The sequence below is a fragment of the Sus scrofa genome, chromosome 10 (assembly GCF_054392235.1).
Source record: "Sus scrofa isolate SSC_HxYL_T2T_F1_AM1 chromosome 10, Sscrofa_HxYL_maternal_Yorkshire_Landrace_v2.0, whole genome shotgun sequence".
Taxonomy (NCBI): Eukaryota; Metazoa; Chordata; class Mammalia; order Artiodactyla; family Suidae; genus Sus; species Sus scrofa.
Genome location: NC_139392.1, coordinates 24,387,605 through 24,531,783, shown reverse-complemented (window position 1 = coordinate 24,531,783; position 144,179 = coordinate 24,387,605). Strand labels below are relative to the sequence as shown.

The 144,179-nt window shown below is 39.9% G+C and overlaps 1 protein-coding gene, 1 long non-coding RNA gene and 2 other non-coding genes across 14 annotated transcripts; 3 read left to right on the top strand and 1 right to left on the bottom strand.

Moving 5' to 3' along the window:
• Nucleotides 1-48,663: 48,663 nt before the first annotated feature.
• On the top strand, nucleotides 48,664-142,094 carry LOC110255652 (uncharacterized). 11 transcript variants are annotated; one of them, XR_014818251.1, is made up of 8 exons: nucleotides 48,690-48,893; nucleotides 86,267-86,435; nucleotides 124,644-125,049; nucleotides 128,060-128,109; nucleotides 130,063-130,308; nucleotides 137,095-137,215; nucleotides 139,154-139,405; nucleotides 140,631-142,094. XR_014818251.1 is itself a non-coding variant. In XM_084980709.1 (5 exons), the coding sequence occupies exons 1-4, from the start codon at nucleotides 48,666-48,668 to the stop codon at nucleotides 111,723-111,725; spliced, it is 555 nt and encodes a 184-aa protein (XP_084836835.1). In that variant the 5' UTR covers nucleotides 48,664-48,665; the 3' UTR covers nucleotides 111,726-111,735; nucleotides 120,789-122,639. The 11 variants fall into 11 exon arrangements, 2 of the variants coding, with proteins under 2 accessions (XP_084836835.1, XP_084836834.1); XR_014818254.1 differs by lacking the exons at nucleotides 130,063-130,308; nucleotides 137,095-137,215; nucleotides 139,154-139,405; nucleotides 140,631-142,094 and adding exons at nucleotides 87,016-87,154; nucleotides 110,806-110,891; nucleotides 111,654-111,735 and having other exon boundaries at nucleotides 128,060-128,994; XM_084980709.1 differs by lacking the exons at nucleotides 124,644-125,049; nucleotides 128,060-128,109; nucleotides 130,063-130,308; ... (1 more) ...; nucleotides 139,154-139,405; nucleotides 140,631-142,094 and adding exons at nucleotides 110,806-110,891; nucleotides 111,654-111,735; nucleotides 120,789-122,639 and having other exon boundaries at nucleotides 48,664-48,893.
• On the bottom strand, nucleotides 67,897-70,875 carry LOC110255653 (uncharacterized). Its single transcript, XR_002336256.2, has 2 exons — nucleotides 69,655-70,875; nucleotides 67,897-69,347 (listed from the first exon to the last, which is right to left on the bottom strand). It is a non-coding gene; the product is annotated as an uncharacterized LOC110255653 (long non-coding RNA).
• MIR181A-1 (microRNA mir-181a-1) lies at nucleotides 130,097-130,200 on the top strand. Its single transcript, NR_038517.1, has one exon. It is a non-coding gene; the product is annotated as a microRNA mir-181a-1 (primary transcript).
• On the top strand, nucleotides 130,282-130,361 carry MIR181B-1 (microRNA mir-181b-1). Its single transcript, NR_038534.1, has one exon. It is a non-coding gene; the product is annotated as a microRNA mir-181b-1 (primary transcript).
• Nucleotides 142,095-144,179: the final 2,085 nt, after the last annotated feature.

Below are 144,179 nucleotides of genomic sequence, written 5' to 3'. Positions count from 1 at the left end.
TCCAGAAAACACTTTGCTTTATTCCTTTTAAAGACGTGAAGACAACACTTAGGTTTTCTGGGTTTAAAAAATAAAAAGTCCATGTCCTACTTATAACTACTGTTTCTTGAGCACCTATCACGTAATCCTTATCACCTCCATCCAAGGAAAGTGCTGTTATCCTGGTTTTTACAAATGAGGAAACTCAAGCTTGAAGAATTTTAACGAACTGTGAATGTAATATATTAAATAAAGGACATATCTGGGAGCCTGAGCCAGTGTACCTGGTTTCGAAGCCCGTTTAGGCCCTTTCCATCATAATACCTCGTTGATAATTGTTGTATTTAAATCTTTGGGGCTGGCCTCATCCATGGCGATGTTCCAAACCACATATTTTGTCTTATTTAGAATCTCTTAAGTCATTATTCATTTGACACATAATGATTGATGGTGGGATATCTGCCAGGCACTGTGCTAGGTCTGTTCTCCTGGCCTGGAAAATACCATCTGTGTTTAGTCCTCACGTAAGGAAACACTAACCTTGACTCTGAAAGAACAAACTCCTGTTCTTCCCATGTTTTTTGAAATATAGCAATAAAAGATAATGGATATGAGCAGGGAACACTCTGAATATGTATAACGAAGACTGAAAAAGGCACATTTTCCAGTCCTAGGTTGTCCAGTGGAAATGCCATAAATCATAATTATATCAAATATTTTACCCATAAAAAGGGATAAATGTGTGTCTTTAAGAAGGTAGCTTGTTTCCCCTAATGGAATTATCCTGACAATTTTATTATGAGTTTAGTTACATAAATGAATCTCCTTTTCCTTTTTCTGCTAATAAAGTGCCGTTAGAAATAAATTACCTCAATTTGTGTGTAATGAATGAGGGCATAAAGCACAATCCTGTGAACTGTTCATCATGACTGGAAGTCACTTATTTTTACCCAGGAATTATCTCATAAATTGTGGCATTGGGCACCGGCTGCTAAGTTCCACCATACTTCTCACTGTAAGCCTATAATAAATGGATGTGTTCTACTAAATTAAATGATGAGAAATTGGCAATTCCAAGGATCTCCTTGGATCTGTTATAATAAATTAAACAAGGAAAACTTGATGCTTCCAAGGACCTCCTCCATCAACAGTTTTATATATTTCATCCCAGCTCATACCCTGCTGACCCCAGGATTGAACTGGAATATAGATCCCGTTTCAATGAAGGAAACAGAAATGTCTCCAGTTAATTTTGTCCAGACAAGGATTTAGAATGAAGCCCCTTTCAGAACTGTACTCCTGGAGTGATGGGTTCCACAGTAGCCTTCCCAGAATGACGGAGGATCACTGATTGCTCAGAGGAGCTACTTCTTAGAGTGAGGGAGGTGGGAAGGTGGGAAGCTGTGAAGGCACTTCTGCATCTGAGGATACATGGACATGGCTGCAATGTGGGATCAGGTGACAGAATCAGGGCCACCCCCGAAATTGCACAGACCTTGGTGTTGTCTGGTCATTGCTGCAGGAATCCCATTAGCATCAAAGGAACGAGACTAGATCCTGCTCTCCCCAAACTCCTGAGCACCATCGTAATCTCTCAACATCCACAAAGCTGAGGTGCTACCTCAACAACTTGCCAGCCTGAAACAGCCCAATTCATCTGTACATTGACTTCAGCCTTTTGGTACATCTCGTTGGGGGAATCTGATTGTCATCGTTAATCTTGCTTGTAAGGGAGACTGGGAAATATAACTTTCTAACTTTCCCTTCTTTGCAGAAGGGACTGGCACACAGAAGGAGGGTGGGATACTAAGTAACCACATCTATCGGGGATCCTGGTAGGTAGTGAATCATATCATTTTTCAATAACAGTAATTAGGACTGAGTGTGCTCATTGAGAACAGGAGAAACCATATTGCAGAGCGATAGGCTATGTCCGTGACCCAGGCTCTGAAGGCAGCCAGAAGCATTCAAAATACTATATGTGATTCAAAGAATACATGTTTTCCTATATTATTATGCTCTTCAAACAAGCTGGAGTTGATATAAAAGCCTTATAACTTATTAAGATTTTTCTTCGAGACATTCGTTGTTCCAGAACAGAAATTAGTTTGTGTTTCAACTGCAAACATTGCTACTATCTTGTACCAGGTCTCCTCCTGTCTCTACATTCTTTTTACAAGTTTACAAGTTACATCATCCATTCACCTTGTTTTAACTAGCCTGTTTTGTTTTGTTTTGTTTTTGAGAGTATGGTTGATTTGCAATGTTGTGTCAATTTCTGCTGTAGAGCACAGTGACCAAGTCATACACACACACACACACACACACACACACACACACACATTCCTTTTTTCATAAATAGCATTTCTTGATTTTGATTCCAAAAGGAATACCACAGCCTAGATCTCCTCTTTGCTTGCCAAACTTGCAGGCCCAGATTCACACTCAGCATCTCCTCTGAAATGTCTTATAGGCTTACTCTGAAAACAGAGACCTGATCATCTCAGGTTGGAACCGAACCTGTTTGTCCATGGATGGTACCACCATCCATTCAATTACAGAAGACCTGAGTTTCCCTCTCCCACTCAACTCATCACCAAGGCAGTGTCCTCATCTGGCTAAAAGAGTACGCTTGACTTACTCTCCTAAACACACATTTCCCCCAATTTTCTTCCTCCCAGTAAGTATAGGTGCCTTGACCGTCTACATCTACCTGATTGCTCAGGCCACAGGCTTCATAGACATCTGCACACCTCTGTTTTCATTATACCACGTAGCCAATCCATCAACAGGTCCTGAATGTTCTCTCTCCAGCATTCTCTCCAAATGTATCCCCAATCCTATGTCCTAATCCAAGCATGCATCCTCTCCCCCTGCCCTACTTATGTGGCCTCTGAATTGGTTGTACATCATCTACTCTTGATCCCTAGAATCCATTTTATTAGCTTATATTTGCTCATAGTAGTCTCGTATGATCCTTTGTATTTCTATAGTGTCGACTGCAACTTTTCCTTTTTCATTTCTGATTTTGTTGATTTGGGCCCTCTCCATTTTTTTCCTGATGAGTCTGGCTAAAGAGGTATCAGTTATGTTTATCTTTTCAAAGAGCCAGTTTCATTGATCTTTGCTATCTTTTTTTTTTTTTTTTTTTGTCTCTACTTCATTTATTTCTGCTCTGATCGTTATGATTTCTTTCCTTATCCTAACTTTGGGCTTTGCTGTTCTTCCTTCTCTAGTTCCTTTAGGTGTAAGGTTAGGTTGTTTATTTGAGATTTTTCTTGTTTCCTGAGGTAAGACTGTATGGCTATAACCTCAAAATAGCCAAATGCTTAAATCCCTAAATGTAAAACTGGATACTCTAAAATTCCTAGGAAAACCTAGGCAGAACATGCTGTTGAATAAATGGTGGCAATATTTTTTTTTTTGGATCTGTCTCCTAAAGTAAAGGAAACAAAAGCAAAAATAAACAAATGGGACCTAATTAAACTTAAAAGCTTTTATACAGTAAAAAGAAATCATGGACAAAACAAAAAGACAGCCTACTGACTGGGAGAAATTTTTGCTGATAATATGACTAATAAGGGGTAAATATCCAACATATATAAACAGCTCATACAACTCAATATCAAACCCCCCCCAAAACCAACAACAACCCAATTAAAACCAACAACTCAATTAAAAATGGGCACAGGAACGGAGTAGACATATTTCTCAGGAGGAAATTCAGAGAGCCAGCAGGCACATGAAAAGATGCTCCACATTACTAATCATCAGGGAAAAGCAACTCAAAACCACCATGAGCTATCACCCCACATCTGTCAGAATGACTATCATCCAAAAGAACACCAAAAACCAAAGTTGGCGAGGCTGTGGAGGAAAGGGAACTATTCTACACTGTTGGTGGGAATATAAATTGATGCAGCCACAGTGGAAAACTATGGAAGTTTCTCAAAAAACTAAAAATAGAACTGCCATATAACCCTCAGTTCACTGGATATATATCTGAAAAAAAAAATACTAACTCAAAAAGATACATGAACCCCAGTGCTCATAGCAGCATTATTTTTATTTTATTTTATTTTATTTTTTTGTCTTTTTGCCATTTCTTGGGCTGCTCCCACGGCATATGGAGGTTCCCAGGCTAGGGGTCTAATTGGAGCTGTAGCTGCCGGCCTACACCACAGCCACAGCACCTCAGGATCCGAGCCGCGTCTGCAACCTACACCACAGCTAGCAGCAACGCTAGATCCTTAACCCACTGAGCAAGGCCAGGGATTGAACCCGCAACCTCATGGTTCCTAGTCGGATTCGTTAACCACTGCACCACGAGGGGAACTCCAGATAGCAGCATTATTTATAATCCCAAGATATGGAAGCAAACTGTGTCCATCTGCAGATGACTGGATGAAGCTGATGCGTATGTGTATACAACGGAAGATTACTCAGTCATGGGAAAGAATAAAATGTTGCCATTTGCAGCAAGATGGATGAACTTGGCGGGTATTCTGCTAAGTGAAATAAGTCAGGCAGAGAAAGACAAATACTGTATGATATCACTTACATGTGGAGTCTAAAAAAATATAGCAAACTAGTGAATAGAACAAAAAAGAAGCAGACTCACAGACATGGAAAGCAAACTAGTGGTTATCAGAAAAGAGAGGGAAGAAGGGGAGGGGAACTAAGGGGTAGGGAGTGTGAGCCAAAAACTACTGAGTATAAAAGGCTCAAGAATGGAGTTCCCATCATGGTTCCCATCTGACTAGGAACCATGAGGTTGCAGGTTCAATCCCTGGCCTCACTCAGTGGGCTAAAGATCTGATGTTGCCATGAGCTGTGATACAGGTCACAGACACAACTCAGATCTGGCATTGCTGTGGCTCTGGTGTAGGCCAGTGGCTGTAGCTCCAGTTAGACCCCAAGCCTGAGAATCTCCATATGCCATGGGTGTGCCCCTAAAAAGACAAAAGCCAAAGAAAAAGAAAAAAAACAAAACCCCAAAAAAGCTCAAGGATGATACACATAAAAACATGGGTGAATCCTAAAATAACTTGGCGGAATGACAAAAATCAAACCAAATGAAATACATGCACTATGCTTTCATTTACTAAAAATTTCTAGAAATTACCCATAAAACTTTCATGATAGAAACCCAATTAGTGATCGCCTGAGGATGGTGGGGGGGTGGGAGGAGTGGGAAGTTCCTGGAGGGGGATATTACAAAGGGGCGTGAGAACACTTTGGGGGAAATGGATATGTTTATTATCTTGACTTTGGTTATGGTTTAATGAGGGTTGATATGCATGAGAAAACCTCAAACCGTACATTTAAATGTGTGCAGTTATTATGTCAGTTATACCTCAATGAAACTTTTAATCCAGAAAAAAAGAAAAGGAAAGAAAACTGTACCTTGTCAAAATGCCCCCACCCACCCCCCAAAAAAGCAAAGCAGAATCTGGCTTCTACACGGGCTGGGCTGACTACAAGTTCAAGGCATACCCACTGCTCATTTGTTATTGAAACCTGAAATTGTATTATTTCTATCAAAACCCTGTTGAAACTCAGAGTTCCCACTGTGGCTCAGTGGTAATGAGTCTGACTAGTGTCCATGAGTATGCCAGTTGCCTCCTGGGACTCGCTCAGTGGGCTAAGGATCACACGTTGCTGAGGCTGTGGTGTAGTCTGGTAGCTGCAACTCTGATCCATCTCCTAGACTGGGAACTTTCATATACCATGGGTTCAGCCCTAGTAATAATAATAATAATAATAATAATAATAATAAATTGTTGAAACTCTGCTTTTTCATGGAGATGATATAATGACAAGTCCTAAGAAGTAAAAAATAAAACAAAAAAAAATCTCCACCAAATAATTAACACTAACATGCATCCTTATAAACACACCCATATAAACACGTGGCCTGCCAGGCCCACTGGACCCTGCTCCTATATGTGATGTTTCTTCTAAGTTTTGTTACAAAATGTTTAAGCTTCACATTTTAAAAGTTGAAAGTATAGACAGTCTATTTCGGGGTGGGGGAAGCTCTGTACAACACAGTTTCAGCGAGTTGTGAATCTCACAAGACCTGTGATGCTCCACCTGTGCACGGATTTGGAAACTTGCCTGCAAGGGACCATGACGTCACTGTAAGCTTGAATCACCAGTTGTTCATACCTAAATAAGTGCAAATATTGTGGACCGAAATGTAAAATAAATATCAATCTGAGAGCGCAGAGCTTCATTAAAACGCTTCTGAGGCTCGGACTGTCTGGTTCTTGACATCCGGCAGAGAGAGGCACACGCATTCCCCGGCCTTTGTGGTTGAGAAACCCGTTTGGTCCCTTCCAAGAGCTCACTCTGCATGCCAAACGAGTTCAAAACCGCAGGGCTCCACCACGGGGACTATTTATTGTCACATCGGATGCCATGGCTGCAGGTAGGCTGCTGCGTCTTTGTTTCTGGCCATGAGTCCGGGTCAGGTCTGCCCTCTGGGCTTCCTGTTCTGGCAATCAGGCTGCAGGAATGGGCTTGCTTGGAACCGAATGGGGGACACAAGCAAGAGCAGGGCGGAAGGTGCTGCTCCGACAGGCTTGCGCTGCTCAGAGCCTATACGCCCACTCCTTGGCCAAGTCATCAGTTGTGTATTGGGAAAGGGATGCTTGGACCTCTTGGAAGGAGACGGGGGAGCAAAATCTGGGGGCAAATAATTCAATCTACCCCCAGGACTTTGGAGGGAAATTCTCAGAAAGTAGTAACAGACATCATTTAAGATTCATGGGCTGCCCCAGTGGATCTGAGTAAACCGATCTCCAGTTAACAGATCACAACTGAGGCTCCAGGATGTTAAGAGGCTTGCTAAATGCCAGCTCTTGAGTTCCCCCTGTGGCTCAGTTGTAAGGAACCAACTAGTACCCCTGAGGATGTGGGTTCAGTGTCTGGTCTTGCTCAGTAGGTTAAGAATCCGTTGTTGCCAGCGAGGTGTCATGCTTGGATCTGGGGTTACCGTGGCTGTGGTGTAGGCTGGCAGCTGCAGCCCCTATTTAACCCCCATATGCCATGGGTGCAGCCCTAAAAAGACAAATAAATAAATAAAAATAAATACAATTTTAAAAATAAATAAATGCTAGCTCCCATGTCCCATCTCCATAATTCCTATGTTCTTCCTACTCCACCATAGAGAACCTGGGATAATCATTTTTATTCCTTTGAGTCCTTCGCAGTTTCCTGCTTATGATATTGACCAGATTAAATTTTGTGAAATATAGCTCACATGTTCATTTATCATTGAATATTTATTGACAGTTTCTCTTGAGACAGGTGCTATGCTAGATGCTGAGGGTACATTTGTGAATAAGACAGAACATGCTTTTTCTCCAGTGGGCTTACATGAAAGGGGGAATATTCCATTTTTTTAATGATCTTTATTTTTTCCGTTAGAGTTGATTTACATTTTTTGTCAATTTCTACTATACAGCAAAGTGACCCAGTCATGTGTGTGTGTGTGTGTGTGTGTGTGTGTGTGTGTGTATTTTCTTTTTCTCATATTATCCTCTACCATGTTCCATCACAAGTGACTAGATACAGTTCTCTGTGCCATACAGCAGGATCTCATTGTTTATTGACTCCAAATGCAATAGTTTGCATCTATTAACACCAGACTCCCTGTCCATCCAACTCCCTCCCCCTCCCCCTTGGCAACCACAAGTCTGTTCTCCAGGTCCATGAGTTTCTTTTCTGTGGAAAGGCTCATTTGTGCCATATATTAGATTCCAGATATAAGTGATATCATATGGTATTTGTCTTTCTGACATACTTCACAGTATACCAGTCTCTACCATCCATGTTGGCTGCAAATGGCTTTTTTTTTCTTTTTTTTCTGGCTGAGTAATATTCCATTGTGTATATATACCACATCTTCTTAATCCATTCATTTGTTGGTGGACATTTATGTTGTTTCTGTGTCTTGGCTAGGGAGAATAGTGCTCCAATGAACATATTGGTACATGTGTCTTTTCAAGTTAAGTTTTGTCAGGATATATGCCAAGGAGTGGGATTGCTGGGTCATATGGTAGTTCTAGATTTCATTTCCTTGATTGATGTTTTATAGTTCTCAGCATATAAGACTTTTACCTCCTTGGTCAGGTTTATTCCTAGGTATTTAATTTTGAGGGGTGTGGTTTTAAGAGGCATTTTTTTAATATTCCTTTTCTGATATTTCACTGTTATTATACAAAAATGCAACTGATTTCTGAATGTTAATCTTGTGCTGCTTTGCTGAATTCATTGATCAGTTCCAGTAGTTTTTGTGTGGAGTTCTTAGGGTTTTCTCTATATAGTATCATGTCATCTGCATAGAGAGATGATTTTACCTCTTCTCTTCCAATTTGGATACCTTTTACTTCTTTCGTTTGTCTGATTGCTGTGGCTAGGACTTCCAATACTATGTTGAATAACAGTGGTAAGAGTGGGAATCCTTGTCTTGTTCTAGATTTTAGTGGGAAGCCTTTCAGCTTTTCTCCAATGAGTATTATATTTGCTGTGGATTTGTCATAAATAGCTTTTGTTATGTTAAGGGATGTTTCCTCTATACCCACTTTAGTAAGAGTTTTTATCATGAGTGGATGTTAGACTTTTCTTTTGTTAATGTGGTATATGATGTTGATTGATTTGCATATATTGAACCATCCTTGTGAACCTGGGATGAATCCTACTTGGTTGTGGTACATGATCTTTTTTATATATTGTTGGATTCGGTTGGCTAAAATTTTGTTGAGACTTTTTGTGTCTACATTCATCAAAGATATTGGCCTATAGTTTTTGTGAATGTAATGTCCAGTTTTGATTTGTGGTTGCCGTGTTTCTTAAGTATGTTAACCCCTTCCTATATCTGCTTGCTTTAGCCTAATAGTCATATAGGCTCAAACACATCCTTAAAAAAAATGAAAAAGTATATAATTTTTCTTACTTCCCTTGCCCACATTGTATGAATTTGATGTTGTTTTTTTTTTCTTTTTCTTTTAACATCTTCATGTTTAGATCAGTATGCTGGTTTATTTGTGACTGCTTTCCAATTGTAGTTTCCTCCATCCTAGATTTTCTTCTTCTTCTTTTTTTTTTTTTTAATTTAGAGAAGCCCTTTCAGTATTTCTTTTAGAATGGGTTTTGTATTGCTGTACTCTTTTAGCTTTTGTTTGTTGGAGAAATTTTTTATTTCCCCTTCTATTTTAAGTGATATTCTTGCTGGATAGAGTATTCTAGGTTGCAATTTTTTTTTCCTTTTAGCACTTTAAAAATATCTTGCCACTCCCTCCTGGCCTGTAGTGTTTCTGTAGAGAAATCAGCTGATAGCCTTATGGGGGTTCCCTTATAATCAAGTCTTCGTGTTTCTCTTGCTGCCTTTAGAATCCTCTCTTTATCTTTAACTTCTGCCATTTTTATTATATTATGTCTTGGTATGGGTTTGTTTGGGGCCCTCTGTGCTTTCTATAGCTTGATATCTGTTTCCTTGAGATTTGGAAAGTTTTCAGACATAATTTCTTCAAATATATTTTAAATCCCCTTTTCTTTTTCTTCTCCTTCTGGAATCCCTATTATGCATAGATTGGCCCATTTTATATTCTCCCATAGAGCTCTTATATTGCTTTCATGTTTTTTCATTTGGTTTTCTGTCTGCTGTCCTGATTGTGTGATTTCCATTATTCTGTCTTCCAAGTCACTAATTCATTCCTCTGCATTATTCATTCTGCTCTTCAGTGCCTTCAACTCAGCTCGCATCTCTGCGAATGCATTTCTAATTTTTCTTGGCTCCTCCTTATATTTTCTAGTTCCTTTCTAAAGTAATCTGCATTACTGTTTATATCTGCTCTTAATTCCTTCATATTTACCCTTAATCCTTCAGTATTTTCACTATCTCCTTTTTGAATTAGTGTCTGTTAGACTGCAGAGGTCTGTTTCATTTTTTGCTGTTTCAGGTGAATTCTCCTGTTTTTTTTAAACTGGGGATGGTTCCTGAGTGTCTTCATTTTGCTTGTATTTTTCTTTCTCTGTAAGTTTAGGGAAACAACTACTGTAGTCTTGGAGGGCTATTTCTATTCAAGAACACCCCTTTGTATTTTGTGGGGGGTTACTCTTTATTTTGGCATGGGAGTTTGCTTATATGCTGTCTCTTTCCTCAGTGTGAGCAGGCTGTTATCCCTTTGATAGGGTGCTGAGTGTGTTTCCAGGGAGAAGGAATCAATGTGCAGGGCTAGTGGTCAGTCCCTAGTTGCTGGGCTCTTGACAGTAGCAAGGTCCTGCAGGAAGGTGGCATGGGTTACTTCTGGGTGCAGGGCCCTGGGAAGTGGTAATGAGCCTCAAGCAGATTTAGATGGTGCCTGGAGCATTTGGCAGTGGCAGCAGCATGGTATGTGAGTTCCCAGGGGAGTGAGAGCAACAATGGGTGGTGTTTGGTCACAATATCCCCCTCTGTGGTGCCCTCTGAGGTGACTGGGGCTGCAAGTGGTGCCTTTTCATGGACCCCTAGTGGTGGCAGGCCACACCCATCTCTAGAGTCAGAGATAACTGCAGCGGTTTTCCCCCGCCACCTGTAGACCACACAAGAAGCACCCTGTCCAGGAGGTCCTGCACAGACCTCTCTGAGTTTCAGGGCCCTGGGAAGTGACAGGGCCCTGGGAAGTGACAGTGGGCACTGCCTGGAGTGTTTATCAGTGGCTTCAATAGGGTGGATGTGTTCCCAGGGGAGTGAGAGCAACAACAGGTGGTATTTGGTTGCAGTGCCCTATTTTTTTACTGACCTCTGAGGTGAGTGGGGCTGCAGGTGGAGCCTGTTCATAGACCCCTAGCAGTAATGGGCCATGCCTCCCTCTGGCTTCTGAGATGACAGCTGTGGTTTGTCCCTGCTGCCTGTAGATCACACAAGAGGTGCCATGTCACATTCAGCCCCCCACTGCCCTTACCCCACACAAGAGGTGCCTGGCCACCTGCAGCACACAGAAGAGGCACCTGTCCTCCCTTAGCCCAAGCACGTGGCCTCTTGCCACCTGTAACCTGCTCTAGAGGCATCCCACCCTCTGAGATCCCACACATGTGCAGGGAAAGATATTCCTATGTCTGTCTGCACCCCCTGCCTCTCACCCTCCCCAACAATGGCACCTTGCTTCTTCTGCAGGCCCAGACCACCTCCTGGGTTCCCTTGGCTGTGGTGTTCTGCTCCCCAGCCCATGGCACACTGCCCCCAGCCCCTCAGGCTGTCTCCACACAGCTAACCCTCGTCCTCTCCCCGGAACTGACCTCCAGAGCCTGAGTCTCAGTGCCCAGCCTCTTTCCTGAGCATCTCAGGCTGTGCTCTCTGGGGCATTGGTGCAGATGATCTGTGTGATTCTCACTCTGCTTTGCCCTCCTCAGTCCAGCTGCTGCACTTTTCTCAGTGACTTTGAGGTTCCTCCATCTCAGCAGATGTCCCAGTCAATAAAGTGCCTTCCCAGGGTGTGGGTTCCTTTTCTCTTTCACAGCTCCCTCTCAGGAGGGCTGGTCCCATCCTGGTTCTCTCTCTCTCTTTCCCTCTATCTTTTCTTCTTTTGTTCTACCCAGTTATGTGGAGGGTTTCTTGCCCTTTTTGGAAGTTTACGTTCTTCTGCCAGCATTCAGTAGATGTTCTGTGTGATTCGTTCTACATATAGATGTGTTGTTTTGATGTGTTTGTGGGAGAGGGTGAGCGTGATGTCTTACTCCTCCACTGTCTCCATCCTTCTCCCATTTTTTTAAATGTAGAATTTTTTTTACCTTTCTCATAATTTATGTTGACATAAGCCAGTTTACCAATGGTAAGGACTGGGAGTGCCGCATGCCATTTAATCATACGGAGTGATGAGCCAGGGTAAGAACCAAATACAGAACGTGAGAGCCCTATGAAAAGAAGACTATGTTTTAGGATCCTTGAGGGGGGTTCATCCTGCAGAGTCATTAATTTCTAGTTTCTCGCCACCCACCCCATCATTCTAGCCCATTGTCTAGCAACCTTTGAAGTTTTAGTCTTTCCAGGAAAAGGTGATTAGTCTTTACTTTCAGATCCCTACACTTAAAGTGGAAGATGAATGATCAATAAAGCAGTGAAATGTTGGCCAGGTTTGCCTAGAAATCTCTTGAGTGTCCCGAGGGAGGCAGCCTGAATCAATGGCCAAGAGCAAAGTGGAAACAGGAACACGTCATGCTTTGCGATCAAGGTGCCTCAGGGTCCTTGGCTCTGCTGGGGCATCTGTAAATTGGGAAGTAAAAAGTGGAGGGAGTACGCTTTAAAAATTCTCAGGTGTTATTGCTGAGGATTATAGGGAAAACAGAAACCATCTTTGTGGTTCCTACTCTTTCTACTTCTTTTGCTCTTTCTTCGTCCTGCACACTTGCTCTCAGCTTTTGACGTATTTCTCTTTATACATGACTCCACACTCTTTGCATGTATCACCTTTCAGAGCCTGCTTGTCTACCTCATAAAGCTGTCAGGCACCTCTTTCCTATCTTGATAACGGAACAAATGTTTATGGAGCACCAAGCCAAGTTCAGCACTCTGGGAAACACATGGCAGCTGACATAGACACTGCTTGGTCTGATCTGATGTCCTTAATCTGTCTCTATGTTACCTCCCAATTTCATCTCATTTTTTTTTTGTCTTTTCTAGGGCCACACCTGTGGTATATGGAGGTTCCCAGGCTAAGGGTCTAATCAGAGCTACAGCTGTCAGCCTACGTCACAGCCACAGCAACGTGGGATCCAAGAGCCGTGTCTTCCACCTACACCACAGCTCACGGCAATGCCAGATTCTTAACCCACTGAGCAAGACCAGGGATTGAACCCACAACCTCCTGGTTCCTAGTTGAATTCGTTAACCACTGTGCCACGACGGGAACTCCCCAATTTCATCTCATCTTGAGGCTTTTTGACTGGATAAATTTTCCCCCAGTAAATACAGCAAAGAAGGTTTGTGCAGGTGGCCTATCTCATTCGACCCTAGGGATGCTCTAACCCATAATTCTGTGCCTGTTAGATCCATCTGATGGACAGGCTCTTTCTGCAGCTCTCCTGGTTTCCTCACCCACTTGGAGTTCACATTTACCACTGCTGCATGGCTGGACCATCTCTCAGTCATGCTGAAATCAGCTACAGCATCTACTAACAGCATCCCTGGTCTCTAAGGAATTTCCACAACGTTATTTTGCAAAGATGACAATATACACGTCACCATTTTTTTTTTTCCAAAAAAAGTCAGGATAAAGGAGGGGAACATAGGTCTTTGAAGAGGGCACGATTCCTACATGATATCAGTAAGTACCCGGCATCTCCACTGCACTGAGCAGGTTCTGTCTCTGAATCAGCTGGACTACTTACAACTGTTTGTGCCTTTGTGACAAGAATCCCTGGAAAGGGCCCCCAAGCTGTTATATTCTGTCTTACTTAAAATTATTTCTGCCTTCCTCCTCTATCACCTCAGAGTTCATTCTAACGTGTATTGCCAAGAGATTTGCCTGTATATAACCAGAAAATTCTTTCATTTTCTTTTCAAGGAAAGCTGGAGATCTGACCCTGCATATCAGGTTTAGTATCCACACAATTTCCCTTCTGTATCTTAGAGTCACGATGTGTCTGTACCCCCGGATTCACATGAATATGTAGCTACAAATGGCAGTCATGCTTTTCCAACCAGTTTTATGTGCTTTGTCTGGATACCTAAAGACTGATGCTATGACCACTGCCAAATACATGGTCTGGTGCTGCATTTATAGCCACCTCCTTATTGTTGTTAATTAAATATTTGACCTTATCATTGTAGACCATTTTCGGAGCCATTATTTATCATTAGAAAAACAGCATAATCTCCATTTCCAGGATTTTGTTTTCATGGTTTCCCCCCCAGATTAAAAAACAATTGAATCCTGACTTAAACTGCTTCAACATTGTGCTGTTCAGAAAGCCGAATCTCTCTGACCAGCAGAGCAAGCTTTCAAGGTAATTCCTTCTCCCTTAGTTCCCACTCTTTAGTGTTTCTCCATTTTTTTTTTTTTCTGAAAATATAAAATCCAACATTACAGCCAAGGCACAAAAGGCAGCATCGTTTGCAGAAAGCTGCTCTTCTCCAATTGTGTATCACATCACATTTGAATCCTGTGCTCTGGGATATAGAACTGCTGGCTGATTTAAGAAAGCACCATGCTACTTCCTGCATCCCTACCATTGAACAGGCTGCCTTAGCTCCCTGGGGAGGGTGAATACCTGCTTACCTATAATAAGTGCAGGCAGTGCCATCCCCTGACTACCTCTTACTGGGCAGGCAGCATGGAACCTGCTCCTTTCTGAAATGCCGTGCCACATTTCAGTTATTTTGAATGTGTCTTTGACCACTCCAGGTTGGTGCCTATATGCTTCTCAAAATAAAGGCATACAAAACAGTAGCTTCAATGACGTGGGGAAAAGTGGATTAAACACAAATAGGAAAAGGAGAACCACACCTCCCTGAGATTTTAACATTATTGTAATAAAACACATTTTTCTCTCGGAATTCAAGTAGACTTTACGAAACTTCTGCTGACTTTCAAGTCCTGAGATATATTTCAGTTTTGATTCTGTAGCAAAATTTAGCAGGATGAAATGCGTCATTAAGATCTTATTATGATGTTGGTTATTCTGATGGTTATTCCGCTGGGCATAGTCCTGGCACTTAATGTTTTTCTGCTGACCTACCTAGGGCTTTGGATGTTGATTTTATTTTATTTTTTTTGTCTTTCTGTCTTTTTAGGGCCTCACCCAGGGTATATGGAGGTTCCCAGGCTAGGGGTCAAATCAGAGCTACAGCTGTTGGCCTATGCCAGAGCCATAGCAATGCGAGATCCTTAACCCATTGAGCAAGGCCAGGGATTGAACCCACAACCTCTTGGTTCCTAGTCGGATTCATTTCCGCTGTGCCACGATGGGAACTCCGTGGTCGTTGATGTTAGCATGGGTTTTGGCATGGGCTCTCATGGTTGACTGCTCCCAGGGGATTTTGGCCAATGGGGACCACTGGCGGGAGATTGGAGCCAGGAAGAGAGGGAGATCAGTGCTTCTTGCCCTCTCTTCCATCTTTAGGCCACCTTTCTGGCAGGGGTTGGAGCATCCAGGGTGGCTTTTGCCCAGTAGCCTCTATTCCTTCACTGGGCTGTTAGCAAAGGCCTCTCTTAACCCTTTAGGCCAGTGGTGATAAAGGCTTCTCACATTTGCTAATCTCTGGCTGCTTCAACATACCTTGTTGGTTCCTCTAATTCTAGAGTTAGTTAGAGTCTCTTAAACCATCTTTGTTGTGTTGTTTCCTACCTTGGCTGATTGATACAGAATGTTTCTGGTCTGCTTACTGGTTTGTGGTTCTGTGTAGGCTTCTCTAAATGTTAACAACTTATCGTGTGTACTTGAACACCAAAATGTATTATTAATGTATCTCCTTGCTCCTATAATTGGAGCAAATCCTAGTGCAATTAATTTATTTATGGCCTGAGGAGATGCGAAAATAATTTATAACTTCTCTCCCCCCAAATCATGTCATCTTTCTTGGGACAAGAAAAAATGTAGATGAGCCCTTGTTTTCTTTCTTTTTTTTTAATTTTTTTCATTTTTTTATTAAAGTATATTTGATTTACAATTTGTCAATTTCTGCTGTATAGCAAGGTGACGGTGCCTTTCTCATATTATCTTCCATCATGTTCTATCCCCAGAGATTGGCTATAGTTCCCTGGGCTGTACAGCAGGACCTCATTGCTTGTCCACTCTAAATGGAATAGCTGACATCAACTAACCCCCAAATCCCAGTCCATCCCACTCCCTGCCCCCACCCTTTAGCAACCAGTCTTTTCTCTATGTCTGTGAGTCTGTTTCTGTTTTATAGATATGTTCATTTGTGCCATTTTTTAATTTTTTAATGATTTCTTTTCCATTATAGCTGGTTTACAGTGTTCTGTCAATTTTCTGCTGTTACAGCCAGGTGACCCAGTCATTTTTCTCATTATCCTCCATCATGCTTCATCATAAGTGACTAGATATAGTTCCCAGTGCTTTACAGTAGGATCTCATTGCTTTTTCTCAAAATAATAAATTGTACCTATTATGTATGTCTTTCAAAGCTTAAATTATGCTTTAATGTATTTTTAGTGTTGAAATATGATATATTTTCCAAGTGTATGTGATCCAATTTTGTAGGCATTGCTAGTCTTGAAATGTTGATCAGTTCATGTGAAAAAGCTTTTCTTGGTAATTATTTTTCATTTTAAGAATTAATATATTCCTAAACACATCAAAACTGTAGGCTCTTTTTATTATGTAAGCATGATTCGTGATCATGTCCATCCAGTCCCTCCCGCCTGATAAAATATACTGAAATCGTTTCTTTCCTCAAATGTAGTAAAGAAGTTAGTACAGGCAGTCCTTGCTTCCTACAGTAGTGTGGGACTATGAATAAGACAGGCAAACAGAAATTGTACAAAATGATCCTAATAGTCAATGGGATATTATGCAGCCATAAAAAAGCATGAAATAGTGCCATTTGTAGCAATACGAATGGACCTAGAGATTATGATACTAAGTGATGTCAGAGAAAGACAAATACCATGTGATAACACTTATATGTGGAATCTAATAAAAAATGGTACAAGAGAACTTATTTAAAAAACAGAAACAACCTTACAGCTTTCAAAACCAATCCTACGGTTAGTATAGGTGAAACCGTTGGTGGGAAAGAAAAGAATTAGGAGGATGGGAAAAACATATACACACTACTATACAATATTGATGATTAATGAGAACCTTCTATAGAACACAGGAAAACCTACTCAAGAGTTTGTAATAACCTATACGGGAAAAAAAAAAGAATGGATGTATTTTATGTAGGACTGACTCACTTTGCTACACCTGAACCTAACACAACACTGTAAATCAACTATACTCCAATAAAATTAAGTCATAAAAAAATCAATGGGAAAATTATGATTTTTCCACGATTTTCCAAGTTTTTCTCCACAGCTTTAAAACCTCTTTCTATCAGTTATAAAGAAATGTATGGGAAAATGAAAACAAAGAGTGAAATTCATATTTATGTATAACACTTTAATTTAAAACCCTGGAAACATTGAGACTTACAGGGTTTTATTTCACTATAAAAAATCTTAACACTAGTTTGAACAGGGCCTGCCTTCATCTCATAATGTAGCTTAGATGTAAGGGACAGAGTGAACATCTTTTCTATGTCTTAGCAAATCTTATTCCTTCCCAAGTTTGAGTCAGCATCCAACATTTTATCTTTTGCATTTTCAAGTCATGAACTGTCTCCCAGAATCCCTATACTATGAATTTTTGCTGGTGTCACTTCCTCTGGGAACCTCTATATCTTTTTCATAGTCCTGCTTGTCCTTTTCATTTATGTGACTAATTCACCCTTATTCAGCCCCTCCGATGCACAGCTGTCCGTAGCCTATATTTCTATAGTTTCCATCCGTGCTTCCCTCTGTGCCAATATCACTGCCCATAGGATCACATTTCGTGTTGTTGTTGTTTTTAACTGAAATTTCATCTTTGTTGTCGAATTCTCTCTTTTGATTATTTGTTTTGTCAAACGCCACATATATTTAGCCTTGGGGGACAAGGAGGCAACACAACTTCACAATTTCCTGTCTGTGTGTGAAAGAACAGATCCATAGTGACCAAACCCTGACTGATGATTGGCTACTCACTGAACATGATTTATTTACATTGGATCTGTGGACCAAAGGGCTGGCTGCAGAGTGTTACTTTGTGCAATTATTCACAGTTAATACGCCCTGATAGCAGATATCTGTACTACATCATTTAAGGACGGGTGTTATATAACTAAACCACAGTAACTGAGATCAGTGGGTATTGGGACAAACAAGAGTGAAGACTGCCTACATCAGTGTCTGAATTTTGATTTAAGACTCTTTCCCCTTATTTAACATCGTTTAATTCCCTGTGATATATTGGACATAACTTAGTCTTCATGACTTTGAAGAAAATGTATATTGCCATAAAAAATAGTTGATATATATATTTTTTTCTTCCTCGGGCCACAGATTTTAGCTGACTTTGCAACAGCTATTCTGACAAATATTATCAATACCAGAGCAAAACCCTGGCCTCATTTCCTCACTTCCTACTTTTGGACATTAATATAAATTTTATGTGAAAACTAGGTTTAAACCTTGGGACCAGCGTGAGATCTACTGCCCAAACATATCTTTTCCTGTTTCTTCATAATGAACTCAGACTTAATTTGGAATTCTCAAGTAATTTTCTTGGGAAAAGAGAACAATTAAGGTTTCTAAATTCTGAACGGAGTAGGGAAACTTGGTAAGTTGTGAAATTAGAATCACATGCAGTCTAGAGTAAACAAATGTGTTATTCTTTATTGGTTGGACATAAAGTGTTGAAAAGAGAAGTAAATTATTAGATCAATTAAGTTATAAATGTAGTAACTGTACTCACAACTCTAGTTTAAAATCTAGAAGAGAACCAAAAAAATCTAAATCGAGTCTCAAAAACATCAAAATCTGGGAACAGACGTAATGAATTTACCTGCTGAACTACGACTATTAACAACATTTTGTAGTTTCACACACTGTAGGAAGAAGTTGATTGCAGAGTTCGCACTGTGGCACAGTGGGTTAAGAATCTGACTGCAGCAGCTCTTGTTGCTGCGAAGGCACAGGTTCAATCCCCAGCCGGGCACAGTGGGTTTAAGGATCTGGTGTTGCCGCGGCTGTGGCACAGGTTGCAGCTGCAGCTGGGATTCAATCCCTGGCCCAGGGACTTCCGTACACCATGGGTGTGGCCATAAAGAATAAATTAATTAATCTAAAAAAGAAATTGATTGCCTGGCCCCTGCTATTGTTGCTGAAGGCTGGTGTTCATGCACTAAAAAGCCAATGTTAATGAGAAAGTTTCTTCCTTTGTTGTTAATTCATTCACTCACTCATTCATTTCGTCATACATTTACTCATTCCTTTGTTAAATGTTGCTAATGTTAATGTCACATATGCCATAAGGAATATGGTGGTGAATTAAAATGCCATAAGTCTTACCTTTAATGGAAGATCATGGTATCATGAACAGGTAGACATTTAGCAAGTTAGCATGTAGTAGTAAATATGCTACTACTGAGAACAAAGTGAGCTAAGGGAGTAAGAGAGGGGAACTCTTCTAAATAGGACCTTCTGTAAGACCCCTCTGAGAAGGAGGCATTTATGCTGAACCCGAGGGAATGCACCAGACCCTACACTTGCATTTGGTCAAGTTCACTCCATGCAAGAGGCACTGAGTAACCAAAAGACCAAAGGGAAGCAGTTCCCATTGTCATGCAGCAGAAACGAATCAGACTAGTATGGGTGAGGATGCAGGTTCAATCTCTGGCCTTGCTCAGTGGGTTGGGGATCCTGCGGCATTGCCCTGAGCTGTGGTGTAAGTCACAAACGTGGCTTAGGTCCCACATTGCTGTGGCTATAGCAAAGGCTGGCAGCTGTGGCTCTCATTTGACCTCTAACCAAGGAGAGATTTTAGTGCACCTAAGTGTAAAATCATCCCTGTGGTAATAAGTTGTCCCTATGGTAATAAGGGGGAGCATGGATAACATAGGGCGGGGACAGGTGGGTCAGGGATCTGAGTGTTAAGTGCTCTTGAAGTCCTAGATTTTACTACAAATGCAAAAGGAAGCTGTTGGAGGGGTTTTGTGGGAAGAAGAATGTGAACTGATTTACATTTTTTTTTTCTTTTTAAGTTTTCTTGAAGCAGAGTTGATTTATACTGTTGTAATAATTTCTGCTGTACAGGAAAGCAATTCAGTCGTGCACAGATCCCATACACATCGTCACAGAGCATTGGGTAGAGTTCCCTGTGCTGTACAGCAGGTCCCTGTTGGCCAGTCATTCCATATACATTTAAGTTATGAACTTGGGTGCTTTCCAGTGGGTGGGGGGAGCTATGAGAAGAGTAGCAAGTGTGTCCACGGGGAGGAGAAAGGGGATGCCGGTGCAGGGGATGTGATGTCCTCTCTGGAAGATGTTGAGATCCACGTGCCACTGTGGCTTCAGTAGGGAAACAGTGTTATCACCTGGTTGTTAATCCAGAACTGGTGACGGTGACCCTGTGCTGATCTTCTGGGCTCCGGGTCCTTCCCAGCTGGAAGGAGGATCACTCAGGCGTTGACTCCAAGGCTTGACTCCTCCTAGTCATCTGTCACTGTACAGGGTTCCTCAAAGGCAATGGTCTCTTTCCAAGCTCCCCTGGTTACAGTCCCTCCCTGACCTCTGGCATGCAGCTCTGAACCTGATGTGTTGACCTGTTCATGTGTGTGTGTGCGCACGCCTCCTGGACTAAAATTCCCACCTCCTGCAGCTGAATCAGTAGTCAGTTTGGTTGCCAAGCCCACCTCATGGCTTATTTCATTCCAGCCTTGTCTGTTCAACTCTTGAATCTGCTCGGCCTGCCTGTGCTCTGAATTTTCTTGTTCTCCTAGGTTCATCCAGAAATGTCAGGGGAAGTGGCTTACCTCTTGTCATTGAACTCTTGGGCAAATTTTGTGTCCTTTTCTTTCCTTACACCCCTTTAGGAAAAAGGTAGGCTAACCTTCTCTCTCTTCCCTTTTACCTTTTCTCTCTCTTTCTAATCCTTCCCAGATGATCTACTTGTCTAAGGCTTGAAAGACTGCATAAATATAGAGCTTTCTCAATGTGCTTTCTGCAGCCAAGATAACTCGTCTACGTGCCAGACTCATGCATCTCATGTGACGTGTCCTCATAAATGCCTCATAAGCATCTAAAAATTCACATGTTTATATTTGATCTTCCTTCCCTCCAGTCCCTGCTAAAACAGCACCCACGTCTTCCTCCCTGAATTTTCACTTTCAGCAAAGACATCAACACAAGCCGAGCTGTTCAGGAGTCAATTCTGATTCTGCCTTTACCTTGAGACCCACCAAAGAAAAGCCTGAAAAGTCTTTTGATAGTGTTCTCAGAAATGACCTAGAGTGTATTCGTGTTTCTCCTTCTCACACTGTTTTCCTTGTGATCCTCCGTTGCATCCTCCTTTGCCATTATAGGAATTTACTAATGCATTACCTGATCACACAGCAGCTTCCTTCCACTACCTGCCAAAAAAGAGGGGGTACCCATGGTGCCTAATCTCCAGAGGCACAAACAATCAAACACAGCAGGATTTCTATTTCCACGTCCCACTTTCCTTTAGATGATTCCACATGCATTCAATGCGACAATTAATTCAGAGGTGAAGGAGCCACAAGCAACCAACTTTGAAATTTCAACCCCATGTCCAGCCATCCTGTGATCCTGTGAACATATGAATACATTTCCTTTTTTACTACTGGAAACTATCTATTCCTACCTAAAAGAGCTGCAAACCCAAGCATAATAATATTCTTATAATTCTTTCATTTCAATTCTCACATTCTTTACATGTTTGCGTGCTTTCAGAGAAGAAAATAATAAAGCTGAATGTGCCCAATCCCTGTGTTCCTAGTTTACATGAAGCAATGTGAATCTCTACCTGACTAGCCCATGACAAAGAAATAAAACAAAACAAAACAAACACACACAAAAAGAAACCATTTTTTTTTCTAGAGGCGTTCTCTGTGACCATATAAACATCCAATTATTTATCCCTTACTTGCTAAGTCATAATCTCCACGTAGTAAATTTAAAATCTCACCATCAAAGCTAAATTACTGTAATGCAAATTTAAAGAATAAATTTTCTGTGATTTTAAAATGGGATAACAGGGGTGTTCCCTCTGTGGCTCAGCAGGTTAAGGGTCTGGTGTTGTCTCTGCAGAGGCTTGGGTTGCTGCTGGAGTGCATGTTCAATCTCCAGCCCAGATCAGTGGGTTAAGAATCTGGCGATGTTGCTGCTGCAGCTGCAGCTTGGACTAGATCCCTGGCCAGGGAACTAATTCAGCAGCTGCAGCTGAAAAAAGAAGAATCAATCAATCAATCAATCAATCAATTAAATAGCATAACAGGAAGTATTTTATAGAGATAGAAGAAGCCAACATGAGTTCAGATAAAAAATAAAATTCATTTTAGAAATCATGTCCTTCATCTGACACAATGCAGGAAGGTTTGCACGGGTACAGGGAGAGGTTGTTATTATTTTAAACATATCTGTATTTATCCACCTTCTGCTTAAATTCCAAATGACTAGATGCTCCTTACTTTTATAGCTGCTTCCATTTACAAATAGCTCAAATTACTGGAAAATCTATTGGTCTTTTTTCCCCTCAATAGCTTGGTTCGTGCTCTGTCCTCTGGAACCAAGTTTCAATCTAAGTCTTCTTCTACATGAACTCTTTAAAAGAAATTAAAATGTAGTTGATTTACAGTGTTGTGCCAATTTCTGCTATATAGCGTAGTGACTCAGTCATATATATGCTTTTTCTCATCCTATCTTCCATCATGTTCTACCCCAGGTGATTGGATATAGTTCCCTGTGCTGTACAGCAGAACCTCATTGCTTATCCATTCTAACTGTCATGGTTTGCACCTACTAACTCCAAACACCCAATCCATCCCACTGTGATTTTAAAATGGGATAACAGGGGCGTTCCCTCTGTTAGCAACCACAAGTCTGTTGTTTATGTCTGTGAGTCTGTTTCTGCTTGGTAGACAGGTTCATTTCTGCCATGTTTTATATTCCACATGTATACATGAGAGGAGCGCTTTCTTACTCTGTGTGCTATTGGCCAACTTTTCTACTTCAACCTATCCTCAAGCTTTGTTTTGGTCATTCTCCATGTGATTCTTCATCAGTCTGTTCAACTTTGGGAACACATATTCTTGGCTAGTACCAGAAATTCACATCCAGTTTGTAGTTCTCTAGCTTCCAGAATCGTTTCTTAATCTACCTTTCCTAATACTCTGTACAATTATGTTTCTCTATTTGTATGGGAACATTTCCACTTTCTGTACATTTTCCCAAAGTTTCTGAAGTCATGTGTGAAGTTATCTTAATGCTTTAATGTATAACTCTTTTGATCATGAAAATATGAACCCATTTTAAAGCAAGAAGAAATTCCTTATTTTTGTCATAATGTAATGCGGGTTCCAGTTCTCCTTTAATGATATTCGTCATTTTCCAGATTGACAATAAGCCTAGATGGATGAGAATCTGAAAGCATGCCAAAACAAACAAACAAAAAATGCAAACCAAACCTCCCATCAGAATCACTGTCAAAGTGCCTTTTGCCCAGCTGAAATTTAAAATATCCAGACAATCTCTTTTTCTATTATTTTATAAGATGTTTTACTAATTTGAATTTGTCCTGCATGAAAATTACATGAGAGTGCTGGAGTACTGCCCGTAAAGCTGATCCCATTACTATACATTGTTTACTCTCCAGAAACAAATGTCTGATTTCATAAAACGCATAACCAGATTCTGAAGTAGTTTAAATTAATCCATGTTTGCATGGTCTCAACTATATACCATTAAGAAAGAAAAAAGGGGAAAGACTATAAAATACATATTAATCTCTAATTTATGACTCTTTCCTATCTTCCATCTAATGAAAACTTGAGATTTATTTTCTTACATGGATGCAAAATGCAAGTGAAGTACCTCCCCCCACCCCTGCCCCAGCCATGCAGGCTTTTGGGGACTGTTTCACATCACTGGTTACTAACGCTACACATTACATTTAACCACCTCATCTTCTTGCTACAGTTACTATGTGATAGAGTTTCAACAGTTTTTTTTTTTTTCTTCCTCCTGCTCATTATGGAACAGATATTACAAGGGCTAAAAGGGGTCATACATTAACTGGATGAGATCCAATTATGGGAAAAACCAGAGCAGGACTCTTGGGCAAACTGAAAGCTGTACTAAAGTGATCACATGACTACACATTAAGAGGCATGAAAATGTTCACTTTTTTAAAGATAATTTAATAGATATATGTCAGTAAAATTGTGATTAAAGGATCCACTCAGTCGTCTATAGATACCAAGTGATGAGAATGCCTAGAAAAAGAAACTCTTGACATTAAAAAAAAACCTTTTCATATTCACTATATGAATATGAAATAAATGCACATTTGGGAAATATATAATCACTTGAAAATAATCGAAGGATGCTTTTTGGCTTCCCACCCACCTGCATTTAAATATATATTAAAAATGAAGTTACTATTACTAGACTATAGGAGAATCATGGTATTATGCAAATTGTTAGACAACCTGAATTCTTAGACATTGAGTATAAAAATCCTATATTGTCCTCGAAAATTACAGGTATCTTAGTAGCAAATAATATACCCACAAGTATACTGATATAAACATGTATCCACTTTTGGTTGCAAAAACCAAGCATTATTGACTTTGCAGTTTAGAAGCTAATATATGTGGAATATAGTATTTCAAGAATAACTGTTCTAAAGTAAACTTTTTTTGGCAAAATATCTCAACAAGAGGTAAGTTGTGCATTAAAAACACTATGAGATTCCTTTTATTATCTTTTGACATTTCAGAATTTTCCCCTGAATTTTATATTCAAACGAATGAAACAATGACAAGTAACTACTTACTGTCAGTTAAACAGCTTTATTTTCAGTACTGATTTTGTTATATGTCAGAGACTACAAATGATTGCATTATAAAACTTACCTCCTAATTATTTCATTATAAACCTTTTTAACAAGAAAATAAAGTATTAGGTTGCAACTCCCAAACTGTGAGAAATATCTGATGTGATGAGTGAGTACTACAGCCACATGCACTAAAGCATTCAAATAAAGCATCTTCTTAGAAAAGATTCACCTGGAAAATAGCCAAAAAATGAGTAGAATTCTCAGTTGCCTGAGAATTCTAGGGAAATAGGAAACTAAACATCAGTCTAATAGACTTGATAGCGACTAGATGATAAATTCACCCAATTCCACCTGGGAAAGAAACACATTTAGTTACAGGTGAAAATCAAGTTGTGTCCATCATTATTACATCCCTGCTCCTCTGCCAGGTGCTCAGGAGATTCACAAGAACTTGGTGATAGGATCTCGGTCCTCATGGATGAGGAAACCCAGTTCAGATTCTGCTGGTTCACCTGAATCACTTTGCTTGAAGAGGGACTTCTGGGCATGAAAAGATCGGTGCGTTGGGTAGAGAGGACCCCTGCTTAGCTCTTTGGTATCAGTGGACTCACCCTGACAGTCCACAGCCAGCTTGCCTCCACACCTGTTGCTAAAATTAAACATAATAACTGGAGGCATTGCAATATGTTAGAGTGATATTATGATTTTTAGACAAAAGTGGTCCCAGTTGGGCAGAATCCTAACATGGGCCATCAGCCTCCTCCCTAGATGTGGTTATGTCATCACCTTTTAAAGTTTGTTGTTTTAAGGTCTGAGGATGGAGTGGAGAGGGCAGTAGATCCTGATTTTTCCTCCTTTCATTTTCTCTCGGTATTTCCTAGCTGGGATGTCCTATGGGGTGAAAGTTAATTTCAACTTTTTGAACTCATGTCTTAAAAGCCAGATACTTTCTGCAGTTCCCTGGTGGCTCAGGTTCAATCCCTGGCCCTGGAACTTACATATGCCACAAGCGTTGCCAAAAAGCAAAACAAAACTCTAATAGAAGTGAAGAATGCCTTGATGGACTGACTAGCAAACTGGACACAGCTGAGGAAAGACTACCTGAGCTAGAATATAACCTCAAAAACTGAAAACAAAGAGGTCAAGAATAAAAAAAAATTTTTATAGCCAGACAGAATATCCAAAGACTGTGACCAACTACAAAATGGGTAATATATGTGTAATGGGAATACCCGAACAAAAAGGAAAAATGAAATATTTGAAACAGTAGTCACTGGCCGTTTTCTAAAATTAATGCCAGACACCAAGCCACAGATCCTGGAGGCTCAGAGAACATCAGACAGGATAAAAGCAAAACAAAACAAACAAGCAAAAAAAAAAAAATACACACCAGCATATAATTTTCAAATAACAGAATATCAAATATACAGGAAAAAATCCTGACAAAAGCCAGGGGGTGAAAAACATCTTACCTATAGAGGAACAGAGATAAGTATTACATACAACTTCTCTTTGGAAACTACCCAAGAAAGAAACGGTGGGTGAAATATTTAAAGCTTGGAGAGAACAAAACCCACCTGACCAGAATTCTGAATCTTGCAAAATTATCTTCCAAAATTGAGGGAGAAATCAAAACTTTTTCAGACCAAGAAAATGAGGGTGAGTTCACACTGTGGGATAGTGGGTTGAGGATCCAGCATTGTCTTGGCAGCAGTTCAGATTGCTGTGAAGGTACAAGTTCCATCTCTGGCCTGGTGCAGTGGGCTAAGAATTCAGCATGTGGCAGCTGGGGAATAGATTGCAGCTGCAGTTTAGATTTGATCCTTGGCTCAAGAATTTCCATATGCTCCAGGTGTGGCAAAAAAAAAAAAAAAAAAATCAATTGTTGGAAGTTGTCAGTAGACATGGGCTGCAAGATTTGTTGAAAGAAGGTTTTTTAACAAGAAGGAAAATGATACAGGTCACAAAGTTGTATCTCTATAAAAAAAGGAAGATTGTATAAGAAATAAGCGCAGGTACAATAAAACTTGTATTTTTTCTTATTCTTAATTGATTTGCCAGATCACAATTTGTTCCAAATCACAATAGTACAAAGTATTTGATTATGAATGCTTATGTATAGATCACATACCATATATCATATATATACATGGGTATCCGAATGCTTATATAAGCTTTTATGTGTGAAATGAATGACTGTGATGACGCAAGGTGTAGTAGGAGGAAGGAATTAGGATAATTTTGTGGTTATAAGGTACTCACACTACCCAGGAAGTGCTATCATGTTATTTGAAAGTGGATTTGGATTTGTTGTAATTGTATATTCCAAACTCTAGGGTGACTGTGAAAAAAAAAAGTTTAAAGAAGTATAACTGCAGTGCTAAGAAAGGAGAGAAGATGGAATCATACAGAATGCTCAGTAAAAAAAAAAAATCACAAACGTCAGGAAGAGAGTGAGAGAAGCCATTTATTGGTGCCATTTGGAGTCACATTGCTTGGCCCTCAGAAACTCACCGATGGTGTGGGGTGTGCTCCATGGGGGCATGAGTTGAGAAGGGGGATGCTTATGCTCCTTGGAAGTGCTGTTCCTAAAACTGGCCCAGCCCCTTCCCTCGGTAAATGTCTAATCTCTCTGTTGCGGGATGTTGGGAAAGCCAGTAAGTGGATTTTTGCACAACTGCAGGGTGGACCTTAACCTTCCCTAAATGAGGAGAGTCAGACACCCTTGTAGGTGGAAGAGAGACATATGCCTTCTTCCCCGTAGACACGCACACACAGGAGTCTCCCTGAGAAAGAGGGAGGTGCTTCTCAAGTGGCCTCATCCCTCTTGTTGACCATCTATATTTCTAAGCCCCTCACTTTTCTCCAGAAGGGCTCACATGTCTCTGTGCAGGAACCAGAGTGTTCCTCCCATCATCTTTAGGTCATCTGTGAGCATCTCTAATGCCTTTCCCACTCTTTGGTATGTACGTGCATCCTTTTCCCCTAGCAAAGCATTTCCTCTGCTACCACCTCCATCCACTGGAGTACAGCCAGGGAACACAGTGGCATCCTCTGTCTCCTCCTGTTCTCCATCTTTCTAACCCAGCTTTGGTCTGCTTGGTAAACCTGCTTTAGCTCATTCATTTCCACACTCCTATTCCCCAGGGAGCCCTTACTTATCACAGAAAAAAAGATGAATTCCACTCATTGGGGCAATGTATACATCACACAAAAAGCAAACTTTCACATGGGCATATGGAACTGATAGGGGGTTATTTACTCAGCCCAGGGAAGCACAAACTCTCCCTGATGTGTTTTTTTTTTTTTTTTCATTACGTTTATTGGAGTACAGTTGATTTTCACTGTTGTGTCAATTTCTGCTATACAGCATGGTGATCCAGTCATACATATATATACATTCATTTTCTCATGTTGTCTTCCATCATGGTCTATCCCAAGAGACTGGATATAGTTATCTGTGCTGTACAGTAGGACCTCTTTACTTAGCCATCCCATATGTAACAGTTTGCATCTACTAACCCCAAACTCCTGGTCTATCCCACTCCCTCCCCTTCCTCCTTGTCAGCTACACATCTGTCCTCTATGTCTATGAGTCTGTTTCTGTTCTGTTAGATAGGTTCATTTGTGTCATATTTTAGATTCAACATATAAATGATATCATAGGTGTTTGTCTTTCTCTTTCTGACTTACTTCACTTAGTACGAGAATCCCTAGTTGCATCCATGTAGCTGCAAGTGGTATTAATTCATTGTTTTCATAGCTGAGTAGTATTCCATTTAATCTCATCTGTCGGTGGACATTCAGGTTATTTCCATATCTTGGATATTGTGAATAGTGCTGCAGTGAACATAGGGGGTGCATGTATCTTTTCAAATGAATGCTTTGTCTCAATATATGCCCAGGAGTGGGGTTGCTAGATCATATAGTAGATCTATATTTAGTTTTCTGAAGAACCTCCGTACTGTTTTCAATAGTAGTTGTACCAATTTACATTCCCACCAACAGTAAAGGAGGGTACCCTTTTCTCCACACTGTCTCCATCATTTGTTATTTATAGACTTGTTAATGATGGCCATTCTGACTGCTGTAAGGTGGCACCTCACTGTAGTTTTGATTTGCTTTTCTCTAATGATTAGTGATGTTGAGCATTTTTTAAATGTGCCTCCTGGCTAACTAACTGTATGTCTTCTTTGGAGAAATATATATTTAGGTCTTCTGCTCATTTTTCAATTGGGTTGTTTGTTTTTGTTGTTGACTTGTAAGAGTTTTCTTTGTTTGTTTGTTTGTTTTTGTATATTTGGGAGATTAGGCCCTTGTCAGTTAAATCATTTGGAAAGATTTTCTCCAATTCTGTGGGTTGCCTTTTTTTTTTAATAGTTTCCTTTGATGTGCAAAGGCATTTGAGTTTAATTAGATCCCACTGGTTTATTTTTGTTTGTATTGTCATTATTCTAGGAGGTGGATCAAACAAGATGTTGCTGTGATTTATATCAGAGTATTCTGCCTATGTTTCCTCTAGGACTTTTATAGATATCTTAACTTCTCATTTTAAACCAATTATGGGGGACATTTAGTCAACATTTAAAATTTGAAATGTGGAATTTTGCCTCAGTACCTAGTAACTCTTCAACTTAGGGCTTCTATTGAGAAAAAGGGTTTTCTAAAGAGTAAAGTAATGAAAGTCTTTCAAAGTAAGACTAGCATCCAATGCTCTCAAAACAGCTCATCCAAATACAGAGCTGCTCCCCACACAAGTTTAATCCATACGTGTTCATGGTGGCTGTTCCCCTAAAATAATCAACACATATGACTTCAGCATCTCACTTTTCACTCAGAGTTCTCTGACCTTCCTGCCCAGCATCAAGTGTTACAACATTTTCTCTTCCACCCTTGAAGTATTTTTTATTCTAAAGACCTGACTCAAAGTACCACTTCCATGAAGCCTTCTCTGTATCTGCCTGAAACTAGTCATGCTTCCCTCTGTGATGTCTTTATAGAGGAAAAAAAAAAAAAAAGAAGAATATACAGTCTAGTTACTGGGTTGTTTTGACATTTATCTTTCTCTGCAGTGCTTTATTTGGTCATGTGCATTGCTGGATATTTTTTATAGCACACAGATAATTACTCATAAAACAGGTAACAATGTATAAAAATAAACTCCCAATGTAGGCAGCCACTGTAAGCACATTTCCAGAATATCTGTTTTGAAATCTAGTGTAAAAGTGAAAAATATCAAGCAGGTGGAATTAACACCCAGCTGGATAGGTTTGCAAGAGCTCATCTGCACATCTCCTACCCACATGGTCAGTGATATCACATCAGCCACAGTAAGTGGTTTGACAATGTGGAAATCAATGACTTTTGTAAATCAGGACCCTTTCGTGTTTCCCCCTCACCCTTTCCCAGAGTCAAACATTTACCGGCATTCCACAGAAAATATTCCTTTTTTAAAAAACATCCTTCGGCGTTCCCGTCGTGGCACAGTGGTTAACGAATCCGACTAGGAACCATGAGGTTGCGGGTTTCATCCCTGGCCTTGCTCAGTGGGTTAAGGATCCGGCATTGCTGTGAGCTGTGGTGTAGGTCGCAGATGTGGCTCGGATCCCGCGTTGCTGTGGCTGTGGTGTAGGCTGGTGGCTACAGCTCCGATGAGACCCCTAGCCTGGGAACCTCCATATGCCACAGGAGTGGTCCTAGAAAAAAGGCAAAAAGATAAAAAATAAATAAATAAATAAAAAACATCCTTCATCCGTGGTTTGTACTCAAGCTGCCCCTATTACCCTCATTAAAAATGTCTTAGTTTTATCATCAGATTTTACAAAAAGCATGTATTTGCATAGGAATACTCTTTATCGCAGAATTGATTTATCTTGGTGGATTATTTCCACAAACGCTTGTCTAGTTAAACTCTACAGTTTATTCGGTCTGATTGATAGTGTAATTCTTAGTTTTAAAATCAACATTTAATATCTTTAAAATGTGAGAATATTATATTAAAATACACATGACATTATGCACCAAAGTCAAAAAAATATGTCTAAGAATGTAAGGATGATTTAAATAAATTGTGAAATATACCGTGGTTCTATCATTTTTAAATTGCTTTAACTTTTCCTTAACACTGTGGAGCTTCATCTTAAGAAAAGCTGATCATATACATTCATTTCCCATGCTGCTGTAACAAGTTACCATACCAGGTGTTCTTTCACAGCTCTAGAGGCCAGAAGTCCAAAGTCACTGGGCCAACACCAAGGTGTCATCCAGGGTCACACTCCTTCTGCTGGCTCGTGTGGACATTCTGTTTCTTGCCTCTTCCAGCCTCTGGTAGCTGAAACATTCCTTGGCTTGTGGCCACATCACTCCAATCTCTGCTTCTGTCTTCAAATCACCTTCTCTTCTGTGTGCATGAGTGTGTGTGTGTCCTCTTCTGCCTGTGTCAAATTTCCCTGTACTTCTAAGGACATGTGTCATTACATGAGACCCACCTGGGTGATCTCAAAATAATCCCACATTAACATTCTTGATGGTGTCTTCTGCCATTTAAGGTAGTGTTCACAGGTTCCAGGGATTAGAACTCAAAATCAGTCCTTTATATCACCTTGGAAAAAAATCTAAATATTTGTAAAAATATTTTCCAAGGGAGCCTGTGTGTTTCAGCCATTTTTCAGGGGTGAGAACAAAGTTACCCAGAATCATGATGTAGTCACTGAACATTCAAGAGCAGCCACCGTACGGCGTTCTCGTCGTGCTGCAGTGGTTAACGAATCCAACTAGGAACCATGAGGTTGTGGGTTTGATCCCTGGCCTTGCTCAGTGGGTTAAGGATCCAGCGTTGCTGTGAGCTGTGGTGTAGGTCGCAGACGTGGCTCGGATCCCATGTTGCTGTGGCTCTGGCGTAAGCCGGAGGCTATGGCTCCGATTCGACCCCTATCCTGGGAACCTCCATATGCCGCAGGAGCAGCCCTAAAAAAGGCAAAAAAAAAAAAAAAGACAAAAAAAAAAAAAAAGAGTAGCCAACATAGAGATACAAAATATCTATCTTATCGATATTTTTAATTTTTAATTAGAGAATAGTTGATTTACAATGTTCCTTCAATTTCTGCTATACAGCAAAGTGACCCAGTCATATATATATATATATATACATTCTTTTTTTTATATTATCTTCCAGCATGTTCTAACCCAAAAGACTGGACATAGTTCCCTGGGCTATACAGAAGGACCCCATTGCTTATCCATTCTAAATGTAATAGTTTGTCCCTAGCAACACCAAACTCCCCATCTATCCCACTCCTTCCCCTCTCCCCACTGGCAACCACAAATCTTATTAATAATTTATAGATTATTGTGATTATTTTGAACTTCAGCTTACACATCTCTCTTTTTAAGGTTTGATATATACAAAACACCTTGCTTTCCCTTCTTAAGTGTAGTACCACACCCTGTTCATTTTTAAAGCTGGATTATTTATTCACAAAGAAATATTTTTCAATAACCATTTTGGGCTGGCTACTTTTTTTGGTTTTTACCTGAAGATCTTGTGACAGGTGTCACCAATTAGGTATTTCTCCATAAGTTTCAACATATAGAAATCAAACCGATTTGCCAGACTTTTTTATAATCATGACTTGAATCAGCATGTTCCTACTGAAAATAGTTTTACTGAATGCCAAGGATGTCCTCAGCGTTTTAACATCTTGAAAAATAAAGAACCATAACGGACTGTCAGGAATTCCAGAGCTTTAAAGAAACAGAAGTAATCTAGTTCAGAGTGATACAGACCCTCAGTGCGCACAGCAAGTTTAAAATGAGCCATGAATTTATTGATTCAGATGATCTTTTTTTTTTAATGGCCACACCTATGAAATATGGAAGTTCCCAGGCTAGGAATCAAAGTGGAGCTGCAGCTGCAGGCCTATGCTACAGCCATGGCAACACTGAATCTGAGTTGCACCTGCTACCTATGGCACAGCTTATGACAATGCATAATCCTCAACCTATGGAGCAAGGCCAGGGATTGAACCCGTGTCCTCCAAGAGACAGCATGGGGTTCTAAACCCACTGATCCATAATGAGAACTCTTATTCAGATTACCTTACTCCTGCCAGTGTTTCATGTTCACTCTCTAACTTAATACGTGGAATTTAAGCACAGAAAAATTATTCACATGATATGAGGAGCAGGGTAAGGGGGAGTGAGTTTTGGGATTCACATTTAAGTTGGTTTCTGGATTCTGACACATTCACAGGAGTGGGCAAATATTTACTATGCTGTGTTCATTTATCCCAAGTGACTAGACATCATAAAACTCCTGATGTATGATAATGGCTCTTAGATTTTTTAAAAAAGTATATAAGACCCATATTATGTGGTTAGAAGCTATGTATGCCTATGTGTACAGGAATTTTCAAAGATGACAATAAATTATCTTAGAGGGAGTAAGAGAAGCCTTTAGAGAGAGGTTCTTCAGCATGTAAAGGCTAACAAAAGGGATAAAGAGAAAAGGTATTAACACATACACACCCGCACACACATGCGCGCGCACACACACATATGCACACACAACAAAAAGGAGGAAGAGGATGAAATCATGGGGCATGAGCCCAGCATGACATGTTCGTATGATACTGGCTGCATTAGGGAGAATGAAAAATAACATTAGAAAAGAATGTTGCATAGGTAGAGGAAGGCACAGAGACTGCAGGTTTCGAAAATTGGGCAAAAATCGTTACATGTGATATGACAAGAGATAGGGAACCATTGAAGGTCTTTGAGCAGAAGAATGGCATAATGGAAACAGTTGATCATTTGCATATATAGTGAAAGAGTTTAAAGAATACTAATCAAATGAAATTGGGAACTGAGAAAAATATTTCTTCTGAAATAGACAATGTAATGGAAAATTGTGACAGGATCCAAGTAAATAACATAACAAGAAAAAGACTTTGCAGAATATTGATTTAATGCATCACTTAAGCAAGAGAATATCTCAAACCTGCATTATCTATGCTCTATTTCCTTGTACCTTGGACAGCTTATCTGTTTCCCTCCCTCCAAAGAACAGGCACATTTTTCTACATGAATTGTTTGCTTATGATGTATAGTATTTAACAGTAGGATAAACTGCCTCTCAGAGAGAATTCAGCACTTTTGGAAGTTATGTATTCTTTAATATGCTATGGGTTAGAATATCATGAATAAAAATGACTAAAATTAAATTCAGACCAGCAGAGGATAAACTGCCATCATCATCATCTGTTGAAAACATATCACTGCCAAAGAAATCACTTTCAATATGCACAAAAGTTTGTAAATTGCAATTTGACCCCATTGTATAAATTTCAATAGTCATCTGAAACATCGAAAGAACCCATTTAAAATAATTATGTTGATTCTACATTGTGCATTCAAATGATATGTTCAGTTCACAGATTGAGGATATGACAAGAACATATGCCATAAAACCAAGATGAAAAGTTGAAGTTAGTTATCACATCAACTGTTAATTTTAAGACGCAGGTTAAGGAAAAATCTACCTCTTTAAGAGGACTAATTTGAAAAAAAAAATCGTATGGTTATGTCTATATAGTTACAAGATTAGAGACAAAATTAACCTTTTTTTCCAATGAAAGCTCTGTGGAATTCTTTAAGGATAGGAAAATAAATGTCACTCCCCATTAAAATGAAGTGAATGCCTTATTTGGTCAAGGCAGCATGCATAATTTAATTAGATGCCCTAATATTCTGGCAAATGGCATGAAAGAGCAGCTCAAACATATTTAGCAGTTCTGAATTTTAGAGGCATTATAGCAAGAAGATGTGTGTGCTTACAAAAAGCTTTATGATCACCTCACTTCTGATCATGACTACGGAGGGGTCTTAGCAAATTTCGACTCCTCTAAACCTGCAGAGCATGGGAGGCAGACGCGTGAGTTGATGTGAAAGTTGAGAGGCAGAGATCTTGATGAATTTCATAATAAGGAACTCAAGAGATCAAGGTTTGCAGCAATCTGGAACTAGTCAGAGCTGCAAAGGATGTGGCTTTAGGGAAAAGGGGTAGAGAAGAGAAAGAAAAGCCCTTGTAATTGAAATTCTTTATGGGGGGTTGGGAAGTTTGATCTCACTTTTGCTTTGATAGAATATATGTCAAGGAGAAAAGTGATATATTATTATTTGTAAAACCCTGAATATTTTGGCAGACCCCTAATTTAGGATTGAAAGTCAGAATCAGGAGATCCCATCGTGGCTCAGTGGAAATGAATCTGATCCATACCCATGAGGATGCAGGTTCGATCCCTGGCCTTGCTCAGTGGGTCAGGGATCCAGCGTTGCGTGAGCTGTGGTGTAGGTCATGGACAAGGTTCAGATCTGGTGTTGCTGGGGCTGTGGTGTACACTAGCGGCTACAAATCCGATCCTGACCCCTAGCCTGGGAACCTCCATATGCCACAGGTGTGGCAAAAAAAAGAAAGACAAAAAAAAGAAAGTAAGAAAGTCAGAATCAGATGAAAAATATCAGTGTCACCTGAGTTTCCTTCCCTCCCGCATGAGTTGATTTGAGGATTGGTGGATATGATGAAGATGAACTCAAAACATCGATAAGATGCTCCCCCCAAATCATCCCATTTATAGGCACCAGAAAGCATCAAAAAATCAAAAATAAACAGTCATTAGAGATATTCATAGAAACAACATTCCTGACAGCTGGAGAACATTCATATTAGTGTTGACTAGATTTTTTTTTTACTCCCTTAGTGTCAAAATTGCTGTCTCTTCTGCTTCTCATTTTTAGAGTACACGTAGTAGATTATATGTAATTCGATATATTAAAAGAAGCCTAAGAATTTATTATTTTAGATGCCATTCAATGATTTTATACCTTGTTATCTCCTCCTATAAGGTAAGAAAAGGCATCACTTTCACTTTTATTTTCCCACCTGGAAAATAGTACATTCTCAATAAATATATGTTAGCTGGCTGATTCAGTCTTAATAGACATTCTATAAAGGAGGGAAAGAGTGAGGCCTCACGTGGTGTTGGAGGTAGATACTAGGATACATTTTTCAATTGCTCCCGGAAGAGGGAAGTCCCTCCCATAAAAGGGATGTGTCTTTTTCTAGCAAAATGAAATTTATCAAATAAGTCAGGAGGAAGGTGTGGCCTGTTTACATTGATTTGGTGTTTAGGATCAGACATTGCACCAACCCTGTCTAGAGTGGAGGTTTGTTTCTAAGGCCATTTTATGTCAGATTTCAATCCAAGGAGCAGAGGTCTTGAGGATTGAAGAGAGGAGGTCAGGAAAACCAATGGCCAGAGTATAACTGGGTATTAAGGCAGAAGCAGACCGCGGCTTTGTGGAAAATCCAAGAGATCTGTTTTCCTCACTGCAGGCTCTGTATCACTCTCCATTTTTGCTGAAGATTGACTCTCTTTACTTCCTAGTCTATATTCTTGCTGAAAATGGACTTTGTGTCTTAGTCTGTAGACTGAAGCAGAGACGTCTTTGTCACAACCTCAAAGTCCTAAGGAAAAGATGGAGTCACTGGGCTTAGATCAAGTCCCATCTCTGGACCAGCACACTGTGAGCTGGGCAATAAGATCGTGACTGCTCCAGGTGCAAACATGTGAACGGGACTTCCTAGAAGTCTGGGCAAACCATCCAACAGGCATCCGGGATATTCCATCCACCTGCAGCGGCTGGCAGAAGGTCTGCTCTCAGTGAGGAGACATATCCTCCTGGGTGATTTCCATGCCTCCATGTCCTTCTGGATGCTTTGGGCTAGACTGAGTCAGTGGATTTTTTTTGGATCTAGTGGCTGTCAACCTAAGGACCAGTTCTACCATCACCTTCGTACTCAAGTTTGAGCTCCATCCTTTTCTTTTCTTTTTTTTTTTTTTTTTTTCTCTTTTTCTCCTATCTAGACCAGCAGCTCAGGTTCTAGGACACCTTACTCCTGACTGTGTCCACGCTAAGGTCCTTTCTGTTCCCAATGTCTAAAAAGCATTTTTTTTTTTGGTCATTTGCTTTTCATTCCCTGAGCTCATCTCTAATGCTAAAATCATTGGGAATGCTAAAAACTGGGAATTTCCAACATATCAATCATCATCCATTAAAACAACTAACCAATGCTCTATTCCCCTCACACACACCCATACAAGTGGGAAATATAATCTGTTCGGAGGAGGGGGCAGAAGGGTTCCATTTTTCTTTTAAATGTTTCTTCCAAAAAATGTATTGTTCCCATTACATGTTACTCTGTGACAGTCCCTAAAAAGAATTCTTTTTCCCTTGTTTCCAATGACTTTTAAAACAATCTTCTGGTAATTTTAATTGTGGCATAGCAGAAATGAATCCAACTAGTATCCATGAGGGTGCAGGTTCCATCCCTGGCCTCACTCAGTGTGTCAGGGATGCAGTGTTGCTGTGAGCTGTGGTGTAGGTCACAGACATGGCTTTTTGGATCCCGCATTGCTATGGCTGTGGTGTAGGCCGGCAGCTGCAGCTCCAATTTGACCCTTAGGCTGGGAACTTCCATATGGTTCAGGTGAGGCTCTGGAAAGCAAAAGCAAAAAAAAAAAAAAAAAAAAAGGAAAACAATCTTCAAAAAAATGCCTCCAATAACCCATTTTTCTCACTGATATTTTCACTCTTATTCTAAAACTTAGAAATATTGGGCTCCACTGGTAGAACTTTCTACGTAAATTATTAATCCAATTTAATTTAAATTTTCATGAGTTATTAAAGGAGATTGCATGTGAATAGCCAATTTTCAGATTTGGTAAGTTCTAATTCAAGACAGTGGTAATGTGCAGCCTTTGGGTATTAACTTTCCTTAAGTAAAGCATGAAATAATTTCTTTCATCCAAGACAAAATGTGGATAGCAGATGCTTTTCAAAGAGTTTAATTAATTATCTCAATTTTAGACCACCCAAGAGTTGGAAGTAGAGTTGGAATTGGATATATAGAAATGGCTCAAACATAATGTGATGTCTGGAAGGCCTCACAATTTTCATAATTGAAGACTTTCCTGGGTAATTTGGTGTGTCTGTCAAAGCCATGTACTTACCTAGGTTAAGAGACTGGAGTTGTGGCATGAAGGAGTCTTCCGTGTTCCTTTTCTGGTTTATCTACTAGGCGCAATAGGGAAATTTCTTAAAGTTAATTGCTTGTAAGGCCCCTGCTTTCATTCAATAAAGTGTCAGGTCTGTCATTTTCATGTCCTGAGTGATATGTTTGAAGATAAAAAAAAAATAACAGAAAAAAAAAAAACTTTGTAGAAAGAAGACCCAGGAAAACTAACAGAACATTCGGCAGAAGTTTCTGTAAAGATTTACAACCCCTCCAATAGGATCAACATACTGCAACCTGACATATCACCATGTTATAATCCCATGGCTACTGAATTTATACCAAGAAAGTAGAACAGCTTAAGTTCATCATACAGGTGATATTAGAAGACACAGAAGTGCCTGCGGATAGACTCTTCATGGTGTTACAGGTGAAGATTATAAAAAACAATCTCACTTTTGATCCAAATATTTCCTCTCCAACTAGTCATTGCCTGAGATATTCCCCACTGCATACCCAATAGATAAATGTCTTTCCTCATTATATTTAATCATACCGGTGGCACAATGCTATGAGGACATGGTCTTTAGCAAAATCAAACCAGCAGAACGCTGAGCGAACGTTTCAGAAAGACAGGAGGTTACTTTCAAATTCAAACCAGCAAAATTCATTATAGCTGTTGAGCCCCCAAATCCAGGAGCTAAATGAAAGCACTTTCAAGTTAATATGGTAGATGACAGATAGACGTACCGCCTTGACTAGACAAATAAGGGAGCAGGACTTTGATGAGGTGCTGTGTTCAACTACATGTGTATAGATTCCATCTGGTGGCGTGTGGCTGAGCATCAGGAGGGGATACTGAGGCCCTTTCTTAAAGCTTTCCCCTGGAATTAGTCAGCTTCCTGAGATATCATTGGCCTTCGAGGGCCAGCAAGGTAATACAAAACTGTAAGGGGGAGGCTTAACATTGACAGTAGAGGAGAAGAAAGGAAAACAGGAGTTCCCGTCGTGGCACAGCAGAAATGAATCCGCCTCGGAACCATGAGGTTGCTGATTCGATCCCAGGCCTCGCTCAGTGGGTTGAGGACCTGATGTTGCAGTGAGCTGTGGTGTAGCTCGCAGACACGGCTCGGATCTGGAGTTGCTGTGGCTGTGGTGTAGGCCGGCAGCTACAGCTCCGATTAGAGCCCTAGCCTGGGAACCTCCATATGCCACAAGTATGGCCCTAAAAAAAAAGGCAAAAAGAAAGAAAAAAAAAAGGAAGCAAAACAAAGCATGGGAAGTATTCTCTCCCCCTCATTGGAGATGGTCAGTAAGCCCTACTCAGTAGGTGGCCTCTGTGTTACCGACTAATTTGATACATCTAAATGGTTACCGGAGCCGTGCTCATACAAGTGTGCTCAACAGATCAGTAGCATCATCTGGGAGATTGTTAGACAGATGTGCAGAAGCTAAGACCACGCCTCTAACCTACAGAATCAGGATCTGCATTTTAACAAAGAGTTGCAGATATTTCACGGGAATGTGATTGTCAGAAAAGCATTGCTGTTTGGTAGCTGGATATAAACACTCAAAGGATGTATGAACATGTGAAATTAAAACTAATAAAGTATTCTTTGAAATCAATATAATGTGATTGGGAGTTCCCGTTGTGGCGCAATGGAAATGAATCTGACTAGTATCCATGAGGATACGGGTTCAGCCTCGCTCAATGGGTTAAGGATCTGGCATTGCTGTGAGCTGTGGTGTAGGTCGCAGAGGCAGCTCAGATCCCTCTTGCTGTGGCTGTGGGGTAGGCTGGCAGCGGTAGCTCCAATTCAACCCCTAGCCTGGGAATTTCCATATGCCTCGGGCATGGCCCTAAAAAAGCAATATATGTAATATATTATATGCTGTTATTGTCATCTGAGATTAGATAATAATATTTTGTTGGGGTGAATTTAATTCTAAAAACTAGAGTTGCTGTTCACAGGTTGTGTGCTATTTAGGTAGCTATTTACCTAGGATTGGAAGAAAACAGAAAGTATACTTTGCCTTTCACTGAGGCATTAGAAACTGAGAAATTTAAGGTAACAGTAGATCAATCTACTTTGCGAAGTAGCCTCCCTTTCCTACCTGACAAACAGCCACTGGAAAACTGAAAAACCAACAGAGTGAGTTTTCGACTTTGTTCTACATGAATCATATGCATATTTGGGAAATCCACTATGTCTGAATGTTTATCCTTTTTTTTATAATGATTTTTATTTTTTCCATTTTATAGCTGGTTTATAGTGCTCTGTCCATTTTCTTACTGTACAGCAAGGTGACCCAGTTACACGTACATGTATACATTCTTTTTTCTCACATTATCAGGCTCCATCAAAGTGACTAGATATAGTTCCTAGTGCTATACAGCAGGATCTCATTTTTTATCCATTCCAAAGGCAATAGTTCTGGACAAAACTTTTCCTTGAAAAAGACACTTGCACCCATATGCTCATTGCAGCGCTATTCACAATAGCCAAGACATGGAAACAACCTAAATGTCCATGACAGATGACTGGATTAAGAAGATGTGGTACATATACACAATGAAAGTTTATCTTTTACCTGCTTGTGGTCCTCACACTCCAGAGAGGCTAATAAACCCAAAAAAGCCAAAAACGCATTTCAGTCACTTAAGGCTAAAAATCTAAGCTCATGAAAAGGTTTGTCTCTGACAGAGTTCAAAAAAAGAAAAAGAGGCACCTTTTTGAGGATGTTTGGCCCAATGGCCTAAGAGCTGACCACACACCCCAGTGTGTGCTCATTGTATATTCAGAGTGCTGGAGAAATTTCCTGCTCCCATAGCTTTCATTTTCATCTGATCCCAATTTTCCCACCCAAGAGTCAGACCACCCATGACAAATAAACAAAATTACTACCAAGAGCTAATTTTATAATGAAAACAGTTTGTATGTAAATGTGTGAAACACAGAACCGTCTATGTACCACCTCCTTTAGGATACAAGTTTAAGGCCAAGTTAGAAGTCTTAACATGATTCAGTAATTTGTTTATATATCTGAGATACAGAACTTTTAAATTTTTTTTAATTTTTAAAAATTTAGTTTTTATACATTTTAATTAAAGTATAATTGATTTTCAGTGTTGTGCTAATTTCTGCTGTACAGAATATAACCTATATATAATATATTATATATATAACACACATTATACATATATATTAATATATATTATTTTATTTTTCTAATACTGTCTTCCATCATATTCTATCCCAAGAGATTGGATATAGTTCCCCGTGCTATGCAATAGGACCTCATTCCTTATCCATTCTAAACTAAATGTAATAGTTTGCATCGAAAAGAAACAGACTCACAGACATAGAGCACAGACTTGTGGTTGCGGAGGGGGAGAGGGGAGAGAGTGGTATGGACTGGGAGTTTGGGGTTGGCAGAACTTTTAAGATTTTCAAAGTCATCATGCTTGTAACTGTTGGAGAGCATAGACGTGGTGTTGCCTCTGTGTTGCATTAGGAGTGTCCACAAATCATATTATTTCCTAGAGCTCCATATATAGTAAAGGGAACTTATACCATCTGCCTCATCATGTTACTGTAAATATCAAATACAACACTGGATACAAAGGAGTGTTGAGATGTGTGTCAAGTGCTGTATAAATATGAGATTTGTTATTGAGGAGTGTGTTTTCTTAAAGATATTTTAGGATTTATAATATTGTATATATTCTGGGCTTATTTAATTTAGAGCTCCAATTCTCCCATCAATACCATTCATTCTTCAATAGATTTCTCTTCAGCATGTTGGAAAGAGAAATTGACCTTTTTAATGTACAAAGAAATATCTTTATCTGACAAAAACATAGACACGCTTTTTGTTTTTAACTTTATGTGACTGGCTTTGAACAATTATAAAAGCACAGAGATAACAACTTTGAAAGAGTGAGAAAAACACCTAATCACAAAACTAATTTATTGGTCTTTTTATTTTTATTGATATCACATTTGGGCATTTTATTCAATTTCATTATCTCAACTTTGTAACTGAATACACTTAATGGCTGTTGTACACTAGAATTTGGGGGGGGTCAAACTTTCAACCATTAAGAACAACAAATTTCAAGAAAAGTTAGAATGCTGGATCATTCACTGAACATTCACTACCAATATATTTTGGTTAAAATCTGTACAGCAGGCTATAGCTTTTATCAATATTTAAGAGTTAATTGTTTTCACATATAGAACTACGTTAACAACTTTTAATGTTACATTTAGGCACTTCTTTCCCCTCAAATGCACTAGTTGAATTCCCTTATAATTATTCATTCATTCATTCAATTATTCAGCAAATATATGAGTGCATATTTTATGCAACACAATGTTCTTCTTTTTTTTTTTTTTTTTTTTTTTTGTCTTTTTAAGGCCTCACCTGAGGCATATGGAGGTTCCGAGGCTAGGGGTCCAAATGGAGCTGTAGACATCAGCCTACACCACAGCCACAGCAACGCCAGATCCAAGACGCATCTGTGACCTACACCACAGCTCACGGCAATGCCAGATCCTTAACCCATGGAGTGAGGCCAGGGATCAAAGCTTCCTCCTCATGGATGAGTCAGATTCGTTTCTGCTGAGCCACAACGGGAACTCCCCGTATGCAACACAGTGATCTAAGCACCAGGGGTAACTAATGATGATCAGCATCTCCTCGTGAGCCTTATGTTCAGGTGGGAGGAGGCATATAATGGAAAGGTATATTCAAATGACATATTTTCTACAGTAAAAAGCTCTATGAAGCTTAGCCAGACACTAAGTTACATAAGCATCATTCTAGAAGGAAGTCTTCTCTGCACGGTGTCATTTGAACAGATGATGTGAAGGAGCTGGTCCAGGAGGGTCTAGGGGAAGCACCTTCTAGGCAGAGGAAGCAGCTCCTCAAACGGCTTGAAAAGAGTCTGAAACACCAAGAAGGCTGATGTGGTTGCAACACCCTGAGAGCCTGGTGGGTACACGGTGAGCTCAGAGTGTCAGGTAGGAACTGTGATAGGATGATGTGGGTCTTAGAGGTCACAGTGATGAAGCAGATCAAGAAACATGCAGTGGGAAGTGATTGGAGAAGCCTAAGCAAGAAGGGGACACGGTCTATTTTGCATTTTAAAAGCTAGCTGTGGGGAGTTCCCATCACAGCTCAGCAGAAACAAATCCAACTAGCATCCATGAGGACGCATGCTCCATCCCTGACCTCGCTCAGTGGGTTAAGGATCCAGCATTGCCGTGAGCTGTGGTGTAGGTCACAGATGTAGCTCAGATCTGGCATTGCCATGGCTCTGGTGTAGGCTGGCAGCTGTAGCTCCGATTCAACCCCTAGCCTGGGAACCTCTATGTTTCGTGAGTGTGGTTCCTAAAAAGACAATAAATAAATAAATAAGTAAATACAAATTTAAAAAGCTCTCTCGGAGTTCCCGTCGTGGTGTGGTGGTTAACGAATCTGACTAGGAACCATGAGGTTGCAGGTTTGATCCCTGGCCTCGCTTGGTGGGTTAAGGATCTGGCATTGCCGTGAGCTGTGGTGTAGGCTGCAGACGTGGCTCAGATCCCATGTTGCTGTGGCTCTGGCCTAGGCCGGTGGCTACAGCTCTGATTCGACCCCTAGCCTCGGAACCTTCATATGCTGCAGGAAGCGGCCCTAGAAAAGGCAAAAAGATAAAAAAAAAAAAAAATCTCTGATGGTGGTTGGGAATGAGTGCTCATGGATTCCAGATAAAGTTGATACCAGACTCAAAGATACCAGATAAAGGTGATGATAGTAATGCTCATGGGAGGTAATAGTGCTTTGGGCACACACGGCAGTGAGAGGCATGGGGAGAGGCTGCCCACAGAAGATCCGTTTGGAAGACGAACCTGCAATATTCACTTATTGGTGGGCATGCCAATGGGGGGGAGGGGACCCGAGAAAATGCAAAGCCTTGTGACTTGTCCACCCTCATAACTGCAATTAGTTCTTTTACGTGTAGGAAGCCCTCGGGTTTACAGACCCTTGGAAGGGGAGGACGTGTGTAAAAACACTTAAGATTCTTGGAACTCCTCTAGAGTTTCAAGAGAAACAGATTGCAGGCCAGGGGAAAGGAAACCTCCATTCCTCCCTCAGAAGAAAGGTACTTAATCTGCTCTGTCTTTATGGTCTAGAACCAGGATATCAGTTCCCTTGAGTGTTCTCCAAACCACTAGACCAATGTTGTGCTTTGCTGACGCATCAGTTTTCCTTGAAGCTGTCAAGGGATTTGGAGGCCAAGGTTAATGTATGCATTTTAATTTTTAAATGTATGCATTCATTATGTAAACTTCATGTCTTGAATTTTTAAATTTACTTAAAATTTTATGCAGGTTAATTTTAATTGGTGTAATTTATAGTAGCATTTGTAAACTAGGAAGGAGGGTTGAACATTCCCGTACATTGTTTTCTAGATAAACTAGGAGATGACAAAACAGGCTCCTCAGAGGACTTTGAGTTTTGCCTTCAGGATACTAGAGGTCATGGAAGGGTTCCCTTTAAAGAACTTCAGGTTTGAGAAAAGATTGTTACAGTCATGAAGAAGTAGGTATGAGCCAGACTGGAGACAGAGGGGTATTGTGCATGTTAAAGCATCTTCAGCAGGAAGGAGATGGAGCAAGGTGGGCAGATTCAAGCCACCACTGGGCATACTGATCATGAGTCTGGGGAAAGAAAAGGAAGGTTTAAATATGAGCCCTAAGTTTTCTGACTTTGGTCCCAAGAGGTTCTATTCACAAAGATAGGAAGCTATGACACTTACCCGGGTCAGAGGAGATGATGAATGGATTGGGTATGAGGTATCAAGGAGAAACGGTCAGCAAGATCTACAGTCCTGGGGCTCGGGAGGAAAGTCCAGGCTGCAGTTGGGAGGATGGTAAGCATCTGTGCAGGGTTGTCATCCAAGCCACAGAGGGGAATGAGGAAGAGAAGAGTGCTTCTGAAAGACTGAAAAATACAAACGCACCGCATACAAGAGGCAAGAAAGATATAAAAGGGGAGGAAGAAACCCAGGAGCACATGAGGCCAAAAAGAGAAACCACTTCAAGAAAGAGGGAGTGACCATCTGCATGGATGTTTCAAAGAAGCCAAATAGCAAAAAATTAAAAAAAAAAAAAGCCTGGGATTTAGCAACACAGAGATATGGGTGGTCTTATCAATACAGCATGGTGAGGACACAGCCAGATTTCAGCAGGCAGGGAAATGAGAAAAAAAAAAAAGAAAGTTGAAACTGTGTGGCACTCAGTCTTCCAAAAGATTTGTTCAGGAAGGACAGGATAGAGAAGGTGTCCTGGGACCATTGGCAGGGGCTTCTAAGTCTTGAAGAGAACTGAGGGCTTTTAAACACTACCATGAAGTGCTGAGCAGGCAGAGAGCTGCTGGCGATTTGAGAAAGGCAGAAGCATGGAAGAAAACATTTCTGAGTGGGCAAGGGAGTTAATGTCCATGCAACATGTAGAGCAAAGGTCGTAGAGCATTCTGGATGGTGAAGGCAAGAATGAATGGGCCAAGAACTTTCCTGCAGCGTTCGGTGATGAGGCAAATTTGGACACTCTGAGTTCATAGTAGCCCCTTTTTTCGACATTAGACTTCTTTTGCAGCTCTTGGAAGCCCAGAAGAGCCTAGAGGAGAGAATCCGTTGGATTAATTTTCTCTGGTGGATGGATGGGGTGTCAGAAGGAAAACAGGGCAGGAAAGTTGGGAATATTGCCCAGATGCTGTCTGATGTCCTAAACCATGAGCTGTCACAGGCAAGAAGCATGGACGGAAAGGGCATGAAAAGGAGAAGGTAGTGATGGAGACGCAAACGAACTGGAGGGATCAGAAGGAAGGAACAGGAGGCACAGGACTGAGTTGGAAGGGTTGACGGTGGTAGTTCCTGAGCATGTGGGTGCATTTTCCAATCTCCAGGGTGAACTGTCCTAGCCTGTGCAGTGCAGGCGTGGGTGACAGTGGTGGGAGTGGAGGCGGCCGTCACCGGGATGGGGGAGGTCAGTGAACCGAGATAGTACAGGGTTGGGCATCCATCCTTGTGAACACGGGACCAAACCAAGGTGCTGGTGATAAAGAGGAAATCTGAGAACCGGAAGCCTGGTCCCCCGTGAATGAGAAGGACAGAAAAGGTTGATAGATGGCAGCCAACAGGAGTTAAGTAAACACGTGGCAACGCTGGGAACTTCGGCGCAGTCAGGGCCATTGTTCTACATGATTAATCTGGACCAATATTGGGGACAGTCCATGGTCTCCAAGTAATTTCCCCACTTGTCCTCCAGTGTCTGACTCCTTTACTTTAACTTCATTTTAAAAGGTGGTTGTTTTTCACACATTATCGTCCCAGAGTTATTTCGTAGCTGATGGCTGCTCATGAATTGATCATTGGGAGACAAAAGAAAGAAAAAATACCAGCACATGTGTATCTCATCTTTGCTGTGATGGGCATTAGGAGGGCTTAAAAAATAGTGAGATATAACCCCGTCCTTGGAATCTTTTCAATAGAGTGGAGAAACTTGATATTGTCACCTGGGTGCTGTATGAGAAGGTGGACTTAGAAAAGTTCTGGATGACAGGAAGGAAAGGCAAGGTAGGGAAAACTCAGAGCCACTCAATGAAAGAACAAGGTCAAAAATAAGATGATTGTCTAATTCTGCCTACCCACCTGTAGGTAGCCCGGCCTAGCTGCCATGAGTGACAGGGAGCACAGGTAAGGATGCTGACACTCCTCAAGTTGACAAACAGACCCCACAAGGATAGGCAGTGTGAGTGGATGTTTCCTTTAATTTCTGTGGTTGCAGGGAGGACACATCCAGGAAAGTCCATAAGGTTCTTGATATTCTTAATATGAGGAACTTTTGACACTATTTAGGAAAGGATCCAGGATTTGACTTACCCCAGGGTTCGATGTATTTCAAGCTCCAGACCAGCCATGAAACACCTCAAGGCCCAGACCGATGTGCTGGGAAAGTTTGTTCCTTTGATAAATGTGGATGCTTCTCTGGTTGAATGACCACACAAGGCTCTTTCAGGGGGTCCAGACTCAAATATAGTCTACTGCCCTTCTAAGACCAATTTACCGTCCCGTGTGGGTCACTTAATGGTATGATGTGGGTCTGAACCAAACACACTTATGTGACTACAGCAGATATTCTGCATCCACTGAGTGAAATTTGAATATTTCACATAATGCCATATGTGTGAAATAGTCAAATGTGTTGCATCAGAAAGGGGAAAAAAAAAAAAAAACTTCAGCAGCACCATAATGAAAATCTGTGCAGTGTGTAAAGTGGAGGAGCGTTGGTTTGAATCAAGGGCCATCAACTACCAACTTTGTGGAACGGAGTATCTGCCTCCTTTCCTCTGCTCTGCCTCGGAGATGACCAGAGCTAACCCAAGGATAACTGAAAGGACTGGACAGGATGGGATGGGATGTGCTTGGCGCATCCCCTGGCGGATACAATAGCCAGGTGCCTGCAAGGGAGCACCACTGTCCTCCTGGGAAAAAAAGTCGACAGAAATATCAGAGGTGGGTGTGCACATCAAGCAGGACCGTGATGGTAAAAGCAACTGAGTCCGGTTTTGTCCCCAGGAAATGAAAGTAATGAAACTTAGCCTACGAGTTGTCACATGTTAAACAATTTCATGAAACAGAGTGACGGGCTCTTAGGAGGTTTGCAAGGAAAAGCAAACAAGTCCTACTCCCTCGGGTGTTTCCTTCATTTCTTTTACACATCTGGATCCTGGATCAGGGTAAATGGATCAAGAGGTATTGCCCATCAGAGGCCTCCTCCCTCACCTTTAGCCACCGTTTCATGGGGAATACGGGATGCGATGGTGTCTAAGGGTCTGAGGTTCCCTTAGGGGACTTGCACCTCTAAATCCTCACAAATGCACTGGAGACTTTTAGCAACCAGGTGACTTAAACAATGCTGTGACAACTGAAAAGTGCCTTTTGGCTGCCCTTTTTATGGTCATTTTTCATTATTAAAAGAGGGAAATTAAAGAACAACTTGGGGGGTGTTCCCATCATGGCACAGCAGAAATGAATCCCATTAGGAACCATGAGGTTACGGGTTTGATCTCTGGCCTTGCTCAGTGGGTTAAGGATCTGGCTTTGCCATGAGCTGCGGTGTAGGTCGCAGACGCGGCTCAGATCCCAAGTTGCTGTGGCTGTGGTGGAGGCTGGCAGCTACAGCTCCGATTAGACCCCTAGCCTGGGAACCTCCATATGCTTGGGTGCGGCCCTAAAATGACCAAAAAGAAAAAAAAAAAAAAAGAACAATATGGAAAGTATACTTCCTCTTCTGCCCTGCTTAACTGAAGCTTTTTTGATAGTGTTGCCTTTTAACCTTTTCCAGGGTTATTCTCCCCGCTATGTAGGAGCTACTCAGAAAAGTTAATTCTGTTTCTGGGTATCTCTAATGTACAACGTCGACTGTTTAGAATGGCAATTAGGCTTCTTTCCACATCAAAATAAAATCTGAACATTCATCATTGAAGAAAAATTGATTTTGTGCTTCCAAACATGACCGAGTTCGGCAAAGGGATAAGAGGATAATTTACTTTCTGTCACCTCCAAAGTTAACTGAGGAAACACACACACACACACACACACACACACACACATTTCCCTGACAGGCAGACAGGCAAATCACAGACAAAACTGCAGGGCAGGGGGATAAAAAGGGAAAAAAAAAAATCTTGAAAAAGCTGAGCTCTTCCAGTCCCCTCCCACCAGGCTCCGTGAAGGATGACTTCAGTCCGTCTCCTAACTAATTCTGTCACTGTAAAATCCTACAGTCATTCTTCCACACATAAAGGACAAATAAGCTGGAGAGGAGGACCCAAGTGCTTTCATTTTTAACTCTTCACCAATGGAGGAGAAGGCAGAATGCCTAAGCTGTGTCTCAGTGGCCAATAGGATAGCTGTGTATCTCCCACGTGACTCACTGCCCCTGTCTTTCACATGGGCTGTAATTTAGTTCAATTCAGAACTGCAGATAGTACGGCTTTCACAGGAGCAAGGAATGCCTGGGCACAAGTGCCTGAGTTCCGAGGGACTTTGGGAAAACACTTTGCTCTCTCCCTCCTTCCTGGAATCAGGGATTCTGCACCTGCATCAGAGACCGTCCAGCCAGAGCCGCTGCTGTGCCTCCAGGGACCAGGAACGAGCACAAATAAGCGTTTTGAAATTGTAAGTATACATTTCTTTCCATCCAGGGTACTGGTTCCAATAGTTTTATGTCATAAGCATCCAATATGTGAAGATGTGGTTTTTTTGGTGCTCCTCTTTTATGTGTGTACAGAAGGGTGTTCAGCTGGCAGGAAAAGGTTTCCAAAACAATTGTTGCATGCTTGATTTGGTTAAAGATAAAGAATGAAAAATAAAAGTCAGGCATTCCAAGAGGAGCTGCAGGAGGCTGCACCTTGGAACAGTGCTCCGGCACGCTGCTTTGTTCGGAAGAAAAAAATGAAGGCACACACATATGTACTTACTTCACTTCTTTTCGCTCTTGAGGTCTAATCAGATTCGATCCGTTCCCAAGAAAAATAAAAGGCAAACTTTGCTGACTCCACTGACAAGGACACCAGCCACTCTCCAGACATCTGACAGTTATTATAATTAGCTATGAAAGACGGCTAAGACACTTGGGGCAAGGAGCTCTTAAATTCTGAACAATGGCTTCAAGCCAGGGCTTTCTTTTTATTTATTTTTTCAACCACCACTTTTCATGTTCTAATCATAATAGAGACCGAACTGGTCTTTAGGGTTTTAGTCCACAAAATATGAAAGCACGTCCCGGCAGAAGGGAGAGGCTACTGAAAGGGGCCAGTGTAAAGACAGAAGCAAAGGACAGCTTTCTGTCCCAGGATCCAGCCTTCCATGTATAAAGATTTTTTTTTTTTTTTTGAAATTCCTAATAGGGTGGAGTGAGGATGTGGGGGTAGGGAGGAAGCATGCCGAAGCTTCTTTATAGAAGAATGCTTAAAGAATAAAGTAATTGGGGATTTCTTTGGACTGGCACACAAGGGTATCCTTAGCATTGAAGTCACATTCACGGTAAGATTTTTTTTTTTTGATGGAGTTTCCAACAGAAGCAACATACAAAGCAGTTTTTTTAATTAATAAAATAATTGGAAACAAATGGGGGAGAATGATCCGGTGCTATTGCTTTCTTTCTACATGCAGCGAGGGTAAACCAGCAATGCCTTAATGCCCTCACTTCTAGAATCATCCAAATCCTTAAAAAGTTATCAGCTAAGTCGCCTAAGAAATTAAACAGTAAATCCAACCGATGTGATTTTTCACTGATGCAGATTTTGACGGGCAATACCTCCAGCCAAAGGGGAGTTTGGAAGAAAACATCGTCCTCCTCATTTTTTTGAAAGAGAATATTAACTCCATCAATTATGGAAAGGAATTATTCAAAGGCTCCAGACATAACTAATTATGGCTTAAAGAGATCTGCCAGAGCAGAGCTTGCATTCTAATTATAAAAGTCCAAGACGTTCGGGAGGCTTTTTTTTTTTTTTTAAAGAGGGCTTGGACACACATCTTCGCATAATCTTTTTTAAATACACCATTTTTTTTTCTTTGTCTGCTCTCCTGTTATCCACACCTCCCCCACCACGGCCCACTGTGTGCCCAGACACCTGAAGGCCAGACATAATGATCAACAGAGCCCCAGCCTGTCTGGACTCCAGCCAGGTCCCCCTCTACAATCAAGGAGCCTGCACGCAATCCCTGCCTGGCCTATCCCCCTGCTCTGTGCAGATCCGGGATGGAAGTCTTACACATACTGCGGAAAGATTAAAGACAACAATATCCCCTTTCTCTTACCCCAGACAGCCTCAATTTTTAACCCTTTCGTTGCCTCGAAAACGGAGACGTCTTCTCCGTTCAAATGCAAGTCCCCGGAGGTTGTGGCGGGGGGGAGGTGGGCTGCAACTCCCTCCGCATAGTGTACAGCTGCATGCGCCTCATTGGGTACAGAAATCACATCTCCAACGACCCACCGGGATATGTTAGGATGAACAGCGTGCTAACGCAACAAAACAGGATTTGCTTGTGCGGGAAATGCATTTTTGGATGAACTGAAGCTGTATGAAATCTGGAAAATGTCAAAGGTCTGTGAACGATTCTTGCAAAGCTTGCAGAAGGTTCTATCGTGTCTGATGATGCTGTTCTTTAAGCATCTCTCTCTCTCTCTCTCTCACTCGTTCAAGAGACACTCAGCCAGGCACGTATCTCGTTCTATCACGGAGAAACCCAGGTTTGCTGGTGATGTCATCACATATAAAATTTCGCCTTTGTGGGCCACATTTTCAATCACCTAATCGCCAGTGTCTGTTGGGTGTATGCCCATAGGAAGTTCACATGTGTGTGGGGTTAACCGACACCCACAGGAAAGGACTGTTTTATTTGTAACTATCTTTCTCTTGAAGATGTGTTATGGGCAGTATGGCCAAATTTATCAAGATATATGTAGGCAGGCAGAGTTTCCTCGTTCTGGGAAGCCTTATTAATATGCTGGTTGAACATTTTAGAGGTGGCTGAATTTCAATGACGTGAATAGGATGTAGAAATGGTGAGCATTTTGCAATCATTGGGGTAAAAAGGCTACAGTGTCGATATTTGTTATGACTTGGTGATTTTTATGTGCCACTCAAATTTTTGAAATCTATTAGATCATTTTTACTATTTACTTATTATGTAAGGAAAGAATCTACACAAATGATTTGGAAAGCAATGCTCATTTCACGTGCTCTGGGTTAGATGAGAGTTGGATTAAAACTGTGTGGGCTGGTATAGCGTTTGTATTTATTTTCAAGTCTCTTTTATGGGTCTTATGCTAAACAGGTATTCACCAAGCAAGCGTTCAGATTTTTAATGATGTGTGTATTTAAGTACATTATTTTATTCCACTTAACTCAAATGGAACAAAGTTTAATAATTTTAACAAAACACATGGCCATATCTGAGATATAAACATAAAACAACTGTGCACACATAATTTCTCCTAATTACCAAGTTTTGGTCGGTAGTTTAAATTAATCTTCATTAGGATAGGACAACTGGGTGTACTTACCAGTTCTTACGTGGGGGATATTTGACACATTATTTTCTTAATTTTCATATGTGCATTTAATGCTTCTTTCTTAAAAGAACTTTCATACTTAGAAAAGGATTAATGTTGAACAGATTTGCAAATAATATGTACATGAACAGCATTGCTTATATGCCAACACACAAATTAATTTTTGCTGTTGTGTGATTGTTTTAAAACCAGTGAAAAATTTTTTGTCCTTTTTCTTTTTTTTTTGGCTTTCAAGTTAACATTATTGAGAAAAGTATGTAGCTTAAAGAACGGACGCATTTTTTGCTTAAGAAGAGCAAGCTACACAAGTTAGGTGACATTCTATGGGGTAAAACTCCAATGTGAACTAATAAATAACTTTTCTGAGAAAGTCTTGGACCTGACTCCATAGTTTTTACATAAACAGTTCTTCCAACATATAGTGGCGTTCTTGCCTGAGGATGAATCCTCAAATTGTTTTCTCAAAGACTAAAAGGCTAGCAAAGAGTTGGATTTAAAGTTCACTTACTTTCTAAAAACAAAACATGGCATGGCCCACTGGGGATGCAGGTTACAAAAAAAGGCATCTTTCAAGAAAAGAAGATAATGGACTTGATTGAAATAGTTGAACTACGTAACGCCAATTCAAGAACAAATGGTTTTTCAGAGCATAACGGAGAAAGAACAATTTACTATAGTACAGTTTATTCTTCTTACACAATAGGAATGATTTATTTGAAATGGCAGAACAAACATAGTAGATATACAAAAACAATCAAAGACATCTTATGTCAGGGGTATATCAACATTCTTGTGTTTCATATATTAGAATATACTTAATTCAATTATTTATCTGAAGACTTTAGTTAAAACCTGTACTCTTGCTTAGCATGTGTTGACACTATAACCATGTATTTTTGTACCTCGCGTAGTATGTATCGTAGGTGTAAATTATAGATTTGAACGAAGTCTTATGATCAAAAATAATTATTGGTATTGTATTATGATCAGTGTTGTTTCAGTGCTCCTGAGTTAGAATATTAGCATAGTTCGATCCAGTGAAATTTGTATGGCAATGTTAGCTACCTGTGTCTAATTTAGCAGAGGGGGTGTGCTCAGATATTGGTCAAATTAATGTACTGATAATGTAATTATTGCAGATGCCTCATATCCAAAACTATTTTCACTAGATCAAAACATATGATAGTCATTTGGCCAACAGCACAAAATATTTAAAAAAAAAAAAAAAAACTTCTCTCTTTCTTACCATTAGGAAGATGATTTTTCCAAGCAGCCTCACAGTCATAATTTTTCTTTATGAAAAGAGAGACTGGGGTTTCCCCCCTCCCCGCCCCAAACTTAGCCTTTAGGCATAGGATTTGGGATTAATTTGAGTGGACGCCTGGGCACTGCAGAGAGAAGGCCAGAAGGAAGGAAGAGGAACTGGTTTGGTGGCTTCATGCCTCAAATGTTATCCTTCCAAGCCTACATGGAGACTGCCCTCAAAATCCATTTGAGTGAAAACCTTCAAAGTCATTTTCACAATTTTCAGAAGGTCCACCAGGGAGACATGTCCGAAGAGTGATTAAAAGTCCCGCTGCCTGAAACTCCCTGAGCCCAGGGAGGCACTGGGGTCAGATACACACAGGAGTCACAGATAGGACATGAACTATGTATCGCACATTCGGAGGCTGAGAGAGAGACATTGGGGATATTTCACCCCAAACAGATTTGGGGTTGATTATTGGCATATCTTTTGAAACGTCAAGCCTGCAGTTCAGCTGAAATAACTTTTTATATGTACAGCTAAGACCAGATGGCCCTGTGTGCCTTTCTTATTTAGATGAGACTTTTCCTTTCAATAACATCTTTCTTCCTGACCTGCTTAAAAATTCCAGCGAATGAAATCAGCACAGGATTTTCAATTCTAATTGACCATGTGCAGAGGAAGGGCCAGTGGAGAAATCAGTAGAGGCATTGTAAACCTCCCTGCCTCCGTTTTTGTCTTTGTGTTTTCCCCTTACCAGCCAATCTAAACTAATTGAACATATTTAATTTTTACTCCTATTCATATCGCTGCAAGATGCATCCTCCATGCAAATGTCTTGAGTTGGCTGTTTCTGCCATTTCATCACAAGTAATTGTGTTTTAAAGTTATCATTTTCAGCCACAGGCTCTCACCTAGATGGTGAGCCATTTATTTGAAAAATTGCACTGAAATTTAGCATAATGTTTGAATTAAGATGAAAGAGTGATGATACTAAATTTATTTTCTTTGTCACTTAAATGAGTCATCACTATTGAAATATGTGTGTGTGTGTGTGTGTGTGTGTGTGTGTGTGTATATACATTTAAATTTATTATGAAAATAGCCACTATCTAAAATTCTTGGGTTCATTCTATGTATAGTTATCATTAAAAAATTTTTTTTCTTCGCATTTATTTTGGACTTGGAGTAGGAAAGGCTATATCAAGAATTTAAGATGTTCTATATAGTGTAGCTTAGCAAATCATATGTGCTGTAAAAGTACGCATGTAAATTCTCTTTTTTTTTTCCTTTTTGACAAGTTGTCGACTCAGTTTTTTTTCAAAGTTTATTATTACTGCAAAGCATCCACAGTGTTCTCTTTTTAAAAATTTAATATTAGAAACAGTAAAAATGTTAGGAGAAAACAAGTTTTCTTTCTGATACCGGTACTAATTATTATGACAAAGAAAGACAGAAAGAAACATGTACCAAAGGTGTATATTTTAAAAGCTGTACATGGAGATAAGAAAAACTCCAACCTAACTATCAGAGTTATTGAAAATCTGTTGGCCACATAGCAGCACTCTCTCTATTTGGAATTCTTTGCTCATTCTTCTTCAGGTAACCATTTATCTCAAGCCGGTCTACTCGTTGTCAAAAATAGGATGCCCTCATCAAAAGCCACACTAGTGGAATGGTTTGAAAGATGCACCTTATGACTGATAAGATCAATTAGAATTTCTTTGCATCCAAATTACACAAAAATTGAAAAACAGTTGCTCACGGAATTCGTAACTATGAAGGCATGTTCTAAGCCACCAACATGTGAAGTCAATTCATTATGAAACTTGCAATTTAAATTTCTTAGATTGTCATATATATATGTGTGTGTATACACACACACACACACACACACACATATATATATGCCAGTTTGCATTACCTAAACATAAGAACGTTCATCATGCCATTAAATATCTATGTTGATTCATTTATCTCATTCATATTGGTGATTTTTTTCCCACTGATTTGTGAATTACAAAAATCCATTAGAAAAATGGCATGATTATATATGGCAGTGATTCAGCCAATTCCTGTTTCATTACCCTAAACAGATAAAATATAGTTAAAAACTGAAAAAGTCAAAATATAAACAAAAAATCAAAGTAAAATACAGAATCTAAGGTATCCCATTCTACGTATGTTTAGCTTAAGTTTCCTTTTCAAACAGCAAATTTGAACAAGCAATGAATTTAACCCCGCCTGTGAGAGGAGCTGATGGATAATGGAGTGTTGGGAAGAATTATTAAAGTTGTATTCGTGTTGTAATTGCAGAGAGTCAAAGCTCAGACATTCAAAGCAGGTGCGACTAAGAAAGAGGACTCTGAACTCCTCCCATTTTCTCTTCTTCCATGTTATTCTGAAGAATAGACGGATTTTGATTTGGCAAGGTCCTAGATCAATCCCAAACACTAGGTGATTTTTGGCATTTCCCTTTCCGTGGGCTCAGGGTTTGCTCCTCTGCCGGGCTGCCTGTGTGTCCATGTGCTTTAGGTGAACAGCAGGGGAGAAATTGTAATTATACCCAGTGCTGATGCTGGGAGATGTGCGAGATGTCTGCCCCATGTTGTTCCCTTCCGGCTCCCTGAGACGGTGAGGGTCTGTCTGAGACTGAGACGCTGAAGAAACCAGCCCCCTCTGGCTCTCCCGGGACACCCTTTGGATCTGTGTGGATGTTCCTTCTCAAGGCTCTTCGCCAGCCCTTAGCACACATTCGAACCCTCGAGACTTCCACCTGCTGTGCTAGGTTCTCGCTGTTTCAGCTCAGATAAGCCATGGCTTCCCCCTGAATTATGCAGCTAAGCTTTACCCTCGGAGCTGTCTGTTGTAAACTGGATGTTTTAAAACTGTGACGGAAGTGGGGCTACCAGGGTGTACAGCAACTCAAAAGGATATACTTCGGGGCAGAGGCCAATCTCTTTGGCATCCTGAAACTCTGCAGCGTTGAGGGCAGAATAAAAAGATTCCCCTGCATTCGATTGGACGGTTCTTGCATCCAGCACGAGGCCAGTGCACCTCGGGGTAGTCGGCTCCTCTCAGCTGATGCACGTGAGCTGGACTCTTTCTCCTTGTAGTGCATACGTCATTGGGTGTATTTCCTGCAGGAAAACTACTGTGTTAATGGCTAAGGTCTAACTTCTCTTTCAGGAAGGGCTGATCTAGAGAAAGAAAACAGTAGTGTGACAAGAGATTATGTCTGTCAGACCACGAGAGTGTGAGCTGTACCAGATCATGCAAAATGAGGGGAATATGTCACACACACACACACACACACACACACACACACACACACACACAAAGGTGCTTGGGGACATTTTCATCACACACATGGATTATCTAGAAGCCTGGGTGTAAATATAACCACTGGGGGATGGGAAACTAGAGCGAAACAAAAATTCCATTTAAGGTTTAGGTATCTAATCGTATTGCTTTGGAAACATTTGTAAAAAAGGACTATTTCACTCACTTGCCTTATTCCTCTTAGTCGTCTATCAAGACATTATTCACCCTATATTGGCAGGAAAGGAAACACTGACTGCTGCTCTGTGTGTTATCAGCCACTCTACAAAGTACCTTTTACCCTGAAAGGACTTAAGATTTAAGCCGACAACAGTGCCTGTGAAGAAATGCATTCTTGGGTTAGTGTGAGGACAAAAGAGGGTTAATTTTTCAAATCTCTGTGAAGAGGGGGGGAAAAAAACTGGAAGATGAAAATCAAAGACGGAGCTTCTAGTGATTTAGTTGTATTTATGGATTATACTGCCTCTTGAAAAGAAGAAAATCAGAGCTGTAAGATGACACTGCAGGGGTTGTCTGGACCTTTCACGGAGTCTAAAGTCTGTGGAGTCAATGCTTATTAAGGCCTGGTCTTGACCTCTGCTCTGCTGACGCCTCCCTGGTCCAGGTGCAACATTATTGCAAGTGCTTTACTGTTATCAGACACGATGTGCAAACTTCAAATCCTGAATGAACAGAGTCCGCTGAGCATACACACAATCCAGCAATTATGATGCCTACATGTAAAAATGAGTGAAGACCTGTAAACTTAATCCACTTCCTTTTATAATTAATAAACAGTGACAATAGCTCTTCTTCAAGATACAGCTGCTCAAGTGCAACTTACCTGCAGCTAGCTTTGGCACTTATGCTGATAGGATCAAATTTGGCAAGAATATTTAAAGTAATGATTCCTGTCTAAACAAATTCTATTTGAATGAACCATGGGGGAGTGTATATAACAATTTCTTTAAAAATCAAATGTATACTCTGAGTAATACAAGAGGTCTCTTATAGTCTAGGTTTTGTTTTTGTCTTTTTTAAAAAGGATTGATTTTACTTTTAAAAATGGCATTAACAGAATAAGACAGGAAAACACAAAATTCCCCAGAATTTTATCCTGAAGTATAGTAAAGCTTTTTCACTCCAACAGTTCTATAAAGCGTACTTCCATATTTACATAGGGTTTGATAAATATAAGAGAAAAACAATTTATACATATCCATTAATTGATCTTTTGAATAAAATTGCTATGTTTATGCCTCTGAAATGTTAGCTAACTTGTGTAAATCATATAAAATGACCCAAAATTAGCTGCACACACATAAACAGAGGAGAAATAAAACTCTCAGGTATCAGAATACATTACAGAGATTTAGGATTTTATTTTATCTTTCTGTTGAGTGTTTAGCAGACAATTCTCTAAATTACATAAATTTACTCTTTTTAAATATAAATTTTGAACTTCGAGGAAACAAATCTCTAACTTATAAGGAAAGCAAAAGTTTTAAATTTGCACTAAAGGAGTCATACATAAATACGTCTTTTTTAGCCAGAATTTTAAAAAGTAGAAAACATTTCATTTTAAATTTAAAAATATTTCAGACTTAAATTTCAATTTAGAAAACATTTCAGTTAAAGCAATGTCATCTTTCTATCACCAAGATTTATCATTTTTAACATTTTTCCCTCTATTTACTCCAAGCCATTAAAAAATAAACATATGCAATTGAAGATGTCAACTTTCTTGCCATTTCCGGAGGTCCTTCTGGCAGTAGAAGTAATCACTATCTTTTCTAGGTCATTTTTTCACACCTCCATTTTTTTAATCACCTACTTAAGTGTCAAAAGATAGAAAACAAAAAGGGGCCAAGTATCAGTTATAAGTTCCTAGATTTGCTGTTTTTAAATTTTCCTTAAAATTATTGGAAAATTTTCAAAAACGCATTCATTGGATGCCATATTTACTTATTTATTTTTGGTTTAAAAAAACCTAATGCTGATAAAAAGAAAAAAAAAGTTAAAAGATTTCATCGCCCTCCTCAATGAACTTCCTTGGTTTCAGAAAACTGAGAAAATATGTCTTCTGCTTCTTTTTATTCAAATATGTAGAATTGAGTCATTTAAATCGTAAGCATTACATAAGGGATTGGTGATATGGCTAAAACTTTATACTCTAATATGATCTCCACTGCTCTCATTTTCACAAAAATGCATGTTGTAGGTAGCTTTATGCATGAATATTAATTTTCATGTCTTATACTCTCATAGCATCTTGTAGAGAGATGCTTATTTTAAATGGTTCAAAGGAACACCAAAGTTACCTCTTTTGGGGTTTGCTAGAAAAATATCAGCAACATCATAATTAAAGAAATGAGCACTGACATTATGGCGTTCTTTGTCTCTGTCTTCTGGAGGCAGATTTCCCTTAAAAAAAAAAAAAAGCACATGGGAGTTTCCATTGTGGCACAGCAGGTTAAGGATCTAGCGTTGTCTCTGCAGCAGCTCAGGTCCCTGCTGAGGCACAGGTTCAATCCCCAGCCCAGCACAATAGCTTAAAGATCTGGCATTGGTCAGATTGTGGCATAGGTCAGCTGTGGCTCAGATTCGATCCTGGCCCAGGAACATCCATGTGCCACAGGTGTGGCCAAGAAAAGAAAAAGAAAACAGAAGCAAACGCATTTCTGAAAAAGTGTATTGAAACTGAGATCTATATTTGAACACACTTTACTATGGTGTTGCATGAATGGTGTGGCAGTGCATTGCCATGGAGACCTCTTAATGCTCATACATCTCTGAGGGCCTCAGAGTCAAAATCTATACTTGCCTCTTTACAACCCTGTTATCTTAAACACAATCTCCAGAGAGAAAACTTCAGGGTTCCATGAAGATGAGTGTCAGTGTATTTTTTCCCTGTCATTTCTTACCAGCTATTTAGGCAGCAGTACATCAAGAGACACCTACAGTCATTTTCAAACTTAAGTCAAGATCTTAATGCCTAAAGGGAAAAGATGCAACTAACCTACCCAGGTTAGATGCTTGAAGGTGTTCCCCACCTAAACTATTTTCAACTTGCATTTAATTGAACCACATGCTATTTCAAAATTGGAGAATTGGTAACCACTAGTGACATGTATTCCAGGCAGTACTTAAGCTAACGTATTCTAAAGATATGACAGGCAAGTATGCATGGCCCCATCTTTTTTTTTTTTTTTTCAGGTTCTAACCAGAGGATATTGTAGCCCTCAATAAATGTCACCCTGGGTCTTTTAGGCTAGGTGTTAAAAAAAAAAATGGCACAGTGATTTTGACTGCATTGTTTCTTAAGAGATTATTTTGCTTTAAACACTTAAAATGCTTTGTTATTACAAGTATTGTATACCACATCTTTATTCAAAGACATCACACATCTTTACTATAAAACAGACTCAAGAGTATGAAAAGCTATCTCAAAAGGCTGTCCTTTGATAACAAGGCAGGCAAAGCTGCAAACGTATTGTTCAAACATATTTGTTCAACTTTTTCTTTCTTTTCCTCTTCTCAGCCTCCTATCATCTTTATTAACATTCAAGCTATCAATATTATTTCTCCCCAGATAACTGCCCAGTCGGTGCCACTCATTGGGGTCTTTTTTTGTTATTTCTTCAAAACACTCATCCATTCATTCACTTGAGTATTCTTATGTCTGTTTCTCATCACAGTCACACAACAGGAGCACTGGGTAAGGAGTAAGAAGATGTTTTATGAAATATCTTTTTGACTCTTTTTGGACCTCAGTTTCCCTGCCAGTAGTTTGAAGAATGAGGGCTAGTGAACTTCGAAGGTCTTGAGACATAGACCTGCATGATCAACTGACCCTGAGATTCTGAACTCGATGAATTCTGAGCTCTCAAACTAATCTCAGTATATTACGTGTGTGCCAGAGGTCTGTCCTTGAGAACATGGAGTCACACTTGTGCTTATTCAAGACTGTTTCTTTAAAGTCTTGAATTTTCTCTGTTTAAAGTCTTCCGTATATGATCTTTATTCCTATCTGTGCTTTCTGAAGGGTACTCTTCATCTAAATCTGCTGATTTCCTGTGTGAAGTATCCTTTATAAAATTGTATAGCTTAAGGAAATCTTGACAATTCTGCTAATGCATTTTACTGATGAGCCAAGTCAGGTCAGAGAACAACACGGTCACTTCTTTGTAAAGATCCTTTTTGAGTAGGATCGTTTTTGCAAACTCCACAAAAATCTTGACGCATTGGGTTGCACAACAACCTTAAAAAAAAAAAAAAAAAAAAGGCTTCACTGTGGGGTAGATCTTGACTGTAATTACTGCAACTGTATGATATGACTTTGGGGGTTTTCCAAATGCTGATTTAGTCATTAACACTGAGTTACATAATAGCCATCCTCAAAATACTTCCCAAGTGATTATATGTTGAGTTACCCCTCCCACTATTTTTAGGATAGGGAATTGGATCCTTGAGAAGCTGTGGAGGAATTTTGCCAACAATTTTAACCAGAATGTTAGCCAATTTACCAGGGTTCTCATGTTATGAACAACTTAGGTACATCACAAGATCTCTTGCTAACTCGGGCAATGCTTTAGGTTTAAACTAGTTTATAACTACCTACATCTACTGAAATTCTGGGGGTAGGGGATAACTAGAAAGGGATTGAACTTAAGAGTTCCAAATGTCAGAAGCGGGGACATTAGCAAGCCAGACATCAAGGGAGCAGCATGAGTTATGGGGGCCTATGGAGGAAACTATCACACCAAGGGAGTTAAATAGTCAATCTAAAATGAATTACAAAAAAAAAAAAAAAAAACGCCACCTAAAACATGAAAAAGTTAGAACTATATCGAGGGCTTTTTTTCTGCTAAAGCCTAAAAGACAGATTTAATATGTCACTTAAAGAACTGTAATCAACAATTGAATCAACTTACGCATACGCATATACTGGGTCACTTTGTTGTAGAGCAGAAATTATCACAGCCTTGTAAATGAACTATACTTCAATAAAACTTTAAAAAAAATTTAATCAACCACCACACACGTCATCTCATGAAGCAGACAGTTAGAAACTAATGTTTTAAATCTATTGGTCCATCAACGTTATCTCTGCCTCTAGAATCATTTATAAACACAGAGTAGATCCAATAGATTTCATGAATTTAGTACATTAAATCACTTTTATTGACATCCACAGCATGCAAAAATCAAGTATCAATGGTCGTTAAACTAGCCATCGTATGAAATTGCGGAAATGTCTGTGATTTTTCTTCCCCCTCGTTTCAAAAATAAAATCACTTTATTGAAATAATCATAGAAGCCTAAACTTTAGAAAGGAAGAAATATAGGAAAAATAAAAGATGCAACAGCAGGTCACAGTAAGTCTAAAATGTAGTTTCTTAGCTGAAAATATGAAATTAGATATTTAATGAAAATCATGTCGAATTTCAGAAATATTTACTTCAATTTGGACACTGTTATTATGTGAAGTTGTGATACATTATAAGAGAAGCACATGTTAATACATTATACATTAATGATCACATTTGGGCTTGTTAGGAAATTTTTAATTTCAGAACTGCTGTCAACATTAAGTTGAATTTATGCATCTGAATTTCCATTATAACTTTTTTGAAATGTGATGTTAAACCAAAGAAAGAACCGACCCAGGGAAGTGCAATGCCTAAATAATATGCATAGAATAAAATACAACACTTTTATGGTCAAAAGGTGGATTCCTTTTCTTTTAAGATATTTATTAGAGTCAAACATCAGAGTTCAAGAGTTGAATTATACATGTGTGAAACAATATTATTTTCAACCAGAAAAGGACTTAGATATTACAAGGAGACAAAGAAACTGAGGTCTGAAAAGAGAAGAAAGAAATTCAAATTCATGGAATAAATTATCTAGAGTGATAGGATAGAATTCTTTCCATTTCTCAGGTGTCTCTTTAAAAATGCCTGGATAAAGGAAAACACAGAGAGATGAAAGCACAAGAGTTCCATTTGGTTCATAAAATGAGTTTTGATAAAAGTCCTCCTAAAGATAAAGCCAAGTCAATTAGTTTCAATAAGAAACATCAAAGTTCCTAGAGTGGCACTTAACCTGTTGGTTATTCAGTTTGTTCATTTGTAAACAGCCCAACATGCCACCCTATATACCTCACAATACGTATTTATTAAGTGCTTACAACCAGCCAATAGGATTGCCATGTACCCTGCATCTAATTCTCATCCACACTTCTGGGATGTACGCCCCATTATTATCCCTCTTTGGGACACGAGGAAACTTCGAAAGGTTGACTAAGTAATAAGTCCAAGATGCTGAAATACCTAGAGGGTAGGGCTAGCGTTTGAATCCAGAAGCCAGACTCTTCACCTGTGTTTCTAAGTGCGTTTCTTCCTGGCTCTTCTTCCCTTATCGTCCTGAAATGTGAAGTAATAGGTGTGGGCAAAATCATCAGAATAATAAAGCATTTGACTAATGCAAGATGGGCTTACCTGTGGAAAGGAGGCTGGTCCTATCTCACATCGTGCTATATAATCCATTCTCGGGTGTGCGGGTCTGATCGCTCTAATGAGTTCTATTATGAGGAAGATTGAAATAGAACACACATAAGCACCATGGAAAAGCCCATTTATTTTACTTATTTATCTAAACTTCCTGTGCTGAACTCTCTTGAACATCACTGCAATAGAATTTGACCTGTGTAGATAAAACAACCTTCATTTCCACGCCAATTTTATCTGTTTTATGAAAGTGGTTTGTTCTGTCATATTTCCCTATGGCTCATCAGTTTCCTATTTTTATCTCCTTTACCTCATCAACATATTCTATTCTGCTATCCCATCTTAGCAGAAGCAATGCCTCCAAAAAGTACATTAGTAATGGTTGCACATTTGTAAATTAATCCCATGGCATTTTAGTAAATGCACTGAATTTGGCTATGAGACAATTTACAGTAGCATGAAAGTCCAGCTATAAGGGCCTCCAGCCAAAAGAATGGAGCTACCAATAATCCTTACAAAAGGGCAAAATTAAATCCAAGGACAGGGCTATTGAATTATGATGTAGCCATTTTGCAATCAATTTAAAATGTTTATTGACTGTTAGGACTTGGGGAGATATTGGCTGTTAACATAATTCATATTCTCATGGTTTGTAAAAAAATATCTGTAGATAATCTCAATCTTGGGCCACATATAATGGGCTCTGTCAAGGATTAAAAAGCCTCAAACTTCTCAATTTTTTGTGACATTTTCTAAAATTTCTGTAAACAACTAAAATTTGGTTTAGTGAGAAACTGGGTTGCACTCATACGACTTTCTCTCACGTGATTCTTTAAGCATTAATCAACTGAATATTTCTAGATGTGAAACTCTGACTCAAATCAACTTCTCTCTTAAAGAAGAAATGTAAGTCATTGCCTGAAAATTTTCTTGTTAGTTCTCCACTTTCTTAAAAAAAAAAAAAAAAAAAAAAAAGTTCTTGTTTTAATGTCAGGTAGTGAAACTCCCTACAGAAACTCATTCATTTCACAAACAGCAGTAGAATACTCTTTTTTTAATTATATGCTACATCTGAAAGGATTCCTACCATATGTATTTTTCACTTGCTTGAAAATATCTTTGGAAGTATTCACTATTTTAAAACACCAATCGGGTATGTCTATGTGCATTCAGAGCCTGCTATAGGAAAACTTTATTGCAGGTCAAGGGAACGTAGCAGTGAGGGCCTGGAAGCCACTAGGGTAGTTTCCTCTCTGCAGCATTGTTTCAAATTCTGAGAAATTCTACCATCATTTTGAAATTGTCTTCTAAAGTCATGTTGGCTCTTCTGAAGACGTTCCACTCTTTATCCCTGAAAAATAAGTGCTCTAATCAACCTTTCAAACATTATTGAATCATTATGGCAAGAGTCATGAAAGAAATTCTTGTTAGAAAGTTGTGTAGTTGAATGCTTATCCATCATTTGCATCCAGGTTTCCCTGTAATCCTCATAGTCATAGGGGATTTCTGGATTAGTCAATGAAACATGCACATTACCATATATATATAAAGAATAAACTAGGAGTTCCCGTCGTGGTGTGGTGGTTAACGAATCCGACTAGGAACCATGAGGTTGCGGGTTCGATCCCTGGCCTTGCTCAGTGGGTTAAGGATCCAGCGTTGCTGTGAGCTGTGGTGTAGGTCGCAGACAGCTCGGATCCTGTGTTGCTGTGGCTGTGGTGTATGTAGGCCAGTGGCTACAGCTCCGATTCAACTCCTAGCCTGGGAACCTCCATATGCCGCGGGAGCAGCTCAAGAAATGGCAAAAAGACCAAGAAAAAAAAAAAAAAGAATAAACTAGAACTAACATGGTGTCTCTGAGGAATAGAAAGCAAAAGAGATGCTGAGCAAACTGTGTAGATTATGGTCAAGATGAAAAGATAGAGTGACTGGGTCACTGGGTTACTTTAATTCAACTATTTATTGAGCTCTTATTTATTCTAAAGACTGGGCTACACAGAAAGGGGTACATCAAAAACACAAGGAAAACTTATTCAAGGTGTCCATAAACCAGTTGATTCAAAATGAAATAAAAAGTACTCAAGGTGGTTAATGTTTATTTGACTTAAAACACAGAGTGAAGTTAAACAAGAAAACTATCTTTTTTATGATCATAAGAAATTTTATCATAAAAATCTTAAATTGAGGATAGCAACATGTTAAGCATGTATAATCTAAAATGAACAGACCTTTCAAAGAGAACTGCATTTTCAAAATCGTCTTTGTTCAGTAATCTTTGAAGACAATCTTCACAATGAAGACCAAAGGAGTAAATGCTCTAAACTCTCAGAATTATGAAAGTAAACACTGAATAGTACTCAGTATCATTTGAGGATCAAGCCTATTCTTTGATTCCTAAAGTATTTGCCAGTGAGAATCCAAGGATTAATCAAATGTGTCTGTTCATTTTCAGAAAAAAAATAGACATATCTGTATTAATGTTTCTTATTTCATGTCATTTGAAGGAATTTTTTAAATCAGGTAATGACTGCTTGTTTAATAGTGTATAAAAAAGTGCTGTCAAGTCATTATGGGTTGACTACAATCATATTCTCGTCAGTCACTAGAGTATGTTCAGGTCATGAAAGAAAAAAGGAAGCACCCAGCAGGAACATTTGCTATGTGACCAAACAAGGAGCATCTGCTGTAGAATATTTGTCCAATAAATCTACAGGCCTCTGGAAGAATTCACCTACATTTCACATAACACCTGGAATCTTTAGACTTCTCTCATGTCATCCTAAGTGTTCTGGGGTCCATGTCATCAAAGTGATGATATTATTGAGTGTGTAGGTGTCATGGCCTGAAGACAGTCAGCATAAGCACTGACCACATGCTCTGGGTGAACTCAGCCCCACCTGGAATAACCTCAGGAATCATCACAATCCAGGCTGGTCTGTTCTCATGGCTTGAATTCGTTGCATCTTATACTCTTCTCGGCAGAACTGAGAACCAAAAAAGTAATGGTTTCAGAATCATTTCAGAGTAGTGGTGTTGACGAAGATGCCATGACGGCTGTAGGACTAGACAGATGGATCCAGGATACTCCCATCAAACCGTAATTCCTAGAATGACCTGAAGTTTCATAGCAGTAGTAGCTCATGGGAACATTGATTTGAGAGCCATTGGTCCAATGGACAAGGGCGTTCTTGCCACATGTTACCTTGAAAAATGGGTCTGTTTTTTTTAGATACTTTATCTTACAGTTGAAGCCTCATCTTAATTCTGTCTCATCCATCAGTACCACCCTCATTATTTTTCTACTCTCTTCTTGGTACAGGGCACACGGGAAGGGGCTTATTTTGACTTTGATTCATCCACAGTTAATCTTAAGGAGCCAGAAGACAGAATCATACTTCCTAGAAATTGCCACATCAGCATCAGGAGATTTGCTTCATTCTGGGCATGGTCCTGGGAGGTTAGGTGCCAAAGAAAACTGCTAAAAAGCTTTTTAAGCCAAGATAGTTTCCAAGATAACATCGATAGAATTGTTTTATAAAGAAAACAGAACTGCAAGGAGATGGCCAAGGAACTTGCCCTGAAGGCTAAGGGAGGTCAGGGGGCTCCCTGACCTGGGAGTCAGGAGGAAGCTGGTGAGGCTTTTGGAAATAGTAGCGGCTCTTCTAGATAGTCAGAGGCTCAGGTGTGCAGGGGTACCTCTAAAGCGATTCCAAGGGTCATGAAAGGCAGCACCTGACGTTCGGTACTCTCCTCTCATTTCGGTGGAAGTGACTCTTCCGGGTGGAATTGCCAGTAGCTCTGATAACAGCCACCCTAGTGCTCCCCCAAGTGGCCCCCCTGCCCAGCAACCAGTATGTCCTCTCTAATGAACCTCTCTATGGCTACTGGCCTTTAGTTCACCACTGTACCTCTCTGCCCCCAGAGGCTGTCAGTTTCAAGCATTTCCACTGAATGGCTATCTATCACTTCTATAGTTGAATAATGTTAGGATGCTAGAGTCCCACAGAGGTTCCAATTGCTGAGAAAGTAAATGAGAAAGGAGAATTTTGTTTTGCGCTTGGCTTTCTTATTATTTTTTTTTTTCTCATTGGAGAAAAATGCCTCCTCTGAGTTAATGGGGGCACTCAGGAACAGATAACAAATCCACAACTTGGCAATGGTGCAGAGTCATGACTCTCCACCTCAGCTCCCCATGTATCAAGAGGAACGAGGAGCTGAGAAGGTTTGTGGTGGCAGCACACATCAGTTCTGCAAAACAGCACACTCTGTGCTAAAAGACTCATGCAAAAGAAAATTGGTAAAATGGTTTGCTTTGATCTGGGACTGATGTCTATTCCCTCATTGAGAGAGCAAAGGAAGGCAGAATCCAGGGGTATGCCATCAAAAGTCTTAATCTGCATTCCCTGGACTTCTTACCTTAATTTAGGTGCAAATTTTCATTCTATCTCAGAGAAAGTGAAGTATTAATGTTACTCATAGAATACGTTGATTTATATTGTTTAAAGAAAAAAGTGAGAAGACGTCAAAGTGGACCCTACTACACCCATGGTTCTGAGTTAGCATTAAAAAGAAAATCAGGAGTTCCCATCATGGCTCAGTGGAAATGAATCTGACCAGCATCCATGAGGACGCAAGTTCAATCCCTGGCCTCGCTCAGTGGGTTAAGGATCCGGCGTAGCCATAAGCTGTGGTGTAGGTCAAAGAAGTGGTTCAGATCGGGTGTTGCTGTGGCTGTGGTGTAAGCCAGCAGCTGCAACTCCAATTTGACCCCTAGCCTAGGAACCTCCATAAGCTGTAGGTGAGGCCCTAAAAAGACAAAAAGAAAAAACAGGTATCATAACAATAGTACAAAATATGGGTAAATATATGTTAGTAATACTTCATTTCCATGCAGAAGACAAAGGTTTGGTCTGTTTCAAGCAACACATTAGGTGGTTGGGATTTTCAATACCCTCCTTCCCCCTCAAGTTCTGAAATAAAATCAAAAGGAAAACAAATGGAAACACAACATTACTATTGTTTTAGGAAGAAGCAGACAAAATTTATTGTTGAAATTAGTGAAAAATTAGGGAGGAAAAAATGTCCAACCTGAAAGTAAAACATCCATATAATGACACACTATGCAAACATTATCATAGGTTTTCAAAGTATAGTTAATAATAGAAAAAATACTCATGTATTAACTTTAAGTGCAAACGTTCAAGTTATCCAGCGCCATAGAGTGATTGAAAATCACAATGTCAAATATTTATTTTTTTCCATTTCTACTGATTTTATTTTTTCTAGTATAGCTCATTTACAGTGTTCTGTCAATTTTCTACCGTACAGCAAGGTGACCCCGTTACACATACATGTATATATTCCTTTTTCTCAACATTATCATGTTGCATCATAATGACAAGACATAGTTCCCAGTGCTATACAGCAGGATCTCATTGCTTATCCATTCCAAAGGCAATCGTTTGCATCTTCTGGAATCTAATATACATCACAAAGGAACCTTTCCACAGAAAAGAAAATCATGGACTTGGAGAACAGACTTGGGGTGGCCAAGGGGGAGGGATGGATAATGTGAAGTATTTAGTAATGGTTGTCTCACTGTACCTCCTCCTCCAGAAGCATCAACTGGGAAGCAAGTAATATTTTTAAAAATGATTTTAAATGATGGATTTTTTTTTTTTGGCATGGTTTCTAGTTGATTTTCCAGGCAAGGTAAATATATACTTATCAGCAAAAGAGTCCTACGGGCTTGGTGGCTATGAAATGTAAATTTGGGGGAAAAGGCTGTCAGCTGTGACTCAGACCATCAACTCTGCTCCCACTGCAGCTGATCATTTTGAAGACCGTGGCTCGTGCCTACAAGTGTGTGGGCTGACAATCCTAGCAGGAGGTCATCCGAGGAGATGTGCCTTCTACAGGCAAGGCAGTGCTTCAGGGGGAAGAGCAGAGAGAGCAGGAGACAAAAAGACATACCCGCACAGAAGAGAGAGAGAGAGATGGAGGTTGGCTGGCTCCCGTGCCCAGTGTTTCCTTCCAGACTTTCCAGTTAGATGCCTGTCTGGAACAGATGGAAGAAGAGAGCTAAGAATATTGTGACAGTGGAGTCATGAGACACCAACGTAAGAAGAGAAGAAGTCCTTCTCATAAAGATGTGTGCAAAAGAAATAAAAGCAGAACAAAGAGTAGACAAAGAAGCAAAGGTAGCTTTAAGGTGAAAGATGTCCCGTCTTTGAGTTTTATCTAAATTAATGTCCACACGGAGTCCCCATCGTGGCGCAGGGGTTAACAAATCCGACTGGGAACCATGAGGTTGCGGGTTCCATCCCTGGCCTTGCTCAGTGGGTTAGGGATCCGGCGTGGCCATGAGCTGTGGTGTAGGTCGCAGATGCAGCTCGGATCCCATGTTGCTGTGGCTGTGGTGCAGGCCGGTGGCTACAGCCTGGGAATCTCCATAAGCCTCGGGAGCGGCCCTAGAGAAGGCAAAAAAAAAAAAAATTAATTAATTAATTAATTAATGTCCACAAAGGAGCTGACACGTACCTATCACCTAGAGGAATAAGGAGAGACTTCGCCACCAGGAAGTCAAAGGACCCAAGGCTGAAGTGACTGTTGAAAATCCCCATGGGGTTTTTGGGCCAGAGGCAGATTCCCTCCATCCCCCTCAGGGCTTATGGATGGGGCTCCAAACTGTAAAAGGCCTCCACCCAAGCCAGCCCCAAGAGAATCGCCCCCACCCTCCCGTCCACCCCCGCTCCATCCATTCAAGTCTGGTCTCACCATCCTGTTAAGCGCATCCTCTTAATAACATTCCATCCAACATTCCCACCGAGGCTCCTTCTGAAACCTCCTCGACAGTCTGTCACATGAACTTTTTGTGGCCTGAGATTCATATTGGATAAAAGTCTTCTCCAAATGTATGAAAGTCCTTCATCGTAATCACAAGAAGAATACACCTCCAGCCAGGTCATTCTGCCACGTAGGACTAATGAAGAGAGAGTAGAGACAGAGAGAATAGAGATGGTTTTGCTGGAAATGTTGAGAGAACCTGGGATTCCCGCTTGTTTCTTCTGCTTCGTCTTCTGCTCCAGCCCTTTAGCTGGTACCAACCCTCTGCCTTCAGAGGCAGCCACCAGCAGGGCGGCTGCTCTTAAAGCAGAAATAGCCTTCAAAGCTGACATTTAACTTCCTCACAGATGTTCTAGAGATGCTACATGCAGCCGTGGATAGCCACGCCCTCGTGGTAGAATAATTCTAGTGCAAAGGTGAAGCCGACACAGCAGACAGATTTCTACTGACCTAGTTCAGGTACCACTCTAAGAGAGACAGGATTTGCCATGGAGTCAGAGAGCAAAATGCACCTGAAGAGGCTGCTCAGCATTCAGAGAGCCACCTTTAGGATACTCAACATTTCTGGGTCAGTTAGGGTTCCCCAGAGAAAGCCACAGGGGTGTGTGTGTGTGGGGGGGTGTTATTCACACATGTATGTACATGTGTGTATACAGAGAGAGAGAAGAAGAACGAGGAGGGGAGGAGGAAGAGGAGGACGAGAAAGGAAGAAAGGAAGAAAGAAAGAAAGAAAGAAAGAAAGAAGGAAGGAAGGAAGGAAGGAAGGAAGGAAGGAAAGAAAGAAAGAAAGAAGGAAAGAAAGGGAAAGGAGGGAGGAAGGAACAAAGGGAAGAGGGAGGAAGGAAAAGAGAAAGATCATAGAGGAGACGGAGAGAGGAGAGAGAAAGATGCATCACAGCTGCAGTCATGGAGGCTGCACGTCCCATCCTCAGGGTGGACCACAGTCTGGATGGAGACCCAGGGCAGAGATGCAGAATGCCAAGCCCTCTGCTACAGAATCCCCACAGAACCTCCTGCGCTGACAGGAAATTTACACAACACTCAGCTCTCTCTCTCTCTCTCTTCCTCTCTCGGAGTGAACCTCAGTCCGTGCCTGTGGAGCCCTTGATTCCGGGAATCCGACTGAGCTTGCTCCTAATCACATGGTCCATTAACACACAGAATAGTGTTTGTTCCATATCAGGCAATCGGCAGTCACTGAAGGATGACAAAGGAAGGGACAGATGACAGGGTCAGATTTGCATTGGGAGGAGGGTAACTCAGTTAGACCTCAGTTCAGATGAGGTAACCTTGTAACGGCCAAAAATGAAATAATGATCCAGGCGTGAAATAGAACTTGGGTTTTCCCCAAACGGATACTTCTTCTCACAACATACTAGAAACAAGCCGCTCTGCATTTTCCTTCCAGTCTTGCTTCTTATTGACACCCTGGGAGCCTAGGGCAGTGTGGTTTCAGGGTAGGTAGTATTTTAAGGTTGGAAGAGTCTAAAGCAAAGGCAGCCCACGCGAGGGACAATGCAGGTGGTCAGTCCCCAGAGGGTGCCGTCTCTGAGGGTGGCTGCTGCCTGGGGCTCCCGGTACCCCATGGCGCTGCTTGGCCATCTCAAAATCCACTTGGCACAGGCGTGTGGATGTCCCTCATTGGAAAAGGGAACTATGTGACATGAAGATGCTTTTGGATGTGAGGAAATCACAAAGCTTGATGTTCCAACTGAGAGAAGCGTTCCCTTCCTTTGCCGTCTATGTGCCAGGAATGCGCTGGAGGAAGTTGTCGTCAAGTCATGATAGCACATGGGAGATAAGATGTGGATTCTCACGAAAAACATAGACCTGGAAGAACAGTTTTACCCTAAGATTTCCTTGCAAGTTGGCCATCGTGATTTTCACTGGATGCAAAGCCTGAAAACCATCCCAGGGTGGGTAGGGAGGCAAGCACCTTGCCATGCAAACAGAAATCTGACAACGGTAACACCCTCAAAATGTTTTCTAATGGATGAAGCCCATTTCCTAAGAACACTGCCTATAAAGAATGGTTGAAAATTTACAATTTTTTTTTTTTCCTGGCAAAGGCTCAAAGCTAGATTTGAGAGCGTTGCCTGGTATGGTGTGTAGTTACTATGTATTGAATGTTCTGATCTACTTTGATCATTGAGAACTCTTTCTTGTTGTATGTTTTACCAGGAGACTTTGTAAATTTTTTTTTTTTTTTGCCTTTTGAAATGCATATGTCAAGGGTACATACAACTGCACTCACATGGAGGCCATGCTGTACATTAGAGCAAGCATTCTCTTATACAGAGAATTTAATTGTATAAACAGCCAGAGCCCAAGATTTCCCATTATTATGTGAGCCTATTGTTTTGTTTTCCATATATCTCCTAGTTTGCTTATGCTGTTTCCTCCTATTGAAATGATTTTTCCTCCCTCTTCTCTGGCTGTCCAAAAGTAGCCTAACTCAAATGCCCTCTTTTCCAAGCAACCTCCCCATCACTGCTGGATTTAGTCTCTTCTTGAAGCTCAAATAACCTTCTAGCTCTACCTCTTCAGGGCACTAGGCACTTTGCCCCTTGTATTGTTGTCTTTCCATCTGTAGATGACCAGTCCTTGAAAGCAGGACCCCAATCACTCAACAGATGCTCCTACCCTCATAGGTGCAAAGTGACTCTGTGTTGAAATACTGAATGAATGGCTAAGAACCGAGGAAAAAAAACCTGCAGAAACCCAAGAGCTGGTTCTAAAACTGAAATAGCTCGAACCATTTTCAGAGTACTAAATTTTCCCTAAGTTGTAATAATCATGCCGTCCCAATTGTCTTTATGAGCCGAATACTAAACCTTTGAATGTGAGTATGCCCTAAATATTAATCATGAAAGACTACAGATAAAGAGCCCATCAAAGAATAACCTTGAGGAGTTCCTTAATGGCTAAACAGGTTAGGGATCCTGTGTTGTCACTGCCGTAGCATGGGTTCGATCCCTGGCCCGGGAACTTCTATGTGCTGAGGGGATGGACAAAAAAAAAAAAAAAAAGAAAAGAGAAAAAAGAAAACTTTGAGAAGCAAGGTTACATACAACAGAATAATCATTTTCAGGTTAGGAGAAGAGCAGACTCTGGGAGGCAAGAAATAAATGCAAACCTGAAAGATGTTATGGCGTATATATCACACTGAGACTGATTGCTCTCCACTCATTCACTCATTTGTTCAACAAATATTTATCAAACACCTTTAAGTCCAGCACTCTTCTGATTGCCGAGGGAAGGATGGTAAACGAATTCCCCGCTCACAGTCAATACCTGTAAAATCAGTCAGGTGCTGATAAGGGGGCTGTGGGATTTTACAGCAGGCTGGCAGGAAAGACCTCTATGACGGGGAGCCTTTGAGCTGAGCCTGGGATGACATTTTGGTGAGAGCAATAGAAATAACCAAAGTACCCTCCAGATTAGGGCACGGTACATGCAAATGTCCTGAGGCACGGTAGTCCCTGGGGTGTTGAGGAAGAGTAAGGAGGTGGGGGAGGGGTCTGGTCGAAGCAGCATCAACCCGGAAGGGTGGCAGGAGCTAGGGACATGGGCTAAGCTGAGCAGACCCGCAGGGCCCTTGCAGGACATGGTTAAAGTTTGGGATTTGTTTCTGTGCAAGACGGGAATCTCTTGGAGAGTTTGCACAGGGGGCTTGATGCGATTTGTCTCTGGCTTTAAAAGGGTTGCTCTGGCCTCTGTGTAAAGAGCAGGGCAGGCTAGGCAGGCTGGGATGGGGTTCATGAGTAGGGATGGAGCTTGGCGGCCGGTTGGGACAGTGCAGCAGCCGGTGTCTGGTGTCTGGATGGCAGCGGTGGACTGCTTCTGGATACATTTTGTTAGAACCAAGGTCACATTATTCTTTAAGGCTTTTACTCAGTAGGACTCTACCCCAGATATAGATGAAAGCAAAGCCTCTTTCCTAAGGGGACCCCACCACATCAAATTTATCTGGGCCATCATTCTCCCCCTTACTCTCCATGGACCTCATCCTTAAGGATTAAGCCCAGTCCTCAGAGACGCCTGGGTGACATGCTTCTGTGTCAGAAGTCAAGCCAGATCCTTGGACCCCAAAGCTACTAAATGTCAGCTGTTCCCAGTTTTCTTCTGCTTACCTAAGAGACGTTTTGATCGAAAAGGCCATAAGTAAACTTTTTAGTATTAGGGGGAAAACCAAATATTGACTAAATCGTTAGCTTCATAAGCAATCACTAGCATCTTGTTTTCAAAAGATTAGCATACTAGTTTTCAGCAATGCTTTGAATTCCGTAGGCCCCAAACAATAATTCAATAATTCATAAGTATTTTAGTAAGCACACTGTGAAAGGGTGCTAATATTCGGTTGTTATTTTCTATGTTGCCTTGTTTTTATTTATCTATGTTTAAAATGTAGATGTTATTAAAAAAAAAAACCTACCTGAAAATGCCATTGAACAAACTATTTCTTTTTTTGATTGTAAAGTTTATAATTTTTACAATGAAGAAATATAAACATGTGTTTGCAAAAATAGGACAGCATTTATATTCAAAAAGTAAAAATGATGCTAGCGAGAAAGAAGATATACAGATGGCCCACAGGCACATGAGAAAAATGCTCAACATCACTAATTATTAGAGACGTGCAAATCAAAAGTAACAAACTATTTCTAAGAGTTGTTCCTAGTCCTGGCTATTCACATATTTCTTCATTCTGAAATATAAGCCAGTGACCATATTTCTCGATAACCCATGCGTTGATTCTAAGGCATTAACCAGTCAGCTAACAGGGGTTATGGCTTTTGTTATTTGTTTTTGGTAATGACAGTACTTGTACGAGACAGTACTTTTTCTTACACCATTAGGGTTCCAACCAGTTCTTTCCTTCCTGTTCTGGAAGAGGAATTTAACTATTCTTAGAGAGTCTTGGCTGCTAGTATATATAGTATGCTACTGTATGATGCAAATACCTACATTTTAATCAAGAAATATGGGCATCGACATTAAAAGTCTTCCCCCTCACATACTTGTGAGTCATTTTTCCTCCATGAGACTTTGTTCTGCATCTTTCTCCTAGACCCACACCTGACTCAAAACAAAAACAACAAAAACAAAAACAAAAACCCTCAGCAGCGTCTCGAGTCAAGAATTTCTTTCCTTCTCGTCCCCATCCCCATCCTCTGGAAGTTGAAATTGAATTGAATGCCCTGTGCATCTGTGGTTGGTCTCTATGATGGATGTTGTGGCCAAGAGGCAGGAAGCATAACTTAGAGATGGACGCAGCCCCTGCTCTCTGAGGACCCGAGCCCAGGCTAAGCCTTGAGGTTACGTGATCAGAGGACAAGCCTGCCACTAGGATGAGGGGTCCAAATCATGATACTCAATGATGTCTACCAATGTATCCCTTTTAGAAGAAAAATCAGACATGAACACTTTCTCAAGTGTCCCAATGTTCAACCGTCTTTCTCTTCCATCAAAGATGAGTCCTGTCATCTCTTTTAAAGTATTTTTCCTTTGGGGTTTCTCTTTTCATTTCATTCCTTGGCATTTGTGCTAATCCTTGAGGGTGGGAGAATTTGCAGATGTAAGAATGGGAGACGGAAGCGTAGAAGAAGTAGGAAACGGCGACTGTCTTCTGGCCAGAGTTATTCATGCCATGCATGTTTACTGGAGTAAGGTTATATTAAAATAAGAAAAGGGGCAGCTTCTGACTAAGTATAGGCACCAAGGGCATTCTCTGCATATGTGTTGGAAATAGTCTCATTGGTTAGACGGTGTCTACGGCCCCTTCTAGGGCAACTCTTCCATATTCCTATACAGATGTTAAGGGGAACAGGTGATTTTCTTTGTCTCAGGAGAGGCGAGAATGGATGTGTGCAGATTCCGTGTACGTGAGATGGAATACTTCACCCTGTCAGAGACACTGAGGCTCAAATCCACTTTTTGGTAAATTGGATTGTCTGAAAGTCAAGCGTGCTTCAACCCTGACTGCATAGTTTCGTTGTTTTCAAAGGGTTATGTAAGAGGAGAAATCAGAGTGCATTACCCTCCATGTCTCCTCTTTGACATGGCTCTGTTCTGTTTTCAATGCATACACTAAAGATGATGAGTGAGTACAATGACACAGTTATTTGGGTCATTTTTTTTAGGTTCTAGGGTCCAAAAATTTCTAATCCCTTTAGCAAAAAAAAAAAAAAAAAAGTACATTGCCACTCAAAACCACAAATATCTCAAATATTTAAGTTTATGAAACTAATAATTCATATTAGAAATACTTTCTCCTGGAGCTTTAACGCCATACTCAAATCATTCCTCTTGAAATTATATGTAGAAATTTAGTGATAGGATAAAAAAATAATAAAGTCCTCTTTTAATAAGAGAACGACAAGAAGTTTCATAATGTGCACAGTGTTACCTTGGTAAGAGTTCATTATTAAAAATACATTGCTGCCTTCTATACAACTAAAATCATATACTATGCTGAAAGGAAAATAAATGTAGAACGATTTTGTTTAGTAAACATTGATAAAGCAAGAATTTTTTTATTTTATGAGATTATTATTTAAGCCCGTGTACTAAGCTTGGCTTGATGACTCTTTGCTGCTACTGAATTTAAAGAGAAAGTGCCAAACACACCAAAAAGAAAAGAAATAATCTATGGTTTTCCTACCCAATCTATTTTCCCCAGATGTATAAATGGCTATTGATTGTATTCCCATCCTATGAAATGCAGATGCCAATGAAGCTATCCTTTCTGCCAAATGAAAAGGGCACACACCCTGCTTACAGTAGCAATAGACACGTATTCAGGGAACGAAGAAATAGCAAGGACACAGAGCTGATCTGTGCCTCCTTCTCCCTGTGCAATTTGACATGCTTATCTGTCTCACATCAGTAAAAGCGAGCGGACAATTTTAGGGACATTGTATCTCATGCAGACTGGAAAAGAAAAGTTGAACAACATGCATTCCTAAAAGTTGCCTGCACATGGTGCTAGGTTTCTGTCATGGAGAATTTAGGTACCATGTTTTTAAAGTTTCAGTAAGTCTCCCACCTGGAAGCATCAACAAAATTCACGATGCCTGCTTAGATTTTCTAAGCAACTTTTACGTATAGTCTCTGTTTCTTTAAAAGTCAGGAATTCTCTTAAGTGACATCATTCAAAGTTTTCATTTGAATAACAGACTTTCATTTAAAAATGTCACGCCTACTTAAAAATTACTTTTATTCTTGAATAGACTTTCATTTAAAAATGTCATTCCTACTTAAAATTTACTTTTATTCTTAAATAGCCACAGATTTTGGCTTTTAGTAAAACTAAAGCAGCTTCTGACAGTACTAGGGAAGAAGTCGACTCGACCCGTTAAACCATCAAGACAAACTTGATGCTTTTACTTTCTAAAATAAAAATTTATAAACATAATTTCCCCTCCAGCAAAGCAAATTTGGTTTCCTTTGAAGGAGGAAGACATATGACTGGTGGGACAGGAAAGAAGAATACTAATTGGATGATAGTGATAATCCCTCTTTTTGCTCTTAGTAGAAGGTAACAAATTTAAAAAGAGTTTGATCTTTATATCTTAGACACTTTCTGGTGTTTATTACAGGAGAATCAGCGTTCCTAGTATTGATAGGCTTTATACCTGTACAGGTCTGACCTATATTTGTACTACTAATGCAATAACTGCTTTCCAATCTTAATAATTTCTGCTGCTTGCTCATTATTAACAAAATAATAGGTTTTCCACCAGTAGCTTCAGCGTGTATTGCAAGTCTGTGTTTGGAAAGATGACAATGACAGGAAATATATTGAGATGTGATAACTAAAGGACACAAAAACTCAAGACAAAAAGATCCTCAGACCCTCAGCTGAAGTTTCAAAGAACTTCCTTGTTTTGAGAAGTGTGGAATAGTCTTAGAGGTTTTTGTTTGATCATAGCAATGAGGCTTAACAGGAAGCCAGGAGGCTGGTGTTGAAACTGCTAAATTCTCTTCAAAAAACTGTACCAATCCCCCCAGTGCTTTCCCAGGCAACAGCTCACACCTGACAATCACAAGAGACATTTCCCAGCTTGTTTTGGAAACTCACAAGGTAGCAAGTGGACTATAGCAACTATGAAAAGTATTAGAAAGCACAAGTCACCACGTAAACAATAAATAATTTTGCCAGTTTCCATTCACATCCATATATTGTATCTCTTTGGGATACCTTTTTGAGAAAAAATTTAAAGGATTAAATAGATAAATGAAAACTTACATGAACAAAAATAAAAGAGGGCAGGGCAGAAGTCAGGAACTAGATAATCAGTTTTCCCTGAGGCAGATTCCTAAAAAGCAAATACAAACTAGAAGACAGTGTGACAGAGAAGCTGTCAAGTGTACATGTATATGAGCGAGCGGAAGAGTGAAATTCACATACAGACACAAGCCACATGAACACAGAAGACATTAAACAATTAGGAAATTGACACAGGTTTAACTTGTAAATTTGCTTTATGTATTTTAGCTCTTTGTCCAAAATACTGGTCTGAGATCAGTATAAATACTGAGATTAATAAATTAAATAAATACTGAGATCTATAAATTTTTTTTGGCTTCCAGATCCCATTTTTAAGAAGTTTTAGTTAGTGTCCTACACAAGCAAGCGGATTTACTCACTCTGTGGCAATTCTGAGAAGAGCTCATTGTTCTTAATAAATACACCTAATTTTCTCCATCAGGAGAGAAAACAGAGCTCTGATGGAGTCAAAGAGAGGAGGGGGGAAAATTCTGTTCACTGGAATCTACCTGGAGAATGAGTGTACCAGGTGTTTGATGGCTCTGGGTTACACAACATAACCCATATCAGCTACACGATCTTTATGACCAAACGTTTCTAAGAACAACTTTAACTATCATGACAGGAGTGTGCAAGAATGAGACTACCTGGGAGGTCCTGTTGTGGCACAGCCAAATTGAATCTGACTAGGAACCATGAGGTTGTGGGTTGGGACCATGAGGTTATGGGTTCGATCCCTGGCCTCGCTCAGTGGGTTAAGGATCTGGCGTTGCTGTGAGCTGTGGTGTAGTTTCGAGACGGGGCTTGAATTTGGTGTTGCTGTGGCTGTGGTGTAGGCTGGCAGCTACAGCTTCGATTAGACCCCTAACCTGGGAACCTCCATATGCTGCAGGTGCAGCCCTAAAAAGACTAAAGACAAAAAAAAAAAAAAAAAAAGGAATGAGTCTACCTGTAAAAATGATCATTTTTTAAATGTATCATAATTGTTCAATACAGTGAAAATTGATGGTTAATAGTTAAACGTTTACAGCTTAGACTTGAAAGTCTTCCAAGAAGATCTTCATCTAAAATTTTTTGGAAAAATATTTTCTATTTCCAAAGCATCGATTTGCAAATTGAGTAATCCTAGTACCAAACCTGCTAGACTTTTCCTTTTCTTTCTATAAGGATATGACAAATAGGAATGACTTTTTTCTTGTCATCGAGGATTCATTAACTTATGTTTTTTCTTACAAAAATATTCTGAATAGCTAGTATAGTCCTTACATTCAATACCTATATAGTCCATTCTATACTTAACAAACATCCAAATAAGTAAGTATACTTTAAATTTAGTCACTTTAAACCTTTACATAATTTCTTTCTCATCTACAAACTCGTTAGATTTTTGCAGCTTAGAAAATGTCTTATGTTTTGCTTACAATTAACAAAGCTTCACTCCAACTCAGTTGTTTCTTTAAATTGAAGTTATTCATTTGATGGGTTCCAAACTCCACAACAAATAGAAGATTCTGGAGATAAAGTGTATCCCATTGACTTGTCTTCATCCATGAAAACATGAAATATTTTACATTTACTTTTAATTGGACCTAATCAGCTCTGAGTATAATGTCTCTGCCTTAAATTTATATCTAGTGCAGATTTAGGTAAGGAAAAAAAAAATGGCTTTCAATGTTGAGCTCAGTTGCCTGGGTGCAAAATTCTCTGATTCTGATACTCAGGATACTGCATTTTTCTAATGTTAACTTACTGGGAGCTTATCAGGAAGGTACAAAATTCTGTCTATATGACACAGTTTAGGTTTCTTTTTATTACACTAGAATATTCAAAATGCACCCTTTAATTTGCAATATGTGCATCACTTCATATTTCTTCACTTCACTTCTGCCCTCACCCCTCATTCTCCTATTCATCCCACAAAACCAGAAATAAATATTTGATGGAGATTAATTTTACATCTAACAGTTCTAAGAGAGTCGTAGTAAAAAAATATTTCACTTAAAGGATCAAGCGACTCATTCCTAAAACTGTACATGAACGGGCTCACTCTGTTTAAAAAAAAAAAACAAAACACAAAAGCAAATTCAAATCAAGCTCCCTGTTTCTAAGAAGCAGGGGAACCATATATTACATCAGTTTGCTGGCTTTCAAGGTTAGTACTGAGCTGAGACCGTTCCCACTCTATGATACAAGTGGTAGATAAAGATGCTTTACGTCCATGGGCAGCTTGGTCTGGAGCTGTCAGCACAACTGGACCCAGCTGCCTAGTGATCCTTTAGGTTCGTCCAATTAATGACGGTTGCCTTTAGTTTACCTGAGACCTCATGAATACTCGCATCCCCCCCCCGCCCCAAAATAAAGCAACCTTACATATACCAAGATATCCCATTAGGTGGTCCCTTTTCCAGAAGTGTGTAGCAGGAATGAGCTTTAAAAAAAAATCTCATCATCATGTTTCGAAAAAGAAAAGATTGTCTTCCTTCAGGTTTACTGGATTGTCTGAAAAGTCTATATTCCAGGAAATAATAATTTTCTGCCTAAACTTTAAGAGTATAAATAGCCTGAGATCTCTTCCAAATACTAACTGTGGGAGAAACGAGGACACTCTACGAGCATGTGTTTAAATGGTCAGAAATCACCTGGAAATGTGAAGTAGATGATCATTTACTCTGGACCATGAGACTGTTGCTTAAACCCACTGCCTCTGAGCTGCTCTGGGGTGTAACCATACCGAGCTGCTGCCGGTTGTTTCATTTCCCACATTGTTGTGTATATGTTACTGTTTCGGTTTCATTTGTCAGCAAATGTCTGTTTACCCGGCTTCCTGTTATTAATTATGGGAAAGCGTTCTTCTTGAAGTGTATTACAGACGCTTTTAACTCTTGTCCAGACAAGGCAAGATACTGGAAGATACTGGTGATTCCTTTAATGTTTGTACAGAGCCGGAAACTCAGTTAAAATACATTGTTGCCTTGCATAGCTTATAACTTATCTCTTGGAGGGGAAGAAAAAAGAAGAAAGAAAGAAGGAAGGAAAGAAGGAAAGAAGGAAAGAAAGAAAGAAAGAAAGGAAGGAAGGAAGAGAGAGAGAGAGAGAGAGAAAGGAAGAAAGAAAGAAAGAAAGAAAGAAAGAAAGAAAGAAAGAAAGAAAGAAAGAAAGAAAGAAAGAAAGAAAAAGGAAGAAAGAAAGAAAAGGAAGAAAAGAAAAGAAAAAACAAATCACAGCATCTTCTATCCTCATCTCTAGACACAGAAATAACAGAATAGGATGCTTTCTTCATCGGCTGTAACAATTAATTAACGGATCACAGCAGGAATCCTTAACTCTAATCGCTCACAAAAGTGTTTCCAAGATCAGCTCAAATAGGAAAGAGCTGGAAGACAGTAAGATATGTTCTAACATAAGTGCCCCTATAAAGAGACAAAAGTACTGACCTGATTAGGCGTGTATTACAAAGCTTTTCCTATAGAAACGTCTGGCCAGCCCATCTAGCTCTCTGTCTTTGAAATAGGAGCAAGTACACTTGCAGGCATTCAAATCCTAAAGGAGCCAAAACATCTGGAAGTTTTAGAAGAAAAGTAAAAGACTTATGGGGGGGGGGGGAATCCAGATTTAAAAAATGCAGATGTTTAATTGGGCTGTCAGTTATGTTACAGGGACATAAGGGCAGAAATAACCAGAAGCCGCTGGTGGAAAATTTAAATAATTTCATGAGCCAGTGCCAAGCTAAAAGCAATGAAATCGGTAACGTAATAGGGACAGGGGCTTTCTCAACTGAGATCTGAAAAATGTTACCATGTGCAATTGTGTCAATTAGCCATTTCCAAAAAAAAAATCGTTTTCATTAAAGCACAATAAAAGTTCTTTGGACTTGTCTCTCTCTCTCTCTTTGGTCGTTAATTCCGGCAGTTACGCAGAGTTTGGCTTTCATCAATGACAAGCTCTCCACGCACCCGCCTCGCCCCCTTTCTGAGACCCCCTAATACTGCTGAGTGGCCAGAAATTACAGATGCAAGAAAAGCTGACAAATGACTGCCAGGCCCCTCCCCCAGAGCCTCGACAGTCAAAGCCCCTTACCAGAACATGCCTGAGAGCCGCGCGCCCAGAAACAAAGACACAAAGATTCCATTTTCTCGGGGAAAATAGACTTCATGTGTAAAACACCAGTGAGAAAAATTGAAAGCTGACACATATGTGCAATTTTCGAGAGGCAGGGCTGCATCTTTCAAGAAGATTGAAATTGCATTTGATTGCATCAAAACCTAACAAATGTTGTTGAACCTAAAAGTCTTTTCAGTCTGTAAAAAGGCATTCAGTGGCAAGATATTCTAATTTTTTTTAAGCACATGGTTAAAAAGGATAAAGAATCTTGAGCTCAGTAGAGGGATGTTGATTACATGCCACTGCTGCATAAAGAATTAACACTGGCTCACATCACAGGGTCTACAAAATGAAGGGGAAAGTTTAAAAAAAAAAAAAAAAAAAAAAAAACCTCTATTAAATCAAAGGGTTCAGAGAGATAATATTAAATCCTTATGAGTATGTTTTCTATAAAAAGAATCCCCTCCCAGCAGCCCCAGGGTATCATTACTGGAGAGGCAGTGAGTAGTTTATTAGAGATACAAACCATGGCATCTGAGCCTTGCCAAGCATGCAAGTTTTAGCCTGTGAGCCCGGGGCTTTTGGCTACCACCATCCCTCTGGCATCTAACAGTGAGAGCTGTCCGGTTGTGCTCCACAGGGCACCGGGTGGTGTGTAGGTGAAAAGGCTGGGGCTGGGAAACAAAGAAAGATCGTCATTTACTACAGAAGGGCACGCTTTTCTCCCTCCCTAAATTCGTATATGCCAGGATAACTTTGAGTGATGAAAAGAGAAATGTGTGGGAAAAAAAAAGAGGAAATCACGAAACAAATTAGGGAATTCATTTATAACATATATTCAAGTGATACTCTACATGTATTGTAAATAAATAGAAAGCGAGAGTTTGGAGATTTATAATAATCTTTTAATGCAAGGAAGGGGGATGTTTCCAGTTACCTTCTTAGATTTTTCCATGTGTCTTTGCATTGCTTTATTTTCACACACCATGCAAATCCCATTCAGGTGTGTATGAAAAAGGATGACGAGACCACCTTTCAAGGGGAGAATTCTGTAAGAAGGTTTCAATTGACCATTGACTCCAATATCCTGGGCTTTGATGGCTCCATTGAAACCTTTGCTGTCTCAAATCGGTTCTGCTTGTGTTCCCAGCCCAATGCATTCCATAATGCCCTGGTCTTCATAGATGGCTTCAGTGCTTGCCGGATACTTGGGGTGGGCTTAAAATACGTTGAAAAGCATGAGACTATGATCAGGTTAAAATGGAATTGAAGAGTAGCTGTCAGGGGCTACCGACCAAGACACTGCACTGGGAAAGTCTCATTACAAAAATTACATTTTTTAAAAAAATTGAGAACACGTTGCCTCTTCTGCCACTCCCTTTTAAGCTCCTGCTATTCTTAAATTTCCTTAATTAGTAGAACTAGCAGTGGGACAAGTGACTAAAAATTGACTTCATCATCCTATCAAAGATGGCTGAGAGGGAAACGAGACTATTAGATAAAGCCTCTGTCCATTAAAATGTTTCCCACAAACAGTTGTTTCCCACAAAAGTATTCATGTCGGGATAGGGTCTGGCTCTCCTTTCCAATATAATGATAATGCAGGATATTTATAACACGAGTTAATAAGATTGAGATTTTATTTGTGGTTTTTAACAACAAGGACTCCCCAGACCCACCTATTTGCAGTGAAAACGGAGGATGGTAGGTGGAGCACTTGTTTGGGAGTTTGGGAGCAGGACTTTTTATGTATATTCAGCCGCTCTAATTTTAGTGAGTGTGTGAGCCTCAGTTTTCCTAACCATCACAGGAGGAGTTTTGCCAAATAGAAAATTGTTTGGGAAAAGAAAATTGTTTGGCGATCAACCTCCAAAGACAGCATTGACTCCAAAGTGCTGGCATATCTGTGTGCACAAGTGGGTGGTGGTAGAGAATATTAAACTTCCCTTGAGTTTTTTTTTTATGTTTTTTTTGTTTTTTGTTTTTTTTTTTTTTGGTCTTTTTAGGGCCACACCCAAGGCATATGGAGGTTCCCAGGGTAGAGGTCCAATCGGAGCTGTAGCTGCCAGCCCACGCCACAGCCACAGCAGTGCAGGATCCGAGCCACATCTGGGACTTACACCACAGCTCACAGTAACGCCAGATCCTTAACCCACTGAGCGAGGCCTGGGACCGAACCCAAATCCTCATGGATGCTAGTCGGGTTCGTTCACTGCTAAGCCATGATGGGAACTCCTCCCTTGTGTTTTAAAACTTGACATTTCTCTGGAAGAAAAATCCAGTGTCATTAATAGAGATAGGAAGTCCCCAGTGAATGCAGTAAAATAAATCTGTCAAAAGCTAGGTAATCACCATACCTCAGACCAGCTGATGGGTTGGAGAAGTGGACGCTACAGAATGGTTCCACCTTCTGCAGTTGAAATCTGACACGCTGTGATTTTAAATTAAAGTCCATGTGACATATTGCTTTCTAGTAACTCTTTCTGCCCATGTTGGTCATTTTCCTGCTGAGGGGATGTGCACAGCATAGCTGAATGCACCCAAGTGAATCAGAGTAATGTCCAAAACTCCAGCCAGAATGGGAGTGTCGTTAAGCGTCCCGCTCCCTCCCCCACTGCCAAGCCCACGTTTCTGCCTGGGGAGGCTTGGGAACAGCAGGTGGGGGGACCCTTGGAAAGTTGTTCTACACGCTTCCTGGCAGTTTCAGGACAGGGCTCGATCACGGCTTCCTTGGTCTGGAGAACCTCAGCCCAGTGCCCAGAAGCACAGGAGAAAAGTATGGAAAGAAAACACATCGTTACCCAGAGAGAATATATCGATAGTTTTTTTTTTTTAATTTAATGTCATTGTATTAAAAGAAAACTTGGGTTCCTTCACAAACACTTTTTTAAAAAGGGCAATTCACAGACGAGATGATAATTGAAATGCTATGGGGCCAAATGTTGCTATTCAGAAATACGAAGAACCTCTCAACGAATACACAAGATTTATAATCCAAGATAGGGTTAAGGACAATATACAAATATGCAATGTACCGAGGAAGAAATGATGCCGATAAACCTGAACAAAAGTCTTTAAAATACAAGTGGGGGAGGCAAGAACTGGGAGACCAGCAATAACAGACACACGACTATATAAAATATGACTGTATAATATATGACTGTATAAAATACGACTGTATAAAAGAGATAATTAACAAGATCCTGCTGTCGAGCACAGGGAAATCTACTCAATAGTTTATGATAAACTCAATAGTTTATGATAACCTACATGGGGAAAAAAAGTGGATATACAGTGTATATATATGTCCGTATGTGTGACTGATTCACTTTGGTGTATACCTGAAATTAATGCAACATCACTGTGAGTCAAACAACAAAAAACAAATTAAAAAAAACAACAAGAGTTGACAGCAAAAGCAAAAGCAAAACCATAACAGAAATACATTCCTAAGGGGAGACTGTATCCTCAAACTTATCACGTCTCAACAGTGTCTCCTACGGTATTTCTTTTCAACAAAATGCCAGGATGCTCTGATTCAATAGGAAGAAGAAGGGGGAAAAAAACACATTAGCTTGCCTTCACTTAGCTTCATGGAAAGGGAGAGGACCACAGTACTTAATCCCCTTCAATGGTTCCTTTTTTTGAAAATTCAACTATTATTATAGACTAGAAGAATAAGGTAAGTATGGCACAGTATTATTTAGATAGATAAATTAGTCTCTAATGAAATTAGATGATAAAAATAAAGAAAGTATGTTTAACGGGTTTAGGAATGAAATCTAGATTTCTCTAGCAATTGTACTAATATGATGTAAGATTTTAAAACCTTTTTTTTTTTAACCCATGGGAAATACATCCAAAGGAAAATTAATCCTTATAATTAATTAGCACAGTAGAGGTAGGTCAGATGATTTGTTTTATCTTTTCAGAGGTCTCTGGTTGTTCTTCTGTTGTTGGGGGGGAGCCCCAGGCAGTGTTGTTTTTTTTTTTTTTTTTTTTTTGGCTAAAATAGTAGCCCTGGAAGAGGGAAAATTTAGGATATGCACTAGGAAATGGTAGATGTCTATGGATTGTTGGCAAACATTTCTGTAAGAGGATAAAAGTGGGATTTTGGCTCATTGGCCTAGCACGGCTTGTGTTTCACATAATATCATTGTTTTTGTATAGGGATCTTGGACAAATGATCCCTTGGACAAATCCATGAAGGAAACTGAAGGCACGTGGAGCTACATCTTCAATGACAGTCCTGAAAAAAAAATCAAAGCAAGATGCTCTGTCTCCAAAGACATCTATTCCAAAGAGTACAGCTCTACCCCCAAATGGGGACAGGATGCAGGTACCTCGTTTTGTGTAGTTCTTTTGAAATGCTTTGTTCTTTCTATCACAGAACACTTCTTCTTTCTTGACTCCCATCTCCCTCCTTCTTCCTTTTCTTCCTCGCGTTCACATATGTCTTTCATACTTGACGTCGTTTACTGTCCTTTCATCAGATCTATGCCACATCACTTAGGCAAACACCTAAATACACATTAGAGCAGCCTGGGAGCCAAGAGACGCTTTGACCGTCTCATCAGGGCAGTTATAATAAGCATCTTGGTGTCACCGAAGGAAGACGCTGCACTCAAATAATAGCCTTCGTCGTCGTTACTCTTTTTAAATAGGAAAGTAAACCTAGAAGCCGTTTGAAGGACCCAACCAAACAACACACGTGTGAACAGGGATCTGTGAGCCTTTTGGAAACAAAAATATATCCTCACGTCAGATGGGTGAAGAATCTTAGCAGGTTTTAGAGAAAGACCTCCAGGCAAATGATGGCTTTTAAGAAGACACATGACAGTCTCAATTATGAGAATCAGGACTGTGCGTGCTCTGTGCCATTTTATGTTTCCAGCAGGATTTTTTTTTTTCTCATCCAGAGTTTGCAGGGGTGTCTACTGTTATCTGTGTGTGAAGCATATCGAAGCGGTCCCCCAAAGCTACACTTGTTTAAAAGAAAAAAAAAAAAAAAAACAGCGTTGTCAAGTGGTCAGACAGACTGGAACTAGAGGATTATAGGTAAGAGGGATAAAATGAAGGGTTGAAAGCTATAATTTCTATTTCTGTGGTGGCAATGGAATCAGCTGTTGGAGTCAGGCCGTTTAAAGATACAGCTCCTGAAGCAGCGTCTGGGAAGAGGGCACTTTGGGGTGTGCCAGGGACTCAGGCGTCCCGCGGTGTAGACGCACTACATAGCTGGGATTATTCCCAGGGTCCCTTTCCTGGTTGTCTCCGCTCTCACATCCCACACCATTTGATTCCATCCCTATCTTTGATGATTCCATATTGTACGTTCCTTCCTCCCATTTTTTTTTTTTTTTTAAACACAAGCTGCTTGGCCTCTGATCACAGTTCCTTGCTGGGGGCTCCCAGGCGACCAAGAGCAGGTTGTAAAGGAGACGCTGCCTCTCAGAGATCTTCCTCACTCCACCTTGCTCTTTTTTTTGAACGTGCCACGGCTGCGGATTTTCAGAAAAAGTCCCTCTCCTGGAATAGTTTTAAAGAACACGGATGCACATATGCGCGTCAGGCCACCAAACATGTAGATGGCGTGATGTCATGAATAAAGTATAATAGGAACAGGATCGCCAATAAAATGATAAGAGACATAAGTGCCTATCTAGTGTAATAGTAGCCATTCTAATTCTGGGTGTTTCGGTTCATAATTTGGCCTTCTCGTTACATTTTCATTGGAATTAAAAAGTCATAGAGCTGATAGACATCATAGAGGTTTTGTAATAGCACTCTCAAACTGAAATCAAGAAAAGGAAGCCCTCCAAAACTAATCTCTTCTAGGTCATTCTGTGTGTCTGTAAGTGCCCGCTGGTTTAATTTTAGCTTGGCATACTTTCAGACAAAGAAAATAATTTCCCAGAAACTAGTTAGAAATGTTTGAGAAGAGATAGATAGCATCATTCAATATATATGTAGTAAAATATAACTATCATTCAAGAGGTGATAATATATAATGGAATTGCCTAGGGGAGTTCCTGTCGTGGCTCAGCAGTTAACGAATCTGACTAGGAACCATGAGGTTGAGGGTTCGATCCCTGGCCTCACTCAGTGGGTTAAGGATCTGGTGTTGCCATGAGCTGTGGTGTAGGTCGCAGATGCAGCTGGGATCTGGCGTTGCTGTGGCTCTGGCGTGGGTTGGCAGCAACAGCTCCGATTAGACCCTTAGCCTGGGAACCTCCATATGCCACGGGGGGGCCCTAGAAAAGGCAAAAAGACAAAAAAAAAAAAAGAAAAAAAGAAATTGCCTAGAGATATTATTCATATCACAAAACTTCCTTTAATCATTGCATAAAGTGTGTAACCTAGACCAAATTCTATACATGAGTGAATATTATTTTTTGCATACAAGGGCAACCCCCTTTTTGACTTTTTTGGTATCCCAATTATATATCACTCATAGTTCTATAGTTTTAAGCAGAACAAAAAAAGATTTCCCAGAAGAAAAGAAGGTAAATTGCCAAAAGCATGTTGGAAACTCAGAAATTTTTTTTCCATTACTAACATTGTGTTCTTAAAAAAAGAAATAAGAGGAGTTCCCATTGTGGCTCAGTGGTTAACTAATCTGACTAGGAACTGTGAGGTTGCAGGTTCGATCCCTGGCCTTGCTCAGTGGGTCAAGGATCCGGTGTTGCCGTGAGCTGTGGTGTAGTTTGCAGACACGGCTCGGATCCTGCATTGCTATGGCTCTGGTGTAGGTTGGTGGCTACAGCTCTGATTGGACCCCTAGCCTGGGAACCTCCATATGCCATGGGAGCGGCCCAAGAAATGGCAAAAAGGCAAAAAAAAAAAAAAAAAAAAAAAAAAGAAATAAGAAAAATCTTTGGAGTTCCCTTGTGGCTCAGAGGGTTAAGGATTGCATGTTGTCACTGCTATGGCTCAGGTTGCTGCTGTGGTATGAATCTGATCCCTGGCCCTGGGATTTCTGTAAGCTGTGGGTGCAGCCAAAAGAAAATCTGTTATCTTCCACTTATGAGTACTCTCATAAGAACTGGCAGAAGAGGGGATGGGAGGGACTCCGTGGCAGATAAACAGCTAGATCTCATTATTAAAGCCAATCAGTGGGATTAAGGAGAAAATAGAATTTTCTTTTGAAGACGTGGGAGACAACGTTTTTAAAGAAATGCAAGATATTATACACACCCAAAAATAGGTTTACAAAACAAAGTTTTTAGGTTTTTAATGATACCTCTAAACTGGCTTTCTAGTTTTTCCAGGATATCAAACAACTCAAAAAAGAAATTTGCTCAGATTAATATTTGAAACATCACATGGAAATGTGTGTGGTGATGTTGGTGAACATGAGAGTTTTTATAAATTAAACATGCAAAAGCTCTGATCTCCCAAAAGCCTGACACATTTCCTTAAGGTTAAAAATGCAAGTCTTAGGTATGTCTTAGAGGCGGATGAACTTTTTTAGTTCTAAGTACATTTTGATGAAAATATTTCAAATATGGCCATCTCCTCAGTTAACAGTGAGTGTTTTGATGAAACAGTGAAAATCAGGTAGTTCTCGGTTCCTAGAATTGAACGCTGGCTGCTGCTTCCAGACATACATGTCAATCCCAAACATTGAGGACACATCTAAGTAAAATAGACGTTTTTAAAAAGAATTGAACAGCAATTTTGTGATCATCTTTTCTGTTACATTTGGATATAATTTTAAGGAACTCCAAATTCAGTTAAATAGCATCATGATCTGAAGTGTCTTTATTATCGCCATATTTTAAATAATAGAATAGAAAACACAGAGCCGTGTGGTATTAGGAATGTAGGTTTAGGGGGAAATGTTATTCCTTGAGTGAAAAAAAAAAAAAGTGAGAGGAGTCAGCCCTCATGGGGTTGGACAGGATTATTTGTCCTGGTACTTCTGTAGACCCGTCTGTGACGATGAAGTTTGGTCATTTGGGTCTTAATGCTATGTGAAGGGATCCATGGCTTAAGTCGGAGTTTGCAGGTGTGTGGTACATGTACTCTTAATAAAGATATCTGTGATCAAACACTGCGAGTTAATTAGGCTTCACGTTGAACTGCCTCTCCTGGGATCTTCAGGGACAGGGGTATGCAGCTGTGTGTCACCTGCCTGCTTTCTACAGATATTGCCCAAGGATGTACCACCATGAAAATGCAAATCAGATTGCACAGAAATACACTATCCCCACTCTGCTCTTTACATTTCCAGATAAATTCTATGCACACAGCAACGTTTGTCCGCTGTTAAATTTCACCTTGTGCAATTCTACTAAATGTGGAATGGCACCATTAGCCAGGGGAGCCTAAGATCATCCTTTGGCTAACAAAGGAAAAAAATCAGTTTCATGCCTTCGAGAAAACACTTGCAGAGCTGTTGTAGGAGCTGCTAAAAGGACCGTGGAAAGATGTTTCCTCATTGAAAATATGGTTTGTTTAGAAACTGGGCTATGATTTAGCATTTCATCACCCTGATTGATAGGGTTCAATCATAAAGGGTATTGAGAAAGAGATGGAATGTAAAAAGAATCTAGTTAGAAGCATAAATGTATCGATATTGAAGTAACTGCTTGTTTCTTCAAGATGAAGTCTTATTTCAAGTAAATAACATTTTTCAGAAAAGGAAGTTGAGGAGCAGAGCTGAACATTCACACAAGGCAACATGCCACATAATTCCAAATGCCAGTGCAAAAATGTTAGCTCCTAAAAGGGGATTCCATGCTGGCCTGTAATAATTAACCATATTTTCTGCACTGGGAAGGAAAGCTCTCTTCAGGGCTTGAGGAATGGTGCAGAAGTGGAGATTTTGAGTATAAGAAAGGGAATTGAACTCCTGTTCCAGGCTTATGAAGCTATGATGGAAGGCTTTGGTTTCCCAAGTGGGTAATATGGAAATTATGGTAACTATGACCAACTTAATTGGACCAAATAGGACTTTATTTTCCTCTAAGCCAAGTTTTCCCAACAGAGGCACCACTGACTTTTTGGACCAGATAATCATAGGCATGGGAGATTTCTCATGCATTTTATACACACACACACACACACACACACACACACATATATATATATATGGCTGGGTCACTTTGCTGTATAGCAGAAAATGACAGAGCACTGTAAATCAACTATAATAAAAAATTTTTAAAGAAAGAAAGAAATGGGGAAAATGCCTACTGCAAAGTAAAAGTTTATTTTCCTATATCAGCACATGTAGCCATCCATATATATGTGTGTGTGTGTATATATATATACACACACACACATATATAATAATTATGACTGCACCTGTGCCATACAGAAGTTCCTGGGCCAGGGATGGAATTCAAGCTGCAGCTGTGACCTACACCACCGCTGCAGCAATGCCAGCTGGGCTGGGGATTGAACCCATGCCTCAGCAGTGACCCAAGTCACTGCAGTCAGATTCTTAATCCCCTGCACCTCAGCAGGAACTCCATTTTTTAGACTTTTCCTTGATCACTCTTTTTCCACTTGCCAGAAAAGAATGATCATTCTCCGCTCTTGATATTGCCCCTCCCAATTAAGCAATAGCTCTTGTCCTTCCATATATTTTTAGCTTAAATGCATTGTATTTGGTAAGGTCCTATTATATTAAGGATGTTGTTCAGCTACAGAACATCTATTAAAATGAATAAATTATTCAGGATTCAAAAAACTATTTTCAAAGTTAATCAGGACTTCACCTAATGCCACAGAGCCTGTGTACGGTACGACTCTAGGAGGTGAGATTGATCTAGGGAATGATGTCAATAAGACTCCTAGAATTGTGCAACCCTTAGTCAGACATAACAGGGCAGGTTCAGCAAGACAGGCAGAAAGTTCTCCAAAATTCTGTAGAATGGAAGAGACCTGCCTTAATAATTGCACATGGGATTTATGGCTATTTCGTGGATTGCTCTTAGCTCTGTCCACAAAAGCCATGAAAATCTTACTGTTTAGTTTCCGATGTGAGGGAAGTATGAAGTCCCTTACCTGCATGGGTGGTAGAATGAATCCAGAATTGGGCACTTTTCAGACGTGACCACAACCCTGCCATGTCTGTAGCTGAAATCAAGGCACCACCTGTCCTGTTCATTTATAAAAACATTAAATACATGTTCTACATTCTGACTTTAGACAAAAAAAGCAAGAAATTGTTAAATCGGATTTTTTTCAATTAATGTCAAGAATCTGTGAATAAAGACCAACTGGTTTTGCCAAGGGAATATGCCAAAATATGTAGTCTTTAAAATTCCCAGATAGAATGATTAGCCAACGGGGACCTGCCTTAGAGCACAGGGAATGCTACCCAATATTCTATGATCATCTATTTAGGAAAAGAATCTGAAATAGAATGGATGTGTGTACATGGATAACTCAGTCCCTTTGTTGTATGGCAGAAATTATCACAACTTTGTTAAATCAACTATACCTCAAGAAAACTGTAAAAAAAAAAAAAAAATAGCCAGATAGAAATAAGGCACTTTGATTCTGGCTTTGAAATAAAAGTTTGTAGATAACCTATTGATCATACACTGGGGGAAATAGAAAAAAAAAGTGCTTGGTTGAATACTGGAAAATCACTTTCTCCTACTAGGGCACTAAGAACTAAAGACAGGCCTGCATAGAGTTATTGAGTAATTAATCTGTGGCCTAACATTTTATTTTTCTTAATGCAATGGGCCAGCTATAGTTCCAGAACACTTAGGGTTAAATCTTGTTATTTTGTTCTTGGTCTTATAAGACCAACGTTAGCTGATAAAAGTCCATTAGCATTAGGGAAGCTGGGTGACCTCACCAATTCAGCTTCCAGAGGCTCCCTCTCTTTGTTTGCCACACATTTTAGAACTTCCGGCTCATCCTTTCACACAGAAGCAAGTGTACAAACCTCTGCACTTCCACACGGAGGCCTCCCCTCTGTGCTGTGTGTCTCCCCAGCCCCAACAGCAATGCCGCAGCCATGGTTTTCAATGCAGAGGCTGATCCGTGATAACAAAATTGTATCCTTGCCTTCCTGCAATTACTTCCCCATCCAAAGAGGCTTGACAGGAGGAGGCCCACTGCAGCAGGAGCAGCTGTGATGCCTGTCCTAGGGCAGGAAGTTAGCCACGTGTTCCAAAGAGCAACAATCGTTTCGCTGTTTGCTGGCAGCCTCAGAAGCTGGGGTCATGGAGAACAGTCTTCCTACCAACCACGTTTTGGAATCACACGCGAAAGTGTAACTGGTCACGATCGGAACCACGTCCAGGCGTCAGAAATCGTCTTTCCCTTAACGATGTGTAGATCAACACGCTGGGATCGAATTCCGATTGCAACCGTGTTAAACATAGAACCTTTGAGTGGAGACTTAACAGCGATGCTGTTCAGACTCACAGTATTCTCCATGGTTTATTTGATGACCTCGCTCCGCCACCGTTTCCTCAAGTAATAATCTAAAGGGTTGGAAGAAAATGGATTCATATAAGCTAGAAATTGATTCTCATGGTGTGGTGCGAACCCTCGCGTTCTGGGTTTGCTCACATAACATCCGCATTAACGGAGATGTTTCAGATGCTTATCAGTCTGCTAGAAATCAAGAGATCTCCCAAAGAGGTGCAGAATTATTAAATATCGGTTAAATGCAACTGTTATTTTGGCCTCACTGAATGCCTGAAGTGATTGTGTGTTTCTGAGCTGATACAATCTACCTATTGTCTATTTGCAATGCTTTCTTCTTTTTTTTTTTTTGTATAATAATTTTTACTTTTTTCCATTATAGTCGGTTGACAGTGTTCTGTCAGTTTTCCACTGTACAGCATGGTGACCCAGTTACACATACATGTATACATTTTTTTTCTCACATTATTATGCTCCAATAAGTGACCAGACATAGTTCCCGGTGCTACACAGCAGGATCTCATTGCTAATCCATTCCAAAGGCAATAGACAACCTAGAAGAAATGGACAACTTTTTAGAGAATTACAGTCTTCCAAAACTGAATCAAGAAGAAATAGATCAACTGAACGGACTGATCACTAGAAATGAATCTGAATATGTCATAAAAACACTCCCTACAAATCAAAGTCCAGGACCAGATGGCTTCACAGGCAAATTCTACCAAACACACAAAGAGGAACTTATACCCATCCTCCTTAAACTTTTTCAAAAGGTTGAAGAAGAAGGAACACTCCCAAAGACATTCTATGATGCCACCATCACCCTAATTCCAAAACCAGACAAAGATACCACCAAAAAAGAAAACTCTAAGCCAATATCTTTGGTGAATATGGACGCAAAAATTCTCAACAAAATTTTAGCCAACCAAATCCAACCATATATAAAAAACATCATACACCATGACCAGGCGGGATTTATCCCAGGTGCACAAGGATGGTTCAACATATGCAAATCAAGCAATGTCATACACCACATTAACAAAAGAAAAGCCAAAAAGAATCAAAAGGAGTGACTGCAGGATGGATTTACTGTGAATTTATCATTGAAATGGCTACAAATAATTATCACCTTCATTATAAGAGCATTAGTGCCTTTGATTCATCATATTAAGAATGACATGGATTTTAGTAACAGCCTACAATTACCTGATTAATCAAAATTATTACCAGTGATTTCCTTGAAACCAAACTGGTTTGTTGCAGAACAGATTGAGGATGGCTCTGATTCAGAGCAGAACTCTGCAAAAGTGCATGGCAGATGATTTGTATGTCATTTACACATTTTTCAATGTTTTTTTCTCTTTCTTAGATTTCCTCCAAAACATAGCAGTACTGCCTGTTGTACATTTTTATTGGTCTTTATCTCCAACTTAATATTGCTTTGTGCTGAGTTATTTCTTACAAAATTTTACACTCAGTGATGACATCAATTCTGTCTCTCACACATGAAATTTAAGAGTTGATTCTAAATAATTATTCTTGCCTTCTACGCTAGTGACTGTAATCTCTGATATTCCTTCTGGTTAGAAATGTTATGTGCTTATAATCATTTTTTCTGTGATACTGCTTGAGGTGTGCTGAAGAATTTTGTCCCTTTTGGAGTTCCTGTCCTGGCTCAGTGGAAACAAACCTGAGTAGTATCCATGAGGACGCAGGTTGATCCCTGGCCTCGCTCAGGTTAAGGATCCGGTGTTGCCATGAGCTGTGTGGTGTAGGTCGAAGACGTGGCTCGGGTCTGGCATTGGTGGCTACAGCTCCAATTCGACCCCTAGCTTGGGAACCTCCATATGCTGCAGGTGTGGCCCTAAAAAAACAACAACAACAAAATTTTGTCCCTTTTATTCAACTGTTCCTATGCTAACCAGAAGATACTGTGCCTGCTAGTATATTAATCCTCCAGTGTACGCTGAGTGTTTAAATAACCATAAAAACTATATTTGTTTGCAGAGTAATTGGTTTGTTTACCTTTCCTACTCTGGAAAATCTTGCTAAGCAATCTGCCTGGGGCTGATACTTGTAACCATTAGCAATTACGGATTCCAGAAAGATGTTGATATGAATTTTAAAGAAAAGAACTCCAAACCAGATACAAACTATTCAGTGTATTCTCTAGGATTGTTTTTTGTTGCCACCACATTTGCTTGCCTTTCTTATTATCTAAACTCTAATTCACCTTTCATCAGCATGCACTGAGTACCAGGACATTCTGTATCAAACTTGGGTTGTTCCTGGGCGTTCATAGACAGATGAATTATTTTCAGAATCCATAAAGCAGAATTATTTTTCTATGATGGCGTTTTTACACAGCATTTATGTTATGCAGAGGCTTGGGTAAAAATGCCAGTGATGCACTTTTTGTTGTCAAGGAATCCATCTGCACAAAAGAGGCTCGAGGCACCGTTCAGCAGGTGGAGACCTCATCCTCTGGCGCTTGTCTGATGAGCTCTGGGTGGGGGAGGTGTAAAGAAGGATGCCTGGGACATGTGCTCGGGGGTCGCCTTCGGGTCTTTACTCATAATATACTACAGGGGGTTAATGGCAGACTCTAGGAAACATTTCCGCAGAGACCTCTCCACTAGTCCCCACATGAGCTCAAGTAGCAAAAGAAGCCCCCATTTCTACTGAAGGCAAACCACTCTCAAATACTGAGCAGAAAATCTTTAAGGAAGAGCATAGTTATAGGCTGGGATTTTGATTTTGTTTGCTTGCTTATTGAAAAGTATTTTGTGGCTGTGCCCGGGATGTTTGAGTTGTTTTGCTCTGAGCACGATTTGGGCCAGAAATCGTGCCTTTTAAGTTTTTTTAACATTTTCCTTGTTTAACATTTTTCTTTAACTTTTTAAATAACTTGTATTTTTCCAAAGCATTCTTAATCAGCAAATCAACTCTAGAATTCAGTTGCACCAGGACAGAATAATATTTTTCAAGGCAGGAAAAAACGTAAAGAGACACTATTTATGCGTAAGATATTTTGCCTTTTAAGCTTTGCAAAGCTGAGTTTAGTAGTTTATTACCAAGATTTTCCCACCTGACAGCATGAATTGGACAGAATAGAAATGTTATTTTTGGCTCTTACATGTACTACTCTCAATCATCCTCAAAATTTCACCTAGAAGAGCAACTAGAAATCATGCTTTGATACACTGAGAATAGAGAGCTAGATACAAATTATATTTTTAATATTAGATTCAATTTTGGCAAAACTATTTCTAACTCAGTATCTCTTTTTTAAAAGATCAGTCCTCATTTATAAAATATAAATGCTTAAGACCTAAAGTTCACTTGACTCTAGAAATTATCATTGGTATACTGTGGTCCCAAAACAATATATGTTTTTGACATAAATGTAATCAGATCCTGTACAATGAGCCATCAGGACTGAGTGAAACTCACACTGATTGATTCCTTTTGTCTGGTTTCCCAAAGAGTAAGACATAATAAATCTATTGCTCACATTTTCAGTGTCACATATTCCCCTTAACATGTATCGTATACAATTTAAAGTTGCAATTTAAAGCCAAAAAACAATGCTAACATTTCACAAGCTTTTCAGTGATTTAGAAACTTGCTCAGGAGAGAATTTATTGTTTTGCCGATGATCATAGCATATATTTTACTGCAGATTATTAGCTGCTAACATTGCTCACAAAGATCAAACATGTGTGTTTATGTTCTGCTGAGGTTTACAAGCAAAATGTGTTCTTGGTCTTTAAGAAGAAAAATGTATAAAAGAAGAAAATTACAGTGTTTCCAATTCCTCAGATACAAATCCTACTAAACTGCCCATATGAAGACATTTGAGGTTAGAGTTTTGTCACTTTAAACCCAGATGTGTGTATTTTGGGTACATTTTTTTGAGCACTACATAATCATAAAGTAACTTAAAATAACAATGAAAGAGAATGAAGCTCTACTGATAAAATACACTTCACTTTTTATGTGGTGTTAACAAAATGGCTTAGATGGAAAATGAAATCTGTCTTAGCTTAAGACAGAAACACAAAGACAGTTCCCTTCTGGACAGCAGACTTTGGCACTGCAAGATCAAAGGAACAATTTTGTCTGCATTGTGACTATAGACCAAAAATTTTTACAGTATTCTTGTCTCCATGGTAGAGCTCATGTGCCTTTAATGGCATTTAAATTATAGCCCTTCTGTAGCCATGCAGTCAAAACACCACGTCATCTGATGAGACACCATATTATAATCTGTCAGGATGTCTTATTTAAAAATCTTTCCATACTGTATTTGTCCTCATTTTTCTCTTTTGCTAGAAAAATTGAGCAAATTGTCTTTTAAACTGGGTTTACCAGATGACCTGATCAAGTGGGACAAAAAAGCATGCTTTGGTTTATATTTTTTTAACATAATTAAATGAAGCCAATTTATAGATTTTTTTTCTCTTCCTTTTTTTCCTGCAATGCCCCTTGCAGTTTTGTTTGTTTGTTTTTAAGATTATCATCTTTCTTATATTTGACATAAAACATGGCATATTATAGACACATATGAAATGAAAATCAAGAATATTTGTCCATTAGAGAATTATAGCTGAAATATGTTTTTCTCAAAGCAAAGTGTTTTATATCAGTTTAACCTTACATATACGAGAGTGACCATTATATATAAATGAAAGGGACTCTTGTCTGAATTCTTTGGCAGCACGTAATGTGGTTAGTGTGTTTCAAATTTCACTCTAGAGACAAGCTTTAATTTGAATGTGTACTTTAATAGAACGTTATTATAATGAAAACAATAGAATTAGCACCTTACTTAGAATACTCCTGCAGATATAAAACTGAGATGTTACATTTTACAAGAAGTAGTGAGCTTTTTCTCAGATACAGATATAAGCAGGAACATGTAATCAGTGATCCTTCTTGCTTTCCAATACCATACATATTGATCAACAGTTTTTCTAGGTGTTTAAAAAAAGCACAACTTACTTTGCCTAGGAGCATATATTGAATTAGTGACTGATGGATAACTTTGCATTCGTACTTCAAAAATATAACATGGTTTCCTCCATCCTAATTCTTCTTACTTTTTTTTTTTTTTTAATTTAGAGAAGCCCTTTCAGTATTTCTTTTAGAATGGGTTTAGTATTGCTGTACTCTTTTAGCTTTTGTTTGTTGGACAAATTCTTTATTTCCCCTTCTATTCAGATCCTGCTGTGTAGCACTGGGAACTATGTCTGGTTACTTACGATGGAGCATGATCATGTGAGAAAAAGAATGTATACATGTGTGTGTAACTGGGTCACCAGGCCGTACAGTAGAAAAATGACAGAACGCTATACATCAGCTATAATGGAAAAAATAAAAATCATTATATTAAAAAAAAAAAAGATGTTTGTTAAGAACAAGTGATTTAATGTACCCAGGGGAGGCATTGTTTTTTAAAGTGACGGTCCTTTAGATAAGCTTCAACTTTCCACAAACATGTAGATACATGCTAAAATGTCTATCTGTTTGGGGAAAAGCCAACCACTACAAATAAAATGATTCTTCATCTTCCAAACAGGAGTTCCCTCGTGGCTTAGTGGGTTAAGGACCCGGCACTGTCAATGCAATGGCTTGGATTCAAGCCTTGGCTCAGGAACTTCTGCATGCTGTGGGTGTGGCCAAAAAAAGATCTTCCAAATAATTTTGACCAATTTATATTTGTAATATTTTGGGGTAGAAAATTATACCTTCTCTATGGTACCCATAGAGCAGGAATGAAAGGAATCACTAGACACATTGTAGGTTTGAAGAGCGAGGTTACTTTTACCACCTGGAAAATACCAGGATTCTTTCAAAGTATTTTACTTGCCTGAGGAACCACAGGTGATTTTTTGAGAAGAGGCACGATTTAATAAATCATTGTTTTTCATAGAATAAGAATTGGATGTCTCCACACTTAGTTGACACCTGACAAGAAATCATGGCACATATTTTACCATCAGCTAAAGGGGGCCCTTTAAGTTTTGAATATATAGTTTTCTTGTCTTGGGGCCAAACATATAAGGGCAAAAGAACAGAATAAATGAAAGATTCTCCATATATGTAAAACAGTTGTTTTTTTTTTTTTTAATATCTCCATCCTCCTCTGCCTTAAACCCCAGGATATGGCCTAGAATTATTTCTGGAAGCATATTATTTGATAACTATGAAAGATTCTATGCAATGTAATGAACACGTGTGAATCTGCTATCTGGTTTGAGAGCTAGAACAGGACCAAAATGATGTTTCTTCCCCATCTCCCCCACTTCCCCGGAAATTACTATTATCAAGGCTGCCATTGAAAGTTGGGCAAAGTGAGCACTTTATAAACTGAAGAGATGTCGACCCTAGATCTCCAGCTAGCCTCCTGTGGATTAAACCCCTTGCAATGTGCAGTAGGTAACCTACACAGATTTGTACAATGGCTCTGCCACTGTCATAGGCAGCTTTGGGATTATCTTTTCATTTGCATGATAATTGTGCTTCTTTTGAACTTTATGAAAATGATAACATTTGCTATACGGTGTTATTAGAACTAGATTTTTTTTCCACTCAAAATTATATTTCTAAGAGTCATATACATTGGTGCATATAGTTGTCTGTTTGTGTACTTGACAGTGGTGTAGTCGTCCATTGTGCATATCTGCTCAATTTCTTTTTCTTTTTCTTTTCTTTTTTTTTTTTTTTTTTTTTTGGTCTTTTTGCTATTTCTTTGGGCCGCTCCCGCGGCATATGGAGGTTCCCAGGCTAGGGGTCGAATCGGAGCTGTAGCTGCCAAGCCTACGCCAGAGCTACAGCAACGCGGGATCCGAGCCGCGTCTGCAACCTACACCACAGCTCACGGCAACACCGGATTGTTATCCCACTGAGCAAGGGCAGGGACCGAACCCGCAACCTCATGGTTCCTAGTCGGATTCGTTAACCACTGCGCCACGACGGGAACTCCTCAATTTATTTTTCTATTCTCTTCTTTGACATTGGGCTGTTATCTGCCTGGCAATTACACATGCTATTGCTGTAAATATCCTTGTATACATCTTTTGGTACACTCAGGCAAGAAATCCGCTAAGGTGTGTCCTAGAATAGGAATTTCTGAGTCTTAAGGTTTGCAGATGGATTAAGGACATGTATGTGAAGGGTAGTACTTAAAAGCTCGAAGAAGTGTGTACAAAGATTATAATATTGGGCTAGATAAAACTTTCTTTAAAAGACCCAAAAGTTTATAATACTTGCAGCATTTACAAGTTCTATCTGTGCATACATATCAGTTCCACAGATAAGTCACTATTTGGGTGGTTCTTAAAAATGCCTGGCTTGCTGAAATAATCAGTTAATCATGCTGTCCAAATCCATTAGCTTGGAAGAAGAAACACAGCCAGAAACACTTTTGGCTATCTTAACATGGATTAAATATATTTATTTTAAACTTAGGCGAGTTCCCAATGTGGCGCAGCAGAAAAAAATCAGACTAGGAACCATGAGGTTGTGGGTTTGATCCCTGGCCTCACTCAGTGGGTTAAAGATTCAGTGTTGCTGTGAGCTGTGGTGTAGGTCGCAAACGTGGCTCGGATCTGGCATTGCTGTGGCTGTGGTGTAGGCCAGCAGCTGTAGCTCTGATTTGACCCCTAGCCTGGGCACCTCCATATGCTGCTGGTGCAGCCAAAAAAAAAAAAAACTACTTAGGAAATAAAGATTAAAATTAGAGGATTCAGCCAAAGCAAAAATGATCGATTTTATTCCCCTTTCTGTGTCCTGTTCAATCCATTCAAGTTTTTTTGGAGATACTGAAGATACACATCAAAAGCAAAGGGTTGTGCTTACAAATTTAAATGTGAGAAGGCAGAGAAACATGCAGAAAGTCATTAGATAGGAATATGCATTATGGTCTAAAATACTCATAACATAAAATTGAAACCATTTTTACGTGTATAATTCAGCGACTTCAAATGCATTCAGACTGCTGTCCAGTCATCATCACCATCCATCTCCAGAAACTTTTCATCTTCCAGAACTGAAATTTTATACCCATTCAACAAAACTCCCCCTCCCACTCCCTGCTCCTCAGCAGCTGGCACCCCACTTCTACTTCTATCTCCGGGAATGTTTCTCCCCTAGGTAGCTCAAGTAAGTGGCATCATACAGAATTCATCCTTTTATGACTGCCTTATTTCGTTTGGAATAACTTCAAGGATCATCCGTAATGTAGTAGAGCTCCCTCCCTCTTTAAGGCTGAATAGTATTCCATTTTATGGGTAAACCACGTTTTGTTAATCCATTATCCATTGATGGACAGTTGGTTGCTTCCACCTTTTGGTTATTGTCAATAGGGCTGCTTTGAACATGAGTATACAGTTATCTACTTGAATCCGTGCTTTCTGTTCTCTTTAGATGTGAAGATTTTTAAGAACTCCCCTAAGTCAGCATCCTGGGCATCTCTTCTTCTAGGTGTTGAAAGAAAATCCTAAGAATACTTCCTTTACATAGAAAGAGGAAGGGATAGAGAAAATACACCTTTTGTACTTTTTTTTCTTTTACAATCTTTTTTGTTACTTGAATGCCTTCATTTCTCCCAGGAATAAAAATTAGATAGGGATGTAACATCCAAGTTAACTATACTCTAAATTCAATAATATGAAATTGCTTGAGAATTTTTTTCAAAATATTATCGCTACATAATTGATATACAATACTGTGTTAACTTCTGTAGGACCACAAATTGATTCAGTAGTACATGCACACATATTACCATTCCCATGTAGGTTATCACAAATATTGAGTTACATTTCCCTGTGCTACACAGCAGATCCCCGTTGGCCATCCATTCCAAAGGCAATAGTGTTCATATCCCAGTCCCAAGTTCCCAATCCATCCTTCCCCCCTCACCTTTCCCCTCTGTATCACTTTTTTAGATCATATAAGTGATGTCATATAATACTCATCTTTCTCTGTCTGACTTACTTCATTCGGTGTGATAATCTCTAGGTCCCTTTATGTTGCTGCAAATGGTATGAAATTGCTTCAGAATTTTAACCATAGGTATAATGTTCATACTCTCAAGGATGCATTTTAGAAATGCAATTTTTCTCAAGCTACTTCTATCAATGATAGATTACATATGTGTGGAATACTAATCTTCACAACATTTTACCTTATTAATATTTACCCAAATACATAATCTGATGATTATGTGATACATAAATCAATAGGTAGGTAGGTAGATAGATGTTGGATGGATAGATAGATAGATATAAAGACAGATAGACTGGTGCAACTGTCTCATGCCCATATTACAGAAGAGGAAACTGAGGTTTTAAGAAGTTAAGTATTCAAGGTTCTTTGATTAGAAAGTCCATTTTTATGACCAAGTAGTATTCCACTGTGTATATACTACCATATCTTCCTAATCCAATTATCTATTGGTGAACATTTGAGTTGATTCCATGTCTTGGCTATTGTGAATAGTGCTGCAATGAACATGTGGGTGCATGTGTCTTTTTTAAGTAGAGTTTTGTCCAGATATATGCCTAAGAGTGGGATTGCTGGGTCGTATGGTAGTTCTGTGTATAGATTTCTAAGGTACCTCCATACTGTTCTCCATAGTGGCTGTACCAGTTTACATTCCCACCAACAGTGCAGGAGGATTCCCTTTCTCCACACCCCCTCCAGCATTTGTTATTTGTGGACTTAGGAATGATGGCCATTCCAACTGGTGTGAGGTGGTATCTCATGGTAATTTTGATTTGCATTTCTCTAATAATCAGGGATGTTGAGCATTGTTTCAAGTGTTTGTTGGCCATCTGTATATCTTCCTTGCAGAAATATCTATTTAGGTCCTTTGCCCATTTTTCAATTGGGTTGTTGGCTTTTTTGCTGTTGAGTTGTATAAGTTGTTTGTATATTTTAGAGATTAGGCCCTTGTCAGTTGCATTGTTTGAAACTATTTTCTCCCATTCTATAAGTTGTCTTTTTGTATTCTTTTTGGTTTCCTTTGAATAATGCCATTTGCAGTAACATGGATGGAACTAGAGACTCTCATCCTGAGCGAAGTAAGTCAGAAAGAGAAAGACAAATACCATATGATATCACTTATATCTGGAATCTAATATATGGCACAAAGGAATCTTTCCACAGAAAAGAAAATCATGGACTTGGAGAATAGACTTGTGGTTGCCAAGGGGGAAGGGGAGGGACTGGGAGGGACTGGGAGCTTGGGGTACAGAGATGCAGAATGTTGCCTTCGGGATGGATTAGCAATGGGATCCTGCTGTGTAGCACTGGGAACTCTGTCTAGTCACTCATAATAGAACATGTAATGTGAGAAAAAAGAATGTATACATGTAGGTGTAATTGGGTCACCATGCCGTACAGTAGAAAAAAATATATATATATATAAATAAATGATAAAAAAAAGTGTAAAAGTGGTGTGCCTGTGGCTAAATAAATTGTATCATATGTATCACAAAAAAAAAGAAAGAAAGAAAAGAAAATAGCAAAGTCAAAGCTCAAAATCTTTCTGGCACCAAACCCACTTCTGTGCTCCCTTAGGTAACCTAATCCTCACTAAACACAATGAAGTTGATTGGGGAGTGGCAGCTGTTCAGTTCCTCTGGGGGAATGGAGTGCTGAGAGGTTAAATCATTTGGTTAGGATTTCATAGCTGATGGGTGATAGATCGAGAAAACTGAGGTCTTCTACTTCATTTTGTAACCTAGGCAGCCTGTGGCTGCCATTGGTTTTGCTGAAGTGTTTTCGTTGTTGTTTTTTTTTCCCCCCAAAGATAAAGTCTGAACGATCTACATTGAATGTGCATTTTTTTAAAAATAGGTAAAATATGAAACTTACCCTATGCCAGATTTCTTTTATCAAGAGAATGAGTATCACACTTTAGATTTGTTGAGTTTGAGAGCACTTATCTGGACGTTGATCTCATTCCACTCAAGACAAATTACTGCAAGAAGTTCCCTTAAGTATGAGCTCAGAGCACATTTATGCTTTGGTAGCATTAAAAATATTTTTAAGCTTAGATGCAAATCCTGCTAGTTCTGACCTGATGTGATAGCAATTGCACAGGTTCTTTAAATCTGGATCCCTTAAGGGGTTGCCACTTCAGCTCATCTTTATAAGTCACTCCTGATAATCACACTCTTCGGTAGCTTCCAATATGCTAATCACCTACCCATGGAAAAATTTAGTGCTTCTAACTAGAAGTATTTGTAATTTAACCAGCTCCAAATGTGCGCAAATAAAAATATCCTTTGTCCATCTACTCACACAGGGAAATCTCCTAAAGATAACTGCCCATTATCCTTTGGATTAATCCACTTTGATTCAAAGAACTGGGCTGCAGCTTCCACACACCATATGCCTGTGAACAGGAACACCTGTGATCAATCAAACTTTCATTTTGTGTGGCCTAAAAATGTCACCCTCTGGTCACTTCATCAAGATATCTTCACCCCTTTGAGTACAACGTTTTTCCAAAATGAAAGGGGGGAAGTACCGTAAATGTTAACACGCGTAACTATATAAATGAGGTGTTTTATAAAAAATCCAGACCGATACTTTCCTAGGTTTTTTCTAAGAAAACAGATATTATATCCACTGATTGCAAGTGTATTTGTTTATCACCTCTCGCTTCATTTCCAATGAGAGACCCCTGTGAACGAATCCTCCAGGAATGCCAGAGCTCCAACAAGCTCTCACCCATGCTCAGGTGGTCTTTCTTCCCTGGGTATGAATTACTCAGTAAATTTCACTATTATTCAATTAATTACATTTCCTCCTCCACATTTCAACTTCATTAGCATAAAACAGAACAGAGCTTAATTAAGCACAGCGACGTAAAACTAAAATAAAGGACATGAAAAAATACTTTGTGGGTAAAAGGTAGTTGAGAGTCATACTAAAATATTTTCAGACACAAGCAAAAAGGAACTCTCCAGATAAAATACCAATGTGTAGAGTTTGAATATGTATACACTTTAAAAATTCAAACATTCCATGGAATTCCTGTGGTGGCGCAGTGGTTAACGAATCCGACTAGGAACCATGAGGTTGCAGGTTCGATCCCTGGCCTTGCTCAGTGGGTTAAGGATCTGGCATTGCCGTGAGCTGTGGTGTAGGTCGCAGACGCGGCTCGGATCCCACGTTGCTGTGGCTCTGGCGTAGGCCGGTGGCTGCAGTTCCGATTAGACCCCTAGCCTGGGAACCTCCATATGCCACAGGAGCAGCCCAAGAAATGGCAAAAAAAAAAAAAGAAAAGAAAAATTCAAACATTCCGAAATATTAGCATAATTTCATTTCCGGAGGACAATGGTTATTTGTCCTTGTTTTCCCCATTTAAATTAATAAAATTTGTTTGTGTTATGATGGATTAATTAATAGCATAGATTTTTTTCCCCATACAAGGTTGAAATAGTTATCCTTCAGATACCAACTTTGCAAAAAAGTCTGCAATTTACTTTTATTATGATACTCTTCCTGCCATTTCCAAATATTCATCGTGCACAGAGAGTGAGACCTAGAGTGTTCTTAGAAATTTTGAACAATTTGAAGCTAACATATTCTAAAAAATACATGAGGGGAGGCGAGTAAAAGAAGGCTTTAATTTAAAAAATATGAATGGTTGGAGTTCCAGTTGTGATGCAGCAGTAATGAACCCCAATAGTATGCACGGGGATGTGGGTCTTTTTTTTTTTTTCTTTCTTTCTTTTTTTTTTTTTTTTTTTTTTAAGGGCCTCACTTGTGGCATATGGAAATTCCCAGGCTAGAGGTTGAATCAGAGCTATTGCTGCCGGCCTACACCACAGCCATGGCAACATGGGATCCAAGCTGCATCTGCAACCTACACCACAGCTCATGGCAATGCAGGATCCTTGACCCACTGGGCGAGGCCAGGGATCAAACCAGCATCCTCATGGATACTAGCCATATTCATTTCTGCTGCACCACAATGGGAACTCCTGAGGACATGGGTTTGATCCCTGGCCTCGCTCAGTGGGTGAAGGATCTGGCGTTGCCCTGAGCTGTGGTGTAGGTCGCAGATGCGGCTCAGATCCTGCATTGCTGTGACTGTGGTGTAGGCCAGCAGCTGCAGCTCCAATTTGACCCCCAGCCTGGGAACCTCCATATAGCACAAGTGAGGCCCTAAAAAAAAAAAAAAAAAAAGGCAAAAAAATGAATGGTAGTCACAAAGGCAGAGACAGGGAAAGAATAATATGGGAAAAATAATGGGGGGGTTTGACAGTCATTGCTCAGGAAATATGAGGCTCTTTTGGGAAGGGGGAGATAAAACTGAAAAATGGCATTAATTAAGTTCTAAAGAACTCACTGTGTAAAGCAAGGCAATATATTATTTTTAATATATATATATACATGTATGTTACAAAAATATAGATATATATGGTACCCACACACATCAAAACCATCAACACAGTAACTTTTTTGCTTCTTCAAAATAATCACTAATATACACAGTAAATTTCCTTTAAAAAAAAAAAATCAATGTACTGCTGGACATCGTAGTAATTTCCAGAATGTGGTCATTCTTTATAGTGGCAATTTAGTTTGGCCTACATCAACTTTATTGATTCAGTATGGGTTAAATATTTAGATTTGAAAGTAGCTGAGATTTTCTAACACAGTCCAAGCCCAGAGTACTTTAGCTTTTTTGCATCTGTTATACATATATTTTTTTTCCTTTTTGACTTATCTGTTCAGAAATGGACCTCTCCTAAATTCTTCTTTGTGCATTTTACCAGCTATTACGGGAAACAATATTTTAGTTTTGTTTTCAGCCTTTATTGTCAGGGTACTAATGTGTTACTGACTACATGACTTATATACAGTTCTGGAGGGAACACACAATCTTTGGTTTCTGGTTATAAATGAAAGGCACACGTGAAGGGTTATTCAACACATAAGTCTTCGAGAAATGCAATACTGTGCAAAGATTGGCAAATCTCGGTCTGTGAAGAAAGCTTTTTGAGCTTTTCACACAGATGGCTGCAGCAAAGCATGACAAAGAATGAGGAGGAGGGGAGAGGCAGGAAGGGAAAAAAAATAAGTGGTGGCCTGTCTGGGGACTCTCTATAAGCAGCTTTTATTGTTCCTTAACGTCTTGACCATTGAACCAACCACTTAAAGGAGCCCTGCAAGTCTTTTCAACAATGACCTTTCTCATGTCACAGGCGGCCTTTTGAACATTCTAAAATTTCACATGCAATTGAGAATTTGTGTTCTTCAGCCTTACACCTTATAGCCCGTTGAGTGATTTGGGGAGTAAGTTTTGTCTGGTTAATGCTCCCACTTGGTGATGAGCCATAGAAGAGCAGGGACCACACATCGCACAGTCTAATAAGCACCTGGCACCGGACAGAAGGTGGGAGGGAGAAAAGAAGATCATCTAATGTCATTTTTTGACACCCATATAACGCTTCCAATCACTCTTTAAAGCTCTGTCTCTGCTTTCTCACCCTGTCTTGAAACAATTCCTGGCAAAGAAAACACCTTCGTACAAGACACAGATTCGTTGTTGCTGGAGATGTACCACTGACCACATGAAATACACGGAACGATGCCATTAACTCTTTGGAGAAACTGTCCATATGCCCTGCTACCCATGGAACAGGGTCCAAACTTCATCCCCTGGTGTTGAAAACTCTTTCTTTTCTGAGCTCAGGAACTTAGCATCTTCAAACACCCTCTTTGTCTCCTTCCTCACCTTATGTTTCAGACCTACTGGCCTAATACGTGGATACTCCTTCCCTAACCCATGGTGCCTGCTCTTAAAAACCCTTTCTCCTTGGAACGCTTCTGTCCATGTCTCTTCATGGATAACTTCTTGCCATCTCTTTACCTTCATTTTTTTTTTCTTTTTCATTTCTGTATTTTTAATTGTAGTATTATTGATGTACCATATTATATAATCTATGGATGGACACTATAGTGATTCACAATTTTAAAGGTTATATTCTTTATAATTATTATAAAATATTTTCTGTAGACTCCATGCTGTACCATTGATCCTTGTAACTTATTTTATATACACTAGGTGGTACAAACTCCTACCCTTACCTCATGCCTACCCCCTTTCTTCTCCCCACTGGTAATCACTGGTGTGTTCTCTTTATCTGTGAATCTGCTTCTCTTTTTTAGAGTCACTCGTTGGTTGTATTTTTTAGATTCTGCATATAAGTCATATCATATAGTATTTTTTTTTTTTGTCTTTTTGCCATTTCTTGGGCCGCTCCTGCGGCATATGGAGGTTCCCAGGCTAGGGATCCAATTGGAGCTATAGCCACCGGCCTACACCAGAGCCTCAGGAACGCCAGATCCGAGCCACGTCTGTGACCTACACCACAGCTTACGGCAAGGCCAGATCCTTAACCCACTGAGCAAGGCCAGGGATCGAACCCCCGCAACCTCATGGTTCCTAGTCAGATTTGTTAACCACTGCGCCACGACGGGAACTCCCATATCATACAGCATTTGTCTTTCTCTTGTCTGGCTTAGTTCACTTAGCTTCATTCCCTCCAGGTCCATCCATGTGGCCGCCACGTGGCTGAGTAATATTCCATTGCATATAGGCACCGCATCTTCTTTATCCATCTTCATTGTCTGTTGATAGACACTTAAATTGCTTCCACATCCTGCCAATTGTAAATAATGCTGCTGTGAACATTGAGGTGCATGTGTTGTTTCAGATGAGCACTTTGGGTTTTTTTCTTTCTTTTTTTTTTTTTTTTTTTTGAATATATGCCCAGGAGTGGAATTGCTGGGTCCTATGGTAGTTCTATTTTTAGTTTTTTGAAAAACTTCCATACTGTTTTCCATAATGGCTGCACCAAAATTCCCACCAACAGTGTAGGAGGGTTCCCTTTCTCCACATCCTTACCAACATCTGTTATTTGGTTCTTGTTGATGACAGCCATTCTGACAAGGATGAGGTGAAATCTCACTGTGGTTTTGATTTACATTTCCCTGATAATTAGCCATGTTGAGTGTCTTCTCATCTGCCTGTTGGCCATCTGCATTTCCTCTTTGGAAAGATATCTACTCCGTTCTTCTGTCCATTTTTTTTTTTTTTTTCTGGTTGCACCAGGGCATATGGAAGTTCTAGGGCTAGTGATTAAATCTGAGCCACAGCTGTAACCTACACTGCAACTGAGGCAAACCCATATTCTTTAACCCTCTGTGCAGGGCCAGGGACTGAACCCATACCTCAGTAGGTAAAGACCTGAGCCACTGCAGTCAGTTTCTTAGCCCTGTGTGCCACAGTGGGAACTCCTTTTTGTTTTTCCTTCCCCTTTTAAAAGTTGGGTTGTTTATTTCTTTTTTTATTTTTCTCCTTTTTTGGCCACCTGGCGGCATATGGAGTTCTCAGGCCAGGGATCAGACCTGAGCTGCAATTTCCATCTACACTTTGCCAGGCCGGGTATCAAACCTGCATCCTGGTTTTGCAGAGATGCCAGCAATCCCAGGCCGCAGTGGGAACTCCTGTTTATCTCTCTGATGGACAAGAATTGTTCAAAACTTTCCAAAGTATTTTCAGGAACTTCCTATTTAGAGCAAAGAGACTCTTAACATGGAAAAGGATATAAGGATTGTCCAGCTCACCTTTTTCATCTTGCAGCAAAAGAAACTGAGGTACAGAGAGAAAATAGTGCCCAAAGTTGTACACTAATATGGTAGAGCCAAGACCACCTACCCATCCCTTTTGGGGTGATCACACCCCTCTTCAATTCAGATAATTCTGGAAATCAACTTGGGAATTGTGTTCGGTTTTCCAAGTCTCGATTGAAAATTAGGAATAAAAGTAGTAGTTTAGCATAGTTCCCTTCTTTCCTTCTTTTTGTCGTCTTTCTTATTTCCTAGTGCAAGCCTTTTGTCTGCATGCCTTGTGTTCTCACCTTCCGGGAGAATCCGGCATCCTACAGCCGCAGGAGGCAGTGCTGAGAACACACCCTGTGGAGTTAGATTGTGTGGTGGTTGTTCACCACTTTTGTCTATCTGGGGAACTTTGGGCAGGTTACTGAACTGCTGTGCTTCCATTTCCTCATGTGTAAACTGTGGCTATTTAACCTATTTCATTCCTTCATCCATACTGATTTGGAGCTTTTAGTTCTAGGCTCTGGGGATTTATCAGCAAACCAGAAAGATGAAAATCCTGCTGTCCTGGGTGCCTTCTAGTGTCAGGGGAAAGACAGTCAGCATCAGCAGATAAACCAGAGGGCCCTCCCCTCCCCCACCTCAGCTCTTCCTTCTTCCTGCAGTTTTCTTCCCACAGATGAACAAAGGAGGAATTCCTTCCCAGCATGAAGATTCCTGCCGAAAAGTCACCCGCAGTGATTTAGAATGGGTAAGCCTACTGTACAGAGCAGGGAACTATAGCCAGTCTCCTGGGATAGAATATAATTGAAGATGGTATAAAAAAAAAAAAAAAAAAGAATGTGTATGGGAGTGCCTGTTGTGGCTCAGTGGTAACAAACCCGTGAGGACCCATGAGGACATGGGTTTGATCCCTGGCCTTGCTCTGTGGGTTAAGGATCTGGTGTTGCCGTGAACTATGGTGTAGGTCACAGACGCAGCTTGGACCTGGCGTTGCTGTGGCTGTGATGTAGGCTGGCAGCTGCAGCTCTGGTTTGACCGCTAGCTTGGGAACTTCCATATGCTGCCCATGTGGCCCTAAAAAAGCAAAAAAAAAAAAGGGTGTGTGTGTGTGTGTGTGTGTGTGTGTGTATAATATATGTATGCATATACATATATAATTATACACATATAAGGAATATATATAAAGAATGTATGTGTATATATATGGAAAGAATGTATATATATATACACACACACATATATGTCTCTGTCCCTATGCTGTACAGAAGGAATTGACACAACAGTGTAAATCAACTATACCTTAATGGAAATAAAATAAAATAAAAAATAAAAGTCACCTGCAGTGACTACCTACTTTAAATTTCAATCCCACTTTTGTCACAACCCCCATTTCCTTTTTCTGCCCTATTAAAAAAAAAAAAAAAAAAAAAAAAAAAAAAAAAAAAAAAAACCTTTGGTCTTTATTACTGTCAGTTTTACTTATATTTGTGTTTCCTCTTCCTCACAAAAGGAGAAACTCCAGGAGGGGAGGGCATTTGTCTATTTTATCCTCTACTGTACCCAAGCCCTTAGATGTGTCTGATACCTATCAGGTATGTGTGATCTATTTATTCAATTACTGTATTCACATCTAACCTAACGTCCTATGGTACTATTTGCAATTAAGCCAAATAAAATAGCGTGAGTGGACAGAGAAAGTAACCAGGGTGCTACGTGATTTTATTTTTACTTTTTGTATGCGTGTGTTCCAATACAACTTGATTTCCAAAAAGCCAACATTGGGCTGGACTTGGCGGGTGGGCTGTCCCTTGCTGGCCCCTATTTGAGATCACAGATTGTGACAGCAGACGGACCCAGACTGAATTCCAGCTCAGCTTCTGACTCGTCTTGCCAACTCAGGTCCTAGTCTAGATAGAGCGGTGAGGGACGAGCTCTCTAAGGTCATCTTAGACCAGAGACGTGAGGAAGGATTACCTTCTAATGAACAGTCTATACAGAAGGAGCAGCCTGTGCAGAGGTCCTGAGGTCACTTGCATTCGGCAGACTCTGTTAATGGCAGGGTGGCCCATGTGACGGGAGCAGAGGGAGATCAGGAGAGAGATGAGGGGCAAAGTGAGAGGAGAGCTTCAGATCTTTCGTGTAAACCCCGACGAGGACGTGGATTTGACCCTAAGAAAGCCCACCAAATTGAAGTGTGGTGAGACTACACACACTGAGCAGAATCTCTGATGTGGACGTGGAATTGAGGATACTTACTTTTTGTATACCGTGGATGGAGTCACAGTTCCAAGTCCAAGAGTAGAAAAACAAAAAAGGAATGCTCAATTGCCTTCCCTACTTCTAGCCCTGAGGACAGCAACAACCAAACACCCAGAAGGCAAAGTAGACTTGAAAGGGCCTGGTGGAAAGTATTACATAAGAAAACCTATAAAAATCTATAAAGACTAATAAAAAGAGGAGTCCTAGTCTTATTTTATTTACTTATTTATTTATTTAATTTTGCTTTCTTAGCACTGCACCCAGGGCATAGGGAGGTTCCCAGGCTAGGGGTCCGATCGGAGCTGCAGCTGCCAGCCTACACCATAGCCACAGCAACGCCAGATCCGAGCCCGTGTCTGCCACCTCCACCACAGCTCACGGCCACGCCGGGTCCTTAACCCACTGAGCGAGGCCAGGGATCGAACCTGTGCCCTCATGGATGCTCGTTAGATTCATTTCCACGGAGGCACAACGGGCATGCCCTTACCTTTTTTATTAGAGTGCAGGTGATTGACAGTGTTGTGTCACTTTCTGCTGTACAGCAGAGTGACCAGTGAAACATTCTTTTCTCATGCTATCTTCCATCATGTTCGACCCCAAGAGATTGTATATAGTTCCCTGTGTAGTGAAAGGCATATCACATGCACTGCCCCATTCGAAGAACCTGAAACATTTTAGTCCTAGGCTGTGTTATGGAGTTTCTTGCACGTATAAACCTCTATTTTATCCAGTAACCAATCAATGAAATGACAGGAGTTTCCTGTCACAGAATTTGTTTATTCCCAACTACAGTTTGCTGTCTCAAGCACACCAGAACATTCCCAGGAAGATAACTGTAACCTCTTTAAACTCTCCACCTTTGGAGGAGAAGATTTATCGAGATTGATAACCTCAGTCCAAAATTCTCTGTATGTTTATCCTAACCGAGAGAATCCGTGTTTACAGGAGTTGTCATCGGGACTCACCATAAACGAACCCGACTCGTATCCATGAGGATGCAGGTTTGATCCCTGGCCTCACTCCGTGGGTCAAGGACCTGGTGTTGCCCGTGAGCTGTGGTGGTCGTAGATGAGGCTCAGATCCCAAGTTGCTGTGACTGTGGTGTAGGCTGGTGGCTACAGCTCCGATTAGACCCCTAGCCAGGGAACCTCCATATGCTGTGGGTGCAGCCGTAAAAAGAGAAAAACAAAAACAAAAACAAAAAAACGCATGTTTACATGAGAGACTGTTCTTTATTATATACCTTATTTATCAATGCTTTCTATTATTTTCTACATGTAACCTGTTCTTTGGATTTTCAATAAATATGGTGGCATTTCAGAAAAGAACATTTTCCTTTTTTTTTTTTCCTTTTAAAAGGAGTTATATTTGGCTTTTAGGTTTTATATATATATATATATATGCATATATATATATATATATATGCATATATATATTTTTTATTTTCCCACTGTACAGCAAGGGGATCAAGTTATCCTTACATGTATACATTACAATTACATTTTTTCCCCACCCTTTGTTCTGCTGCAACATGAGTATCTAGACAAAGTTCTCAATGCTACTCAGCAGGATCTCCTTGTATATCCATTCTAAGTTGTGTCTGATAAGCCACAAGTCTTTTCTCCAAGTCCATGATTTTCTAGAAAAGAACATTTTCAAATCGTCTAACAATGGATTGCCACAGTTGCCATAGATTCGAGGCGATGCCAAAGTGTGTCCTTTCAGCATCACCAGAGAAAGGAAGCTGCTTTCGCAAAAGACTTCAAATAGGAGTTAGGGACCGTGCTTATACTTCATTATTTAGTCCCATTCTACGTGTAATGGGAGAATGTAATCCATGTAGCTATTTTTTTAAAATCAAAGTGTAGTTAATTTACAATGTTGTATTAGTTTCAAGTGTTTAGCCAAGTGATATATATATATATATATTCTTTTTCAGATTATTCTCAATTACAGGTTATTACACGATATTGAGTGTAGTTCCCTGTGGCACACGGATTTTATTTATCAAGTTTAAAAAGCACGTGCTATATTTAAAAAGAGTTATAGAAATTGGTTGAAAAAATTCACACGGACCTGGTGGATTATGTGGGCTTTTAATTATTTGACTTCTCCAAAGGGCACAGCCATGGGCACAGTGCCTACTATGGTTATAAATTAATTCTGTTTGTCCTGAAAACCTGGTCATTATTTCAGGACTCTGAGTTTTGGCTGCCCTGATGAATCGCTAGGTTATAATTCTGGCATTTGCACCTCTGCCGGGCTGAGTTTTCTCCAGCCGGTAATCACACGCTCAGCAGACAGCCAGGAGCTGCAAACAAGGGCTTGTTCACACACTCAACTGCCCCTCTGCTTCTATGGAGACAGACTTTCTGTCTCTGATTGTGCTGAGTCCTCCTTGAGAGAAAGGCCTGGATGCCTTAGGACTTGCCCTGGTTCTTGCTCCTACATATGAAAACTACCACTTGAACCCTGGCAAAGAGCCAAGAGGTCCCTTGGCATAGTCCCTACAAGAAAAGCACCCACCCCACAATCAGCCCCCTTCAGGTTACCTCTGCTCTTCCAAAGCTAAAGACCAGGGTCCTGAGGCTGCTTCCTCATAGGAGCCTGAGGTGAAGGCCCTTAACCAGGCGAGCATCACCGGGTCTGACCTGGGCAGCAGGTGGAGGTCACAGCTGCCACCTTGCAACCGGCTCTCAGACTTATTTTAAGTACGTGGCTGCCCTGTTTCAAATGAAGGGAAAATGATTTTTAATTTGGACTCTTGTTCCTTTAGAATGAAAAAAAAAAAAGAGTATTCTAGTGGACCTTTTCTAGATATCTTTCTTTTACTTAATAAAATGATGCAGGAAAATTGCTTAAATGAATGATGTGTTCAAACAAACAACCCACCTTACTTTCCGTCAGTAACTTCATGTATTTCTGGGAAATCTGTACCCTCCATCTTCTTATCAATTATCACAGAGCAAAGGCTAGCACACTGTTTTGCTCATGGAATCTCCTGGTAGTTGTGGAGGCCAGAATGGGGCCACAACTCTGTCACAGATGAGGCTGGGGGCCGAGGATGTCTTCTGATATCTGAGGAAAGCTAGACTTCATTGAGAATCCCAGACCTCTGCCACAAGCTCTGTTGCTGCTCAGACAAATTGTCAAACTTTTTGTTTTTTCCCATTTGTATAGACTCCCTGCTCCTTAGATTCCATTTTTTTTAGATATTTACTGTTGTTTTATATGTTAAGAATCCACTTATCTACATTGGCATATACAGATTGGGTTGGTGTATACAGATTGGTTGAGGAAAGCCATAAATAGCAAAAATCAAATTTGTATAATTGCTACCCCATAACCTAAATATTTATACTAATAACACATGTTGGTAAATATCTCTTACAAGCTCTTGTTAAATATCTCTCACATGGATCAAATAAAACTTCAGCTATTTATTTTTTGGAATACCATGTCAATAATGGGAAAATATGTTGACAAAATACAGTTTTAAGATTCAATGTATAATTCTGCAGATAATACTTCCTTCTGATTCCAAGTTATGTTTACCTTTCAAATACTGAAAAATAAGGTAGCTATTTTCGGAGAAGAGGAAGAAGGAGGAGGGGGAAGAGAAGATGAAAAAAGAGGGAGGGGAGAGGGGAGGGGAGAAGGAAGAAAAAGTATCTGGAGGTTAAGAATTAGATTAAACGTTTTCATTTATTACAAAACATAAAAGCATTCCATTCCTTGTCCCAGGGAAAAAATAGCAAAGAAAAATTCATTAAGCATCCTTGCCCTTCAAAAGCACAATGAATGGAGGTTTATGTTTTATGACATTTTGAGATCAAATGTATTTGCCAGTGGCTTTCAGGGAGATGGGGGGGGGGGACAGGGGCAGGAGGGGTGCTGGATGGAGAGCTTGGCTGTCCACATGGCACCAGTGTGGTGACGCAGATGGAACTGGCAAGTTCTAGTTCCTTAAATGCATTTAACAAAAGAGAGAGAGATGAAAAACAATTAGTATAGGAGATTAACAATGTTATAATTAAAGATTATAGAACTTTAGGTGTTATTTTTTAGCTGAAACAATATTTTAAAAATCTACTCACATGATGAGCCAAAATATAGATCAGAGCTGGAGCAATAATGACAGTCTTGAAAATTGGGAAGGAAGGTATAGCCTCACGAATGTCACTGAGCCCCTGAAAGAAGAGAAAATGATGGTTAGAAATGGTCTCCAGTTGTGACTGTTGAATGGTCTCCTGGCTCTGACTATATTTTCATTGGGTTTTAGGCCAAGTCACTGATATTTTCTAAGCATCCATTTCCCCTAAGATGAAATAAAGTGAATTGATTAGACTAGGTGAGGAAAAAAATGGAAAGAATTGGAAATTTAAGGATGAATCTATTTTGATAGGAAATGTAATCTTAGAATATTCTTTGTAATGAAAGAAATGGAATGAACTTGAGGCACTCATCAGCATTACTTCATGAAATGGTTATTAATTTTAGAGTTTCTTCTTAAGATTTCTTATGAGGGTGTACATTCATGTGTTTAGCCGAACTGGAAATAATCCAAATTTATGCTTACTTTTCAACTAATAATCTATAATCAAAGAAATAGTGCAGATCTATTTACTTAAAGCATGATAATACTATTTGGTATCAACTCCTTATATTGATATTCTCTATAATTAAACCATAGACTTTTGTAATATAAAATTTCACAAAGAAAAAGATAAAGCAATGTTGAGGGTTTTTTTTCTTTTTTTTTTTTTTGGTTTGTTTGTTGATTCGTTTTCCTTTTTCTTTTTTTTTTTTTTAAAGATAAAACTGCTGTTAGGGGGTGGGACCATGCCCATTTACAAATATTCCTCTTTCCTTCCTTCCTGCCTTCCTTCCTCCCTCCCTCCCCTTTCTGTCCCTCCATCCCTCCCTTCTTTCCTTTATTGTTTTATTTTACTAAGAAGAAAATGTAAGCATTGTAACTTCTGATGGAAAAATATGTTATTGACTTGTCTTTGGGGCTTCGAAGCAGTTGCTAAATTAGCACTGGAAGTGGCCCATGTGGTTTTCATGTTTGCTTTTAAACGGAAGGGGAAATATGGGTGTTCTTGTCTGGACATTTTAACTTTAGATTCCTGAAGACTTCCTTATTTTCCAAAGTTTTGTAACAACCCCTTGACCGTGCTCTTCGGAGAATCCCCAAACCAGCTAGAGGGCCATAAAATAAGAGAATGAATGCAACCTCCAAATTCAGCCATCTTCCTGCTGAGAAGATTTTTAGGTATCAATCTCCAAAATCTTTACAAATATAAAAGCCAAGGAAGGCGTGTTGAGCAAATATTTCACAGGACATGTGAAAAAGCCTGAAAATTGGTGGGCTTAAACCAAATCACCAGTCTTTATTCACTCAACTATTTCATTAAGTAGAAATGTCCTGTCACTCTCTGGAATAACTGCAAAGTCTCAGTCACTTTCATCAAGTGTAGAACTTTGTATCAAATATATCCTCCCTTTTCCACCCCCATCATCTCATGGACACACACAAACTGTCCTAAAGAAGAAATGTCATGTTTTGGAAAGCTATACTATTTTCAAGTATGTAAATATACTGAATTTTAGGAGACATCTGTTTTGAATTTCTCAGTATACTGTGTATATTTTTATTCCACTATTTTCCCCAAAGTCTTCCAGATTTGTGATAATGGATGTACATCTAATCTTAAAATTTTACTGTCCAATTCAATAATGTATATTTAGTAACCACAGAAGTTTGCAAAAAGAAGTGTGCTTTCAATATACTATTGGTTTTAACTAAAGTGAAAAGTTATATTTAAAGGCAGTAGGAAAATTGAGCCCTTTGCCATTCCTTCTGCCATATGCCTCAAGCTATTTCCCATAATAGAAAGAAAGTGTATTTGTTCATATCTTTTGCCTCCAATGGACAGTTTTAGCTTTTTGATGGTAATTTTTATCACAAAGAGATGATGATAATTCCCTGGAGTGCCCTCAAATGTTTTCACTATAATATGGGAAAGCAGTGGTGACCTTAAAATGCTCATTGAAAGATATTTCATGAAGCTCATGTTGTTAATTAGGATCACAGTCCAGTCGTTTGGGTTCATCACATTGTGCTTTTGTGGTTTCTTTTTAACTCAGTATAAAGTAGCAACATTTTATATCATTCAGGTGATGGTAACATAACTGGACAGAATGTAGAATTGAAAATGTGAAAGAAAGTTTTATTCAAGGAACATGTAGGTCAAAACTCCATTTAGTAAACTATTTTTGCTACCCTAAAACTGCAAAGAATTGAGGGGATTTTGTGACAAGTGATTGCCAAAATTATTTTTGTTTCTTTTTTACCCGGAAATAGACTGAAGCATACTATATTTTTATAGCTCTCTCTCTCTCTCTCTTTCCAGAATGACATATTTCCTCTGTAAATATCCTTATGTAAAATATGCCTCTCCTGTGATAGAGTATGCAGTATGGAGAGAAATTAATTGGGTTGCTCAGATTAGTCTATATATGTGGCAGGTGCTTAACCTTTTAGGTAGCTGTGTAATACAATTTGTTGTTTTCTGTTCAGAATTTCTTCTTCTTTGAGCAATAAGCAGAAATCCAAAGTAGCATTAAGAAATGGCATTCCCATCATGGTGCAGTGGTAATGAACCCAGCTAGTATCCATGAGGACACGGGTTTGAGCCTACCCTCTACCCTCGTTCAGTGGGTTAAGGATCTGCTGTTGCCTTGAGCTGTGGTGTAGGTTGCAAACATGGCTCAGATCTGGCAGTGCTGTGGCTGTGGTGTAGGCCTGCAGCTACCGCTCTGATTCAGCCCCTAGCCTGCGAATTTCCATATGCCGTGGGTACAGCCCTAAAAAAGACCACCAACAACAACAAAAAGACATGTAAGTTTAGGCATAATCTGATGACCACAGATGACCACAGGTAACAGGCATCTCAATGAGAAAGTTGTAGTGAAAGAGAAAATAAGAGTGATAACATGACAATGGAATGATTATATATGCATTAGGCATCAATATACAATGAATTTAATAAAAGCAAAAGAAGTGTTGGAAAAAGAAGACCCTAGAAAAATTATGGTATTTTTAAAAGTATTTCTAATGTATCTTTTGGGGAAAATATCCTCTCTCTAAAATGATTTTAATAAAGAAAAAAGTCCAGGAGTTCCCTGGTGGCTCTGTGGGTTAAGGATCTGGCATTGTCACTGCTGTAGCTTGGGTTGCTGCTATGGCGCAGGCTCGGTCTCTTGCCTGGCAACTTCTGCATGCTGTGGATGCAGCCAAAAGAAAAAAAGTAAAAAAAAATACTAGAACATGTTCCCTCAAGCACATTGTAATTGGTAGCATCTTAACCATTATGAGTAAGCCTTTGTGTTTCTTTAAATTGACTGTGGAACAAATTTTCCATTTGCCGAGACTTTTTATAAATATCAGTTTTATATTAATGTCTGATTTGGCGATAAATGCAATCTAATATGTACACCAGAACTCCGCTGGCCCTTCATAATTAATTACCATAGAAGATGTCACCACAAGCCAGGGAATCTGCCACTGATCACTTTTTTGAAACTGTGTTTAAATCCAATCCCACTTTTTTTTTTTTCCTTTTTTCTGCACCCAGGGTGTATGGAAGTTCCTAGGCCAGGGATCAACCTGTGCCTCAGCTGTACCAACACCAGGTCCTTAACCTGCTGCTGCACCACAGCAGGAACTCCAAACCCACTTATTTTTAACCCTACTTTGTAAGATACTGAAATATGATAACTTGCCTCTAATGATTTAAATCTCAGAAAAGCTGAAAAATCCTTAACTTGGCAATTTTGGTGCATATAGTAGATGATCAGATCAATTCACAAGGACTAGAATGAAAAATAAATTTTACCTGTGCTTAATGAAATATTTCTGCAGGTCATTTGATGGGCAGATCAGACTAGCTTATTATTATTATTAATGATTATTATTACTTTTATTTTCATTTTTATTGGACATTTCCTCAATGGGAGAAGAGTATGTGGTTAAAATATTTAGATACCAGAGAAGGTTGGGCACAAAACTCACTAGCAAAGTTATGTCTGGGTAAGAACAGAAGTAGAAAAACTCATTTCTAAAGAAGACGAGAACCCATCACCACCTTCTCTGCTCTCACGCATAGGGACTTTCACTAAATAAAACTTGAAACAGTTAAGGGAATGGGCCTAAGTTCTTCTACTTTCTCTAGGCCCCTCCACTGGATCCATAGAGATAACAGGAATGTTTCAAAGATGAGAATATTATTGAAAGAAATACACAGATGCTCAAAAAGTACTTTAAGGACTGGAAACATGTTTATGGTGATTTTTTTTTAATTTTTATTTTTTTGCTTTTTAGGGCCAAACGTACCACATATGGAGGTGCCTAGACCAGGGGTTGAATTGGAGCTACAGCTGCCGGTCTACACCACAGTCACAGCAATACGGGATCTGAGCCGTGTCTTCAACCTAGACCACAGCTCATGGCAACGCCGGATCGTTAACCCACTGAGCAAGGGCAGGGATTGAACCCGCAACCTCATGGTTCCTAGTCAGATTCGTTAACCGCTGTGCCACGACGGGAACTCCCTCTTGCAGAATTTTGATTCAAAACATCCTTAGCTAGTAATTTGGTAACAAAAAGGTGTTTCAAGTGGAAGTGAGTACATTGTGTACGTAGGATGATGAAAGTGGGATGGAGTAGACAGAACCCTAGAATTCCATTAGATATTCAGTGTTTCTGAGTCTCTGTATCAATTGAAAATAACGTTTAATATTTTTAGAGAATAAATGCTTGTCTCCATCCTTCAGCCGGACACAACGATGTGTTTATTTGTACAATGATCACCATCTTTTCCATAAAACGTCTAAGTTACATATGGACGTAGCTATACTCCTAGGGCTGAAATCCTTTGGCAGCTAAGCTCCCCCCCCGCCCCCCGCCCCCAAATCTATGCATTCGTAGATCCTTTTCCAGAAGAAACTTAACAGTATTTGCATTTGGGTAATTCGCTCATCACTTAAAAGCATTAGCTTCATGGCTGGAATGTTGCAGCTGTTCAGCAGCCTCCAGGCAACACTAAAAACTAGTTTTAAGACAGGAAACTGGGAAGAGTAGTCTATTTAATTGGAGTTTCAGAGGGGATATTTAAAAAAGCACCTACATTGACTTTGATCCAAGATCATCTGGTTAATACCCTCACTGATTAAAAATGGTGAGCGCTAAAGCTACTCTATTATTAATTGTTCATATGAATGGATCGTTCAGAACCGTTCTACAAAGGTCAGTTTCCCTCTGCATTCATCTCCAGTAGCCGTTTATGATGACCACAGGAGAAAGGTTCTTGTGAATTAAGTGCAAAAAGAATCATTCTGAAAAAATATAGTATAGTTATCACATATCTTTGCCAGAAACTAGGTCTTTCCCTGTATTCGTGGTGGTGAGGTGTCCTTACAGGGTTGTAAATAGCAATTTCAGGAAGATGGTATAAATCAAATCATAATTTTAAACTGTTACCCAATAACATTAAAGATGGTTTAACTCCGTCTCTGATAGATTTTCATTTATCATGTGGTCCTTTTTGAACATTTAAGCTATTTGATTTTCTGTAAATATGTCATTAGGAAAGGAAAGCAGCTGACAGTGATGATTTGAAAATTTGAATGGAAGGAAATATTCTTCCTTGCTTATTTCTCTCTCTCTCTCTCTGGAAACATATTTTAATGTATAATAATTCCCGTGTAGCTTTTTTGAGGAGAAACAATTATGAAGAATATAATGAGTAGTAAAAAAAATTGCTAAAATATCTGGATTATTGCTACACATTTAATGAGGAACCTTTTTCCATTGGTTAAAACATAAAGGAATCTCTGCATGAAGTCTTTTGTCTTTTCTCTCCTCAATTATGATTTCAACAAATTGAGTTGCCACGTGGTCCTATTGTTCAAGGAATATTTTTAAAAGAAAAAAGTACCGTGAATTTTTAACTAAATACTGGAGTTTTGCCTATTTATTCTGTTATGTATGTATGTATGTATGTATTTGCTTTTTAAGGCCACACCCAGGGATCAAACCCACGTCTTAATGGATACTAGTTGGATTCATTTCCACTGCACCACAATGGGAACTCCTGTTCTTTTAAGGTGTAGAATGGAGGAACTATTACTTAAGGTCTATATAATTATTCTTTTTGGATAATGAAAATAAAAACAGGATTAAAAAATACAAACCATAGAATCTCATGTATAGAAGAGGTCATTAATCAAAACCAATGCCTAAATCCTTTAGACTATCCAAACATATCATATGGCATCTATTTGAAAAATAACTTGTGTTAAGGTATTTCATTTTCATAAGAGTTATTGAGCAATGTGATATTTAATGGACTCTTGATGTTTGGTTGAAATCCTTTCTCAGCCCACAGGTAGAGAGAAACTCTGGTTTCTACTACTGATAAATTAAAGTCCAGATAAGGTTCTTGCATATCCAATTCTGTGTTAGATTATATTCATCCTTAAGGATAAATTCCTTTTTTTTTTTAATTTTTTTTTTTTTTAGGGCAGCACTGATGGCCTGTGGAAGTTCCCAGGCTAGGGGTCAAATCAGAGCTATGGCTGCTGGCCTACACCACAGCCACAGCAGCACCAAATCTGAGCCATATCTGCGACCTACACCACAGCTCACAGCAAGGCCAGATCCTTAAACCGCTGAGGGAGGCCAGGGATCCAACTTGCATCCTCATGGATCCTCGTCTGGTTTCTTATCGCTGAGCCACGATGGGAACTCCCAGGATAAATTCTTATAAAAGTAATTTTGACGAAGTCAACCCAAATCCACATAATGCATATCAGATCTTGATATGAAACATTTTATAAACTTCCCTATTTTCCAAATATAATATTTTATATAATATTAAAGCTACAAGAAATAATAGAGGTGCTGCGTTATACTTAAAAATTATCAAGTTCTGCTGATTTCATTTATTTTAAAAAGTCTATGCCGAATGGACCCCTAGAAACTCTTATAACTACTTTTACATCAAAAATTCTTTTTTAGTTCTCACAGATCATATGCTAAAATATATTTTTGTTTACTATTTTTTCACCTCCCTTGCACCATCCTAATCATTCAAACAATTTTTGTTGCTGCGAAGTCAGAACTTACTAGACATTCATGGGAAAGAAAACTATATTACATATGTTGTTTCACAAAAGTTGATTTAAAAAACTTTTGGTATCCTGTTGATTGAAAGAACAGATGTCTGTATGAAGCCAGAAATGCATTCACAATATCTTCCAAAAATAGTAAGGTATTCTAATCACATAGTTAATGGAGTATGAAGTCAAAAAACATGAGAGACTCAAGGTTGTAGATTTTATTTTGAATGGAGTATGGACAATCAGAAAGATGTTATCACTATTCTAAAAATATGGTTGTAATCGCCCAGTTTATAATATCCTGATATAATAAAAAAGTAGTATTTGATTGTTTTACATAAAAAACAACCAAAAAAGGTGTGTGTGTGTGTTTGATTATGCATATCTGGTCTCCTCCACTGACAAATTTTAAATAACCTGTATAAGCATGAGGTCTATATCTTTTTAAAAACTTGTGTGTTTCCTAGAAAAATGTGTATTTTCTGTAATATACATATTGGTTTTAATTTTTGAAGATTGATTTCCATGATTAATAATAAACCATGATAAAATAGGTTGAGTTACTAACACAGTAGTGTCCACTGGGGATTAATTTTTTAAATTATTTTGAATAGCAGTCAACAGGTCTATTCTTTCCAACAGAAAGTTTATTCGACCATTCTTGCAAAGTCTTAGATGACAAGCATTATACTTTTTGCTAAAAATAAACACTGCTGAAGATGACATTGGCACAGTTTGTCAAAGTTGCAATGGTTGTACTATTGACATAATGGTTCTTCATTATGAAAAAAAAAAAACTATCTTCCAATGAGAATTTGAATTTTTCACGATATTCACCACCCTCCAAATTCAACACTATCTTTATGCCTTTTTCTGTAAAAAAACAAAAAGCTTTTTCTGTTTAAAATTTTTTTCTTGTTAATTCACTCTTTAAGCAGTTAATTATTCATAAAGGAATAATTTTGCTAGCTCAGTATAACTGCAAAAGAAGCTCATGATTTTGGGGAAAATGCAGTAATGTATATATTTTCTTTCCTTTTTTTTTCTTTTGCTTCAGGAAGAAGTCTAAATTTCAGAGCAAAGAAACTGACATGTTTTGCCAATAGCCAAACTTTGAAACACTCAAAAATATGAAGACTTGATGTTTAAATATACAATAATATTGAAATTTGAAATACTATTCTATGCAGAGCTGACTGACATACTTTTTGACTTAATTTATGACAGACACTCAAGGCTAAGAAACTATTTGAAAGGAGATCAGGAAATCTATCCTGACCACACTCTGCTCTCCATGGTCTGTGTTAACATTGGCGATTAAGACAAAGATGCTTTAGGTTAATCCAGGGTTCCTAATTGAGGAGAATTTGAGATTAATTATAACTTCTAAATCGACATCAATCATCCTGAGAAGCACCTGTCTGGAAGGGCTCTCCCTGCTGTCAGTCGGCACCACCTACCAGGTAAGAAAACAACACAGCAGAGGTCTGATCTTATACCGGGAGTGTTAGTGTGCTGGTCTTTGAAAAAAATGAAACATTTTGAGGCTCTTTAGAAATCTAATTTTTTCTTTTTTTTTTTTAATCTTAAAAGTGAGCGAGCAGCAGTTTGTGAAGGAAAGAAGCATGACTGTCTTAGGAGACCTAGTTTTAAATCCCCATCCCTTAAATAAAGGGTATTGAGCTTTCCTTTGCAGAATATCTATTATAAAGGGTGGATTAGAAAGAAATGGAACTAGTGTATGTGAGGATGATGTTATTATCCAGATTTCATCTAGGGAGGGAGTGAAAGCTCAGAGGGGTTATGTAACTATGCCAGTCAGGGGCAGACCCCAGTCCAATGACCCGGTTCTTTTGTCTTTGTTTAGTTCTTATACTGTGTTTCCTAACAAGATACCTCTTTCAAATTGCTATGATTTGCATGCAGAGAAAACCTTTACATGCATACACATAGTTTGTATTAAAAATGATGTTAACCCAACTTGTGATAATAAATGGGTAGCATAAGAAAATATAAGAAAAAATATTGATAATTGTAGGTTTTATTAAAAATAACATTTGAGAGTTCCCTTGTGGTGCAGTGGGTTAAGGATCTGGCGGTGTCACTGCAGCAGCATGGGTAGCTGCGGTAGCCCAGGGTCGATCCCCAGCCCAAGAAATTCCACTTTATTTTGGAGTTATGAAGTTTTCTTTTGAAATCTTCTCTATTGGATCAAACTGTAAATATTTGAGGTAGTATATAGTTTTTCAAGAAATGACACATAAACAAGTCTGTGAACACTTCCAAAAACAAACATCACAAAGAGAGCTAGTCTGTAGATTTCCAAATCTTTCCAGAAAATACAACTTTCTTGTAAAATTATAAGGGTTCCATAAGTGTTGGTTGGCCTGATTTGCCTGTGAAAAAATATTTTTAAATGTCTTACCGTGTATTTTGGAACATATATACAATATGGGTTTCAGATGTATAAATCCCGTTAGTATGTATATTAAAAAACAATCATGTTTTTCCCTCATTACTAGTAACTTTGCCAAATAGTACAAAGGTTGTGCTGGAAAGGTATTCCCTTCTCCAAAAAAAAAAAAAAAAAAAATTGTAAAGACGTTTTCCAAACTGAGTAGCATAGAATCATTTCCACAGTTTACTGGGGAAGGAAACCAAAAATTGTGTCAGGCCCTTTGCCGTCAACAGGAGAAAGGGCTATCAGTAATTACGAAGCTGTTGGAAAACAAAATTATAGGCCCCTCTGGGGTGTCAGGGTTTCAGTAGGAAAAGCTGTCTGGTCTGAGCCAAGCTTTGGCAGGACTCACCCCGGCTTATTCTGCTTTCTCAGTGAAGAACCATGTCCAAGTATTCATCTTGGCTCTCTCTGCATTGAGTCAGTCTCTGACTCTTTGATGCTTCCACTCTTTCTGTTGCAGTAGCCACAAGTCCCAATCATTACAATTATAATTACCCAGAATGAGCATCTCGGTAATAGGCACTTGAACAGTATAATTGGTAAGGTCAAAATGCCAGTGCTGAAACGTTTCATGAGATGCCATGAAAGGAAGACATCCTCTATGAAAATGGGAAAGGACAGGAGAATGGGGTCGGGGGCTCCCAAATGCATTTAGGCGAGCATCCCTTGGGTTAGGGGTTTCAGAGAGCGAGATGTCCTTTGCGTTGGGGAAGGGGCCGGGGGGCAGCCATGGCTGTTCTTCTAAGGCCTCCTTGCTCACTTTTTCTCTTTGGAAGCGATTCATGTCCAGGAAGGGGACACTAAAGCTGATTAAACTCTGAATAGTCATGAATGTGAGCCGCCCCTAAAATGGTCACCCGAACTAGAACTAAGGCTGCAACTCGGGCGGTAGGAGAGCCTCCTTCCTGTTCGTGGGTCCAGCTCAGAGCCCGCGTGCTCAAATGTAGGTCAGGGCGTCAGGCGAGGGAAAGGACCGCAGACGGACACGGAGATGCTCCACTTCACACACTTGCCCTCTGGAAGGACTGGCAGGGGCAGTCACTTAAATTAAACCCAGGTCATCAGGCAGGATATATAATCCATTCCGAAAACAGACAAGTTGAGCATCCCAAATCCCTATGGCCTTTTACGGAGGCACATCCCAGTACCTCTTCGTGGTCCTCTGTCAATTCACGTTAGCATTGGCTGTGCTTAAAAGCCGTATTTCATGTATGCGGTGACCCTCTTGCTCAAAGCAAAGAAACAGCTTTGGTTTATTTATGACCTACTAACCTTAAGAAAAACTGAAATCCTCGGAGGTCCCACTGTGGCGCAGTGGGTGTGGAATCTGACTGTAGCAGCAGTCTGGGTCACTACAGAGGCGTGGGTTCGATCCCTGGCCTGGTGCTGTGGGTTAAGGATCTGGAGGTGCCACAGCTGTGGGCGTAGGAGCTGCATCTTGGAATCAGCCCTCGGCTCAGGACCTTCCTTATGCCATGGGTGTGGCCAAAAACAAAAAAACAAAAACCTGAAATATTTAATATTCTCACAAGCCTAGGGATGGAGAAATCAAAGCTAAAATAAATCTGGCCTTGATACAAGTTGATCGTATGCCACCCACACAACCCTCCAAAATTAAGGTGAGAAGCAGAGGAAGGCATTTGTCCATAAATGGCCTATTGCTTGGGGCTGTTTTCATTCAAGGAAAATTAGGCTAGAATTCAGATCTGTGCCTTCCACTTAAAATTTTGGAACCATGAGAGCGTGTTCCCCCGAAAATGGCACGACGCCCTTTCTTACAGGAACTGTAAAACCTCAGTACGGTTGAATCTCAATGTTCTAAAGATAAATATTTTACAGCCAAGGGTTAAGTCATGAAAATAAAGATATGGAAGACATAGGATTAGCGAACATAGTGATTGAAAGCCATGCTTGAATTAGGGAAAAACTAATAGAGCCAACAGAGCAAAGTATGGAATAAAAATAATAGAAACTATAGATCCCTAAAGTTTATTCTCTTTTCTGACACTTAGGGTACCTACGAGATCCTGTTCCAGTTGTGGAAAATTTAAACTGCTCGGAGGTGAGGTATTATCTTCAACAAACTATAACTGTGAGACATTATCCAGTTTAGTCCAAGGAAAGAAGAAAGAATGAATTACTGAATTTCTGACTACTGTTTTATGTGTTTCGGACATTTAATAGAATTTCTTCTTGTTGTAAATGAATCGTTTATATTTAAGAATTTTAGGGTGTTGTGTTTCGTTTTGTTTTTTGGCCCTACCTGTGGCAGGCAGACGTTTCTGGGCCAGAGATCAAACCCACGCCACTGCAGTGACCCAAGCCACAGCAGGGACAACGCCAAGTCCTCAGATCATTAACCTGCTGAGCCACCAGGGGTATTTAAGAATTTTAAGTTCATTATATTCTGCTAAGGACATCTAAGAAACCATTTGGGAAAACGGAGAATGAGCTTATGCATTGCTATTCATTCCAAAGGCCCTACAGCTTGGCTCATTAGTAGGCCAGTACCGGTTTTATGTCAATGAGAAATACATGATTTAGACTCTTTTTTTCATAGCATCCCTATTATACAAATGTTAGCAGACATGCGGAGAGATGAACAGGCGTGATCGAGAATAGTTGCACATATTGACCGGACACTAATATCTCGATGAACAGGCAAGAGAACAGGACTGGTGTCCTTCCAGGTAACCTCGAGAACGCAAACCGAGTCCCCAGTCCCAGGACAATAGTCTTTCCAGCAACAGCACAGAAATAGCTACTGATAAAGCCTGTTCTCCTAAGGCGTTTTATTCTGTAGGGAAGATGGGCTTATTTCAAAAGAATTAAACACGGCAAAATGCAGAGTCATCCCTGTTTATATTCTAAGACTATTTGTCACCTCAATATGTACTTTCAAGAGATGACTAACCCTTTTTCCCCTAAAAAAGAAAAAAAAAAAAAATCAGTCTCCTGCGAACCGTTTGTCTAGAAGGTGTTAAACAATGGGTGACAAAATATTTTAACGGAGGGAAATATTAGACTGTATCACAATTTACTGTCCCCATTTCACTTAGATGTCAAAAACAAGTGTCTCCGTTGAGTAGACCATGGTCGCCTTCAGGGTACCGTTCCGAATTGTGGGTTTTCTCACCCACCGATAATTATAACCACATCGGATGCCAGCTAAGTGTATGAAGTTGTGGCTTTCTACCCTGGTTTTGATAAATGCGAAGTGACTGTTTGAAAACTGATGGCGGAAAATTATTGAAAGGGGTCCTAAGAATATACGCACTGCTGTTTCCCATAATTTAAAAATGTGTATATCACAAAGCCCTCGTGGATACAGGGGCTATGAAAAGGAACACCAAAAAGTAAATAAAAAACAGTGTGAGGATTTTCATATCAAAAACATTGGAAATGAGTGGTTTTAAGGCATACCTCGGTTGTACCTTTCACAGTATTAATGAAATCTTTGTGCCGTAAACTAAGCAACATGGTCAAGTTGGCTTGTTCGTTTGTTATTTGTTATAATTTCTACATTAGACTGATTTTAGAACCCCATTTGGGAAAAAAAAAGAATTAAATATAAAAGGGTAACACTGACTAACATTAATATGATTTTAGGAAGTGTAAGAAAATTTTAATTTGTGTAATCTAAATACGTCAGAGTTACCTACTATAAGCAGAACCATATTTACATTATAAGGTATTGTTTTGATTTGTTACCTAGAGCTACTTTGAATAACAAATTCTCCATGTTATTAACAGTGAGATAATTTCATCTCTGGAATGATGCCAAAATAGGCATTTTTTTTTTTTTTTTTTTTTTTTTTTTAGCTCAATGAAAAAAAAAAATCCTTCTCTGACACACAGTGTGATGTGGAGGCTTGCCAAACTCGGCTGGAAGAATCATGCAATGCATCCTCTTTCTTACTCTTTTGAAATGGCTTAAAATGCATAAAATGTATGACTACAGCTACTCTGTTGTTTCTGTCTCCCCTCCCCCACCCCCCACCCCCGCCCCTTTCAGATTCTCACAGATACTGTAAAGTCAGCGGAATTTTGAGTTTAGAGGTTGCTTCAGTGAACATTCAACGCTGTCGGTGAGTTTGGAATTCAAATCAAAACCATCGACCGTTGATTGTACCCTATGGCCAACCATCAGCTCCACAATGGCTTTCCGGATTTGCTGAAGACAGGAAACCACAGCAGGACCTTCTCCTCCCTGTGCAGAGATTCCTTCTTAAAAGGTCACAATCAACATTCATTGCTGTCGGTGGGTTGAACTGTGTAGACAAGCTCACTGAACAATGAATGCAACTGTGGCCCCGCATTTTGCAATCACAATTGAGAGATAGGCCGTCCTTGAAAGAGGTGCTGAACATAGGAATTCTGCTCTTTACGTAAACTTTTCCCATCTGCAGAGTCTTCAGGTTTATGCCCCATAGTTCATATGATCAGCGTTTGATGAAAAGGCACTGGTTTAAGCAAGAATGATCCTTTCCTACACTTCTGTAGGTTATACAGTATTTCTTTAAAGCAGTAAACCAGTTTGCTCATAGACTCTATAGCATCACCCTCAAAGTTTGCGCATCTCCCTATGGGGGTGAAAAAGCCTGAATAGTACTTCTGGAGTTCCCGCTGTTGCGCAGCAGGATCTGCGGGGGCTCTGGAGCACTGGGACACAGTGTTATCCCTGGCCCCCCACAGTGAGTTAAGGGCCTGGCACAGTGGGTTAAGGATCCTGTGTTGCTGCAGTTTCAGCAGAGGTCAAAACTGGCTCAGATCTGATCCCTGGCCTGGGAACTTCATGTGCCAAAAGAAAGAGAAAAAGTACGTCAATATCCATGCCCTTAAAACAATAACCCTAAAAAAGATCCACCCTCTGCATCTTTTGTCAAATTTCCTGGTCACATTGGGACATATTCACCAGGTAATTTTACCTTTCTGCTGCTCTGGGCTTGGATGCGAAACTGACAGCACTAACGGCCTGAACCCAAACCAGAATCCAGACTGGGACTTGAACCCATGTGCTGGGACTCAAACCAAGCCTAAACTCAGATTGGGACCTAAACCCACGGTTTGAAATTAGAATTGCTCACCCTGTGTCTGGACTCACTGAGGTTCAGGTTCTTCATGTCTCTGAGCAGAAGGAATTCTGCGAGAGACAAAGTGATAGGCAAGAAATAGATTTCTTAGGATAGGATGCTTGTGAGAGATGCAAGCGGGCAGTCAAGGAGGCTCTGCCCCAAGGATCTGGTGGGCTATAGTTTTATCCTCCAAGGGGAGTGGGGTTGGAAAAGCCTGCCTCTTCCTTTCTGGGAGTAGCAGCTCCTCCTTGGTATCAGGTAAGGTGTGTATTCAAATCAGCGGAAGGGTGGTTCTCACACTCCTGCCCTTGGTCTGAATCTGAATGCAGGCCTCCTCCCACCCCCCACCCAATCGTCTGAGGCAATTCTCGCACCTCCAGGAGTCAGGCAAACCTGCCTGGTGCTGATGGCTCTTTAGGGCAATTTATTTACTTACAGGGATCTCCCAGTGTCCCCTACATTTCCCTTATTATCTGTGGTCCTTTACTGGGACATCTAAAAATACCCGTGTCTACTCCATCCCTATCAGATTGACTTAAATAATACTTATTCTTGTCGTGGAATTTTCTAAGAAGGGAAGCAAATATAACCATAGACCTTGTAGAATACTTTTGAGCATCATTGAGCAGAATGGATTTCCATCATTAAATCCAACTTGAAGATAAAATTTTACCCACCCCCTTTGTGTGTCCCCTGTCCTTATCTCTGTCACGAGACAGGACCACACCCATGAAATGCCTCAGGACCACACCCATGAAATGCCTCGTGTGCCATCATGATTTGGTTTATTTAATGGGTTTGGCTCTAGGATTTTACATAGTACAGTTGTCTTTGAACTTGATCACAATTAAGCTTGCCATTTGTAATGTTAAAGATCATTATTATTATTAGCCATGGTAGTGACTGAATGTCTGTGTGTGAACCATCTGGAAGTTTTCCATGTTTATTTTTTTTTTGAAACCTATCCAATACGTTACGCTTCCCACTTCCGGTCCTTTCCACCTCCACGTTACCTTCAACTCCCATTGCAGAAACCCATTCCCGAGACTCTGTTCTAGATCTCACCATGACCATAAAGTATTTCACCACATCTGGCATCTAAACTGGGCGGCTATTCCCTGCCTATCACTTCCTCCTACTCTAGTTCCTCATTCTCTTAGCCCCCGAACAACTGTGCCTTCAGCATCAGTGTGACTGGGAATAAAAATCACGCAATCACATGGTTTTGTGTTTGTCCTTATCCATGGGCTTCCAGGTCCTTGGTTCTGACCTGGCACTTTCCCACCCTCCCCACCAGGAGTTAGCCCAAACCTTCTCCTTTTTCCTCAACTGCTCCTCTCCACCAGCTTGTCTGTGGGAGATGAACTGTGGGGTTTTCATGGAGAAGCTTTAGTCCAGCCAGCTATCCTCCCTGCTTCTTCATTCCAGGTTTACGCATGATGCTCTTCCATCCTGTGGTTCCTTTACTGCCTCCTCCTTGCTCAGGACACGTCTTCCTCCAGAATACCCCTCTCCTGTTTCACTTGATTGCTTCTTTTCACCTAAAGGGTAGCCAAGTTCAGTTTTCTCTCTTTTCAAAGAGAAAACAAAAGAAGAGTAAGAAAAATACAGCCTCCCTAAAGTGTGGCCTCAGACCACATCTGACCTCCAGAACTCAGAGAGGGGAAAGGAAGGCAGCAAAATCCAGCAGTTTAACCCACTGCACTGCCAAGACTTGGTAAAATTTAATCTCTGAGGTTCCCTAAGGCCAAGAAGTTTGAGTGGAGTTCCCCCTGTGGCTCAGTGGAGGGGAACCTGACTGGCATCCATGAGGACGCGGGTTCAATCCCTGGCCTTGCTCAGTCGGTTAGGGATCTGGCATTGCTGTGAGCTGTGGTGTAGGCTGGTGACTACAGCTCCGATTGGACCCCCAGTCTGCGAACCTCCATGTGTCAGGAGTGCGGCCCTAAAAAGCAAAAAAAAAAAAAAAAAGCAAAAAAAAATTAAGGTTGATTGAAGTAAACCAGAGAATGACATGTCGAAGAATGGTGTATTTTCAAGAACTAAAAATGCCCTCAAACAGTCATCCCCTTTGTTTCCTCCAGTATTTGATGACTTCCTCGTGTCACCTCAACTATCTGTCATTTGGCGGCTTCTAACATTCCTCGCTCTCTCTCATGCATAGCCTGGTTCTAATGAAACTGCTCTTGAGCAAACCACTAGCAAATTCCATGGTGCCCAAAACAGATCGCACTTTTCTGTCCATTATTCTGCTTGAGCGTCCCTGGAGTCCGTCCCTGCTGACATCCCTTCCTTTCTGAAACTCTCATCTCCCTTGACGTTGTGAACCTATTCTCATTTGAACTTCTTCCCACCTTTCTAAGAGCAGTGTCCTGTTAGATGCTCATCTTAATCTGTCTAACCTAGCATGACTGGCTTTTGTTTTGTTTTGTTTTGTTTTAGAGACACATTGCTTTCAGGGGTTCTTTTTATGCTCTGCCATCGCTGACCTGATCTCAGGCACCTGTATGATGTTTATATCTGCTGTGATGTTTCTGATAGTCCTTATCCCCAGTCAAGATATCCCAAACCTGCACACCTGTCATCTGTGCTTCCTATAGGTCCTCATCCATCCACAGCCACATCAAACTCATCATCTTTCCCCGAAGGAGTAACAACTCTCATCGCCTAGGCAGCCAAAGCCAGAAATCTTGACGTCGCTGCATGCTCCTGACTCTTGCTGTCTTTCCTTTCCTGCAGATATAATCACAAAGTCCTAAAGATGCCCATTTCTTCCTATCTTGCCAAGATTCCAGTTTTTCTATATATTTCTCCTATGTAGTTCAGAAACCCATACTTCTATTCTAATAATCGCCTAACTAACATTCTGTCTACAATCAGCCATCTGTTCAATTTATTTTCTCCACAGGTTTTCAAAAAAATATTCTGGAAAACGTAATCACGTTATAAAACTCTTTAATGCACTCTGAATAAAATGTCCTAATATGTTTAATAGATGGATTGTTCTGGTGGGAAATGTGATATTAGCTAAGTGGGAAAAAAATGAAATTTTACCTGGAACCTCACAGCAACTTTTAAATTTTACTGAAGTACATTAAGGAGCTCATTTTCATTTTACAATTTTTTTTCTAAAGTAAATGTAGTTGAAGATTTACTCATCTTGAATAGCTGAACACTATTTTAAGTATTAAATGCAATCAAAGAAGAAAGGAAAAGAAAAAAAATAAAGATTTGACTACTTAAACTTCAATCTGTAGCATATCAAAAAATATACAATGAAAAAGCAGTGGGGAAGATAAATTAGAAGCCTTTGTGTGTGTGTGTCTGTGTGTCTGTGTGTGTGTGTGTGTGTGTGTGTATAACTGAATCACTTTGCTATACATTTTAAGCTCATTTGTAAATTAGTTGTAAATTCCAACATTGTAAATTAACTGTACTTTGTTTTAAAAACATGAAGAAAAAAAGGTAACTGGCCAAGTGGAAAAGAATATGAGAAATAAATAAGGCACATACTTAATATGCTTAGAATATAAAATTTTTCCAAATATATTTTCATATAGAAAAAGTAATAAGGAAACATTAAGCACCTCAAGAGGTCAACGAGCAATGGATCTGAAAAGAGAAGTCACCAAAAAAATGCAGTTGAAACAGGTAAATTACATATGATGTAAAATCCTGCTTCACTCCTAAAAATTCAAATTTAAAGCACAGAGATGCAATTTATCTTTGGTAATCCTAACTGATAAAGGAAAGAACAGAGGCCATAATGCTGAAAGGACTGTCTTCATACTACACAATGTGTGATTCTCTTTGGTTTTTGCTAATTCTCAATTCTATGCTTGATCATACTGCCTGTTTTGAACATGTGACCACCCTACCAGTGACTGAGCAGACCAGGGGCACACATCTGTCCCAAGGGGAACTAATTCATAAACTTGGCAGACACTTTCCTATTTTTTTCCTTGGGAACTTGAGCAAAAAGCCCACTAAATCAGTCAGGAAGTACCATCCTTTCAAAACAATAGTTCAGCCCAAATTATGTTTCACTGGGATTTAAGTGAAATATAAAGATACGGTCTGATAACAAGGTGTGTCCTCCCAGATGCCATATTTGAAAGGATGACACTATAATTTAAGTGATTTGAGACTTGACTTTTCTTGTTCGTTAGAGAAAATTACTTGGTTTTGTTGCTGCTTCAACCTGGCACCAAGAGCAATGCTAAAGACATGACGAGAGCTCAACAAACACTGGGTGAATGAATGAGCCTGAAACATAGCCACTTGGCAAGCCATGCCTTCTATGATGAATTCATACCATACAAGGCTTTACAGCAGATGCTGTGGGTCAAAGTTGAATCTTGGCTAAAAGGTAGTTGCTGTTGTTGTGGTGGTGGTTTCCCCCAGAAAACTACACATACAACGGTGGCATTTATTTCTAGCTTCCAGAATGGATTCCTAACATTCACTTATAAATTTACTATATATAAATTGAACTACAATATTTCTTCGCATCTAGTAAGCAGACCAGGAGTGGCAGACAAACCATCACTATACAAAAGAATAAGAGAAAAAAGAAAGAAGGAAAAGAAGGAAGGAAGGAAAGAAGGAAGAAAGGAAGGAAGGGAGAGAGGAAAAGAAAGAAAGAACTCTGACCATTATGATTTTAAAATGCCATCAATTATAAGACACATCTCAGTTTCAGAGATGTTAAAGTATAAAACAGATGTATCTTTGAGTCAATGAAATAGTTATTCCCAGAAATCCACCATTGGGGCTTTGCCTTCCTTCTAGTAAACAATAAACACGATTTAACTTGAAAAGATAATGCAAGTAAGAAAAAAAAGGATGGAAAGATTTTGAGAATGGTTTTAATTTTTACCCACCATTGTCCACAAATGAAATGTATGATTTGAAATTTTCAAGCATTTTAAGGAGTTTCAAGGGTTGTTGTAGCTGTACACAATTTTTATCCCGTATGCTGACTTTAAAACCTAACTTTTCCCTTGACTTTAAGGCATGAATAACCCTGGGTATAAAAAAGATTTGTCCTAATTTCTAAGGCTATCAGATCTAGCTGATACGAAGAGCTAGCCCTCATCCAGCAGCCAAAGGTGTGTTTTTCCACACCCTTTCCTTTACTGACCATGATGGCAGCACAAGTCAATATAATTTTAACCAGTCTTCATCACATTTTCCAAGTCGCTCCCCCATCCTCTACAGATAAATTCTCTCATTCTTCCAGCTCCTTCTGGGAATACTTTCAGAGTCCTTTAAGCCGCCCCTCCTCATGCAAATTTTTCTGGAAAATCAACACCAAAGTCATAAGAATAAAAGATTCCACTATAGTCCCTGCCTGACTGTCTCTAAGCCCAGGACAGACAGCTTGGACCCAGGCACATGAAGCCTTAGCTAGTGGCGCCAAGGCACACAAAGCCATTTTTAAGATGCCTGTTCCATGCTATCAATCCTCTTACCTTAGGCAACCCCCTCCTGCTGGTTAAGTGCTAACACATGCTTTACAACTGCAGGAGGGGGGGATATGGTTTACAGATTAAAATTAGAGGCAGAATTAAATTGCTCGAACACAGCAAAAAAGGAGAGGGCAGTGAAAGGGTGGAGAAGACAATTGGGTTGTGCCAATGCTCACACACACTTAATTCCAAGACCTGGATTTCCATAAATTCCCACTGGAATCCACGGATTCGGGTTCCACTTTCATCACCGAGAGTCCCTTTCAGAGCACAAACACAGAGACCCTGTCAAGGAACATGCAGCCCCATGAAAATGCACGTTCCAAACTTGGATTTTACAGCCATGCAAGATCGCTGAGTCAAATACCAGAGCCCCCTTTCAGAGAGCCAAGTGGAGTAATTTAATGACTTCTAATGACATGTGTAACTTTTCAGGCTACTCTAATAAGAGTAATCAGATCTTGGGCTGCAGGGTGTAACCTGATCACCTGTGCTTTTCAGAAAAGAATTTCTGCATACAGGGACAGCACTGCCTGCACAGAGGGCCAAGCACATTACTGGTCACGTCAGAGGGAAGAGGAGGAGCGATCACCTCCAAATCATTAAGTGCCTTTTGCAACGGGTAAGCACAGCAGTGAAGATAGATGGAGCTTAATTAAATAAAAAATGGCAGCTGCTGCCTGAAAATTAAGACCTAAACCAGGGGAAATGGAAATGAATAAATGTATAATATGTAGTTCCTGGGTTAGAAGACAACGTCACAACATTCAAAGTTGTGTACTCTTCCATTCAACAGGTGTGTGTGGCAAGCCTATTTATGTCCTGGCATTTCGCTGAGTGCTGGGCAGCATCATGGAAACCACGGTCACCACCTCCTGGGTACTTGAGGTCAAGTAGGCAGAGAAATACTCATCATATAGTTTGCTAATGAGAGGGCTCTAAAGTAAAGGGCTAGAGAATATAAGGTAGACCACTGGAACTTAAAAAAAGAGAGAGGAAAACACACACGCTCATATGTATGGGAATATTACGCAGCCATAAAAAAGAATGAGATAATGCCATTTACAGCAACATGGATTGCCCTAGAGATTATTATACTAAGAGAAGTCAGAGAAAGACAAATGTTGTATGAGATCCCTAACATGTGGAATCTAATAAGAAATGATACAAAAGAACTTATTCACAAAACAGACACAGACTCAAAGTTTTCAAAACCAAAGTTATGGTTTCCAAAGGGGAAATGGTGGGGAGAGGTACAAAATGGGAGGTTGGGATTGACATATACACACGACTGTATAAGGAACGGATGAGTAACGGGAACTACTACATAGCACAGGGAAATCTCCTCAATACCCTGCAGGGACCTATGTGGGAAGAGAATCTGAAAAGGAATGGATATATGCATAACTGATTCATTTTGCTCTACACCTGAAACTAACACAACATGGTCAGTCAATTCTACTCCAAAAAAAATTTGTTTTAAAAAGAGAGAAAGAAGATCAAGGCTGAGTCTTCCTAACTTGCAAAGCAAGGGAATGCAAAGCAGTGAAGAAATTCACTAGGTCATTCACGAACAAGGAAAAATATGGGTTTTTTGAGAGCTAGGGAGGGCTATTCTTGGTCATGTGCTAAGTCAGGACTGAAAACTCTCTCTCTGGATAAGAGGATGAATGAACTCAAGATCTATCCATGCTTGGGCATGACACACCTCATTGTTTATTGACCAGTAAAGGGTCCTCGGGTCCTGTAGGGGTTTGGTATATGAAGGTCATTCAAACTGCATTGTCTTCTACAAGTTTCAGCTGCTTACACCTATTGTGGAAGCATTTTGTTTTGGTATCTTCCAGACAAGTGCTGCTCTGCTGGAAAAATTTCCCTTTGCAGATGTAAAAGATCACTAGTAAAGGAGTTGAGGATATGCCATCAGAGAAAGGAGACAGAGCACCCTAGGCAGAGAGAATACTACGTGTGGACGCCGATAGTGGACTCAGAAAGGCAGGCCAAGGAAAGCCTAGAGGCTAGCATGGTATGGATGAAACCAAGCCTGCAGGGAGCTCCTGTCCCTTGAGATGGAGACAGTGGCCCATGGTCAGCGCATCTAAGAATATATAAGCCGTGTATGGTCTACTGTCCTAAGAGCAATAGGAATCCACCGAAGGATTTTAAAACCAAGAGTAGGAGTGGCCGTTGCAGGTAGTGGATGATCTGGTGGGATTTCAAAAAACATCACTCTGGTTATCCTTGGAAGATGACCTGATGGGTTTGCTAGCTGAGCAGCTGATACACCACATAGGAGGCAATGATCGTTCAGGAGATGAAGGAATTATAAACAGAGACATTCCCAATAAAGCTGAGTGATTTTCACAACGAGCGTGCTAGTGTGAGGGGAAATAATTCATGGATACAACACTTAACCCATGATCCAAAGTTTTCCATCTTAGAAACCTACATTGGCAACCTCTAAAATGGGCCCCAGAGACCCTCCCTGACAGATATTTGTACTCTGTGTAGTTCCCATCTCTTAGGTTACCAAAAATAATTGTATTTTCTCCTATGGCAGTTCTCTCTTGCTTTCTCCTGGATCATGGTCTCTAAGGAGAAACACCTGCTGCATCATGAGACATTTGTGTGAAAAGTCGCCTGTGGTGAGGGACTGAGGCCACAGCTACTGAAGAAAGCTTGCAGGTGGATCCCACCATAGTTGGGTCTGGAAATAACTGAGGATGGACCAACACCTTGATTGCAGCTTCACAGGAGATGCTGAGCCAGAAGAGCCCTTCCGAACCTCATGAGATGCCTGACCCTGCAAACTGTGAGATCATAAGTCTTCATTTTTTTTTTTGGTCTTTTTGTTTTTTTAGGGCCACGCCTGTGGCATATAGAGGTTCACAGGCTAGGGGTCTAATGGGACCTGTGGCCTCCAGCCTATGCCACAGCCACAGCCACAGCCACAGCAACACCAGATCTGAGCCACATCTGTGATCCACACCACAGCTCAGGACAATACCAGATCCTTAACCCACTGAGCAAGGCCAGGGATCGAACCTGCATCCTCATAGGTGCCAGTAAGGTTCACTAACTGCTGAGCCATGATGGGAACTCCAATCTTCATTCTTTTAAGCTTCTAAGGCCTGGGGTGACTTGCTACACAGCAATAGATGATTAATGTGGAAAGCTTTTTGGTGAAACAAGCCACTCGCCCTTCTTATGTCACTTTCATCATTTTTTAAATCTCCTGACCCACTTCCTTACACTTCTCTATTTTATACCTTTTCGTTTTTCTTACTAACTTTTTTCTTACAATGTTATTTTTATAGCAGTCAGTGTACAGATAGACATAACAAAGTTTAAGCCAAAAGTTTTAATGGTTCAGAGGCTGATACAAGAAAAAAAAAATTGAGATGTGAGTTTTTATAAATTCACCTCTGCTATAATCTAGGAGATATTTTGCTTTGGTAAATTCTGCACTTTTAAAGAATAGATAGGCTTAATGTGTAAAGTATATTTATCTTCTCTGCTTTGTTCATTTGTAGTGATTTTTGGTAAAAATTATGCTTGTACTTTTTTTTTTTTTGTCTTTTTAGGGCCACACTTGCAGCATATGGAAGTTCCCAGGCTAGGGGTTGAATCGGAGTTGTAGCTGCCGACTACGCCACAGCCACAGCAATGCAGGATCCAAGCTGCATCTGTGACCTACACCACAACTCACAGCAATGCCAGGTCCTTAACCCACTGATCGAGGCCAGGGATTGAAGCTGCGTCCTCATGGATGCTAGTCAGATTTGTTTCTACTGAGCCACAATGGGAACTCCTACTTGTACATTTTAAGTAAAAATAACCATCCTCAGAGTTTTGATGAAAGTATATAATAATAAAAGAAAGACCTTTTGGTGTCTCATTTGGGTACTACAAAAAAGAATGAACGTTGGCCATGTATAGAATATGAACTTAACTTATTCCCATGAAAATCTTGCCCACTGGATACTAGAGGGCTTTAGTCTTCAGTAATTTCCTTCTATTCCTACTCCTATCCACAGTATTTCTGAGAGGTTCCAGGAGATCTCACAGATGCCATCAAACCTGACACTATGCCAGCCGCCTTTTCCTACTTTTTCTTTCTACTGAATTATAAACACTCCCATTTAGCATCACTGTTCTTTTGGCTGCATGCAGTTGCCCTCAGCAGGGACTGCTTCCTCCTGCTGACAGAGCAATCTCTTTGGGCAACAGCCATCTGGCTGCCAAGTTCTACTGCCTCTGGGTACCAGGATTCCCCGGAGCGCTGATGCAAGCTGCCAGAGCTGCCAATGTGGAGGACTTGGAGAGACGGTCATCTATCAGTGTAAGGTTCTGGTGACGTGGTACCAGGGAACTGCCTTCTTTCTAATATCATCTAAAGCCTTCATGGAACAGTCCCTTCTGTTTATTCAGAGGATCAAGCCTCCATCCACAAGGGGAACCCACAGACTCATCTACACGTCAAGCATCTTGCTAAATTCAGAACTGCCCCTCATGTGAAGGCTAAGATGTTATGATTGGGCTCTAACTAAAAATACTTTTCCCCCCTCCTTCTTCTTAGAATGAAGCTGCCTGTAAGAAAGCGTCTCGGTTTCTCATACAATAGATTCCTAGGAAGGCATGACCAGAATCAACTAAAGCATAGCCAAGGGAACTACACAATATCAAACTAGGCTCGCCCAGCATCAAAGGAAAGTCATCCTCTACTCATTCATGTCCTTCTGTTAACAACAACAACAATGGCAGACACACACACAAATTAATAAATGGCTCAAGATTTCATGGTAAAGGCTCTGAATTTAAAAACGGGTAGGTCTATGTTTCAGCCCAATTCTACCACAAACTGCTTCTTTAGTACAAGTCAGACTGAATACTCTTCCTGAATCTTCCAGGCCAAATGATTGCCTCATCTCTAAATAAAATTGCTGAAAGATCCGGTCTCTAAGGTCCTTTGTAACTCTAATCGACAGCTGAATTGAGGGAAAAAAAAGACAATCTGGCAAAATTATTTAGCAAAAATATGATTTCTCTTAGAAACTTCGTGTTACATATGTGTTTATTGATGTTGGGATTTTTTTTTAATGCTCATCAATTTTTTTACTTTTTCCAAATATTCAACTGAAATACAAGTAGAGGGGAAAGCATTTGTTTGTTTATATTAATAATCAGTTGATTCATTTAAAATATGTAGGCATTCCCATTGCAGCTCAGCAGGTTAAGAACCTGACATAGTATCCATTTGGGTTTGATCCCCAGCCTTGCTCAGTGGGTTAAGGATCTGACATTGTTGCAAGCTACAGCATACACTGCAGGTGTGGCTTAGATCCAGTGTGGCTGTGGCTGTGGCATAGGCCAGTGGCTGCTGCTTTGATTCAGTACCTAACCCCCGAACTTCCATAAGCCCCAGGTGCAGCCTTAGCAGAAGAAAAAGAAAAAAAAAGAGGTAAAAATATGTAGATGAGAAAAGGAAACTTCAAAGAAAACTAAAATGCACATTAAGGCAGCACAAGTACAAACAGGCGGGAACGAAATGATAATAAAAGCAACAAGAATTAGGGTCACCCTGATGGTTTCATCTCATTTTCAGTCTTGGAGGAAGTCAGTGGCTGGTTATTGTTTTTGCTGTTTTTCTTCACGCTGGTAATTCTCAATGAGGTGGAAATCTCATTACTAGCCAGTTAGGAAAAAAAGGCGTGGGGGACACAGACTCAGGCTCCTGATTTAAACACTGGCGTGACGCTGGATTTGACACTTGTGTTGTTAACTTGCCTTATACTACGAGTGCCCACAACACAAATAAAACACACCGATACGTATGTATGTAAACCATCAAGAAGCACAATGTCATTGCTTGGTATTTATGTGACCTTGTACAGCATTCACCCAGGGGCACAGTGTCCTTGGGGAACAGCAACGTTACGTCTTCTATTTTATTTGACTCAATGCTGTCAGAAGGGAACACCAGCCATGAAGAGCCAAGTGGCGATCTGATTCCACACGAACTTGCTTCTCCTTGCAACTCATCACTGCAATTGCAAAAACAAGACCACAAAACAACACACACATCCAGTAGCAGAGCAAAACTGATCAAATAGAGAACTGTCACTCACATTTCAAAATCTTTGCAGAATTCCTTTGCTAAATATAGGCGGGTGAGCCTGGCTTGAAGGAAGGGCCGGTACCCTCAGACAGGACAGATGGGGAATGCAGAGCCTCCAACCCCAGTGAAAGGGACTTTGGCAACATCTAATAGAGTGATATATCTATTAGTTCTCTGATTCAGCAAGCTCACTTCGAGGACTCTATTCCAAAGATCTATTGAAAACAGCATGCAATGACTTAATGTGCCGTTATTTATTATAAGATCATTGAATGCCAACATATTTAGGCATTACAAAATGGTCTTCCATGGGGGAAGAGGGGGTAACACAATGAATACATGGCGCCTGTGCCTCGTAACGAAATAACAGGATGTGTAAAAAGAAGAGAGGAAAATTATCAACCACTGCAAAGGTGAAAGCTCCTGGATGTTTTGTACCGTGAAAAAAGTTTAGTGGAGACTGTGTTCTATTTTATGCTACACGTGGCGTTAGAACACGTTAGGCATGTTATGAACTGGAACATCTTTGCAAAAAAAAACACTAGAAAGATAAACCAAAAGCAAGAATGGTGGCCTATAAGTGAAAGGCAGTACGTGTGGAAGGTAGACTTCTTGAAATAGGTCTTTTGTATGTATTTACAACCTTGTAAACACATAGTGTTACATATGTTTTACATATTCAAAAAATTAACTTAAAAATATGAAACAGCAATTTATACAGTTAAAAAATGAACTGAAATGAACGAAGCTAGGTGCCCATCTATTGGTAGAAAAAATAATTTGGGGGTGTGAGTTTATAAAATATATAATGTTATTATAATAGAACTGCCTTTGCAGAATGTATATTAGGGACACATAAAACTATAAACAAGTGTTCAATTTCATTCCATGGTTTAATTCCTCAAAAACACTGGCATTAGGGAACTATTTTATATAATTCTAGAATAATATCAGGTATAACAGTACAGAATACTGTTAACGTTATTAGAACCAAGATTTTCAGTGTCAGTGAAGAGAAACAGATATAAAATAAATAATTTAGTCAAAAATCATGTGATGCTATATCTGAACTGCAAATAGTGTACATACATGTCTTTACCATCATGTATGTATGTCACAGTTTAGTCCACGGCAAAAACCTGGAAGCAGTGACCGTCATGGTAAATTGCATTGTTTGTTCCAGCCATTCTCTGTCCTTCTCCTGGATGCACTGGCCTTTCAGCTGCCCCTTCCCATATGGGGGGAGTAAGCTTTCCAGGGTGAGAAGATTCACAGCTTGGAGAAATGGCCCTGTGAGGTGCAAGGTATTCAGCTCAAAGGGAGGAGGCCGAGTCAGTAGAAGGCCCAACAGTTCAGGGGCCTAATTTAAATGGGGAGGGGTAGTTTGAGGTTCACATACTTTGAGGTAGGGAAGCAGAACCAGGAAAGACAGTTTTTTCTTTTTCTTTTTTGCCTTTTCTAGGGCCGC

Excerpts from the sequence above, each read along its gene's own strand:
- LOC110255652 (XM_084980708.1), top strand. The coding sequence starts at position 48,666 with ATGGGCTGTAATTTAGTTCAATTCAGAACTGCAGATAGTACGGCTTTC. Across the intron at positions 48,894-86,266 it reads CAAATAAGCGTTTTGAAATT|GGATCTTGGACAAATGATCC; the intron begins GTAAGTATACAT and ends GTTTTTGTATAG. Across the intron at positions 110,892-120,788 it reads CCCGCAGTGATTTAGAATGG|GGCCAAACGTACCACATATG; the intron begins GTAAGCCTACTG and ends TTTGCTTTTTAG.